The sequence below is a fragment of the Tenebrio molitor genome, chromosome 5 (assembly GCF_963966145.1).
Source record: "Tenebrio molitor chromosome 5, icTenMoli1.1, whole genome shotgun sequence".
Taxonomy (NCBI): Eukaryota; Metazoa; Arthropoda; class Insecta; order Coleoptera; family Tenebrionidae; genus Tenebrio; species Tenebrio molitor.
In genome coordinates, this window is record NC_091050.1 from 540686 (window position 1) to 684864 (window position 144179).

Consider the following 144179-nt stretch of genomic DNA (forward strand, 5'->3'; position numbering starts at 1 on the left):
GTAGGTGAATTCTGATTGATCTAAAATCTAGTCATGACGAAAACAGAATGCAGGACAAAAAATGGCAATGTTGGTAAAATTTCCATTTAAATCTTTACCAGTTTTTGAAAAAAAAAAATTCTCTTAAACTGTACCTACATCTTTATTGGTGGATGTTAATGTTCAAACTAATCATTTTACTGTTTTTCTGTTATGTTCGGCTAATAGATTTATGTGACAAGGGAGGAAAGTATTTCATTTCCTCTCCTCCCTCGGGTGAAGTTTAAAGAATTATCAAAAAGAATGCAGCACTCCATAATTATTCATAAGTACACATGTATATGTTTCTCTATTATCGGCTTTTTAATTTTTAACAAATAGGTCTCAAAATTTAATTAAACTCTCTCAAAATTAGAGCATCAGATTAAGCACATTTGCCATTACCAAGATTGCGTTTTATAGGAGTTTATTGTATCCTAGCTGGTTGTACCTGATTCTGATCCTGATAAAATGGTGATGGTTGAAATTATTCCAAATTGTGTCTGATAAATTTTACAATTTCCATTTTTAAAACAAAAAAGCAGATTTAAGCAAATTTTCAAATGTTATTTGTGAATAGACTTTGTAAAAACAAATAATAATTTTTACAACCTAGAATAATCAGCAATTTTACTTTATTAAGTACACAGGAAATTAATATTTCGTAGAATTATTTTAACTATAAGATGAACTAATTATTAAAATTATTTTCGCTCCCTGAATTAAAAGTAAAACATGAAATTACACTAACAATGCCAAACATTTTACAATTCAATTATCATTTTTAGGTTTAAGTGAGCTGAAGATAAATTGTACAATTATAAATTATTAACTCAACACTTAAGGTGAATGCTGACTGTTAAAACTTACGACTTGAACTGTAGACGTGTGAAGCACACTGAAATACGAGGACAAAATAAAAAATGTACAATTTAGAAAATTTATTATTCTAATGCAAAAAAGTATATTTAGAGTATTACTATATTGCTGTAGAGGATTACTCAAAAGCTTCTTAAGCTGGTTTATTTTATAACAGAAATAATCCGGTTATGTATACCATGGCATTTTACTTATTCTAACTCTTACTATTTATTACAAGAAGTAATTTTTTTTATCTGGATGCTATCGTGCGTTCACTTAAATTTATTCTCAAAGTTGGCATTGAAGAGTCTATTGTGGACGCACCACTCGTGTAAAACCGTAAGGTTTAAACAGCTGATCCGTAATCCGTATAGTGCGTTCACAATCGTCTCTTCAAGGCCAACTTTGAGGATAAATTTAAATGAACGCACGATATAAGAAATGTGTTTTCAGAAATGTAAGATTAATAAAAATAAAAAATTTGGTAAAAAATAAAATAACAATTTGTCAAAAATTTTATTATGTATTGAAATTTTAAAATATGAATTGAATAGATGAAATATCAAGATAAAAAAAATATATAAAAAAACAGCACAAGAGTGTATAGATAATAGGTATATAGTAGTTGAAAAAAATTAAAAGTTTGGTTCTGACAAATGTACATAAAATAAAAGAACTTAATTTGGAGTTGCACATATTTTTTTTATTTCTTAGAATATGTGTAATGGTATCGTCTGCAGCAAGTGTTTAAGACTGGATTCCAACAAAGTTCCCTGAGAACCTTTTGTTTTTCGGTGAAAACGTTTAAGCCTTTTTATTACATTTCACTGACCAAAGCATCTTGATGTTCTCTAAACAAGCGTAAAGAAATAATCTGACGACAATTTTGTCAGCATGCAGTCCTACCAAATTCGTCTTTTTTCCAAACCAGCTTTGGTCGAGCGCGAATCGAAAGTGGTTGAGTTCCATTTATAATTAAGAAGAACTGAAAGGACAACGAAATGTCGTACGTCACCTTCACCTGGTAATTAGGTTCAGAAGTACAAGCTCTTGAAAGAGCATTAAGTTGTATCGATTGTCGAAGCAATGGTGCAGTGTCACCTTGCATAAATTCCCATTAGCCGGCATTTTTACTGGTTTTATCTGTGGCGCTCCAGAACATGAGTGTTCAGTGAACAGTCATGTCGACGACGATTACGGCCGATTTGGCCTCTGCGTGGGCAAAACTGGTCGCTGCACGTTGGGCCACTCATCATGCGGACTTTGGAGATCACAAAATGCACTTTCACTAATCGAAGGGTTCGTGTAGAAGTTGAATGGACGTCGATTTCTAAAGTGTAAAAATTACCAAAAACTCTTCTGCACCAAATGTGTTCATCATTAAATCTTGGAGTGAAGAGCTGTGCAAATGGTATAATTCATATCGCTTAAAAAAGCTAAAGATTTTTGTTCTGATATAATTCTTTGAGTCTACTGGAGTTATTTGTGCAACACGGGTACAAAGCATTACGTTTTTTAAAAGCGAAGTGGGAAATTTATACGCATGAGGGCAGCGAGTGTTGTAATTCCACACGTGCAACAGTAAAAACAAAAAGGTCAGATTGACATTTATTTTTGTCAAAAAATAACAAAAAAACGTTTATTAACTTAATTGTCCAATGCGATTAAAATTGCTTCCAGATGTATTTCGTAATGCCCAGCGTTGTACTTGTTAATTTTTTTGGATAATAAATCGAATTATGGCGCTTTAACTTCTTCGTGGATACGTTATGGAACGATTTTCTCACAATCATTACTGGAATTCATTGTTCTAAAACTCGTCAAAACGTCAAACAGCGAGGGAGAATAAAATAAATTTTAAGAATTTTTGTTTTTGGACATTTTGTTTTGGACCAGTGTAAAGTATGAAAAAGTCTTCCTCTACATCTACAATATCCTCTCTAGGTAGTAACCTTCAAAATAGTTAAATACAATTTCTCACCAACCCAATACTAAAAGTGGTGGTTCTGTGTTTGATGAGATTCTAAGGAATAGTCTACCTTAGATGGTCGGTTCAAAAGAGAAAATGAGTTAGAAGACAGCAGTAAAAAAGAAACGCCTGGAACTAACGGGCTATAAAGATGTGTACTCGTAGGTATATGTTTCTGCAAAGTTTCTGGAGTGTGGTCAGGATGTCCAATGCGACCTAGTAAATTCTATTCATACATTGTAAACCGTGTAGACACTGTATTTACGGTAGTTATTTCAAAATACGTCAACTGATAAGAAATTACAGTGTTTGAAAATGAAACATGATGGGTATATTACAAGAATGTTGTGTTATATTTTTCCATCAAAAGTTTATAGCTTACCATTTCAACAAACAATTTTTCATTAACAGAACTTGATAAAATGTTATTCATTGTATTATTTTTGGCACTATTTTGCAGGGTAATGAAAAGTAATGGTTGAAAGTAGATTTCTGAAAACAGTAAAGTTCTCAACTCTCAAACTACAGTAAAGCTTTACTTTACTGTCCATCTATCCCACGACAAACGTATCAGTCATATCACCACGGATTTTAGAGGAAACACTTGAGACACATGCATTCGGGAGAATCCATGCCTCAAAGACGCGTTTCTCCTTATTCAAGGCACACTGTGTATACCAGGCGAAATTGTTTTTTTTTTCTTGTCTGTCGGCGGGAGTTGCCCGGCGAATTAAAAATTCCCTGAACCAATTTTAATATACAAGGTAGCCTTATAAATTTGTAATTCCCGGATTTATGATGCACGTTGATTGTTATTACGGCATGCACACCTACATTCTCTCTTCGAGCACCTCACGGGGCCCCAGGTGCTACGAGCAAGGTGATACTATCTCGACGACTAGCTCTGCAACCGTTCAAAATATTTTTCAGGCTTGCTCTCACACTAAATGAATTAATCTCGTAATTAAATTGCGCTATTCTCCAGAACAATGATACTGGTTTTTTTTTGCTTCATGGAGATATAATGATCTCTTATTAAAATGCAGTTTTGGGAGTATTAATCAGGTATTCGGTCACGAAAGATCTGAAGATTGTATTTTAAACCGATTGAAAATTGTTGATTTGTTATCGGTGCTATTTATTGGTAAATAAATTGTGCACTCCTGTGGCGTGATAAAATGGATGCTTTTTACTGCGATATCAAAATAATGTGAAAATTGCATTTTGCATTTTACTGTTGAAAATATTATCATAATATGCAATTGCAATAGTTTAAATTTACAAGTTTCACACCAGAGATATCAAAGCTTGAACAGGAAACAACCTGAACTGGTTTGATAATGAAATCTAAAGGCGAACGCATAGAAATCAAATACATCGGATTGAATTGTTTATTTCATACTAAATATTTATTGTTGTTATTGTTATCACTACCATGATTACGCACGACTACTGCATTCAACACGTTGTCCCCTCAAATGTACTTTACATCACGTTGAAGGAATACGAAACGAAATTCTAATTTAAAATCTTGAAATCTCTTGACAGCAGTGGTTTCGCTGTCAGCGAGCTCAACTTTCGATTTTTAAATGAAATCTTGGATACGTTGCGCGTTCCGAAAATCTAGCAAATCACAACAATTATTAACGAACACGGCGAAAACACTATGATTTATGTGTGTCTGGTATTTTTTGCAAAATTATCTCTTGTTTATAATTTTTTTATGTGACAATGATTTGTTTCATGAATCTTGGAGTTCGCTTGACGTCAAACTTTTACTCTTTCATTGACGTCAAACTTGAAACTTGTTCCTTCTTTTATTCAAATATTCGAAGTTTATAATCTCGCGTTTCAGCAATTTTTTGTGATTGTTTCAAAGAAACTTGTTGAACTTTTCAACTCGCAGTTAAATTTTTTAATTGCCACAAATTGAGACGTAGACAATATTTACAAATTTGTTGGAATAAATTTCGACTTTTTGAAATAATTTAAATTTTTTAATTTTTAAAATTTCCATGTCCTTTTCTTTCATTCTGATTCTTTCCTGCTTTATTTAACAAGGATTCGAGCTCGCTTCTTCCGACGTTCCTGCAGCCTCGTTCGGTCCACCTCTCCGCCGTCGAATCTTGGTCGAAGCCGTCGAAGATGCGTTGTGCTCACGCGACAAGGGGCGCTGCCCCGTCCGCTTGTTTATGGCCCCCGTCTCATAAACATAGCGGCCTGTTTGTACTGAATTTGTCGCCACTGTCAAAATCAATGCCGAAGATAAAGTCCGATTTTTACGATCGTCGACGGGGCCGGAGTAATACTCAATTAAAAATATAACGTACGATCGGCCGCCGCCTGCGACAAAAAACAGGCGCTCCTCCGGGTCCCGGAATGCTCCGGGAGCAGACCGCGCCGAGCGCAGCGCTATATAAGGAATTTATTCAGAACAGGTCTCGTCAATTTTATGATATCGAGAACGCGATTTCACGCACCGCTACTAACGTATGACTTGAGAAATGGCTTAACATGTGGACGGGAGCTTCATAACGATAACAAGATGAAATAAACGTCGGCTACCAGTGTTCGAGATGCGAAACAGATCGAATTGTTAATGAAAGCTGCACCGAAATTCATCCGGAGTTCTCCGGAGTTTATATTACTTATATGTATAATTTTTTTATTTTTACAACTGCGGCTAGTGGGGCAAATTTGAAAAACTGTAATAACACTGTGCTTTTATTAAATTTATATTTAATAGCGCTTTGAAATGAAATGCTAATAAATCTGTACAGTGACTTCTGTTGTTGTTTCTGATTTGACTTTGTCAGTAATGTGAGCTTTTACACAATATGGATTATCATAGTCAGAGCTATACAGTGAGCGGCAAAAGTATGGAATAAATTCATTAAAAATTAAACAAATTTTTTTTCAAAAAAATCTTTGGACAGGTCAATTTTAGTTTATAAAAATACATATTTTAATGCAAAATAAAATTCGAAACAGTCATTTGTTTTCGAGTTATGACGTCATCGATAGTTTTTTTAAATGGAATTCCCCTATTCTTTTTCTTGATTCTGATAGCCCTTTTAATTGTCTAAACGCTAGTATAAAAATTTTGTTACCTTACATCAGGAAATTTTTGAGAAAAAAAAAAAAGTTGGAAAAAATAAATTTTATAACGAACAAAAACAAGTCAAAAACTGTGTTAGTAAGTATTTAAAATTATGGAATTAAATGTTCGATTTGCCATCCTCCAGCTTGTTGACAATAAGCAAGTTTATGAAGAAATTCCCCCTGTTTTAGTTTTATCTAGTTTTATCCCCGCACCCAATCAAAATTAAAATTTCTATGCGTTGTGTTTCTGTTAAATGAGTCATTTTCGAAAACGTTTTGTAAAACAAATAACACAACGAATGAAATTGACAATAACATTTGACTGTTTGATTAACCTACTTGATTTTTTGACTTGTTTTTGTTCGTTATAAAATTTATTTTTTCCAACTTCAATATTTTTTTTCTCAAAAATTTTCTTATGTAACATAACAAAATTTTTATACTGTCATTTATACAATTAAAAGGGCTATCAGAATCAAGAAAAAAAATAGAGGATTTCCATTTAAAAAAACTATCGATGACGTGATAACTCGAAAACAAATGACTGCTTGGAATTTTCTTTGATACTAAAACATGTATTTTTATAAACTAAAATTGACCTGTCCAAAGATTTTTTTGAAAAAATTTTTGTTTAATTTTTAATGAATTTATTCCATACTTTTGCCGCTCACTGTATGTTAAATTTTTTTCTGTTTATATGTGCTTACACAGTTTATAAAAGAATGAAAATAGTTAGCAGAAATTATTATCAAATAGAATTACGACAACTTGGATAGAAGAATACTTCCGTCTCATATTTTTCTTCCTTTTCATTTATTTTTAGTATAAACACTAGTCGACCAGAAAGTGTTTAATTAATTTTGTTTTTTTCGTTATATAAAACCTTTAAATTATTCGAATTATTCGGGCAACTTAATTTTAAAATTGGAAATAATTAATTTTTGTGGTGAGTTGTCTATAAATGGTACAGTTATCCGAAGAAGATCAACAATCAGATTTTATATTCGAAGTTTTATTTATAAAACATAGTTTAGGGTTTAGCTGTTATGATGCAATCCAGGCAATACTAGCTTGTAAATTAAGATTTTCTTCATTGAGACTCTTTTCAAAAAAGAAAACTTTATTGCGTTGAAGATGAAAGGAAAATATTGTGTTCAGCTCATGTACCTCCTAATTTATTACCTAAGATTACCATAAAGCATCGCGTTTATAGCTCTACAAAGATGCTTAATTTATTAAGATTAAGTCAACAGAACATTTTCCATAGTTTAAGTAATTTTCCTTCATCATTTAAAATCTACTAATATATGTTTTTCGGTGCGCTCTCAACCAAAAAATTTGGGAACTGCTGAACCAATTTATTTAACTTACTACATACTCGTAATATACCTACATTTTTGTTCCAAAACCACTTAGCTCCCTATTTCGTGATTTTGTATAGAAACAATAATTTTGCGAAAAATATTTACTTAATTGTTCTTACGAAAGTGTTCTGAAGCTATTATATTGTTAGGACTTGCAACCTTTTTGACGCACAATAGCCTTTGTTGCATCGAATCTTGGTGGAATGTCTGGCAGTTGCAAAAACCTAACGAGATAGTGGTGCAATTAAAAAATGAGTAGCTTTTTTCGAAAGCAGTTGCCATAATAAAGCAATAACCATTAACTGGCACCTTGATTAATTTCCACTCCGAACAAGAGGAGATCATTGAAAACTATCGCAATAAATAACACGGCAACTATTCTCAATTCTATTAAACTTCAATTATTGTATAAAGTTATAGTGCTTGACTATAATCATTATCGTAAAAGCGGTAATGATCGTAAGCGTGCTCATTTTAAAGAAGGTTCGTCTCACAATTGCACCTTTTAAAAGCCACTAACGTAAAGAGTGTTTTACGGCCGAACGGGTGTTCCTGAAACGGTCCATACCTGTAAGCGTTATATTTATTCAAATCGGATTCAGTATTAATTGTGGAAAAATTCAAGAACGTGTCGTGGGGGGCCCATGTGGGTACTTGAAATGTAAAATAATTTTTTCCGTCCAATCAACAAATCATGATCTAGTTTGACTTAATTGATTCAATTAATCACGCGTCGACTCAGCTTACCATAATCGCACTCCCATAATGGTATTGTTCGGCGAAGGTTCGTCTCGAAAACGAACCAAAAAATAAATTGCCTATCCTTATCAGATAATTAAAAAAGCGAGAGCGTCCTTGCGCCGTAAATCCTCATCTGGACTGTCATAACCAGAATATAAATAATAACAATCCCATTTTTAATGTATCTACTGGTGTCTCTTAGGTGTAAATAAAGAAGTAATTTCATTGTTAAATACTTGGCACTTGACATTAGCGGCTGACATGATGTGGAACAAGACACCCACAAAGTCCACATCATTGACTCCTTATATTATGTTAGTGTGTATCTATACAATACACAGAGAAAGTAAGCATGCATGTAACATGTCACAAGAATAGACACGACACTTTGGTGGTACAATAAAATGACTTCAGAACAAGTTCTTCTAACAGGTGGAGATGGGTGGCTCATTTTTTTAACAATTAAATTAGGAGTACCTAATGCAGTAACAGAGAAAGGGTGAAAGAGAGACTTTTCTAAACTTGTTGTGAAATATTCTATTACACTCTTATAACTCTCTTCAAGTCGAAGAATTAATGATTGCAAATTATTTTAATTCATATTGCTTATATCCGCCCAAATATTTATCTCAATGTAATTTGTCTCTGTTTACACTGGATATAGTACAGGGCTCAACACTGTTATCTTGAGAAAAATTACACTAAACCGGTTACACCGATGTCTTTACGTTATTGACATCAAAGACACTCACCCTGAATTTAACAATTACCGCAAACGTATGCAATTTCCCTTTCACTGCATCCACTGCCATAAATTAATTCCCGGTCACCTTCTCGTCCAGGGGTAAAAAAATCTCCCGTTATGGGTGTTAAAGCAAATAACTACTTGCATGCACTTTAGCAATAAATAAGCCTTCTCGCAGCCGCTACGCGCATATTTTAATTGACTTCGAAACGATAAATGAGTTATTATTGATAATTATTCAATATCTTGCATAAATCGATTTACAGTAGCCAGAAGAATATTAATAAGGACCCGGCACACACCCACCAGCACCATTATCTGAATCACAAAAGCGGTCATTGTTGATGAGCCGTGCACAAGAGGAGGCTTATTCGCTCCATTATTTATTACGAAGGCGATCAGATTGGCCACCTGTTCGATAATATCAAATTACAGATCGGTACCTGGTCGATTCCGAATTGATATGAAAGATGAGGAGAGGTGAACCGTGATACGAACGGGGTGCACGTCATATTTTCTCATTTGGACGTCGGGGTCGTCGCTGTTCCTCCCCATTGACAGATAACTGTCAATATTGGTCGTCAATCAGGAACGTAACCGCATTACCGTCAACTCGGATATATATTACGATACTCCAAATAAATCCGACGGTATTGAATCGTCTCTCGGGGAGTTGCGGACACTCACACCGAGTGAAGTTATATCTCCCACGAAATCCACCACAGATAATATCACTCGGACAACTATTTTCAAACCACGCAAAATATTCAAAAATTGCAAATTACATCACAGAGAATATCAGTTTTTCTAATGCATCTCCACTTAGAAGAGGTTGCCGCACCTATAGACCTACTCATTCTATATGAATTCGAGTGGACTGATATCGGGATTTTTTAAGGGTAATGCGTGTTCTACTGATCGATTATGTTATATTGATCCCCAAAACAATCTTTTTATTTTGTGATTTTTTTGAAAAGGGGATTTTTGGACGCGGTATACCTGTTTAAACCCCTTTCTCCAAAGTGTCTCTTCATTGTAAAATAATTGTACTATAGTTAAAGTTTAATTTGTGGCGTCGATTTCAACTTGAAAATAGTATACATATATTGTATGACAAGGCGGTAAAATGCATCTTTTTAACTCCAGTGTACGAGGGCAGCGAGGACAATAATTACATGAGGGACGCGTTATACGAAGGTCGTGTAAAATTACTTTTCCATTTTCTTGTCTTGTCTTATTTTAAAATAAAAAAAGGAATTTTTAATCATTGTTAAACTAGTAGAAAAAAAATATTAATAAAAATTCCATAGCAAAAAACATAATAAAAGATAATAATTTACGAGTTAAGTTAATTTTCCTGTAAGATATTAAATTAATAAGTTAATTCCGAAGAGTGACAAATTACAGTTTTGTAGCTGTCTCAGTAGCAACTACACACAATACTGCCATAAAACGTCTATTATTGCACAGTGAATTGCAATAATTTAGAGTATGCAGTGTTTTTAATACGCCCATTACCATAAATTACATATATAAAAAATGGATTAAACTAGAAATTATAATACGGAAACGGCGAATAGAAACAAATCTGGTCGAACTACCGTGTGTAAAATAATCGGTTTTATGTCGTTGCAAATTTTAACGGCCATCAATCTAAAAACTAGTCTATTTTAATACACTCGTGTTATTTGTCGACACACGTGCTCCGCCGGCCACGAATTTCTTAATCTTTTAGGTCAAGTTGAAGATATTAGAATTAATTAAAAAAAATTAACTCGTTAAGAGCGTTGTTTAAAGGAAGCCGACAAGACGGAGCGACAAATCTTGAAAATGATAGATCAAGGTGGGAGGGAAGAAATCGTTCGATTTTCGAAATTCCTTCGAGGTCACGGTTCGTGGCCCGAAGAGAGGTGTAAGGCCGTACCGGGAGGCGTCAATCGGTGCAACCACGAATTCTTGAAAGATGTCGCCGCTAGAATGAAGAGAAGAAGAAAAATAATAAGCGGTGGTCGCAAACCGGACGGCAACATCCCGACCGGCCGGTAGCACCGGACCTGACCAAGTACGGCCATAATAGTCAACTGGAGCGTATAAATCAAATACTGCATTGCAGCTCGTATCTTGCAGTCATCTACGATCTAGATAGCTTTGTTTCAGTCTATTATTAGCGCAGCCACGGCTCCGGTCGCGGTACTCTTGGTACTTTTCGCCAAATATGCCGGAGACTAGAAAGTCGAACAATATGGCCCAAAATGGAGAAAAGAGGTTAGGTAGAGGAAAACCAGATTTCTGGAGAGACATTACAGTCTCGCCGGTTATTGCTGTATTACGTCCAGTACTCATCCCAAGTACCGACATTCGAGTCGGACTCGTCAGGCACTCAGATGCAATTTAATTCAAGTTCCACCAGTTTATTGTGCCAAGCTATCAGTAATACATTTTTTTCTACTACGTACCATGTTTAAAATGCCATTTATCGCATATGTTTCCATGACGCTAGTGATCTTTTAAATACACTTTAAGAAGCTGTGACTTTGTGGGCTTTAGTCACGGGCTAAAGTTAGCTCCAGCTGTTTTAACACTCAAAATCAAGCTAATTGTCACTTGTCAATTGACGTTTATCAGTTTCGAATTTTATGTTTAAATTAACGTTTAATAAAGAACTTACTTGTTTTATTTGTTTTGTTTATTTGGTGGTAGAAAAAGTATAGTATGCAACTCGTTTATAAACTTCTCTAGACACTCATTTATTAAACACTCGCTCCGCTCGTGCCTAATACAACTCGTGACTAAAGTGCCGTTTATAAATCTTGTTGCATAATATTTGCAAATTGTGTTTGGCTAGAATTACAAAACTGGAAACTCCAAAACAGATGTCACATGCGACTTTACACAATCGTAATTATATTTTAGCTCAGTATTAATATTTCTTATCAAAACAATCACTTTGTTAATAAAAAGAGCAAAGTATATCAAAGTACCACGAATCAGGCTGGTTGACAAAATTTGACTTCTTTGATAAAAATTAAGTATATCTGCATTTAAAAATATATTTTTTGTTCGACACTGTCAGAATTTGAGAATTTTCTCCTGTGTGAAGGGATTTTGATAAATCTGACAACTTGTCAAAACGAAACGTCAAGCTAATTTTAAACATTTTCAGCGATTTGGAGCCTTTAAGGGGCTCGTCGAACAAAAAAACGTTGTATTCAACTCGTTCTTGTGTAAATTGGGCTTTTTTGGCACTCGTTTCACTCGAGTTTTAAACTGGCCCACTCATGCCAAAAAAAAGCCCAAATTATACACGAACTCGTTGAATAAACTACTGTTCTAGATACTGTGAGCTATCACAAGTATTCAAAGGTGAGAATCTCAATGAAACAAAATCAAAGAAACATTTCGTCTTGTTTTGTCACGCACGCAAATATCTATTTTCTGCAGCAAACAATTTAAATATGATATCTTTCATTAGACTAATTATAAATTATTATTGTAGCGTGACTCTTGGTAGTATGTCAGAGTAGAAATTATTTACCCTAGTGACGTGATAAGTAGGTACATTCCTATTATGTACAGTTATATGTAAATGTTTTTCTACAAATTTAAATTGAATGAAATTATTTCTAGTTGCTCAGTTTTAAAAAAGAGATAAAATGTTCTCTCTAGAATCTAGATTCTTCTGATAGTGTGAAATAGACGTGAAAATATCTTGCACATTTTGTGTTACGAACCAAGAAATAAATTGTCTTCAAATATGTAAAAAAGACAGGCTTTTCTTGTTGAAAGCATCAAATACACTTACCTATATAATAATTCCATTTTGCACCATCATTGAAGGAGTATTTTAATCAATATTTTACAAGTGGGAATTTTTTAATGCAAAATTAAATAGAACTGCAATTTACAGTTTGGGGAACTTTATTTAATAATTTAGTATCCTTGCAGCAGAACCAAGTTCTGCTTAAGTTTCTACAGAAATAAGAAAACATAAAATGAATTTCCGGTGGATTACATAGCAGTGCTTCATTATCACTTTCACCACCGTATTAATCATTCATTTTATGGAAATAATAGGAAAAGAACCTCAACATGGTGACAGCTTTTGACTTTTAGCTTGTTACCTAAGTTACGTAATGACAGAAGAAAATTAATACCACTTGTATTAAATATTTTTGACATGATAATTTAAATTTAAAGAGACAATGATGTTCCACATTATTATGTATATGCAACTTGGGCTTAAAGCGCTTTCTTTTGGGGAGGTTTTTTACTCGCTGCGGTCGTACATGTAAACTTCTCAGAAGCGGTAGACAGTTGAGCGAGTCTCAACAACTATGCCCTAATATTTTAGATACCATAAACAATTTTTATTTCAAATTAGATTCCATCCATTGTTCGTGATGTGAAAGAAATACATACATATATTAAAAATTATTTTAATTTCTGATGCTATTTAGGAATAAACTAGAAGAACCAAGGACAGTGTTTAAACAACAGATTCATTATTACATCTTATCCAAGTGACAAGCAATTATAACATAAATTAATGAATAGTTAGACGCATACACCAAAGAATTATCTTCTCATGACATTAAAGGACTTAAAGCATCCTTTGAGTTTTTCTAATTTTATTTTCATATGTCATAATGGTGTACTGTCATTGTTCTAATATGGAATAAGAAACAAAATTAAAAAATGGTTTTTTATTTTTTTTAAACGTTCTATTTAGAAGTTATACAAAAGAAAATTTTATTTATGTTGTAAAATAATTAAAGGTGCTCTAATAAATCAAAAGTGAAAAATAGCAAATACAGCTATCGCCAACTTTATCTAAAGTGCCCTTTGTCGCGCTAACTTTAATAAACAATTTATCAAATTCTGCATAAGATATTTTTTGTAGTTTATTTCTTAAAGTTATTTTAATTAATTGGCAATATGTCAAGCATATGATAAGACATTCGATTTTGTTTCCTTCTTCCACATCTAATACAACAATCAACATTTGTTTCACGAAAAATATTTCTCATTTCTATCCACACCTATTGAAATTTGACTAACTGAAATTAATTAAATCGAAATGACCCGAGCCAGACATAGTTAATTAGTCTTTTTCCACAATTTTATGTGCTTCTTGTGTCAGACCTAGAGAACTGGACCTGTTTAAAATTTAATTGCGACTATGGCCTTACAGATTATTATCACAAGATTGATTTTTTAAGAGATTTCAGAACAGAGTGTAATATTATTTCGTGGAGCGTGGTGGTAGTCTTACCTCCACGAATAAATTGCAAGAGCTGAATCGGTGTTAAAGTCGCCGCCGTGCGGTGCACCCTTTTCTGGCGAACCGCCTTCGCCTGGTTCATAAAATCGCACATTAACATATTAATATGACATTATGTCGAGAATAATGGCTGCCAACTACAATACTCTGTGTAAGTATTGTGACGGAAGAATGGGTTTTTGTGCGCTTTTTACCTCGTATATAACACCAGTTATGTACCGGTTGGTACGACTGTTGAAACCGTCTATTGATAATTTTATAGGTAAATAAATAAAAGTTTAATGGCCGTGCACACACAACTCTTTGACGGGGTCCTCTAACCCAGGCCAGGTGAAAGTTGGAATCCAGGACCGGTCGCAGGTGTCAATAGCGAGGTAATTTCGTCTGCTATCAGAAAATGAAAATTTTCAGTTAAACTCGCCGAGTTATAAATCGTACAGTTTATCACAACCAAAGTGGTCTGTTAACAGTGAGGAGGCAACACGGAAAAATCAGCTCTCGATTGCATTTAATGGCGGTTATTAATTTTATCTGGTCCATAATTTTTGTATCAATCACCGGTCGACACGTTGTAGGAATTTGTAATTGCGTATAAAATTATCGTAAAAGTCTTTTTTTCTAATGCAATTAATCCCGAGTACATTTTATTGCATGTCAAACTGTCTCCGCTTAATTATTAATAGAGTTCGAAATAAAATATGGATTGCTACGATTTGAATAAATTACTTCTTTCTGCTACTGCTGCTGTTCTCTGGTTGGGCTAACCGACTCCCATGACATGTTACCTTTCAGGTTCAATAAGAAATGTTTTCTAATAAATCCATTGTGATTGCTTAGAACTATGTTACGAATATTTTGGCGAAATATTTCGCCTTGTTCTGGTCAAAATTTTCTTATCTATGTGTAAAGAAGACAAATTTAAAAATACAGACATGTCAATTAAAGCCCTTCAAGAAAATAATGAGAATAGAGAAAAAAAAATAAGATGTAGCAGCAGCAAGGTACAATTTGGACAAAATTAGCAAAAGAAATTTTCTAGGTATGGAATATAGTTATGGAAAAAATAATAAAAGAAACTAAAACACATACATATAGTTATGGAAGAACTAATGATCAAAATAAACTAAATTTTATTGACATTGCTATATACTGGTATGAGACAAGGAACAGTTGAGATGAAGGAAAGATAAGATAAGATTTAAGAGTATATAAATAAGAAATCAAAACAAAATTAAAATTAAGAAACAGATAACAAATAACGGAAATGAAAAATGAAGATAGTGGTAAAAATAAAACGAACCAATTATGATTTTATTAATGGATTATTTAGTAGTTTTTAATAACATCCAAACATTTATTTTATGACACTGTTACAACAAATAAAATTTGTTGCTAATCTCGTTGCTGCTAGGAACATTTAATTTTGTGTTATTTTAGTGTAAAAATAAATTTACCTTAAAGTGGTAGGAAATTATTGAGACAGGGAAATTTATCATATAAGGAAAAGTGAAATTACATTTTTTTACATTAATTAATTTCACAAAGAAATGAAAAATTATAATTGAAGTGATTTATAAAGTAAGTAATTAATGTGAACAGGCAATTAACTTGAGCTTACAAATGTTGCGGCCAATTAGCTAAAATGTAAATTAAGGATTTTTAAACGGGTAATATTTACGTTGATTGTCAATGATAATTTTTGCGTGCGTTTTTATTGACTTAATTATGGTTGAGTGACAATAATGTTTATTTGATGTAATAATGTAGACATATTATTATTAAACGTGTTTGGTTAAAGATATTATTTGTCGATTTGATTATTTGAAATATGTATACTGTTCTAAAAATAAAATGTACATATTTTTATTTCCCAGAAAACTTCAAAGACAGAATGACATTAAAATTAAAATAATAAACCACTTTACTTGTAAATTAAGTGCAAGTATAACTATTTAAAAAATTAAAGCAACAGATAAATCTAGTACTGTAGATTAAATATTCTTTATCTTTGTCAAAGGTAAATATCAATAAGAATAGAAACACAAAAATAAATAAAACATGTAGGGTGCCATGAGCAGCTTATACAATATTTCCAGAAAGAGGAGAATAAAGAATATTTTTTATTAACTTAGTATAATTGAACAAACTTAAAAAAAGGTATTGGATAAAGAAAGTAAAAAAAATATATTTCTTTTTAATATTATACTATTAGTTATTTGTAATTTATTTAATACCCGAGATGTAGTCGAAGGGAGTAATGGTAACCACCTAAGGGAGGAAAGGACGCTCTAAAGGTATACCTACAAAATATATTTTTTTTATTGTTGTCCGATTAAAATGAGATAATCTTCTTCAAAATTAGATCTCAATACATTGTGTCCCTTATGGCAAATAAAATTAATTTACACTTTTCTCCCCCATTTACGTCTAGCTTCGTATTTAAAAATTGTAAATAATTGAAGAATCGACCTTATGAAATGCATCAATAGACAGATACGAAATGCTGTGACAACACTGCACAGATGCGAAGGGTGGTGCGCAGCTTTTGAACAGAATTTTGAAAGACTCTCTCCTACAAATATAATTTTCCTAGTGAAATTAAAATTTTTACATCGTGAAAATACCTGAAGCAAATCTATGTGCGAGGAAGATAGTTTAAATTAAAGAAAAAATTGTTATTATTAAATCAGTTAGTTAGATCATTAATAATTTGCACCCGATTCTTAGATGGTCTTTTCAAAGATACAAAAACTTTTTTTTCTTCAAAGAACATAGACTTCGCTGTATCGAACCCTTTCTGTAAGTTATTTGTTGAGAGGGCCCGTTCGAATATTATCATAAAGAAATTTGTTTGTCGACGTCTCGTAGTCTTCCGTCCATTTGTTCCCGGAGGTGTGGGCAATCCATGCAAAATTCAGGAATATCTCAAAACGGGCGTAACTGCGTAAGAATCCCCGATAACCGTTCACCCGAGAGTAGTGAAAGCCTCCTCTCCTGAAACGTTTAGTGGACTCTTTCGTCCGCATCCTGATGGCTAAATGACAATGAAGCCGCCTATTCCCCGGTCGTTCGTCCCCGTTTTTCGACCGGATCGCTCCGCCACACTTTTATTATTATTATTTATCCGGAGCTCAAAACAATCTGAACTTGCCGTCCCACGGGGGCTGTTCGCTAAACATCGACGCAAACGCGATCTGCAAATTCCCGTGTCTACACCGTAATCATTCGGAGTTTTGAATTATAACCGGTGTATAACAAGGCAATTGGCAGAGGTACTATAAAGACAGGTTTATACAGCAGCGACATTGATTCCCGCATAATCGAGGCTTATAAGGCCGAAAAGGGGGCCCCGTTTATTCATTCCGAGAGATGTAAATTATAGTAGGAGGTATCGTCGGAGATGCTGCTGGGCGATGGTCGAGGGGAATTGCGCCGTCTTGTTACGAAAACTTATTGATGGGACAAGTAATGGCGGGACCGGAGAAATAAGATGACATAAGATGCCATAAAAGTCCGACAGGTAAAACGAGAGGATTTCGCTATTTGCTCGGATAGGTCCTGTTTTTAATTTACAAACCGGACGGCCGCATGAAAACGATGTATGACAATTTGACACGTGCAACGTGCGTCGTAAATTACGGCGATCCGGCTCACGGGTCGGACAGGAGACATCTGGTTCAAATTTGGCTTGAAGAGGTCGTCTTGATGGGTAATTGCGACATTTCGGAACCAAGAGGTCGCCGATCATTTGGAGGTCTCGTCCGACCAGGCACGAAAAAGGAGTAAATAGGAAAAGAAAAAGAAAAAAAAGGAAGGAGAGTAGGAAGTATTTAAAATGGAATAGTTTTCAAAAAGCACCACGAATTTATTTTGATTAAGAAAGAAGTACTTAGATAAAATGAAACATTTTTATTTATTGCATAACATAAAGATATCATTTTTGCGTTTAACTGTACATCTATGCCCAGATATACAAGCAAGATTCAAATTTAAACAAGATTCCATTATTGATTTTTTTACCAACAAGATTTGTCGAATTAGTGCCATTTATCAAAGTATGTCAGAAAATTAGATATTTTTAGATAATAATCACATCATCTCGATTTGGTAGTCTCAGCAATATGTATGTATTAGATACATCGACATAATGGTCCTGAAAGTAGCACCTGAAGGCAACATTTGATGCAATCCTGCAAGATAAGTTTAATGAGTAATAAATATTTCTTTTTAACGAGATCCACTTATCATTAAACACACTTCATGCCGGTTTATTGTTCTATACATCACAGAGCTTTTACTTCTATGTGCAAAAATTATTTCACCTGAAACCAAAACAAGTGACTTTAAACATTCTTGCGCAATTGTTGCTATTCGTCTTCATTTAGCAACCTCATCTTGCACATCACAAACCCAAACAGTTTTGAAAGTGTTGTTTTCCTTACAACTGTTATTACAAAATGTGCTGTTCGAAATGTTCCCCAATTATAAAAAGTTTGCCTCCCGCAGGCTCTCGGCTGCTTCCAAATTCTTTTCCCGTCCGATTTTATCTGCGAATTAATCAATCCTCCAGTTTTCCCAACCTGAAATCAATCACATTAACTTGGATCGATCTTAATTGGTATTAATAGCCTCGAGTCCATCAATATTATGTTGCATCCGAAGAAGGTCCACGTGGCGACACCGCTGGCATCTTTATCGTCCAAGAAACATATTTAACAACGTACACAAGCCGTCAACGAAAATTTCCTCGACGGTCTCCCATTATTTATCGCCTTATTAATAAGTGTCAGCTTTCTTCATTGTACCAACCTACAAAAAGTCGATTGACACAGATCGCACGGACTCAGGTCCGGCGAGAAATATGGCTCCCTGTCGACCACAATAAATTCCCAACTTCGGGATTAATGAACTTGGACGAGTTGTTCATTGATGCTCCCCTGAATATCTAACTTCTACGTCACAAAATTCATTTGAATAACATTTGAATACATCGATCTGGCGTAACAGCGAACACGAAGAACTTGGCCTAGGTCGGATTGTTCGATATCAACACCACGCTAGAGGTACCCGGATTAACCTGTTAGTTTGGGACGGATAAAAGAAATAAATGATGGAAGGAATAGAAATGGAGCGTGTTTTCGGAGGCGTCGCTGAAAAAAGCGACTTGCGTCAAATGAAATTACTTCCTATCTTTGGAATCTCTTCGACGTTTCTTTCGATACTGCGGAACGGCGGCGGTCGGATTATTGAAACTTTCTGATTTATAAATGAATAAATCACGATCAACTGTTCTCGGTGGATATTAATTATTTACGACGCGGGATAATTATAGTATTATTGGCTTGCAGCCGGTTCGGGTTGTGGTATGCAAGTTTATGCGTTTCGAAAAAACCTTTGACGTTTATGCAGGTATAAAGTCTTGCGGAGTCTGCAGACGAACAAAAACAAATTGATGATGAAGTTAAGGACCATAAAAAAAATACACAAGAAGACGCAGTTACAAATTACAATATAAAGGTATATGTCTTTAAACTGACGATTGTGAAGTATTCTTGTATATGTATTATTATAATTACTGTTTTGCGAGTATACCTTAATGGGAGGATGCAAAAATCTAGGGTCCATTCTTCAAGTAAAAATTGTTGCACCATCTGGAGAGGGTGTGGAAAAATTACAAAGTCATAATTTGCCCTCAGGTGACTTCAATAATAATAATTTTTATGGTATTTTCAACAGCTACAAAATTATTTAAAAATAATTATAAATAATAATATAAGAAAGAAATTATTGTTACTTGAAATATCCCTAACAGTAAATCAATCCGGCCTTGATGCCGTGTGCACATTTTAAGGAACATAGAGGAGAATAATATGAAATTAATGAATTTAACACTATTGTTATTAAGAAAACTAATTAACTAGTACATAATTTCAATGACATTTTAAATATGATAAATTATATCTCTCTCTCTCTCTCTCTCTCTCAACAGGAGAAGTGTTTTTTCATTGTTACCATTATGGTAACATTTTCATCATATTCTCCAAAGTTAAAAAAAAATCGATTCATATTAACTCATTTTCATCTTTTACAAATACATAATTCAAATATTTTTCTCTCTTATTTTTGTAAATTTTTTAAATTAATTTTAATTAATTTGGCTCCATTTTTCTTGTAGTTGAGTGACTTCTAAATATTTCAACCAGACTTATTTTCATTCGCCTCATTGCTAACCCCTTTATCCTCCTTTTAAAGTTATCCCGACTTTTCAATCTTTATCTACTGCGGATTTTATCTAAATCCTCGTATTTTTGCTCTTCGACTATTGCTTCCATCTCTAAACTACCATGCATTTGTTTTAATATTTTGTATCAGCTTGTTTCAGTTTTTTTTTTCAATAATCGTCCAATACCTTATAGAAAAACATTTTTCAGCTTCACTCTATTAGGTACTTTAAAAATAATAGGTATTTCAACATTATTTTCTCCTTGGCAATTTTTTTTTTAAGTTTTTTTTTTATATTTGCCTCACTTTTTTTTGCAACCTTTTTCGAATTTCTTTCATTTACTTTATTTTATTTATTGCCAGACTAAACTAAACATTTCATATTTGTCAGCTGAAAATATTGAAATGGTGTTTCATAGAAGAAAATATAAAATTTTTGAATTGCTTTATTTAATAATGATATTTAATTATCTAGCGGACAAACAGTCCATATCTAGACTGCTAATTTAATCTAATGGTTGGTTTTTTGTTCACATAAAATACCTTGGTGGATTAAAAATAATTACGTAGTAATTTTGTCAAAAGATACCAACATTTATATTTTTATGAACCTCCGATGAAGATTACTTTCAAAAATGAATTATGTCACACATAATATATTTACATGTTAAACACGAAACGTGACCATTTATCTTGCTGATAATCTAAAGTTTTTCAGAAGTGAAAAAAATTGAGAAATATCACAATTTTACATTTTTATAAAACCCAGCTAAGAACAACATGCTAGAGATATTTCATATATCGCAATAAATTTACAAGGTGTCATAAAGAAATGTCTATAAATAATGCGATAAGATGTTGAGAATTTGGTCGATATGAACCCAGAAATTTAAGAAACATTTTTGTATCTGTAGGAAACGTCGAGTGATTGTAAAAATCTTTCCAAAAAGTCACAAATCTCTTGCAGCTTTTATCCGTCGATTTGCGGCGGCGCCATTAAAATGTAAAAATTTCAGGCATTCCTTGTAACATTTCAAATTGTGACAGCAACATCTGCTGTCATCTCGACATACAAATCCGAATTTTTCTTGGTTGTCCGAACGTTTGTTGAGACAAAGGTGACGACCTTTCGTTGTGGATGGCAGGAAAACTCATTAAAAAACCTAGTGAAATTTATCGGCGCCGTTAGAGACTCTTTAAGACTCAATCGTACACGTCCGACACTAGAATTTAAAAATTTCGAGGCATTCATATAATTACGTGACACGTACATACGTTATATATAGCAGATAAATGACAAAATATTTCTCAAGTTATGGCGCAATTATAAAACCCAGCAAGGCAATTCCAGGCCGGCATGTGGCAGTAAAACAAAGATAAATAAGAGCAATTCCTGTTAATATTTTAAGTAGGATACGGCGAAAGAATCGCGCCACAGGAACGGCTCCGGACCGGGTCCGGAGCAGGAATTGACCGGATCCGGTTGATTTCCGTGGACGGTCGCGTCGTGTGTGTCACCTCCGGGCCAACCTTGGCATCTGGCTTAATCGTATTAACCAACATCGTCTAATGATAAATCTCGAAAGCCAACAATAAGCAGAGATACCGATCACGATTTTAATACGGTAAATCCAGCCTTAAATTATATTCTATTATTCCGTCTAGTTAGGCGATCTTATCTGCAGGAAAAGGAAAAGTTTTCAAGGTACGTCCCAGTTGTTGGCGTCCGTCGTGTTATCAGGCGTTTTTGAATGGGACTCGGCCACCGACTGAAATTATATAATGACGGACGTACTGACAACGACTTTACTACTGTTTAATGGGGCGAATCATTAAAGTGATTAATTGGACTCCTTTGAAACTGGCTGAATGGTCAGATAGCAGACGTTCGCAATTGAGAGAGAGAGAGAGGAAAAAAACATGTCAATTAAAAAACTTGTTTAAACCGATAAATACGTTATAATGCTTCGGAATTGAAATAAATTAATCAGGCCTGATGGTAAGTCGCGAGACAGGAATTCGAAATGGTAATGCAAAAAATTCGGAACAAGAAAAATACCACTGCTTCGAGAAATGAGTATGATACAGGTCTTGTAACTGGTTCACTGGTTTGTCGAAAAACACTCGACAGCTTATCCTGAAATTAATTTATCCGAGGATCGAGCAGGATTTTTATTCTGAGGTGATTGCCACAACTTTTTCATTTTTGATAATTCATTATCATTAGCATATTTTGATTCGCGATTCGACGCTGTTTGAAATGATCCGGTTGCAAAGAAAAGCATTCAACTGTTTACAAAATGATGTCAAAGTTTTCTGTTTATGACCTGTCAATTGAAAATTTCTCAGCATTTCTTCTGGAATTTTTTATATCCCTTGCATGTATCTCTTTTACTCTCTTTTTTTATTTTTTTATTTGTGTCACTTGTGACACACACTGACGCAAAAAGAGGCGATAAAATCCTAGTGATTAGAATCAGCTGTTCTTTTTCAATGGTATTGTTTACTTTGCTCTTGTCATTGTTTGTACCAAGGTCTTGTACGGTTTATTGTGTCCGTAAACGTAAACAGCGCCATTCGAAATAACGCACAGATTGTCGTCGTTACGTTTTTATTTTTATTGTGCGTCGTCATTTCTGTGTAAACCCATCCTTAAAAGTCCTTCTTGTGGTTGGAAGTAGTTTTTAATTTGTTTTTGCTCATTTTTAAAGAATTTGAACAATTGTTACTAAACGACGAATCTGTAACTCAAGCGAAGTTGAAGTATTTCACGACGCGCTTTTAACTATCTCTCAAGTCTAAACTAACTATGATAATAATAGCTATATAATGGTGGTACAAGAAAGGTTCCATACCTACCATATTCCCCTTTTGGTTAAACTTAAACCATTGTCCGAATTATTTTCCGAAGATGTACAGGGTGTCTCAAAATTCGCGAATTCCGAATTTAGAGCGTTGTAGGGGATCACTTCAATAATCCAAATATGGAAATTAAAAAAAATCGGGACTCCCCCCACAAAGATACATTGGTCTGAAAGGTGCACTCTTTGAACTGCGTTTTCTTCAAATACAGGGTGAAAAGTTCAGTGTTTATTGTTATTTATGGTGTAGATGATTATGGAAAATAATAACGTAAAACAATTTTTTGAAGAATAGCTTTACTTTGGAGTAAAAAAAAATTCTTAAAAATAAAACGGCAACGTAGCTAGAATAGTATTTTGTCACTGTGGATATGAAGGCTGCTATGCATTGAACAAAATTAAAGTGCTTATATCTTCTTCAGGAAGAGAGCTTTTTTCGAGCTCCACTGGGTCCTTCCCTACCACGCTCTGAATTCGAAATTCGCGAATTTTGTGACACCCTGTATAAGAGGGTCTGATGAACAGATTTCCACCAGTCATACGGTTCTTTTTTGTACTCTAGAAATTGATGCAAATGTCTTAAATTGACGGATTTAATTTTTGTTAGACGCTCCCGCCCGGATTTGGACATTTTTCCGAAAGGGCAGTCGGAGTCGATGTCCCGATCGGCGCCTCCCATCCGTATGTAAATTTAATCAACATAAAGCCATAAATTGCGCCTTATCTGAAAATAAGCGCGCCTATATCCACAGATAAGAGAATGTTTCAAAACAGTAAAAACTTGCCTGATGAAGATCATAATTTGAATAACGTTCCCCGGCACCTGTTTCTCTGTCGGTCCATTAATAAAATCGGTTCCCGAAATTTCGTGATTCACGTCGGCGTTACTATTTGCACGTACCTGAATAAATGTCATTCGTTATGTCCCAAGTATAAACAAATAACACGGAGCGGGAGTCGGTAAATCATCGACAACATTATAATAACACTACAACAATATAAATCAAAATTAAATGTTCCCCAACCATGCAACTATAATGACAGTCTGGCTATTTACGTAACCATTAATGGTAAATAAAAAATAAATTTTGTAATTACTTGAAAAATATAGTGTTTTTTTTAAATGTCACCTCAAAGTTGCCGTTGAAGAGTCGATTGTGAACGCACCACTCGTGTAAAACGTAAGATTTAAATATCTGATCCGTCATCCGTAATCTGTAGTGCGTTCACAATTGACTCTTCAACGCCAATTTTGAGGTGAAATTGTAAAAAACACCCATTACTTACCAATTGTCAGAGACGCACAAATCCCACAAAGCGAATTCAAAAGCTTAAATAGTTCATCGACTCTTACTAGAGGCGTCGAAAAAAATGTTTTTGTATTCGAAAAAGCAGTTTGAAGTGAAATCATCTTTCACTTAAAATTCCATTTGTGCTTTAAATTAAAGAAGAATTAAAATTATTGGCAAAACTGTGTTTTATGTATTTTTGAAGATGTCAAAGATTTTTGAAAATTTAATGTTGTTCGAGTTTATATTCATTGCAGCAGGATTCAGTTGTTGTAAACAAGAGAAACCGCATTAAAAAGAATTTTGGCCTAAAAACAGAGCCGGACTTTTAGATTTATCCAGTGTAACAATTATCACATTACTAATACAATTTCATTGGCAGTGGATATAGTGTTACAGTAGTTGGGAAGAGCTGGAAGTGTCTCTAATCACAACATTTTGACAGCTGCGACCTTCACGCGTTTCTCTTTCGAATCCGGCCCTGCCGAACGCCGCGACTCTCCTTTCTCTCTCTAAAAATGCAAAATCGGATGAGATGATGGATATTCAACGAACGGTAAGTTGCCGGCACTTGATATTCTATGAACTTGACCCAGTAATACCGCCCATAGAGATCGCGTTCCTTACCGAGACGCCCGGTATATTAGCATACGTCAACAAAGAATATATTAATAAATTAAAACTTTAATGCAAACAAATAAAACGCTAATGCCGGAATGAAAGTAAAAGCGAGTGGCGGTAATGCCGCGCGCTTCCCATTCTCATCACCTCATCATCGTCGATCGTTAACATCTGAATAATTATCGACAGACAAATTGTTTTTTTCTACAACGCCATTATCATAATAGAAAGTTATCGAACGGGAGGTGTCGTGTTGTGTACCAGAAGGTTAGGAAAAAAATGTTTGCAGTTCGAGTAAAAATCGAAAGCTTGCGAACGGACAGATCTAGATTGGTCTCTGATGATTTGCATAATCAATGAAAGGGCACTGAGTTTGCAAAGCAGTTTACACGACGGTAACCGCAAATTGACATTTCTTGAGAAAAAATTGCGTTCGATTGTGTTGCAGTTGCTTGTCTGAAATAAGGAATTACATACTGCAAATCGTTAGAAAATTGAAAATGTGGTGACCGTTTTCGACAAACAATCCTATTTTAGTTTGCCCAAAAACACAGGATCCCTACGGGAAATACAGAAAAAAAAAATCAGTCATAAAACTAAATTTAATTTTGGGAAAAAAAATAAAAATCTAAAAGGATGTGAGTGACACCTTTGTGCTTAAGTGCTAGAGATTTTGACACTCCTGATTTAAAAACTCTAAGTCTTCATTTAAATTTCGTTTTTTAAAAATTAATTTCTAAAGGAAAGCACATACTTTGCGATGATCTTCACAATTTCCTTACTTCGGTCCAACGGAAAATGCCTGCAGTACTGCTGTGACTTATACTGGAACTTTTTGAGACATTTTGAAGTGAAACTGTTATATTTTGTTGCTAGGCTTGTTGCTAGGCTGTTGTGTGATAAAAAATTGTTCCAGATGAAGCGATCAGTTTTTTCGCAATAGTAATAAAGATACTACAATCTCTATTAAATAAGAAAAAAGTTTCATTACGTTTGATATTTATTAAACAATAAAACTGAAACGATCATGGCCTTGAATAACTAAAGAACAATAAAAAAGTTGTAATTCTATACATAGAGTGAAAGATAGTGTTAGATTCAGGATACAGTGTGTTGACAGGAGCGTGTAAAAAATTTATGTAATTTTTTTAAATTTTTATCTCTATAACAAATTAATCTGGAGGTAATAATTCTTGCGAAGTGCCAGTAAAATTTATAAAAACAATACAAAGTTTTTATAATAATTTGAACTTTAAAAATATTTTTGCAGAGGTGAATTAATTTGTTTTTCTTCGATTTGTTATTGAATCATCAGTCATCACTTATAATGAAACTAGTTGTCTTTTGACAACATCATGGTTGTAACTTCTTCTTTATTATTTGTTCGGAAATTGCTTGATTTTGAATAAATAAACAAATTAAATAAAAAGCACCTACAGCACCTATGTTTTCATATTTTCAAATTCCAGAATACATTGATTAGCAAGAGAATTAATCTATGGTTAGGATAATTTACGGACATAAGTGACGAATTTTGCAAGAACAATTTTCTGAAAGAAATATGCGTGATAATGGTGATAATGTTTTTACTGTAATAAATAAATTTAGTGTTTGTACACCTCAACGCTAAAGGGGAAAAGTTTCGCGAGAAATGAGCAAGTGGAAAAATAAAGAGGAAATTTAAGAAATGATGATTTATTGCCGGAGTTTTCCAGTAATAAATTTGGGAAAGCAACAGTTTTAAATATTATAATTCATTTAAATTGTCTTGGTGAAAACAGCAGAATTATGAAAATGGTTTCAGATTTGGGGTAAAAATATTAATGAGGATTATTATTAGGATTTGTTAACAAAATATTTTACCTAACAACGAATCGCTAACATTTTTATGCTCGGTCCTTACGTTACTTTCTCTCTCTTTAAAGCTTCTAAAAATTAAATGAATAATTCCTCTATAAAAAACGTGAACAAAATTTCTTATTATTATCTATAATAGTTCTTCAAAAACTTTAGGGATTAAAAAATTGAACATTGACTTGACCTGAGCTGACAAAAAAATAAAATGTATTATTTTCTCCGGTGGGTGAAGCATCAATTACCAAAATGTAAATTAAACTTTTTCAAAATTAATGCATCAGAGTAAGCACAATTGCCGTTGCAAAGTTTGGGTTTCAGAAAAATTTATTTTATCCCCACTAGCTCTGTTTCGTTTTTACCAATTTGTACAAATTGAGGAGTTCACATTCAGTGTAACGTCATTTTTTTTCAAAATTCCAGATTTTTGCAATCAGTGTTTTTTTTTTAATCTGTAAACGTTTGGTTCTCATAGACACAAATCTTAAGATTATTTGTGTTTTTGATTCAAATTTCTAGAAAGCTTTATCTCGGCTGAAATCCAAGGAAGACACTTGATATGATGCTTCTTAGAAGTGACACATTGTGAATATTATTTTAAATTCAGGAGTCGATGGAAAAGAAAATTTTATTCATTTGTTAGATCTGAATTCATACATTTTTTCTTAGATCTGCAAAATCTAAGCAAAATTTTGGCAAGACTTCTTCAATAATTATTATTACATGATTCGTATTTTCCGACAGAACAGAAGAGAAAACAAACATTTCAACAATCTAAACCAAAGCGTAAACGCGTGATGACAAACGACATTTAATTTTTGCGAGTTTTTGATGAAATGAATATTGTTCAAAAATGATTTCAAAATTTAAGTCTTGAAAGGGAATTTTTTGCAGTTCTAGTATAAGTTTGAGTCAAAAAACAAGAAAAACACATTTCAAACAAGCGATCAATTATAGATACCATCAACGCCATCTACCATGTCACTTGTCAATAAAATACGATAATCTTCAGTTGACAAAAAAAAAAGTTAATTTGGGTGGATTAGCAAAATGCAAATCACCAATTCGCTCCTTTGCACGATTCTTGTCTAGAAAAAGCGAAGAGTCTTCTAAATCTTCGATTAATGGTTTTGACGACCCATCATCCGAGCAAGTGTCGAAGGCCAAGCCATCATCTGCCCACTTTCCCGCTTGGCTCGGATGAATCAGTGTGGAACGTCGAAAACGTCGCTCCTGCCATTTCTAAAAGAGGCACTCTAACCGTAGGTATGTAGGTTCACTTCTACATCGTAAAAAATGCTCAGGAATGCTAAAGTGTTGCGTAAGCATTTCCACACATTCAGTGCCCACGTAAACAATGGCATAGAATCGTCGAGGAAAACGGGTTACCAGCACTCCGGCCTGGCCTTATTCCAGTCGACCTCCGATCCGATCGCCGGCCCCCACCGCCCCCCGCGCACCTCCGGCTGACATCACCTTTGGCGACAAATTCTACTTCGAGATTTTTCGATCGACAATCCCATTAAATGTTTAACGGCTCGGTTTGATTAGACGCCGAGAGACAGCGCGCTGGGACATCTGCCGGCCCCGGAAGAAACGAAAAGGGCCCCGGAGGGCTTCGGTACGGCCCTGGCGCGACTGTTGGCACAGGAGGAAAAATGATAAGGTGTCGTCGAAAACCGGGGTCATTTTCGATGTTTGTTCAGACAGTTTTATAATGTTTGCTGGCCACTGTCCGGATCCAAGAATCAATATTTGTCTTGTTCTTCACAGTTACGTCCACAAAACACTGACATCACCTGTCACTCTTTTCACAAACCAACGATTCCTGTGTGAGGTGCTGAATAAACAGCGACGAGGTGGTCGCACCGATCGAACTTAGGCAACCACCGAGGACGAGAGAGCGGATCTCAAAATTTTCGAAAAACAACAAACAGATCGATCAGTTTTCGGGCCACGCCCAGATGGGTTTGACACCTGTCGCCGTTATAAACGAAGGAATTTCTCTGCTTTCACTGTGGAAATAATGGCTTAATTAGTAGAAACGCACCGTCGCGCTGCGTTGCTCGTCTTTGGTAAAACAGATTTGCAGGTTTTAATAAAAGCGAAAAGAGAGGGTAATTGGTTCAAATCTCTCTCTCTTGTACACATAATAAACCCATAAAGGTATCTCTTCATTTTTTAGCTACTACTTACCCAATTATATGTTTAAATAATTTTTTAAATATGATTAATTATACCAGACATATTATCGAATTCAATCTACATACGAGTATGGTAGTACTCAGAAACTCAGAAACGGTGCGTGGAGTTAATACTTGGATGGGTGTCCACCGAGCACCTCGTTTTGTTGTCACTTTACTGTCATTCTCCAGTATGAATCTGTTATACTAAAGTTGGATGAAGAAACTTCTGCCTCTTAGGCGTGTCCCCTGTTTTTTATATAATTTTTTGAACAAACATTGAACATTGATTTGCATTTTAAAATAATAATGCAGGACTCAAGTAATGAAGTAATTGGTTCAATTTTACTGGAAAACTTGAGGGAGAAAATCAAAATAGATTGATCTGGATTTTACTGTAATTGAAACATGATGAATCTTGTTTTTTTCAAGCCTGGCCTTGCGTGCTTGAATTTAAGTCGGTGTAGAATGTTGCCAATGATAATTTAGAATAATATTTATACTTTATTATTTATTTTCAGTTACAGTAGTGATTTTAAATAATGTAATTACACCTCACAGAAAATTGTTAAAATTTTTACTACCTTAACATGCATGTTATAATTACTACTTTATGGTCGGGAGGTGACAATTTTAACAGTGTAGACATTTATAATTAGTTTCATGTACTTGCTATCTATGTGGTACTTGAGAGCTCTCAACAAGTTATGAACCTGCTGCTTGAATCTATTTTAGTTTAAGGAGGTTGAGGTCGTGTAGACAGCGTCAACGGCGCTAGATTCATCAGAAGACATATTAAAATACATAGTTTATTTCATTGCTGTGCACATTATCTGATTATGTATTAAATGTTTTATGGCGAGAGACTAACTTTTTAAAAACATTCTAGTAAATAAATTAAGAAAAATAATTACATCTACATATATACGAGTATGTATGCGTTTTTCAAATAGTCAGAACAGTTGTCAATAGATGCGGAGGAAGGAGGTTATGTTGATAAAAATGAGGAAAAAATATGTATTTGGAAATGAAAACATGTGACAGCGAAAGTTTATCATCAAGGATTAAATCAAGTAGAGCGTGTTTTAAAAAAATCCCAATAGGTGGACACTATTGTTGTGACATTTTCATTTGTGGCAACATTTCTTCCAGAGAAGCCTGATTTGAATTTACATATTTGTTAAAGAATGAATCTAATGAGACTTTACATCTGAAAACAGAACATAATTTTCTTCTTTTCATTTGTTTGTGCTTTGCTTCACCAGTTCCTATTTTGTAAAAGAACTTTTTATTGTTGATTGTTGGACATCCACATCCAAAGTTTTTGAAAGGTTTATAATAGCATCTGGTAGAATAATCATGAATGGGTGCTTGTCTCCCATTACTATTTACAATTTGTAGATTTTTGATAATCCCTTGATACATCAACTTCCAGATCATATTTGGTGGAAAAAGAAAACCATGGTCAACCGTATTTCTATTACTGGAGCATGAAACAGTTGGTGAACTCTTGTCAAAAAAAAACCATCTGGAACTTTTACAATTTCCAGAAATAGCCACTTTAATTTCTCTGTTTCGCAATGGTTATCTCTTTGCTATGTTTACCACCAAAACACATCAATTAAATTTTCCTCTACATTAAGAACATCTTTTTTCATCACACATTGACGATAAATCGGCTAAAACATATTATTTTCAATTAACTTACAGTTTCACTCATTGACAAATTTATTTTTCACAGATTTTATTTCATTGTAGTACATCAGATGGTAAATCAGAATTAATTGTAGCTATGCTTTTCAAAACTAACTTATTAACATCTGTTTGGGACATTTTATCACGATTTTCTTTAACATCGTAAAAATTTATTGCTCACATTTTATCAGTAATTTAAATTTAATTACTGTAATTGATTCAGTCACACCTCACACATAATTGATAAAAATTTAACTACCTTAGCATGTCTGTTATAATTAGCACTTTATCTTGGGAAGGTGATACTTTTAACAGTGTAGATATTAATAATTATGTTAATGTATGTGCTGTTTAGGTAATACTTGAGAGCTCTTAATCGTAGCTATGACCTGCTGTCTGAGTATATTGCCATTTAGTTACCTAGGTAGTGAGGTTTGTGGTTTTTACGTATTAAAGTAAGAATTATCATTGTAACTACTATCAATCTATTTCTGGTTAAATATATCCCAAGAAATAAAAAAAAAAATCTTATAAAGTATTATTAACAATGAAGAGTATTGGTCATTTTGTATTTGGCTTGCACAAAATTGGTATTTTAATTTCCAATTCTTCGTTGGTCATCGATTTTTCAAGTAACATTAATCACATCCGACACCCACGACAACTACATTTGCTGGTCAACTGCTAATTAAAATTTTTAATTGCACTCTGTTAGGTCTTCCCCTCAACTCTTCTGTTCATTTTTGGCAAGACTTACTCAAGCCTCACCCAAATTATCAATCAAAACTGACAGGTTACAGACACAGATTCCAACAGCTGAATTCGTTCGGCAGTCTGTGTCTGTAGGGCCGTATCTGTCGAAAACCACATTAATCATAGGAAAAAATATATGAATCGTGTGGGTTGGGGAAGACATTAAAAGGAGAGAGGAAGTGGAAAAGTCAATACAATTACATAAATCAGGGCTGATATGACAATATCGGGTGTTAGGAGTATAACCAATATGATCCGGAGAAAGGAGGCGATCTGACATTGAGGAATGACATGGATCGGGATCAAGGGGAGACGACGGAAAATCGTGACCGAATTATTTCGAGACGTGCTGAAAAATTCTAATTGCACACGACTTGTATCGGGGATACACCCTCAGATAGTTCTTGGAAGTTGGCGGCGGCGTAGTGACGGCCTTTGCCCCACATAATGATTTTCAAAAAGTTTGCTGTCGAGATAATGACAAAATAATAGCGTCACATTTGACCATGCAGAGTTTTTAATGTCCCTATCAGAAATTTCAAAATGTTCTCTGAGTAATGTCTACTAAAGTAGAAATGTTCACAATTCGGCCAATATAACATCAAAAATTGTAAATTACCAGTAGATACTTATTTAATCTTTTTGGAACAAAGTTACAGAATTGCCTAACTCTAGTTTCCTTTCCTTTGCGCATGGGACAGCGGAACACATTACATTGGATCAAAAAGAATGGCCAAAAAAAGTGACCTAATCCCAAGATAAAAAAAAATATTGTGAATACAAATTCAGCAAACCCTGAAAAAATATTATTGCCTCTACTCCACATTCATCTTGAATTTATAAATAACTGGATAACTGGTAAAAATTAAATGTAACAAAGAATTCGTTGATAGTTTTCTTTGCGAAGAATTTTTATCAGTAAATGGAGAACAAGATCTCATCAGTAGACAGTCCTTCATTTTAAATAAATAAATTATATTTCTTCATCCATCGTTAAATGACAGCTAAAATAACATTGAAGAGAAGATAACACTTTCTTATCTCATGGATCAATGTCAAAATCATATTTTTTGTACTGTTGAGGAAAAAACAATAACCTTATGCAATGAAAGTTATCTACTCTAAACCGTACTGCGCTTGACACAAAGAAATAAGGTTTCTCTTGTAACAAAACAATAAACAATAGTCTTCAGCAGGCAAAAAAAAGTGTACTCAAACACTCAGTGTCCCCCACTTCAGACGCAAAAATCTTCAGAATCAGTGTTGAAGTTGAAGCAAGGAGAGTGATAAAATATTCCATCAAATAATATCAAACAGTGACAAATCGAGGATCACTTTCGTCAATTACGTTGTGCCAGTTTGTTATGTTTTTCGTACAATCTTTTGATGTTGAGAGCATGAAAATGTTATCCAAGAAAATCTAATAACCTTCTATATTCTAGAAGTGATGATTCTACTGTTTCTTCAATTTATATCAAGCAACTGAAGATGATTTTTTGTCGTTGATCAGAAGAAAACTACTGAGAAATCTTAGCTTTGATTTGAAGAATGATTTCTTCCTGTAGTTTCATTCTTCTAAATGTCTTTAAAGAATTGACCTTTCAAATATCCAAGTATTGCAAAATTTACGGGTGTCAGTAGGGCTCGGTGGAAAACAGGATGTAGCATATTACACGACGAAGAATGTTGCACCTGCTCTGTGTGCAGTGAGACAATGTTGTTATTGGTGGTTGTGCTCTAGCCTTTCCAACTTTTCAACAAATTGTCCGTTGAATAACAAGATCATTTCCGTTGTTACTAAATAAAGAGAATGTTTATGTTTAGGTGTAACAAAATGTCCACTTCTTGCTGCAATAACTAATAACTAATATTCTCCACGAGATAGCCTTGAAAAAGTTGCTGACTGACCTAACTCGGAACATCGTAAAATAACACTTTGAAAAGTGATCAACAACGAAAAAAGTAACAAATGGGAGTTATTAAATGTCAAATTTACAAATCCATTAATTGAAAGGCGGCAAATATATTTATTTTTGGATTATCATTCTACATTCTAGAGTCTTCTCTTACAGTGCATACAGAATCGACAGAATTTTGACGTATATTCGAGACTTGATAAATTTTTAATCGTCTTAGACAAGCAAGGCTAATTTTTTTCTAGACTAATTTATGATACCGAGCAGTGTGTGGGCAGCTCCACCTTGGTAACTGTAACTAACCATGTATTAATATTACGACTTACGAGAGATTTTTCTCCTTTGATTTGATTTCACGTTACAATTTCGCTCACGATTTCAACTAAATGTGTAGTACTCGAGAAGACTTTTAAAAAATGTTGATAACGTCAACAGACCCGATAAGCTTCGAATGCCTCCTCCTAAAAATAATGCTGAAGATGAGAAGTGTGAACACGCACACTCTGATTTACGGTCGTGTTTAATATCTATTAAAAAACCTCGAGTTGTTAGATAAGGTGCAAGTTGAAGATGTATGAAGCAGGAAGGTCTTTGAAGCCAAGGTCCTCACGATCCGCCCGGAGGTACGCATCGAGATCTCCGACAATATTACATAGATAACGTTAAAAAATAACCGGCTCGCTACATTTTACTTGTTTTATTTAAACATTAAAATACCACTACAAATTGTTGGATGCAGCTGAAAACAGGGATTAATTTATTACACGGGAGTGAGTTATAAATAAGAGCTGTTATGGCGCTACATACGCTTATTACGTTTTTTTAAACGCATAATTAGAACACTTCGGTTTTGTTTGACTGTTTGTTGCGACAGCCGCCAGCGGCTGCCACCGGACTCTTATTTGCGTCATCTTTCAAACAGCATTTTTCATACCACAAGAAAACGGGATCTTTTGCAACCACTTGTCTTGCGTTACCTAGCGTTGTGTTTGCGTTCTGGTGCCGCACAAGATGCAATTATTTACTCACGCAGACAATTACCCACCAGATTACAAACATGATAAATACTCATCGAAAACAAGATATTTTAGCCTGATTGATTGATTGAAAAATGATCAGTCTCTACAAAAACAATTAATTACAACTTGAGAAAATACTTATGAAAAACATGAAAAAATATGGATGTCATGCCATAAATAAAACTATTACAACAAAAGAAAATTACATCTTAATATGAGCGAATAACTATAAATACATTTTAAGTATCCATTCGAGCAGCTTGCATCATCAATCCAAATTAAAATTTACTCCTTAAATTTTTGTTAACTAGATTCTAAGCTTAAGAAGTAGATTGGTATTTAGCTTCGACCATTGTTGAGAGTAATATTATCGTCTAATCGTATGAAGATTAAGTTGTTCTATCAAAGGATGTTTTGTAGGACGCTTATTAAACATAATTTTTTTTTTAATTCAGAAGATTGAATATTGCATTGAAATAAAATATTTTCTTAAGAGATGTGTCTTTGCAAGGGACACTCATACTGGTTAGAAATATTACATTTTAGTAACGTTGACCCATTTAGATCTGAAAAAACATTGTTCAAAACAGATTAAGTTTGAACCTTGGGGAAGCTTTACTCCCTTCAAAAAATTCAATCCAGTCAAGTTACTGCCAAATTTGAATTGCAGCCAATGAGGAACAATTGTAAAGAATATTCATATTTATTGCTCGTCATTGACTGAAACTCAAATTTGGGAGTGATCTCATTGAACTAAATTTTTTCAGAGATATAAAATTGACTGAAAAATGCTACTTAATTTTTTTCTCGAGAAATAATTTGTCAAAATTCCCTTTGTATTTTTCCACATCAGATTCAGCAATGAAAAAGACAGTTTTTTTTTTGGATAAAACTGATTGTCATTCCTCTGTTGTTTGATTTGCACCATCATTTACCTTATGCACTTGGTTCACCACTACAAACAGATTTTTGAGAAGTGGTCAAATAAGGTAGACATTTCGGTCAGTTTGTTGATAGTTCTGTACGAATTATGAAGAAACTACAAATCTGAAGTAAGCAAAGAATCTTCAAAGGCAATGACTTCAATCGATTTTATTGTTCAATCCCTTGACAACAAGAACATTTATTTTTTACATTCATAATTAAAAAAAAAAGTTCCAAAATTTGACAAAAATGAGTCAATTGAAAGACATATCTGTTAAAGTCAGCCTTGATGATGATAATATTAATAATTATAGTAATTGGAATAATGATACACAATTAATGTTATTAGTTATTTATTCCAGATACGAAAAAAAGTGCTAATTATAATGCAATATCATTAAAATTATTAAGGAACAGAACGGCTTTTAATTAAATACTTTTTGTATTGATGGAATGTTTACAAGGAAGACCTTGAACTTCACTTGGATGTATAACGTGCATACAAATATAAGTTGGATTAATCATTAGTCCAATTTTAATTTTATAAGTCGAGCAAATTTATTAGGTAAGTTTATCTACTTACATACAATCATCATACCAACCTTTTTCTGTTTTACCTATTGTACCTATTTGTACGTAGATAAATTCTACTCAATTAGAAGAGCAAGATGATAATAGTATGTTATACGCCAAGGTAGAGAAGGCATTTTTTTAAAATTGTCTTCTCTAGCGTGGTGTATACAGTATGTCCCCGGATTGAGTTTACAAGAGGAAAAAAATTTTTATTTTTGATTTTACGCAAAAACTTCAGAGGAATAACATTTTTTGCTTCATCTGAAACCCCCATTTCCGTTATTAAAATCTCAGTATTGATACACTGTATTCTTAAATTAACATTTTTTGTTCAAATTTTTATGTTATAAATTTTATTACAATTGGCCTGGTTTTTTGACAAACAACTTATTACGGTTGCAAAATGTTGTCTTTAGAACAAAGAATTTATTTAATCCAATGTTGGACCGGTTTTTGTCACATAATTACAAAATTTAATGAAAAATTTCCCAACAGTTATGTATCAGGCATGGGTGTTCAGAAGCTTAAACTTCGATACAGGGTTGAATGATGTACAGAAAACGGCGCATACTTAATAGAATAGTTTTATATTCAATTATCATTTGATTTTTTCAAAAAAAAAGGAAAATATTTTTTCTGCATTTTCTTTGATTTTAATGTTAAGTCTTCCTCTGTGTTGAAAAAGACTTTTTAATAACAGAAATGGGGGTTTCAGATGAAGCAAAAAATGTTATTCCTCTGAAGTTTTTGCGTAAAATCAAAAATAAAAATGTTTTCCCTCTTGTAAACTCAATCCGGGGACATACTGTATATTATTTTTTCGTTAAAACCCTTTCTAATAATAATTATTAATTAAATTTGTTTGTCCGATGCGACGATCCGAGTTCTCATTTTTCAACGGTTGCTATGAAAATTGAAAATCGTCTGTCTACGTTAACCAATAAAATCAAAGAAAATCTTTCGTTGCTAGGTGACGGCTGTTCATTATTGACCTTGGTTAATAATGAAAATTATTATTAACCTTGGGAGAGAAATTCTACTTCTGGGGTCGGTTCGAGACTCAATAATGACGCCTTCTGAGACTAGTAGTGAAAAAAAGGTTTTTTCTTTGATTTCTAATAATTAGACGATCAGACGCTAGTTCATTTATATCCAAAAATATATTTTTGCCTGCAAAGGATCTTTTTTAACGAATTTACCGACATATACAGATTTCTTTTACTTGTCAGTTTCCTGTGTTCGCAAAAGCTTGTATTATATCATAGATTTGAGTGAGATTAGAGTTAGACAGTGCGAATACCGCAGGGATCAATTTGTGTCCCTCTTTTTTAACTTAATATTTTAATGGTCATCTAAAAGACAAAATTTTAGGTGTGTCTAGTATTAGGGACTTAGAACAGAATCCGTCCAAATTAATTTACCAAAAAGGCTACAAATTAATTTATTTAAAATTACTGCATTTTTGAATTAATTTATTTCTACCATTTGAATGTTTTAAACTATTTTTAATTGGAGTGTTCTACATGACAGTAGGTGTTTCTCTTCTATTTTTTCCTAATTTCATCATAATTATAATCATAATAGATCACAAGAAAAACTTTTTTTGTTTTGTTTTTGGTTGTTCACTGGGACGGTGGCCACCCCCGAAAAACTGATTTTTCCTGTTCCTTGTGCTCTACAAATCGGCGAAATTTGAAATGCTCGTCAACCCTGGCACTTTTTGACAGAGAATTATCCAGAACGGCGGCGGCAGTTTCGACGGATTTTCCGCATGCGATTTAACATGTAGATGCCATTACCGCCGACGTTTCTTTTAATGCAGAGAGACGTGCTCGAACCTGGTCTTTTGTGATTTTTTTCTTGTGTTTATTCCAGGGGCGTAAAAGCTCACGGCCGCCCTCATCTGGCCGCATTATGTATTTCACATTTTGATGAATGAATTGAACGGAAATGCTTATAAATCTCGGTCGGCGCGCTCCTGCTGCAACACCTCTGCTCAATGGGAGGCGATGACGCATAAAAGTTACGCGCCGGTACTCGAATAACTAATCAACGAAATCCGAAGAACACCGGAACCGTTGTTGCTCTTCGAATGGTCGAGGAAGGGATCGTGAGCAGGGTGGGGCACCGGTCCAATCGACATTTTTATGAATTTTTCTACAAGAAATTACTTTTTTATTGCTGGTGGAAGACATGACGTTAAAATTAAATTTGAATATGTTAACAGAATTTTTATGTTCTCGTAGATTGGTTCGTCATTTTTATCATCCTGCAATGACCATTTTACGACATCCGCATTTTGTTACCCGTTCATGATGACTTGTTCAAATTGTCGCGATTGAAACACCTGACAAATTAACTCGTTTTTAAAGACACCAAATTCAGTTATAATTTTTGTAGTACTCGTAAGAAGGACGCAACTATTTTTGATTAATAAAATAAAAATAAACAAGTTCTAAGTTGGAAGTGGAAAACGCAACTCCAGTTTTAAACCGTACAAACTACCCCAAGAAAAGGTAGATCAGCTAACTGTGTGCATTAACGAAAGGCATACTTGCTCTTTTACATTTCGCAATTTTTTGTGGATGCAGGGCGGCCAACAACAAATTTAATCCATCGCGTCCATAAATCAGCGCCAGCGTTCTACAAACACAAAAATAATTAAGCTCCATACTGACAGTGCTAACGATTCGATAAAGAAGTGTTGCCTTGGCGGAAGGGTTAAAATGCCCTCGAGCAGAACTGTTGAAGGGTTGCTGACTTGATGAATGCCGTTGCATCGCTTAATTAGGGAGAAAATGAATGCAGCCGCAACGCCGATTATCGCCACACGAGCCGGATTTGGCTTTTTCTAAACGGACCCAAACTAGAATTCGTATATCGTTAATTCGATTCCAGTTTTAGAACGGCTGGAAAAGTCATTAAAGGCAATTGTATTGGCACTCTCAGTTAGTGTAGGTATTTTTTATTTAGCAGGGAAAGAAGCATCGACACTGAGGGAAGAAAAAATAGCAGGCAATTGGTATGCAGGACACAACAAACGCGCGGAGGGTGGATAGACCGGAACGAGATCAATACTACCAAGATGGAGAAACATACCGGAGAAACAGTCACTTCCTCTGCCGACGATATAACCGCGATTTTTCAACTCTAAACTGAAAAAAATTTGATGAAAGTCGCTCCTTTTAGGGGGTTACGATGGTTTGCATGTCAGTCGAGACTTGACGTCGATAATTTTGTTGGTCATGACTGCAACGAATTATTTTCAGGGGGAGTAATTGATTCTTTAGTTTGGAGGTGCAGCGGGAACAAAACTAGGAAGCTAGAAATGTGGACTGTTAAGGGAATAGTTATTTACGAACCAAGTGCGGGAAGACGATGTTCCCGCATGAGCGCATTTTTTAAAGCACGAGCGACGAAGGAGCGAGTGCCTTTAATTAATGCGCGAATGAACGGAAGATGTCTTCACGCAAGTGGTTCGTACAATATTTTTTGTACAAAAATTAAATTACAATTTTTTGTTTTAATACGTTAAACATAAACGAATATAAAACCAAGTAGGCAGTGATCTTTGGTTATTGGAAACAATTGCTTCACTTGATATTTCAATTTTTGCAATAGTTTGTGAATTTTGTAGGAACAATTTTCAACGATTATAAATCTTTCCGTAATTTTTTAATGGAGGAAAACCCAGGGAAGTTGTATTTTATGAACTAAATTTTATTATTATCAAGACAGATTTTTTTTTGAATGCCTCAAAGGGCCAGTGTTTTTTGCAATTTTTACATTCGAGTTGACCGGGAAGCAGTCGTTTCGGAGCGAGCGTTGGATGTTGGAAGCGTTGCTTTCAAGGCTATGAGTACAAAAATATCTTTTCAAATCTATAATCTGCAAAGGCGTCCCACCGAGAGTTCAGAACCAAGTTTTAAGAAGAATGAAGTTAAAGGGGGAATAAATGAAACAAATCAAGTGGTTGTTTAGGATTTCAAGTCTCCATATTAAATATCTGTCTATTTAAATTTTATGAAGGGAATAAGAGAACCGAAATTTTGAAGTTTATTACAATGCAAATGTAATAAGTTTAAATAAGTTCTCACTTCTTGAATACTGAATCGTGTAAATGAAATATTTTTTCCAAATTTGATTCATTGGGATGTTAACTGACAAGGTTTGTCTAAACAAAACTAAATATTCTTATCAATAACTGAAAACTAACAGTTGTTGACAGCTAGAAATCTTTAGAAAATTTGACATATTGTATCAAATTGATATATTGTAATTTATTCTGATTACTGCCATGGGGAATTCATTTCAGATGACGCAAAAAGCTCAAAATCTTTAGTTCAGAATTCATGTTAAGGGTTTTTGGAAGAAAAAATGGTTAAAAAACATCATATTTGATAAAAGATAGATTTAAGAGAAAGTTTAGTGAAGGATATTAAAGCGCTAGTTTAAAAATTAAAATAGTGCTAATTTGCTTCAGGTGAATTGTTTAAAGTTGTTTAAACTTCAGCAAATACAGTGTGGAATAAAATGATTTACATCTAGTTACCTTTGGAATTTTTGCACATGTAAATTTTAAGGTACTATATCTTTAGAAGGTAGCGCCATTCCGCTCCACAATTTTTCGCCTCGAAATTAAAAGAGATGACATTATCGACAAATCCCGTGAGTGTGACAAAGATAGAAGTACACAATTTCTGTTTTGACACGATACAAAAATCCCGTAAAATTGTGTACTTCTATCTTTGTCACACTCACGGGATTTATCCATAATGTCCTCTCTTTTAATTTCGAGGCGAAAAATTGTGGAGCGGAATGGCGCTACCTTCTAAAGATATAGTACCTTAGTAAATTTTCCTGTACCGCTCTACTTTTTTTTTGAAGTGCCGAACTATTAGTTCTGTCAATAAATGTCATCAATCGAATTGACAATTGTTACAATTTACTAAATTGAATTAACAAACGTTGGTGGCCACTTTCAACACTAGCTGTGACTTGCTTTTGTTAGCTCCTTTTTAATTTCAATCTCTACTTTGCATTCATATCATCCCTTCGCAATAAATCACATTTGGAATTTTGGAATATTTTGAGGTTAGGCTTTCTTTTTTTTTGTAGAGCGGCATTTCGTATTTTTACAAGGGTAATGCAAAGGTAACTAGATGTAAATCATTTTATTCCACACTGTACTTGAACAAGCTGATATTAAAGTACAAAAAAAAATGACAACACCTCTGTTTTCTTTGGTTAACTTAGATCCCTTAATGTCGAAACACAATTAGCAATTTGAAGATTTAGTTGTCGTGTTAGAAGAGAATATTATTAGTCTTCTCTCCTGTAAGGAGTTGTTAGGATACATCATTTGAGGGTAGAGCTACAACAAAATTTTCAGAATTTGACGTAGAGAATGATTCAAGGTTTAATTTTTTAAAGTCAAACAATTTGAAGAAAAAATTTCTGAATACGTACATGTAAACGTTTTCATTTATAAGTTCCTCAGTAATTACTGGGGAAATTATAACTGAAAACGTTTTCTTGTTGTAATAACAATAAATGCAGCACCAAATGCATTTAGTGCCTCTAAAGATCAAATGTCTTGTAGATTTCGAATACACATATTTGATTTTTCCTGCTCTGTACCATATTGTGATTCCAAATAGAAAAACAGAGGTAATGTAAGGCCATTAATTAAAACTATTGTAAGAGAATATAGAAAAACTAAAAAAAATCACAAGCAAAACAACGTAGACGTCGAGCTCACAACTGATGCTAAGAATTAAAAATTTGGCATTTGACCGTTGACATGTGATTTCATCGGCTCGACATAGTTCGACTAGAACCGCACAATTCCACAGGACTCTTGATATACGTTCCTTCCGAAATATGTGGTACTTTGTGCAATTTACGACAGCAAGTAGGGGTACTTATTTATTGATTTTAAGTTTAGCAGATTATCAGAATTTGCTGAAAGGAAGGGTACACAAAGGGGAAACATTTTATAAGAGAAGAATTTTAACATGTTAGAGGTTAATTTCTCTTAACAAATTAAGTGTGAAACGAGCAACCTGATACAAAAACGAAAGAAACGATCAATTTTCCGGTGCGTAACGGTGCTCGCGTGAGATCTCTCCATACGTACGACAAGCAAGTACACATTTCATAAAATAGGACAAAAACCTTATAGAAATAATTTAATGTAATGCGCTCGTTGATTAGCCGCACGCAACAGGAGTCGAAGAATTCGCCTGAATACATCCATAAACGGTAGCCTAAGGAGAACTATATTTAATCTGTAGATCATTCGCATCGATAGTTCCGTTTGATCGAGTCGCACACAAGCGAAAAAAATCTAATCTGGACAGTTATTTTAGTGTTTGCATGTTGGCGGCTGCGAAATAGGACAGGGACACATGACCTGTCGGCCGGAATGCCAACTCGCCGACATAATTGCAATTCCTTCGTCTCTCAAGAACTTTCCCTTCTGAAACATATTGAAAAAAAAAAAGTGTATAAGGGACCGATATCTCGCCGGGGCGGCGTAATTAGTCAAAAAATAAACCCCGTCACGTCCTTTATTAATTTCAATAATAAATTTTCTTCCCAAGAACAAAGGGCGTCTCGCTGAAACTTCTTTATAATTAACGCTGCGTGCAGGTCCTTATGATTTCAGCAAGCCGTTGTGTTGTAAGAACATAATTAAACAGCTTTCGGTCTTTTATCCTCGAGTCAATAGGACACGGTCTTCGTAGCTTTTATTATGGCAGCGCCACCCCTAAATGACAATGCGCATTCCGCTGCTATAGGAAAGGGTTGGTATTATATTAATTAGATGTTGGACTACGACTTTATTAGAAGATCTCTTATAATTGTCGACGCCAATTTCTTAACTCGTCATTCGCGGATCGTCGCCGCTCACCCTTTCGGTTTCTTTCCCCTCGAGGACTCGTTCGTGGAAATCGATCTCATGGCGACATTTCTTCGGCAAATTTTCTAATTGCTGCCTCCTCAAATGTCAAGAACATGCTGCGTCCATAGTTGCTTATTAGAGAAGAAGGCCTTAAGGCACATTGAATATTAAAAGTCGCGGCTCTGCAGAAATGTGAAAAATGTCATAGCCTCTGGTACGCCCATTGGAAATGGAAGCCAATTTACCAGTAAATATATAGTGTGAAGCAATCAAAATTGCATTAGTTACTCTCGTGGTCGATGTGACTAATGCATAATAGAGAAGAGAAGTTGAGCGTTTTTGGAATTAGAAACTACTGTCTTCAGAAAATCAATTTTATTAAAGCACACAAAACTCTGTTTGGGGTACTGTATACAAATAATGCCGTCTTGCAACATAGTGTTTTAAATCAAAAATATGATAATGTATTCTTTGTCATATCTCATCCCTCAATGGCACCCAGGAAATCGTCTCTATCAACAAATATTTTTTCATCTGATTGTATGAGAATAATCATTTAGGAAAGAGTGGAAACATTGTATTTTGTAAGTCAACTACTCATTCCTTGAGTCTTTTCTAAACAGTAGATTTTTAGTTTTTTTTTTAATCGAAAATATTTAAATATAAATTTGTATTATACCCACCTAGGCACCTACCTCTTCCTTTACTTCACGGAGTACCCCAAGGATACATTCTTGAACCAACCTTATGACACGAAATTGCTAACATCACATTACATCCTGAGATTTTTTATGATTTCGTTGAAATTGTTTTTCATTTTATGTATTACTTTCACTATTAATTTTTGCACTTTTTTTTTGTAAATATGTATTTTCTTACTCCAGTTCTGCCCTTTCATGCTGACCAACAAATTTCAAATAAAGTATTACGAGGAGTAGACGTGACTTTTTCCATTTTACTCCGCCATAAATCTACAATCGTGACAAGAAACAAAGTCGACTTCCATTAATCATTATCGTTAATTAACACTAAAAGGAGCGAGTAAATTAATTGGAAATTATTGCACGGTTTTGCTGTGTCTCCTCAGAATTGACCCACTCCCATTTCTTCCGTGGAGGGAAATCCAGCGGTGCTAATCACTCGGATCTCCCAAGATGAAATAAATAAATGATTCCCGCGCCTGAAGTAAGTCAAGAGCCGGAGGCCTCGCCACCCGTCCATCAGCCATAAAGCAGCAATAACATAAACGATGTATAAATAGTAAATAACGGTTATAAAGACGATATGTTCCGGGAGCAATATCTCACGGCGCTCCAAGGTCGGATATATCTTGATTACGTCTGTTGCAGGAGGGAGTCGGCCGGATCCTGCTGGCAGGACGTGACGCGATCCTGCACATATTTCACCGGAGCGGAGATAAATCAATGTAGTGCAGGCCGTCACAGATATCCATCGTTTTATTGCGAAACGTCGAAGACGGAAATTGGGCCGAGGAGGTTTATCATCCTCGGCCAGGACGAATGCGCTCAGGTTTCATTAAAAATTTAATATGGACCGACCCTCGTGCACTCTCTCGACGATCCCTCAAGTCGCATGTCGGGCCAGATGTTACACCGCCGCCGACGTCGTGTTGCGGCTTCGCCTGCCTCCAGGATGCCGCCTCATATTGTGCTTGTTGGCTCAAATGCGACCGCCGGATCCGTCACTTACAAGTGTTGCGGGGCTCAATGTGTTACGCAATAATGCGCCCCAAAGGTAGGCCAAACCGCAAACTGAACTATTTATTTCGCTAATTTTCACTGCACCCAGACTTTTTGACCCTTTCTGCGGTTGTTTTCTTCCCATCGTGCCTCAAAAAATTACCAACAAGCAAAATTACAAAATTACTCTGAAACAAGATCAGTTTAAGTCGCATCTCTTTCACTTAAGTACACGTTTCAGTTTCAACACTTCGAGAAGAGAACTTAACAGCTCCATAATGATCATCCTTGGGTCATTACAACGCATTATTTTCTAGTCTGTGGCTCACGCGTTCCTGCGATTTGCATACAAACCCACCATTTCAAATCACTAATTGTTGGAATAATTATGCATAAAATGCCCACCGAGTCCCGCCTTGTTTCGTCATCGTCCCCCATCGTCTTGCACAATCCCATCGGATCGTCGAAGAATGGGTTCCGATTTCCACCGTTCCGTGGACGCTATCGTTTACATAAATGGTCAGATGGTTACCATCCGAAGAAATAAGCCACCACACAGAACCAACTCATTGTCCAGAATGACTCGACATTAAAACATCGTCAGGTAAATGCGGCACGTGCAACACCATACGACCAATTGTCAGACGCCCTCTAACTATTGTATCTAATTTAATAATGCCCGAGCTGACTAAATACAATCCATTCACGGACTTGTTGTATCATTATGCTTTTGTGTCTATTTGTCATGTGTCATGATTATCCGACCAGTTTTTTCTTCCTGATGAATCAAAACTGTTGTGATTTATGGTCGAAATGAATGGACACAGCCAGTGCTAAATGGAGCGTTTTGTCTTTGGTCAAAGGGGAGTATCTTCAAAGCTGCAACCATAGCGGTGATCTACAGTTTTGTAAAGTAACGGGAAAAATTTGGACAACTGTTTGTCTCAACGGTTCAAAGTGCCAAAAATGCGGTAGAGCTAAATAAAAATATTTCACAAGGATCTTGTTGGGCCCTTTCTATTAAACTAAAACATCCAAAAATCGCTAAGAATTTTGTAACCGATCCCAAAAAGATTTCACTGATTTTGTAATATGTAGTAGAGAGAACCTGGATCGAGACTTTAATCAAGAGAACAAGTTTAAGATCAGTTTGAAGAGTCTACAGTTACCTAGATTCCGAAACGTTTTTAAAAATCTTCACGAGCGTCTATTTGTGGATTAACATGTTTCTCGTTAATTCATTCATTCGTTATGTTCTCTCGTCAAATATAAACTCGTGACATGAATAATAATCGACAATACGACTCGTGAAACCGGAGGCGCACATCCTACCGACTTGTTGAATTTGCAGCTCGGTTTCACTCGTAGATATTATCGATGCCAATCATATCGCCTGTCATTTGACTATATACACAGTGAACATTTAAACATAGACATCAACCGTTGAAGCTAAATTTGATTATGACTGACTTTGGTTATCCTTCGCTTAGCTTGTCCAAACATACTCGAAACAAAATTTATTTACTATTCACTACTTCATATTTATTAACTATTCTTTCAGATTTAGTGCTCTTTCGCGAAGACGTGAATATAACAGTTGTCGATTTCCTACCATTGTTTTATTTTATTGTTTAAAAAGCACTCATTGTCTTCGGCGGAATTTGTTTACTCATCACTCGACAACCTTACGCTTCAATTTTTTTTATTACTATTTTTTATTATTCCACTCGCATCAAAAAATATTACAAACTTTTGGAAAATTTTAAGCTGGTTGGTGTGTCAGCCCCGCACGTGTACGTTATTAATTTTTCGTCCTAATTTATCGGGCAACTTTCCATTGTAATAGCGAAGGAGTTGGGACATAATGGGGTGGCACAGCCCCGATTCCCCGGAACAGACATCACCACACGGCCAGTCGATCAATCAGACCGTGATTTGAATTCACCGCACGTTCATATAATCTCAGTTTTGCATTATTTTATCTGCTACGACACTCTTAACCCGGCGCGTGGTCCACCGGCACGATCACCCCCGAACCCCATAATCGTTATCCTTTTTTTAATTATAACGCTTTCAATAAAAAAAGTATTAGAGTTCCGGGGCGAACGAGCCGGATAATAACGTCGCAGGACATATTCCAGCATCTCCAAGAACAGATCTGGGACAAAGCAGATTATCGTTGGGGTTAAATGAAGAGGAACGAATTAGACGGAGCTCGTCATAATGACGCTACCGAAAATATGTCCAACTCGCTTTGTTGCCGTTTTGAAAAATAGTTTGAAGATGATTCATTTGCACAAAAGTACGATTTTCCGGTCACTTCCTCACCCCCTAACTCGCCAACTTCCCCAACGAGGATGTCACTTCCAGCCCGGCAACCAGCACACCTAAAAATTTCTCCTCCGTTATGGCACATCAATCGTCCCGGTGGAGTGTCTTAATGTAGAACCGCTGTCGCAGCGCTCTCACCCTTGGAGTGAAGACCCTTTTTTTAATTTCTTTCCTGTCGCTGGAGCTTATACTTTTACACACCCTCTTCCATATTCCATTTTTTCTTGTCTCCTCGTCCGACTTAATTGTTTCGATATATTTCCTTCAGAATAAATCGAATCGTTGCGTTTTTCCCCGAACAATGGGGCGCACTGTTGTTGTCAAGTCGTAGACGCTGCCCTGATACATATCTGAAGCGGAGCATAAAACACTTCGTGTGTGTGGCAGTTCTTCTCGGGGTTATCGGCCATCGCTTTGCTCCAAACAGCCCTCCGAAGACTAACCCACACGACCACATAAAGAACAGATAAAGGGCCAAAGGTTGAGGGCTTGGGCGCGCGGTTATCGCTACGGATCCGCAGAGGAGGCTCCAGACGGATGGATGCCGAGCGGAAGTGTCTCGGACCACCCGTCCGACTCTTGTCCGCACCCACCATTGCTTAACTTCTCCGATCGAATATGATAATTAACAAATACTTATCATTATTTCAAAACTGTTCGTCTGTTCGTTTAATTGCAACTAGATAAAACTGAAACTAGTCGACGAGTAAAACTTTGGAGGCATTTCCATAAAGTAGGACGCCTTTTATCTGCATATTTAGTAAACACACTAGTGGAAATAAAAGGCAGTAGATAAAGGTAAATTATCGCGATAATTCCAATTCGTGCGCTCCTCCACCTTTTACTTTACTGTGAACGTTCCCCTATCTCATCCGACTTTTTAGAGGGTACGGTGGAATTTCCTCAACTTTCATTCGGTGAGTCCCCGGAGAGCGGAGGGTGGCTGTTCATACACGACGAAATTTTACATAAGCGAAGCAGTCGTCGCAACCAAAACAGGAAATCAAAATAAGTAAAAAACGATTATCATTATTAGGCGAACGTGACAATGCCACCGCTGACCTTATTTCAAAAGTCAGTTGGTACACAAAACGGTCTTATTGTGAAGTTTTTTAACAATAGACCGTGGATACGTTGTGATCAGGTTGAATGCCAGGATGTGAAACAAGAGGGTACGACTTTGTGCCCCCGAAAGGGCAAGGCTAGTCGTTTGAAATTAGAACAATGAGGACTTGTTGCCACTTTTATTATTGTCTATTCGTAACAATTATTTCGATGGCTGCAGTAATTGCCGTTGTCGGAATGGCGGTCGTTACGGTCCGGATAAGAAGGAGGGTCAGCAAGAGGACACATGTCTTGGGAGAGATTGGAATTCAGCAGGAACAGGGAATATTTTAAAGTCAGTTCCTTCCCCCTAACAATAAGGCTATTAGTGTAATAGACTAGCGCTCTGGACCGTGTCCAGACTGGGTAAAGCGGCATTGGCGACAAATTGGGGTGAAAGATTACCTCTAAGACGTTTACTTTTCTTGCAGAAGTTCTCAAACGTTTCGAAGGGAAAATAAACTACTGCCTTGAGCAATTTTATTGCCATCAGGTCTTAACCAACTTTGAGAAAACAGAAAGAATTAAAAGTCGTCTCTTTCACGTTTAATTCCTTTTGCTGAATACTATGTGGAAAGATTTTTCTAAATCCTTACCATCATTAATTACCGTAAGGTTGCTTCTGAAAATGTAACATTTTTACCATCTGCTATTAAAAGGCGACAGAAAGAATGCATAACTAAAAATATCTAGAATTGGAAAAAAAAAACAAGCTTTAGTAACACAAATAATGTCAAAGAATGCAAAATATAAAAGAATGGGAATAAAAAAAAAACAAAAAACTGCCTGAGGTACGTAAATTTAAGAGACACGGTAAAGAAAATCTCTGATATTTTAGGTTTTATAGAATGTTGCCAGTGGCAATGAATGTTATTTTTTTTTCTGCACAAGGAAAGAAAAGTTTGATTTGAGGTTTTTGACAAATAAATTGATAACAAAGAAACATTTGTGAAATGAAACAAAGAATGAATAAAATAAGAAACAATGTGACTAGAAATAAAATGAAGAGTAAGTGAAGCAAGAAAGAAAATAATTACTAAGAGAAGTAGAAAAATAATGATCCGAATATAAGGATAAAAAAGAAGAGATAATAGAAGAAACAGAAAAATCTAAGATAGTAATTTTGTAAAGTAAAAAATACAGTAATAAGTACATACTAGAATAACAGGAAATTTCCCTAAAATTTTTCTTCGCTCCATTAATTTATTATAACTCCTCCTTCCTCAACGCCTAACCAAATCATTCAAGATTTTACTAAAAAAGTTATTTAACAGCGCCTCACGCTGCTCCCTTATCTTATAACGCCTCCCTAAATTAATTCAAACCTTGCTGATCACTTTCGATCAAGCAAGTGGAAAATGCAAATTCTGAAAAGGTTCTAAAATATTATTGTTAAAAGTGAAATCTACAGACTTTAAAGTAACTTTCTCAATCGCAACAAAAAAATGAAAAAGGCACATTTAGCACATTGAGAAGAAACAGAACTAGTGACAATTTGTTAAAGGAAGAGGTTTGCTTAAACCTAGAGAAGCAGAAAATAAAGTTTTACTGATATTCTGCGACAGAAAATATGCAGAAATTTTTTCGGCGTTACTACTTTTCTTGCTTTACTGAAGATTATTGAAATTCAACTGAAATTCATAGTAGATCACAACGACTTTGAGTGCTCCATTCCGCGTGTCTCACACCCCACAAAACCCATTTGAAGAGTCCAGGTCAGCTGTTTTAGGACCTCTGCTTATCAATAAAGGAAGCGAGATCATTTGGGGATTGACCAAGGGTCATGGGGTAAGAAACCGATGTTCGGAATTCCATTCGGTCGCACCCTTGCTTCTTGAAAGTCATCCTTTTCTTGTGTTTACAATGCTATTGACACTCCTACCCTTGCAGGTCGTGCGGGTCCGCTCTTCCCACCGTTGACTTCGGTAATTCGGCACCCCGATAAAGACGACTTTTTATTAAATAAGTCATGTAGAGGACGCCGGGGCTCGTTCCGCTTCCAACGAAAACAAATTAAAGAAAAGAAATTCCGAGTTAAAACGACGTCCCGGAGGATTTCAGCAAGCAGCAATGCTAGAGCCGGAATTGATACCGCTATATAAGTTAATAGCCGGAGACAAGATTGTCCTGATTAGTCTTTCAGACGCTGTGCGTCCCGACGCCACCGACGACGACGCCCTCGCGACCCTTTCACGCTTCATTTATCATTGTAATTTCGTTTCGTCGTTCCCGGCCTGCTTCATTTTTCAGACTCTAATCATCCACAATCACCTGGTATTAATTTAATAAATCGACCACCGAACATTCACTTCTCAACGAAAATTATCTTCCATCCTGCACAAACAAATATTCAACAAAATCTTTCTTTGCCGGCTCAATTAACATCGCCGAATTACGTCAAGCGACCACTCAATTTGGGGTCCCACCTAATGCCGTCGAGGGTTGATTGAAGCACCGTGCGGATTGTTATTTAAAATAAGGGCTGACGTAGTTCTGATCCGATCAGCATCTCCGGACTCCGGTTAGTGTGAAATAATGCCCCGGGGAACCTCGTCAGCCACGTTGTTGCATGTGGGGCGACGCCAGCCCATAATAAAAGGATTAATCAAAGTAGGCGAAGGATGGGGAAGGACGGATTTGACTAAGTAATTAAAAATTTTTCTTCGCCGTGCCTCACCGAAAGATATAAGTACGTTCTTAACGACCTAATTAATTTGTTAATTAAGTCATCTACAACTTTGCAACGCCGACAAATTCAACGCAAGAATTACTTTAAACGACCACTTTTGAGCCGCCCCAAATTAACTAATTAAACGTAAACTATAACAATTACTTTCCTGCGAGACGCAAACACTACAAAATATTTTCAATATCACTTGCCACGCTTCCACGCGAACTCAACGTGACGCAAATCTGGACGTCTTGCTGGTCACTTTTGAAAGAGTGCTCTCAATAAACTACAACTAAACAGCAATACATGTAACATATATCTGGATCAAATAACTGCTGCTATGTCTTCACGTTGGATGAAGAATTTCTTCACCTCTCAATCTGTCGTTGACATTTTCGACGAAGCCTTCACCGCCACGCTTCTTCTACATGGTCGCAAGATTTTTCCGTCTTGTGCGTGGGCCTCATTGTTTATCTAACGGCATTGTATGTTTCTGCTATCTGGCGCGAAAATCACTGGAACACTTTAGACCCTAACAATAACACAATTTAGTATCTGTCAGGTGGTGCCCCGACGATAATAGTCCAATCAGTCCCGACTGCGTTGCATCTGATCGCACCTTATTGCGATACCATCTCGTAATAGGAAATTCCAGCCGGAATGCATTTACCTCCGTCAGACGGTAGAGCTCACGATATTTCAGAATTGAGCTGTCAAAATTTCGTTATTTTTTCCTTTCTCATAGGAGCGGACAGGTCGGGACGATAATGAAATTACGACAGTGGAAAACCATGGGACGGGTTCAGGCTTGATTGCGTATTGTGGTGGGCCACAGGACCGACTAATACTTTATAATTACACTGCATTCGGGGGAGATTTCCACCACTAATTGACGTCTCACTTCAAATGGGCTTTGATGAGCGGTATTGAAAACCATCCTCGCACAACGTAAACATTTTATTTATTTGCGGAGTTTGCCACATGCTGGAACGGCGGCGCGGAAATGTTCTCAAATTCTTCGTCGAAAACATTCATTTTTATTCGATCACGCAACGTTGAACGTAGATATTATTTGGATGGGTGGCCGGCAAAGAACTGCGATCCGCTAACACTTTATCGCTTCGCCCGCTTTTTCACCACAATAATAATAATATAATTTTGTACCAAGGTACCAATAACAACAAAATTCAGCGCTAGTGTTACCTTGCTCCGGGCGACACTGTTATCTTCATCTCTTTGGTGTTTACCACGGCAACGTGACTTGCAGAATGTGCTGAAAATGAAGATATGCTGATCCGTCATACTTTTGGGTCGGCTCTAAATGCGATGATTATCGGCAAATCGAGCTGAAGTCTTCATACGGTCCATGGGCGTCGGTGATGAAAAATATGACGATTTGTAAAAAGTTGTGTGAAGTGTTATGCGATAAGTTCTCTATCTTGAACAATCTTTAGAAGTTTTTATAATTTATTCCTGTGAAAAGAGTTGTAAAAGTTGGCGAAAGCGATTTACTAATCGTAAAGCGCGAGACTATTGCCGAGGTTTTATACGGCAGTAATTCCTAGGAAAGCTCTAATAAATCTAAATAATTTTAGAGTAATCTCTGCTTGAAATTACGGGGTTTGAAATGTGTGGAAGTGGGTGTTCAAAGCTGAGGGAAGTTCAAACGTGAAGTGCTTTTTAAGACTTTTAACTCTAAAAGTCGGGAATGAGTTGATGTTTTAAAATGTTTCTTATTTTCACTATTTATTTGTTTTGCTTTTTATGTGGTTAATATGGCTCTCGATTTATTCGTTATCAGGAAAAAGAATCTTAATGTGGTGTGCCACCAAGAAACATATTTGGTCCAATACTGCTTCTCCTGACATGCTAACAAGATATTCAAAACAGTAGAAGAAAAGAAGAAGGATGTGAATATGATGTACAATTTTAGTGTAATACTATTTAGTATGTAGTAGACGAAAGGAATTACCAACTTCCAAAGAGTATAGAAGACATTTTTCCGGAGATCATTACTTACACACTCAGAAGCTGAGCAAAGCGTCATGGTCATTGGAGGGCAAACACAGTTGCTGAAAGGTATATTGAGAATTTCTGCAAAAAAAAAAAAAATTGCTTCTAGAATTCATTTTGTCAGAGATGACCTCGTCTAGGAGCAATTTCTTTAAATGCAAAAGTGTGTAACTAATATTTATAAAATGTAATTAATTAATTAATTATTAATATAATTTATATTTTTGTATAGTTTAAATTTCAATGAACATTCATAACATTATTTTTGTCCATTTTTGTGTAATGAATTTATTACCTCACTAGTTTGATAATAAACTTCATTACTTATCCAAATAGTCCTTTTTCGTATCCAAATAGTCCTATTATTATTATCTTATTCTTAATACATATTAACATATTTATAAACAGTAGTGTTATTTCTAATTTTCTTTAATTTGTTTACTAGTTTTCATCAATAATCTAATTTTAATTTGAAAGGTATGAAATTGTTATTATTAGGTATGCACATAGGTAATAATAATATTTCCACATTAATTCGATTTGTTGTGTTGATTTCGTTTCTGAAACGATTAAATTACCAATCAATGTTTCGTTGATTTTAAAATTTCTAAACAGACGGGTCGACATGGACCCATAACCTGCCCAGATTCGTCCCATGGATTTTGCCCCCGCGTGCACCTGAGATATCGTCACCATCCATCCATCCATGCATCCATCCGTCCGTCCATCCGTCCGTCCATCCGTCCATCCATCCGTCCATCCACCCCGTTCTCTCCCGGACTAACCTCCGGAGCGAGCGTGCGACGTCGGGGGCACATGGCATGTATACGTACCCGTGGCGCGTATCTCATTCATACTTTTGCATAGAAAGTAGTCATTTTGTATGTACGAGAGAGTGAAGTGTACACCGGCCACAAACAAGACAAACAGAGACAACGCGATTACGTTAACATGCAAACGCTGTCTCGTGTTCGAGAGAAATTCAGCGGGGCGAGGGAAGCCATTGTAGTTACCATATATCCAGTGTTCTCAAGTCAGCCGTGGAGTCAAGTCGAGCTTCCAACAAAGCTCAAATTAAACAATAACATGGAAAAATCACGGTGGCCGGAGGGGGCGGCGCCCCCCGCGGACTGACAGTGACGTGTGGTGCATCGGACCGCCGCCGCCGATTAACAAACAGTGGAAAAGCTCAAGGCTGAAAGCTGAAAGCTGCAGGATCCCATGCCCGATTTGAGAAACCGATAGAGTGGTGGGGGGACCACGTGTCTAGGTACGAATGAAAAATGCATAGCACACTGTGTTTATTTGGCGACTTGCCGTGTCCATTGCCATAAAAAGGAGTTGCATGAGATTTTTTTATATTTACCACGTTAATGGCGACATGGAAGCTGTCAAAATATTTAGCAAAGCTGAAATATGGCCGTCGCCGTGGCGCGAGATTAATCCCCGAAGATAAGGCGGCGGCGATATTTTTCCACTAATCTAATGTGAAAATAATTATTTACAAGTTTTTAATTACGTGTACAACGCGACCCACCCCCTCATGAATATTCATGGTGTTTTTCTGAAAAATATTGTAGCGGCACATTTTGCAGTGTTTGAATGGCGGTCACGTCGCCGAATTTAAATTACCCGCCGAAATTGGGTCACGCTCGCTGACGTCACGGAGGGTATTTTGAACCCTCGGCACTGACTCAGCTCGACCCACTCTTCGCATGATTTAAGAGTGTCCAATTGGAAAATATATAAAATGCAAAATTGCTTACTGTGTCTTGCAAAAATAGCAATCATTGTGTGACGTCATCATTTGATCTTGCTTCCAATCAGATTAACTTTTCTCACTTTTAAGTAAAGTGTACTAGCAAAAGTGTCATTTACTTTTTGAATAATAATGATTATATATTGTTTGGAAATTTGGAAACAGAAAAAATTAAAACAAATGACAAATATTTCGAAGATGATTAAATTTTGGAAAATGTTAGGATTATATAGTACCAAAATGGAATTTCTTTTTCGTTCACCATGTATTCTGTAATTATGTCAATTAAATAGAATTATTGCTCTTGAAAAAAGAAAGTGAGTAAGTAGGACAATTGTCAATACTCAGATGCAGAGTCAATAATTATTAAGTAGAATACATAATTGCTTTCTTTATTTATTTATTATGGTTTCAAATTAATGATTTTCGGTTATTTATTAACATTTCGATTTGCCTTTTTTTTGTAAATTTTTAGTTTCTCCTTGTTATGGTTAATTATTAAAATTTTTATATTCAAGGAACATCTTCACTGGATTTGTCAAGGATTCTAAAAACTCACTTGCAAAATTTTTTTCCATAAAAATGTTGTAATATCTAATATTTAAATAACAAGTATTAAGGAATAGTACCCCAATCTCTTTTTAAAAATTTAAAAATTTTGGACTTAGAGAACACATTGGTGGTTGAAATTCAAAAAGGTATATTATTATACTCATGTCACATCGTGAGGAAATTCCTTAACATTGACACAGAACATAAAACACAAAAAAGTCAAAATGCGGAGGCGAGACGCCGGTAATTATGTTGATAAGCACTGCACTATTACTTGATAGTATTATCCGTAATAGTGTATGTACTCCGGCAAAATTGCCGTGCCGCCGGGTGGAGGTGGGATAGGATTAACAATTATCTTAGGCCCGAAAAATATATCTTTTTGAATAATAGTAATAATAACAATGATCACTGAAGTTAAGCAATGTTGGTCACAGTCAGTGTTTGGATGGGTGAGGAGGAAAACCGCGTTTCTTTATACCTTCATTACTTTTTACCTTCACTACTTATTTTGTGTTTCATTTTTCCGTGACTTACTAGTTTGAAGTAAATCAAAAGTTGCAACTTTCTCCTTAAAGGTTCTTTCGGAAATTCTTGAAAAAGTGGTAAACTCTTGTGTCTTTCACATCTGATCAAAATGATTCTCTTTGGTCAATTTTCAAATGTTCTTTCGATCTGGCACCAACATCTTCATCAAAAACAATAGAGTAAATTATGGACCCACATCCTATTCCAATATTACTTTTTACCGCAGACTTTCTTTCAGAAATCTGGATAAATGGATTATGCATTTTTGGTTAACATGTCCTCTTGGATTTTGTTATTTTGCGAGGTTGCCGTACGCAGTCCGGCTTAGTTCTTTCGCTGCCGATGGGCCCAAATTAAATTTGTATTTGGATAAAAAGTGAGTCAGCCACCCTTGAAGGAACGGTTTGCGGTGTATAGGATTTATATTGGATGTTTCAGTTGAATATGTGGTGTTAGAGACATCGGCACCGGGTGCCCGCCTTGGAGACCCTTGTCATGGAAATGATGCCTCCGAGCTACGAGCTGACTTAACTAGAGTATTGTCAAACCCCAACCGGTCTAACCCGAATTCGCCGCGATGCACCCCCTCCTTATGCGGAAAATCCGCAACACACACACACATGCAGACTTTCCGGGAAATTCGCCCACATAAAAAAAACGCAATTTTCATAATCGACATCTCGAACAGAAGGAATCCGCCGGTGACGTCGATCCGGTCGAGCCGCCAATAAAAATTTTATCATCCCTTCGACTATGTCTAATTTCGAAAAATTCAACTTCGTTAAGGTTTTTATCGTCGACGTGACAGCTGTCAGCCACAATGTAGTGGTTTGAAGTCAAAAATCCCCTACCAATTTATAATTCCCTATTGTGGGGTGGCTCCGAGCTGCCGCCACGTTTTCACCCCCTTGTCGATGATGAGATCGCGGCCTGATATTAAACCGACTGATTGTCTAATTGCACGTTTCGGCGGAACAATTTAGAAAATACGAGCTCTGGGACGGCGCTTTCCAAAAATATTCCACCAATTCGACTTTTAATAACCGTGTCGGTACAACACCGATTCTTGTTAGCGATTGGACCCGGATTTTAACGGGGTGTAGATGCAAATTTTTTATTCGCGGGATGGTTGTAAAATATTGCGGAACGCAATCAATCTTGGGCTTTCGTAACGACGAAGTCGGCTCGATTGCTTTTAGGGAAAGTGTCTCTGGACCCGGAGCAAGTTCAGCTTCGGAGGAGTTTTAGATAGATGGAGATTAAATTCGTAACAGTCCACTAAACAGCAACGATAATCTGCAGTTCTCGAAGAAATCAAAATCACAAGAATAAGGTACATTCAATTTTGAAAAAGATGTCTTGCGGTTCCGACTTTTTTTAAATTTAATGGAGATTTGTTCGATGAACTATTTCATTTGTTTAATTAATTTAAAAAATGAGCAGCAAAAGACCGCAGTCACTTGGTATTTCTCTTTCTCTAATAATGTGGTTAAAAAGAAAATAATAAAAAAGGGCCGGTAATAGAGCTCTGTGGATTATTCGAATCGTTTTATAAGCGGATGACTTTAATAATCATTCCTTGAAAACAACTAAATATACTAAATTATATAAATCTAGAATAAAAGCCGTTTAAGACCAATTTGTATGATTAACAGTATTAAAAGCTTTCAGAAATCAGTACAATCACAATAAATATTAAAATGATATACCTATATTTGAAAGTAGATACTTATATCTTCGATCAAGATGAAGAGATTTGGTCAGCGTAAATTGTTTAAAGTCAACTGGATTAAAATAAATCTCAAAGTTTTCTGTAAAAGATCAGTATCGTATATTTCGTAGTGTCAAATTTCTAGTTTTTTATTCATACAATTTTTAATTTCTCGGTTTTCTTACTTTTTAAATTTAAACTTTATGAGATTCATTTTAATGTCATAATGACATACTTTACTGTACTAGTGTAGTAAAGTGTCATACAAGATAAAATGTTTGTAGTTTAGTCATGATTTTGCTGGTATAAAAATTACAATAGCGCCATTTTCTGCATATCTGAGAAAATACTTTCTTCGTCTGTAAGGTGTTATATCTGTACATTTTGGAATATTGGCAGAAGCGTGACAAAAGTAAAAAATGTCTTCCGCCTACTACTGTGGTTAATGTAATTTAATGTCTTCTGATTTAATAATTATTTTTTACAATAATAATTCATCTACAGTAAATCGTAGTAAATATTTTTTAGAGCAAAACCAAAAGCAAAAAAACATTCAAAGGGGACGTAATGGGTTAAATAAACTCAAAAAGGATCAAATGAGTTTGAGAATCTTCCTGCATAAATTATTATCTTATTTAGAATTAATCACGTAAAGATCATCTTGAATCATTCCTTAATTATAGTACTTTTTTTGTTCGACACTGTCAGAATTTGAGAATTTTCTCCTATGTGAACGGATTTTGATAAATTTGACAACTTGTCAAAACGAAACGTCAAGCTAATTTTAAAGATTTTTAGCGATTTGGAGCCTTTGGGGGACTCGTCAAACACAAAAACGTTGTATTCAACTCGTTCTTGTGTAATTTGGGCTTTTTTTGGCACTCGTGGACCTTTAAAACTCTCGTTTCACTCGAGTTTTAAACTGGCCCACTCATGCCAAAAAAAAACCCAAATTACACGCGAACTCGTTAAATAAACTACTATTTTTTTAATTACTTGTTTTCATCTTTTTCTATTTTTATGCTAGTTTTCACCTTGTGCAAACTAAATATATTTGTGGATTTTGTTTTCAAAATTAGTTTTGAAATTTAATCAATTTCTAATTTGTTTAAATTGTTTCCTGTTTCCTTCCTTTGTCTCTTTATTATTGCCCAACATTTTCTTCTTTTATTTCACCATCTCCTTCCATTCCTCTTTGCCGGTCTCTCCGATCACTTATAACCATAACCCACACCCCAATGGCAAATTTCGAAAATTCTCTGCCGTAAACCCCTTATCTCGATCAATTTATCCCTTTTTCCTTCGTTACGGGGGCGTTGTTTCGGTGGTGTCGTCGCTATTTACGGTGCCGTTATCCACCGTATTTTTATCAGATTCCGCGTCACATTGCGCCACATTCAGGATCGCAACTGTACAAAAATAGGAGGCACAATGAGCGGAGCTGGGTTGCGGCAATCAATACAAGGTGAAGACGGCCCCTGAATGCTAAACAACTGCCGACGTCGACGTTGCCGACGCCGCCGCCGCCACGAAAATTCACCATCACTGCTGTCCTGGGGGCAGCTCGGCCGGACTGCAGTATTCCCCTTGAAACTGGACGGTGGAACAGTTCGTGCTTGAAATTTACAGAAAATGCACTTAAATGCTTCGAGGGTGAGAGAACGGGAGAATCAGGGGGTGAGTAGGGTGGGTGGCCGTTTCTTCACCTTAAAAGCGAATTTATTGTTAATGACCTCCCTTATAAACTCGCTTTTGTACTTTTTTGTACCTTTTGCAAGACGTGACTTACCTACGACTTTATATTTGTTAAAAGTTTAATCACCTTAAATCGCGTTTTGGCGGTATCGACTCCAACTTTTTATTTTCAAAGAAAACTACCAACTATGTATATGAATATTCATATTAGGAGTATTATACATTTATTATAATATTATTAGTTACATACGACTAATTTCTTTAAGCACCACAGTTCGTTGGCTAATTTAACTTTCTTTCATATTGCCAGTTGACGACTCAATTTTTATTTTTCATGCTCAACTAAGCTTCTACATTCATTTTAGAGGGGTTGAGGGATAAAGTCAGCAACCCAACATACGTCCCTTGGGGTTATTGAGACTGGTGTGTTAAAAAATAATTTTTAAAACATTTTTTTTTCAAAAAGGAAATGACAGAAATAAATATGTATATTTTGAAAGAGAGGAAAATGAAGGTTTTAAATATGAAATGTTTTGAAGGTAGGTAGCACTCTTGAAAAGTTATGTTTATTAAGTAATAAGCGAATTTGTCCGTCTGTTGGTTGTGTTAGTTTAATTTTAGTGTATAATTAACGTAACCAAAATGTTGCAAGTTTTAACAAGACTTTATTTGGGGGCTATTAAATGTAAATGTAATTTGGTGGCAATTAAGGAAGATTAGGCCAGATTTGGCCGTTTTATTTCGCCGGCATGACCGTAAACTATTATGTAAAAGATTTCCGATGACGAATGCAAAACGATTCAAGAATTATTATTCATGTGCACGAGCCCAGCCCTCCACCGGCTAATGTGGCTTTAATGAACGCGGAAATCTTCACCAGATGGCGTAACCTCGCCACCAGCACCTCGCCATTCTTTTCCCCCAATTAGTAGATCGTAGCGCCGAACCGGTCCATTTTCCAGGCGAAACTTGCCGACAATGAGAGATTTAAGTTAGAGAAACAGTAATACGGGGAATCCCAGCTCACGACCGGAAGGGTATAATAATCTTCCCATTGTGGACGCTCAACGTGGCAGATTAGAAGGCAGTTAGCCCTCCTAAGACCCGCCAAGGGTGTGTCCTTTACTATCTGCGAACAACGATGATGGAACATAACCACCGAATAAAGATGGGCGAGATTGTGGCCCAGACGGGGTCATAAAGCTAGGACTTCACCAACGGCTGGCTTGCGACATTTATTGCAAAAGTCGGTCGATGTGTCTGCGTAAATCAAAACCGAGTGATTTGCGGGAGTTAGTCTAGGAAGTCTTCCAGATATGTAGTGTCAACATGTTGGATCCATTTGTGTGCTTTCTTCCTAAAAAGGAACAAAATAATCTCCAAATTTATCTTCATTTTTTTTCGCTTTTGTGGCGTAACTGTGACCCGTAAATCGATAACCTCATTGTTACGAAGTTGTGATATAAAAAATTTCACAAGGCTTTTATGAAATGTATTTCGTTATCAATATGTTAATAACAGATAAAAAAAGATTCACTTGTAATGAAATTCAGAGCAATATGTTTATTATAAATGTAAATGACGTTTTTCAGTTTCGACGAACAGCATTGATGGATCTAAGAGCTGGTTTCCACATGCAATGATTATTGGCGTCACTGGACCGGCGCCAGTTTAGTTGCATACACCAACTCAACTGGCATCACTTATTACGCCTGCAAAGCAAAAAGTAAGTGTAGTTTTTGGCGCCGATTTTTTGTGTTCAGCCAAGCTTGGCCACCTTCAATAAAATGTAACAGAAAAGCAAAGCTAGAATCGCAAAAGTAATTAATAATTAATTCATTTCACGAAGTCGAAAAATAAGATGATGAAATTGTAGTGAAAAATGTATATAAACAGTTTATTAAAATGTAAATAGAAAGTTTCAGTTAAGATTTTCGGAAGGAATAAGGAATTGATCTATGAATCTATAGTTATGAAATCATCTATACTTTCTCTGCATTGTTTAACATTTTCTCGAACTCTAAAGGCAACAATAATACTTGGACGAACCATATCTGCTAATGCTATATTAAATCATGCGAATTGAAAGTAGAAACTGCAGCAATACAAACTGGCTTCACCAATGTTGGCGTTATTGACCTGGCGCCAATAATATTTGCATGTGGAAATTTAGCTTTAGAAGTCAATATATGGGTGAAGTTACTGCCCTGGTCGTAAAGCTTCATTAAAGAATTATTTACGTCAGGTTATTTTGAAAGGTAATAAATGTCTCTGGAGGTGAACCGGCAAACTAATGTTATTGAGGGTATATCGTTTTGTGAAATGTTAAAAAGTTGTAGTATACATAGGTAAAATATAATGACTTTGCTTTTGTGGACAAAATAGGGAATTAATTTTTGTGGTGAACAAATTGTCAATCCAGAAAGAAAATTTTTTACAAACCAAATATATTTAGACATAAGATCTCCCAAAAATATTCTACAAAGAACTTTGGATCCTCTTCCCTCTCTGGCCTCTAGAGGTCACAAATATGTAACTTTTTCTTCTTATTTGTTAAATATAATATGATATAATAAAAAAAAAACAAATGTTACATGCTACTTTATTTCTATTTCAAAAAAAAACACTACAAAAGAGAACAAAATCAGATTGATTAAAAACAACTTAAACTTAAAAAAGAAGAAGAAATACGTAACAGATACTAGGATTTTGATCACCTCTGGTTCTTCTTTTTTTATTTTCTGGTTGTTACTTCCAATTTTGTCTCTGTTTTTCTCAAGAAATAGTAAAAGTGTTTTTTTTTTCGGTGAGTAAGATTTCATGCGATATTTAATAGAAAGAACAATACAAAACGAACAATCAACACAACAATTTATTAGACATTTTAAGAGTGCAAGATAATGCCAAAGCAATGCAATGTTAATTTTTGTACTTGACCATAAAAATTGTATTAGGTACGGAGTTACTATAAAATGTTGTACCATCGTAGTAGGCGTTGCTGGCTTAGTTGAATGTGCCGCAAGCTTGATAACATGAGTGAGACTAGTATCACCGATAGGTGGCGCTCCTGGTGGTAGTGGAAATCTGTCTACTAGTTTGTCTAACGTTGCGAAGCTGGCGGCACATCTAAAATTTGTATGGGTATTCAACGCCAACTACGATGGTACAATATTTTATAATGACCCTGTCCTTTTATTTACTTCTACAACTGGCACAATTGTAAATCTATTCGTACATGATCTAAAATGAAATTCCAAACAAACTTAAGTCTGCAACAATATCTTGCTATTTACCAAAATGAAGACATCCCCGCCCCGTTCGTTAAAGACTAGCTCAAATTTTCAGTTTCGAATCTTCTCAATGTAAAGAATTCAAGGCGAATCGAGTCAAATTATTTTATAACTGTAGTTGACAAAATTTAGAAATATCTTCATTCTGCAACATATTATTCGTATCCTGAATGTACATCCTTGACTTTTACGAGACACTAATATGAATTATTCTAATGAAACATGGAAAGGTGATCACAAACCACTTTTCATCGAACAAGATGCGCTTATATTTAACTTCTTTCTAAACTAAAATTTAAAATTTTTGCATTCAAATGTCAATTTTTTTGATGTACACTAGATAATCTCGCTAAAAGTGATGAAACTCACACGATATTTCCAAAACGTCCAAGCTTGTTGCAAGACTCTAAACATACCAAAGGTGTCATAACTCATAAATATCAGTTCTTCTCCTGGCGCCTGCTACGGAAGAAATTTTCGAGAAAACTCGTACTGAACGTCCACCCCGTTATGACACTTTTGAGCGTTGTTAAATACGAGGTGACTGTGGAAGTGTCATTTGATCGGGAAAGATCCCGGCGCGCCTATCGATTGTGAATTTTTCCGGTTCCAGACCGGAAGTGCACGGTTTGAAGTTCATAAATCCCATAAATAAGCAGGGTGCTCATTTGCAAGGCAGATAGGGCCGATGCACCCAAATAACCAAGGCCAACTGCGCCTGTCCACGTCACCTGATCGCGTCACCTGGAAAGGAAGGAAGGAGCGCGCGCCGAACGCGCCCTATCCTTCCAGGACTCGTCCCGGATCGTTATTCGCGGAGGCCACCCTCGCCGATGCCACCACCCCTTTAATATCCGCTAATGGTGGGTGCAGATCGAGAAACGCACATATCCCCGACGATCCCTTTTTTCCCAAATCTCTAATTGCACCCATCGATCAAACAACAAAGCCGAGTCTGGAGACGCGATGGGTGGCGCCGCCCCCACACCCTTTTGTTTATGTCTTGTGCACATTCACATCCACTCTGCGTACTACTGCGACCTTGAATTGCAGCCCAAAAGCTCCTCGCTACTTAATATGAGGAAAGCAGAAAGGTCAGACTGAGGTAGATCGATATATGAATTATTCAATAGGGGGAAAGTGAATGAACTTTTCCTCAACGTCTAAACATATGGGTTAAATGAAAAGTCCACGGTTCGAATAAAAATTTTTACTACGACCGGCCACGTGGCTCGCCGCCCCCCGCGGGGGCGGCTTCTGCTCGGATTAGGCAAAGTGGAAGTTTTGATTGGGTTCGGTGGTCTTAACCGGTGGATATATAACATGGTGAATCGATAGTATGTCTTGAGTTTGGGTGAGTCCCGGTATCGATTGAGCGGCGCATCTAATTAAAAGTCCGAGCACGTTCCGCTTTCAACTCCGGTGACACTGTTCCCGGATTCACTATAGCAACAGACTCGCCGTGCACTACAAAAACCTTGGACGGAACCTGAAACGGACGGTTTGTCTTTGATATCTGGGAGGTTTTCGCAGAAGAAGGTGGATCGGGGTCGGGATGGGTGTGGTGATGGGAAATCGCACTTTGAAGAGGCGGAAGTGTTATTCCGGGAATTTGGAGGCTTTCAGCGCGGGAGTTGCAACAGACTTCGAAGCTTAGCAGCACAGTCTCGTTCAATACTTTTTTTTTTATTTTTGCAAAATGTTGATGTTCGCCAACTCGACTACATTAACAAAATACAAATCTGAAGAGGATTTGGGCGAGATCAAGCAATTTCTATCTTTCATAGTTTCAACTTGTCAGTCACGGTTGCGATTAGATTTTGTACAAAACGATTTGTTTTATTATTTCATTTTGGTGCGAAACGTGTAGATTTAGAATTTTTGTTCTTTATAAAATTGGTTTAATCGTTCATTATCACTTTTGTACTGAAAGTGGAAAAAAAAATACATACATTTATTCAAATTTGTCACCGAAGATATTTGCAGCTATTAATGTAAGATACATTTTTAAATATACAGGAAGTCTCAAAAATGGCGCCCAATCTCCTAAGGGTCTTAAAGAATAGAGGTCTGGTAAGGTAAATCTCAATACAAAAGTTTAATCGGAACAATAGATTTTGTACAACGTGCTCTTAAATGTGCTGATTTCAAAAAGATGTATCTCCTTTATTAACGAATTTTACAGGTGAATTATAAATTTCTTTACTGTTTTAAATTTTCCAAGACCTCTTTGAGTAGTGGAACAACACGGAAGTCCTTCTTTTTAGAGTAATAACCTACCAAAATACGCTAAAATAACAGCTGCAACACTGACCTCAAAGGAGAATTGGTTTAGTTGATTGTGCATACCAACCGATGTTGCCACATTTGCTTACTTTAAACTCTGTATAACTTGGAAACTAGCCAAAGGGAAAAAAATGGACAACGAAATTTAACTCTACTCTTCAAATATCTTAACCACTTAACAGATTGGGCGCCATTTTTGAGACACCCTGTATAATTCAAAAAGTAGAAAACCATCAAAGTAAAAAGTAAAAAATTGTATCTTACTATAGGTATTCTAACATAAGGTTTAAAATAAATGCTTATTAATGAAAGGATTAATTTTTAAATAATGCTGCTTCACTCATTTCTGTTGCAAATCAAAGAATTATTCTCCTAATTATGTTCTACAGCTTATGGTGTTCCTCAGAGATCTATCTCACTTGGACCACTTATAGTGTCTTATTTGTACTATTTAAACGAAAAACTGATTTAATTTTCAACAAAGTTGTAAATTTTTATCTAATTGTTATTAATTGATCTTGACTAATAGTAATTTTCAATAATTCCAGTTTCATTAATTTATGTTTTGTACGGTCCAAAATGAAGTGTTTTCCTCATTTATCTGAGAAAATATCTAAATATTTTCCACAAAGTAATTTTAAAAAATTTTAGTAATAATTGTTTACATCAGCAAACTCTTACGTGACATTCAAAACAATACTTTCCTATCTAGAGCAACATTTAGCCTGCATTGTATAGCCATCCACTTTACTTTCGTCACTCCTCTTGTCACATCAACTGCATAATCACTCCCCGGAGAATGGCAAATTAATTACCGGCCACTTGTGCATTTTTTATTGTCCTAATTAATTCGCATAATTAATTATTGCATTCTTGTGCCTTCCACCCTGAAACAATTTCTCGACATTCTCATGTCCATCATTAATGTTAGTTGCCATATCAGTTCGTTTCTTTCGAAGACTAATATCATTTTCTTTTGTTGTCATATACAAAAACTAGTTTTGAACGTAGAGATACATTTTTACACCAGACGTACGCACACACTTGCAGGTCATCATGTCTACATGCAGATTGCAACAGATTCCTAATTAGCGCTGCAAATTTTCGTTTCGTAGCGCACTCCCAAAAAAGTTCTATGAGACTGAGATCTGGACAGTAAGAGAGATTGAATTTGAATAAATGGCTGGCAGCGAGATCCAGTTTGAATTCCGCTGTTATATTCGTACGAGTCAATCTACGAGTGTAGTTTTGTTTTTCACGTCGAAATTTTTTTTTGTGGTTTGGTTGGTTTTAATTCGGTGTCATTAAAGTGAGTAGCTTGTAACGTCTTGCGTTGACGGTCCTCATCAACATTGATGGTCTCGTCTCAAGCTACCCAACAGAAAGCCATCCGTCTTGCCCGGCTAAGGAACGAGCTCGGGCAAATGTAAATCCCAATTAAGCTTGTCCGGTCTCCTGGAATCTAGCTCGCGGGGGGCGGCGGACCTCCCGACAACTGATTGATTCAACTAAGCACATGTCCACCGAAGAACCGATCGTAAATTACGACAGACACGGCGAACGTCGTCTCGACCTCATCCTACAGAATCTTAATTAACGGATTGTAGGTGCGGTCATAACTCCAACCCCTTAGGTATGTGATTATTAGTTCTTAAATGGAGGTGGTATCGACTGCGGTCCTTCCGACGTTCTAGATGAGCAGACGGCATGACAAATGGTCCGTATCTACTTCATAATCATTTAATCTGCGTTAACCCTCTCGCGTCATCGCCCTGAGTTATGTGCGGGGAGACTTAATCATCGAGACACGCCGACGTCGACGACGCCACTTCGAGCTGTATCGGATCTATTTGTAATTATCTCGGAGCAGAGGTGGATGATGAACTGTTTCGGAATTTAGATAGATAAGTACCAACCAGATATTACATACCAATTAACCCAAGGCAAAATCGAAAGTGAAGCGAACTGGGGTAATTCCGATCACCTGCATTAAATCCGCCTCTTCGAAGGATTTCTAAGTGCAATGAAGTAAAACAAAACTCGTCTGCACGAGGCAAAAGTGGAAAATTATCATCGTGCCTTAAAGTAACAAAGAGATCTTGTGGAGTTGCTTAATATTGAGTGAAATAGGATGCAGGACCTGAATGGTTTATATCGCGGATCCTTTACATAATACGAGTATGTTTCAAAAAGTTTATGATCAAGAGCCACTGCGAAAAACACAAAAGTTTTGGTTTGATGGCGGTTCCTATGTGAATGAGTCACCCTTAGAAACGTTTGACGAAGGCGTCCTGGAGATAGGTCCAATAGTACCGAACCAAACTCAAAGTTTATGTGAATCCTAGTCTGTTGTATCAGAGTAGATAGAATCAAATAGGCCTAAGATTTCATTGGGAGAGATTTTTTCACAAAATTTTTCTTTTGCATTTATTTTTGCGATTTTATCACTAGAACTGTAACAATTCAATCGAGAATGTATCGCATTTGTATTCCCAATGAATACGAGATAAAAACTGTCATTGTAGCTTGAATGGGAAAATGTGTTATCCTGGGTATCTCGCCAAATTAAATAGATCGGGACGCAGAATGAGAAAATTGTTTTGGTTGACAACTCGGAGAAAAAGTGGAGTTTTTTGGCATCGATTAGTGAGAACGATGCGAATTTGGAGTGTTGTAAAATGGAGCTTTCCATTTTTAGTATTAGTGATGCAAGAGCGAAGCTGTGAGCTTTGGAATCAGAAATCTGTAATCGAGGTGGCATTTAGTCGGTGCGAGGCAGAGGTGGAATCCGGTCGGTTGTGCAGTCCGTCAGGGTTTCACCCTCGAATCCATCATATCGATAGTCCGGGTAGGATTCCGGGGGCTCCAGATGGGGCTGAGTCACCCACACGCGGCCACATGTATCGCCCGATACATATTCATGAGGTTCGCGGACGCTATCCGTTCTGCTTTCCCTTTCCATTCCGAGATTTGATACGTATCAGTGTGACCAACTGTACCGCAGTCCGAATTTCGTCTCCGATGATGAAAAAGTGTCTGGACGCGATCGGACATGAATTAACAATAGTAAAGATGCGTTCCCATGGATTGTATATTCCGGTCATGGTCGGTCCGAGGTCCTGACGTATCGGCCGGACCATTGTCGTTAAGTCGAACGGCTCAAAAAAGCGGTCTCCGATCGGCGTTGGTTGTGGTCCTCATAAAACAGGCCCGGACCACGTACGAAAACCGCTATCTGCATCTCTCATCACTGACGACGGACACAACCGACACAAAAAACTATGAATTACAAAGGACGGCGATGTGCCGTTACCACTGAACCACAAAAACGGGACAAATTATACCAAAGACAATGGTTTACACGTGGGGAGACTCCCAACGAAGGGGCCGTGTCTTACTCGACATGACGAGACGGATCTGCAAACATTTTCACACTTACACTCTTTTTCTTCATTGTTCTTTGTCGCATCTCGCATTTCGCAAGAGTTTCATCTAGATTCTAGGTCTTGAGAAAGAGTGAGATTGTGACGAGACTTACCACCCATTTCTCTGAAAGAGGCTTGAGAATCAACTTTTGGTTTGCCTAGTTTATGGATCCACTCCTGTCAGACAGACTTCCAATAACAGTTTTTCCTACAGCTGCAGACGAGTTGGTGAACTTAAAAAAATTAAGAATGTCAGTGAACGCATTTTGTAACATCGTTAAACGTAACACTGTTGGGATAGAAAAGAGAAAAGGATCAGAGAGCTTCTGAGTAATATCAAAAAGTGGTATTTTGGCAATTTAAAGAAGTCTAAAATCAGTTCAGAGCACCGATTTAAAGAAAAAAGATTTTGAAAATATGTATTTTTAAAATTTTTCTCCAGTATTTTCTAAAGTGAAGTTCTTTCCGCAAATACTTCTTTAACATATTTTATTATGTACTTAATTTAAATAGTTGAATTAGTTTATTAATCATTTATTACTAATTTTAACTGCATTTATTGTTGACCTTCCATAAGATAATTCTTACCTAAGTATCTCTTTTAAATTCTTTTACTTTTCCTTTGTCTGTGAGTTTTTGTGTAATTAATCCATAGCTACTATTAACAAATACCCTGTCTTATAATAGTACATATATTATTCAACGAGTCAGTAATAGCCATTACCCGCGAGTAGAATACTATACTTTTTCTACGCCTACGAAGAAAAATTGATAAATAAGTTTCATTATTTTTACAATTATGTATTATTTTGCATACTTGTTACCACTGCATATGAAAATGAAGTATTTTCGGATAAATAAATTTTGCAATTCAGTTGCCTCGAGTAGAAAAATGAGCCAAACAAGGGTCCGAAGGTCGGTCCAAAGTCGAAATTATAATAACACAGCTAATGAACTGTGATCGGTTAGTTCTAGTGAAACAAGTTAACAAACCCCGTCCGCCCAGAGGACCTCATATATTTTAAGGGTAGCTCTGGAATAAGGGCAGCGAAAGTAACCGAGCACAGTAGGTTCATTAGAGCATCTCCGATGTAAATTAGGCCTTCAATTCGTATTAATTAAGTGTGGTGGGCACCCCCGCATGCGCCCCTTAGACTCCGGTCCCATTCCGGCCCTTGCCAATAAAGCAGTCGAACGGACCGGGTTGTTGAGTAAATAGAGTTAGTCGCATGTCATTCGACAACCCCCGACCCGTCTTCTTCCACCACCGACACAACTCCCGGAGCTTTCAGCTTTCTGCAACTCTCCGTGTTAAAGGGGTGATTCTCACCGGATCTACCGGCTCGATCAACCGATCGACCCGCTCCGGTTTCGAACTCCACTTTCGCTCTTTCCCGTCGACCGGAGCTGATCGAAAAGTCGGTGCTATTGATCCGACCCCGCTCCGGTCGGAAGGGTTGCGCGATCGATTTATCGGGGGCCGTTCCGGGGAGGTTGGGGTTTTATCGGTGCGGTAGGGCTGTCGCGAGCTTACGGAGTCTATCTATCAGGATGTCCTCGCGTCGTTCCCTGGCTTCAGCTCGTTATTTATGTATTTTAACGCCGACGTTCGGCCATTATTGACGCCTTAATGGCCGGATTTGTCCTTGCATGCGCAACGTCACTGTTTGCAAACACTGATAAATAGAGCGAAAGTTTTTTCGGGTGGCTTTATGATGTTTGATCTGGAGAGTTTGATCGGGGCTTTACGGCACCCGAAGGGAGACGACTTTAATTAAAAGTGTATTAAAGCCAATAAAAAAGAGACTAACCGACGACCGTATGCTCAGATTAAATCCGACCGGAATAAATGAAACGCAAGAGGAAAACAAAAAATAATTGCCACTGACTTTGACACAATATTACAAACAGTATCTTCACACTGTTAGTTATTTAACTTCGATAACACAAAATATCATTTCTCATTCAATTATTCTACACAAGATTTTTACATTGTAGAGAGAGCAATCCTTTATTTATTTCTTACATGTTTTAAGGACTAATAAGTTTCTTTATTCGCAGCCAGATTTAGCAGCGATTGGCGTGTTTGCAAAGTGCAAAGATTAGATTAGGAAAGCAGATCATTAAGTGAGATATGAAAGTAAGATTTATTGTTGTTATATATAACTTTTATTCAAGGTAGTAAAATTAACTGCAATTTTCTATGTAAGAAATCTGATGAGACAACTGATTTAAGAAATGTGTACCTACATTGTATCGGCCAAAAGGGAATGTTTTCAATTAACAATAAAGTAAGTTGTAGAGCACAAAGTGCACCACAATATAACTTGGACAAATACAAAACAATTTTTCAAAAGGGAATACTTTTTTAAATTTGTTGAATTTTTTGACGTTTGCGATTTCAAATTTGGTTATAGCAGCTCTCGTACTGTTATACTTATAAAATCAATAACAGTGCTGTCATTTTATTGTGTCCAAACGAATGACCATGGTAGCGCAAAAAAGTATCTAGAACTACCATTTGTTATCCCTGAACCAGGAAACAAGCACGAAAAAAATCGGAACAAATTTATTTCTCATCACTACCCTAAATCACTAATAGATTTGACAGATTTGAAAGAAACTTTTTGTTTAAAAATGTTCTTTTAATTTTACAAATGAAGAGTAATCATGCGAAAGAGAGTTACATCAATATCTTCGATAGCAACAGAGCCAAATAAAAATGCTTTCAAAAGAATTATCATTAGGTACTTGATAGAAATACCCGTAATGATAAATAAACCAGTGTCCCTTTTTTCTTATCTCTAATTATTAATTGGTCAAGTAGCACTTAAAAAGGATTGATTAATTAAAATTTAGTTAAATAACAAAACAATATCACCACAATGCAGTAAACGTCAATCATACTAGAGATATACAGAAAATGACAATGATTACATCAATCACATCACTGTTACGACTAGGTACTTATAATAATGAATATGTATATTTACGAGCAAATTAATAGTTTCACTGACAATACAAATGTACGTGTGTATATAATATTGTTTTGAAAATACATCAGTTTCACCATAAATTATCGTGTTTGGACATACATGAAATTAATGAAACAATATTTCTGAACAGTATTGTTAGAATGAAAACCATGGAAAGTTTGCATGTGTAAAATGTGCAGAGCTATAATGAAAAGCGTTATAATTCATGTTAATTTGGACTGTTGTTCTTTCATTATTAGTTGGAACTTTTACAAATTAAGAGTTCTTAATAATGAATCTAATACAATCTAATCCCTCGAAGTAGAAAAAATTCAAGATGTCGCTGCACCAAATGATTCTTAAACCTTCACGTATTTCATATTCTTTTACTATCCCACCTCCACCCGGCGGCACGGCAATTTTGCCGGAGTACATACACTATTACGGATATTACTATCAAGTAATAGTGCAGTGCTTATCAACATAATTACCGGCGTCTTGCCTCCGCATTTTGACTTTGTTGTGTATAAAAATGTTGTTACACAGTCTAGGACTGGTTTACAAATCTATGAGGGGCGTGATGACCAACTCAATAGACCGGGACCAATGGCTTAACGTGACTTCCGAATCACGAGATAGAATATAGCCTTTTTTTTCCGCCCTGGGTCGGAATCGAACCCGCGACCCTCATATATTTTTTTAATGAATCCAACTTTCTATATTTAACTGGTGTTGAATATATTTATTTTTGGAATTGAACTATACGAGTGCATACATGCGTAAAACTATATAAAAAATTGTTACTTATGCTACATGTGTACTACTTTTTCTGTAGAAGTGGGAAGTTTACACGCACGAGTGCAGGGAACGTTGTGATCCCACGCGTTACAAGAGCTTTACACATCACATGCAAGTTGCCTACATAATTGTTTGCTATATTATTGTCCCTGTAAAATAAAACTATAACAATAGAACATCAGGTTATGAATAGGTTGCATTGTTTTCTATCGTCATTGCAGAGCTTAGATAACCAACTAAAAATCAAAAGTGTTTACAATTATTTGAAAATGAGTAAATACGGAAGAGAAAGTGATACTGAATGAATTTTATCTAAAGTTGATTTTGTACTTTGTTTTATTTCTGTAGCAAATTAAACACAATTACCATTTTAATACCAAGCTGCAAAAATATTCTAGATTAAAAACTACATATATTACTTTCGATCGTTTCAATCACAGTAAGAATAGTAATCACAAGAACAATAGAGGATGGTAAGGAAAGTTTAATTTTTTATTTAGAGTTAATAAAAATGTGTTAACGTTTCAAAACACTGGAAATATAATTTGTGTGAGATAAAAATGTGATGTGAAAACCGAGCTCGAGGGACGATTTTTGTCGAAATTAAAAGGCAAAGTTGTATTCGCCGCCCTCGTCCGGTCTTAGTTTTCCTCTTATGATTCGTTAATCTTTTCCGCGCGTCAATTTACATGCAAACTAACCAAAGTTAATCCCATCAGGAGTGTGAGTGTGTGCGTATTCAAAGAGTAATTCATCTAAACAGGCCACCGCCGGTGTCACACCGCACTATCCCACTGCTCTATCTAAATATGTTATAACTTAAACATCACAAACTAAGTGGGCCTCGGATCGGGGGCGGTCGTCCCCGTGGGGGCCTCGGAGGTGATCCCTGTGGGTCTGCGAGGTGAAGCTCCGTCAAAAGGCTTCTCATTCCGGTCCGACGCCTTGTGCCCCTCCCGTCCTTTGAAGTGCTCGGCCCCCAGGCACGGTTTGAATTTCTCGGTGTTGCTTCAAAGCGTTATGTTGACTGAAAGATGACACCTCTTTAATTCCCAATGAAAATTACTTTTAAATTTTGATAGATGACGAGATAACGAGAGATTTCTGACGGAAGGGAGAGGGAGATGCGGGGACGCCAATGAGTGGCGAATATTAAACGACATAATTATTAAGGGACAACTACGGAGGATTTTTGACAAGCCATCACTTCACTCACGATGTAATTAAGAAGGTGACCGAATTGCCGACACCGTCAAAAAATTAATTAGAAGCGATGCTGGAACACATTTTTTTTCCGGCAATTATCTTTTGAGCCGATCGAAACATAAAAAAAAAACATTAACAAGTCGGAAATCATCGTTCAGTTCATTATGTCATCTTCTATTCAACAGACTTCAAACTTTTCTTCTTCCAATAGAAGCTTGTAAATTTTATCAAAATCGCCAAAAATTTTACAATTATGAAAAATGATTCTTTAATATATTCTCTTTAAGAATTTTTATTTCAAACTCTTCCTCCCGAAAGATATGAAATGTACTTTTCCTTGAAAATTGAATTTCCAATTCTCCTCTGTTTTTAGACGTATTGGTGGGTCATTTAACACTTTGTACATCTCAAATTAAACCACTGTGATTCGCATGTTATCTGTCATTAACCGATATAAAAACGAGCTGGTTTGAAATGCGCTGATTACTTTACAAGCGTCCAATCTTCAGAAAGAAGTCTACCACGTTCATCATCTACGTCTTAGAAAAAATATCTGCATCTAGATAGTTAAGTCAGTTCAGGTCAAGCTAGATCTATCTCTTCTACAGTCAGAAAACTAGAAATCTTATGGGTAGAGATCTAGATAGTTGGATCAGGTCATCTGTCTTTTCTCTAATCACAGAACCACATATCTTTAGATAGTTAAATTAGGTCTCGTCAGACTAGAGCTGCTTTTTCTACAAATAGAGAACCAGATATCTTATGGATAGAGATCTTCATATTCAAATCAGGCCAGATCAAGCCACATCTGTCTTTTCTACAATCGTAGAATCAAAGATCTTATGGTTAGATATCTAGATAGTTAGGTCAGGTCAGGCTATATCTATTGACTGTATACTGACAATTTCACTAGTGTTCAAGCTTCATAAAGAACTCTATATATCAGCTACGTCCCAGAAAAGCTAACTATATCTACATAATTAGATCAGCTCAAGACAGGCTAGGTCTGTACTTTTCTACAATCTAAAGCCTGTTTGACACGATGCTAAATTTATGAGAAAATTTACTACAGGACCAATGAACGATCAGGATCTGACAAAGACAGACTATGATCCTGATCGTTCATTGGTCCTGTCGAGGGTCTCTCTCATTTTCTAACAAATTTACTACGAAATTTAGCATCGTGTCAAACAAGCTTTAGGGCTAAAAATCTAATCATTAATTTATTATTTTTGATACTTAACAATTCCTGCCCTGAAAAAACTATTGCAACGAAGAAACATATAGAAAGGCCATTATGTCCTTTAGAACTCATTAATCAAAACCTATTCCACGTAAATCGATCCAAATTCAATTCGTTTCTGAAAGGTTTCGTATCCGATGTGGTAGACTGAAGTTACTTTTTTCTCACTTCTAAAAATTTTTCCTCATGAAATTTAAGTCCCCAAAAGTCTAATTATGAAGGATTTAGTTTCTTGAAGCTGCATCCCTGAACAACAATATTTGAAAAAATGACAACCACAAAAATGTTACAGATAATTTTCTTTTGCAATTTCTTCTTCTCGTTTTGATGAAGCATCATGGAAAACAAACCTTGTTGCATTTCCAGTAACTGTAGATTCAGTAACCTTTTCCTTCCGAATTTTCCGTTTTTGGTATCTTATAGTAGGTAACAGTCTTGTTAATTGTTTTAACTGAAAATTAACTTTTACTGTATCGAAGCCTAAAATCAGAATGATGTTGTTATGGGTGTTAGGGTTGGAAACAGGGTCGTTTAAAATGATGCTCCCTTCACGTATGACATTTTATTTCACACACATCCAACTCCTTCTTCGTCCTTTAATTCCTGCGCGAATTATCCCTCCGCAATCCGCAACAATCCATTCTTGTTTTAAAAATCAGCGGAACACATCTCTTGCGTTATTATTCAAAGTCGACATCCGGAAAAACGAAAAATGTCCATTAAGAGAAATTCCGTGTAAAATGTGTCGGGAAAGTTTTATGATTGTGTATTGTGGTGTACCTCTTCGTGCGTAGGTAGGCCACATTAGGCCCTTCATAAACCACTCACTACTAGACATCCTGCCAACCTGCGGCCCCACCGCTCCATTCCGCCGTTGGGCCTTTGTGATGCAGGCCGCGTAGTAACCCGTCGCGTCGCCGCCGCCGCCGCCATGCTGATTTGCATGCGACGCCATGCCAGGCGCGGGGGTGGCGGCTGCTCCACTCAGGGAAAGTAATCGATATGTTATAGTCCGTGGACCTCCGCGCCACGGACACACAACACAACGGAAAAATTCCCTCTACCTACGACCGACCCTTCTGGATTCGAGCCAATTTAATCGTGGAGTTTGCCGAAAACACCGATTCCAAAATATAAATTGCTTGCACTTTCGACGGAACCTGCCGTTCTACAGATTCACAAACTATGTAGATTCCCCAGTCCCCACCCACAACTTACTGTAGTACTACGGCGAATCTTTTAACGGTGAACTCTGACATTTAAAAATGTCACCATCTGTTCAGCTAAAAATAATAATTTCACTCTTGAAATATTCATAGAAATTCCGACCTGAATGGTGCAGTTTTCCGATAATAAGACAAATCGCAACCCACAGATGCTTAAAATGGCAATCTATTAATAAATGTATGTACTTGCAGTTCAAGTAAAATCGTGCTTACAACACTATCCTTACGAATTATTAAGTGCCAATGCTATAAATAACACTTCAAGGCTTCGTACTTGTTACTATATAAATTATAATATAATGATAATAATAATAATTACCCGAAAACACTGATTTATTATTAACATTCAGTCAGAGACGTTGATTTAATTTAAATAGTATTTTCAAAGGAACTTTCTTTATTCCTAGAAATATCCGTAATGGTCGCCAAGTCCGACCTCGATGGTTCACTTCCCCTCATAATAATAATAATAATAAGAATAATAATGTGTTTATTTAATTTTTATTTGCTATCATGTTAAAGTATCATCCTAGAACAAATTTCGATCCGGGATTTCATTTTCAAATGAGAACAATCAAGGATTCAAAACTGTGCCTTGCGGTACCCTACTAGTTTTAATTTGTTACTGCATGATCAGATATGTGATTTGCATCTACAGATGTACTATTGCGGGCAAAAAAAGTGGGACATCAAATTTCTGTCAGTTTTGAAAAATTCGATGTAGTTCAAGCTTTATTGTCATTTTTTTTGACACTATTCCAGCTGACAGTTTAAAAATATATTTTATCCTCCTATTTTCCTTTTCCAAATGCCCTCTTCTTTTTATAAAGGTAGATTTTGATTGGAACTTTGCATTAAATAAATATTCACTACGTGCTTACTTACAATCGCTCCCTACAACGTACAATACATAATCACAACGTCAATCGATTCAAAGTAGGGTTAGAATCAGGTAAGGGTTATTTCACATTAAAAGTCAAGACAATGACGTTGATGTCCCACTTTTTTTGCCCGCAATAGTACATACATATGTTAATGACTAAGTTGGTATCTGGGATGGAATGAGGTTCACCAATGGGGCACTACCATTGGTGGTGACCTCAGGGAATTTGTTTCTTATTCCAGAAAAATTTAGTGTGGATATGTATATTGTCCAAATTTTTTATCTTGGGCGTTATGGGGGATAATTAAATAAAAATAAAAATGAAGTGCAATATTTTAGCTTCTATGGTCTTTGTGTTATTTTTCCAGCGGGAGCCGCCCTCGACGCCGTTCCAATCCATTTTAGAAACAATAATCGAGCCCATCTTATTTGGGCGAATTAATGGAGTTTCGTGATAGCTGCGCTCTCCCTGGAGGATTCATTAGAGTTGGAATGTGTCTTTAGAGATAACAACCCTCAGTTCCGGTATATTCCGCAAACACAACAACAATCAACAAACTTGTGCATAGACTGGCTCTGGCCCGGAATTTTTGCCGGCACGTCGGCGATGATTTGTGGACATCTAAACAACTCGCTTTTCTATTTCGCGATTCTTTATTTCCCTTACTGGTCCATTCCAGGTCGTCTTGCCGAACTCCGGTCATAAATCAGAGCGAGACGGCATACGGTACGGGCTCGTTCGTCATTCGCAGGACCGCATAAAAATGTCTCTCTATCCGGGAGGATCGAGAATTTCAATTATACGCCTGTGCGGTATTTACGTGCGGCGGCATTCAGGCAGCGCCCGGAATCTTGCAACTTCTAAGTCGGGCGAGGTGTTTAAATCTGCGCGTGTTAGTTTTCCGGTAATTTCGGAGAGCAGAATTGATGGCAGAAGTGATTGGCAGAGTAATGATAGATACTGAACAAAGCTTGTCTGCAGACAACAGGGTAGGTTGCGTTGAAACAATTGATTAACTGTTTCCGGGGCAGAGAAGCATTCATCACGGACGTCGCTGGCTGGATCCGCTTCGACACACCAAAGAATAATTATTAACATATCCATCGACATCCGATGCAGAATATGGGTGGTCCCAGCGCTCGGCTCGGACGCACGCCAAATAAAAGAAATGCGTGTAACGGGAAATTGAAACATTTTCAAGAATTGGGCAAGTTGGTTCAACTGAGCTTCAAAGAGAATTATTAGTATTATTACGTAAGAGCACTTTTACTCAGTTTTAAATTAATGATGATAATAAAAATAATAATGTCGTTTTGAATGATAGAAAACAACAACAAAATTTGCTGAAACTTAATCTATGAAACGCATGTTAAAATTATTAAGTAATTCAGCTAAGATCAACTATAAAAACCTTGAGAATTTATTTATACATTTACTCTTTGCGAACCTCCTGAATTAATATTAGATACCTATTACAAAATTATTTCAGTGATTTTCATTTGAAATATCACTTTTCAAAGATAACATTTTCTCCCAAGTGCAATAATCTATTTAGGTGAAGACAACATCTTTTTTCCAAGATCCTTTTTAGACTCAATTGATGAGAGGTTAGACTCTTATCAACATCAGAAATTTTCTTAGAGTTCAGTACATTTACGTTTGCTACTTCTGCCATGGTAATTAAAGCAAATACATAATGTTTTGTCTTCGTGAGTAAATAATAACGGTGTAGTTGTGAAAAATTTTTCTAGTCCACATTCTTTGTATTAATTTGGGACAAAGCCATCCCGCAACGGTCTTCATGGGGGTAATTGATTTTTCACACATGAACCCACCACTATGACCAGCATGTAAGTGCTTACTTATCCAACATCCATTGTAACTCCCTCTCGATACATAAAGACCCAGTTACGCACAACAGGTATCGCATAGCCCGAGGCAACACTAAAAGCCCTCACTGCCATTTAACACACTCCATTATGTAACTGAATATTTATTAGATTTAAAGAGTACTCCTGAAGGCACGCCGCCAATCATGTACATATCCAGAGTCGAAAAAGGCAACGGGTTTGGAGATTTTCGGGGCGAACCGTGCGAACGTATCTCATTACGGGGCCCGAATTGGGGCCTCCCCATAAACAGCAGAAATACGGAAACTCGATAATGACGGCCGTAACGTTATTACTTGCGAAAAAATATATATATGGCAGGCGATTGTGTCGCCCTTACGCACTTAGCTCGTCGGGGGATTGAAATGTAACAATAAAACAGTTAATAGACGAGGTGTCATGTGCCCTGGAGCTGTCAGCGGGGTTCTGGGGTAGTGCAGCGGTCTCCCCGAACGATACGGCTAATTTGAACCGCGGGTAGCCAGCAATAAGCATTGTCCGACCCTTTGTTGCGACGCTTTTTCCAACGACACTCCGGTTATTGGATTTGAATATCGCGGACAGACAGATGGTCTGGGGTCCCGGGTTTTTTAAGTGCCCCTAAAGCTCGCATCATTTCCTTTTTCCCACAAAACACCAAAAACGATAATTACCGAATTAAAGAAACAAGTTAAGCAATGCCTTGTGCAGTCGAGACTTGGAAGGGTGGCCACCGGAACCAAATCCGTCGACACCTCCTCACCGTTGCTTTATTGCTCGATTTCAGGAATAAATAACATCCGACTTGGATGTCGTGCGAAAAGGAAGAAATATTTGTACCTAAAAAATTTCGAAAGGAACGGATTTGGTCGCTCTTGAAAGTTAGAGTTTAATGAGTGGGGTCGATAAAATTAAATTTGTCGGTCCTTGTTTGTGGAATGTAAAAAATCGCGTTTCATGCACGCTTAGGTGAGCAGATGTCCTCATGAGGAGACAAGCTGATTGGATCAGATAAGGCGTATTGATATAAAACCGCGCGATGCTCTGGCACAAAAGACTGGACCTAAGCGGATTATAGGGGGTGCGACCGGTTTTTAGTTTCTGGCATATGGGACACTATCGGGTTTTTTATCAAATTTTTCCTACACTTTTTATCAAATTGGATTGCCGTTCTTTCTGACTTCTACGACTTATCCATTCCGCTGGCGTGCAAGTATTTCGTCGTTCTACACAATTTAAGACAGATTACAAGATTGTCAAAGTAATAAAAACAGCAATAAGATTCATTTTATTTACTAAACAAACCTTTTTTATATTTACATAAACAATAATTTTATAATTTAAGACTTCATACTACAATTAATCTTCATAAACCTTAATTTTACTTTCAGAAATATTGTTAAACATTTAGTCATTATTCTTCAGTAGGTCAGTAAGTACACAGGATTTAGGTTTTTTTTTATTAGTTCACGCTTCCATTGTTACGTGTTACAATCATAAATATAACATACGACGCAATTTGAATGGGTCAATGTTAATTTTTTTTATTGCTATGTAATCTATGCACATGAATAATTGTATAAAATGTATGTATCTACTTTGAAAGAAATCTGGAAAACCGGCTGGAAATCTGGACAATAAAGTAAGTTTCAAAATAGCCGGTTTATTGCACGCTTGAGTAAGGAGTAAATGCACTCTATTATAAAATCTATTTGCATAGTAATCCAGAAAGATTGCATTCATGATTTAAGTTGAAAACAAAATATAAGTTTCATATTTGCTGTTGTGAAGTCACAAATATTGGTATTGTTTAACTTCAGAGAAATAATAAATACCGATGCTAATTAAATTAATTTTCAAATGAAGAGATAGCTTTTCTTGAAAGATATTATGGATCCTAAAGAAAGATATTTTGACAGTTTTCTGACTTCTTAATTATTGATACATTTTTAATAGGTATGATTACAAATTATGATCAGGATAATATGATAAAACAAACACTTTTCTTTGTGATTGACAAATGATTTATTCAACTAAACCAAAAGTATTTCTGACAGAAAGGTATTTTCGCAACGGGCGCATGATCAACGGCTAGTGGTTTGTCACTTGGCTAAATGTAGCATTTTATACTGGACATGCGTCCCCAATATTTTTCAAAGCACTCTTGACCAGATTTGCATTTAAGTATTTTGTAAAATATTTATTTGTCAGCGATACCGAGTCGCTACTGTAACTAACTAGGTGAGCAGTTGAAAGTATCGCAACTGTCAACCCAGTTATGCAAATGGCATCCGCCACTAATCGAGCCCATATTTTCCACTATCTGGAATTCCTGTGATAAGTCAAGGCCAGGCAACATTTAAGGAAACCCAGCTTCTGATGCAATTGTCCGTGTGCAATTCCCGCGACACATGCAGCAAAATGTGCATGACATGTCATAAAATCCAAACGATGTTCAGGCTTTCACCGGTTTATAATGCTCCTGGACATGCTCCAATATTGCCATTTACGGCCCTATTTACTTTTACTGCTGACCGATTTATGACCATCGTCGCTAAACGTCATGTCGCATGTAGATGCCAACCGCGCGATCGTTTTTGCGGTGGCGGCGGCGCCGGGGGCCGTGTTGTTACAGAGGGGATCTCCAGGTGAACGGGCCCTTGGGTCCCGGGGCGCAGGCCGCGTTTCCCACACAGTTCCTTCGCCCGTCACTATTTTGACAAGATAGATAAACAACGCGGCCAAACAACAAAACACACAGTATGTTTGATTGCGTCGGTGGCCGCAATCCTGGCCGATGATGATGATGATGATGATGATCATAGCTAACATTCGTCGTGGTGAGAGAGCTCAATGTTTACAAACAGAAGGCAGTCAGCTGTGAGTGCTGCGCTCTGAATTAATGCTGCATACATTTAAATATATTTACTCTGGGGCCGCGATACAGAGCACTCGGCGGTGCAGCCGCCCCCGAAATGTGGGCCAGGGATGGACTGGTCGGATGGACCACTGCCACACAAAAATCCGACGCGGGGCCATCTTCAAGAGATGATACTTCTTCAGATTATCGATTGGTGCACTCGAGTGGATCATCTGAATCAATCTCCGACTCTTATTTCGTGCTTCGTGGCGATCCGGACCCCTTTTTGAATGCATTTTTGCCGAATGGATCAGTTTCCGCGTCATCCGCGTCCAAATTGAGTGTTGAGATGAAAGGTATAGGTCCATTAGAGGCAGATTAGAGCTGAGCGGGACCACGTACACAACTTTAATTATAAAGTAAGAGCGGGTCTGTGTGTAGTGAGTGGTTCGCGTACGCATCAAAGGCTCCACATAACGCGTCAAATGACATTATCGCACATTACCGCCGCCGCCCTCGCAACCGCCCCCAGAAACCCCCCGGGTCCGCCCGCCGCCACGCACCAGACTTCGCTGCCGGAAAGCTTATATTCCGTGCATCAACCGGGATGCTAACAGGATTATGTGCCGATACAGGATGTGTGATAGGACGATGACGTACGGATAACAACCAAATGACTTTTGTGTCAGCTTAGAGTGCGATGGCGTAACTGATATCCTCTCTTATTCCCGTTCACGCCACCGGGAAAATGTGGGACTCTGATGACGCAATTGACAATCAATTATCGTTTATTCAGCCACTAATTACAAATCACTTCTATTAAATAATTTATTGTTGCTCATGTCGCGTGAGCGGTAGCTGAATCTTGTAGTCTTTGAACGGTAATAGTTTCGTTAAAGCAGATTAAGGCAACAATTCGCTTTCGGAACATCGCAGGCCAAACACCAATTTTAATTGGATGCTATGACACCTCAATAGCATTGTGAGGATTATGTGCTGACCAAGGTCTATCATTTTAAGAGTTAACGAAAGGTGAAACCAAGCCTCATCAGTAAAAAGTAAAAACGTAATTAAGTAAGTTGTTGTTTTTTCGTTTGGTTTGTTAGTAGATTGGGTTGCAAGAGATGTAGACTCGTCAATTTACATTAGGAGGCTGCTTATTTGTCGTCTGATGAGACTTTTCAGTCGTAGTGCGGGTTCAGCGCCCTGGCAAAGTCCATAATTCGAGCAATCCTTTTGGAGCAAAATTGAATCTTGCGCGATCCGAATTTGTGTAAGAAGTCGTCGTGTTTTTCTTCATAACAAAGCAGCGTGGATTATGAGCGAGGAAGAAGTCCGATGCACCGCCGCATCGCTCCGCATGTCTGCCCTAATGTAATTGACCACTTGTTCATTGCATCCCAGTCGCAGTCAGACCCTTCCGTCTTTATGCAAATTTATTACCCCAAATTGAATTATAAATTTGAATAACAATAACGTATGACGCAATGCTGGATTCGGGGTTTTACGGCTTACTTAACGTTAAGTGTCGGCGCACAGAAGACGTTGGCAAAAAGGAGGTTCGATCGGGGGTCATCGCCAGACACCGGGGGCGTAAATCAGAGAGACGCCCCGAAATCAAAACTAACAACCCAGTAAGAATACGAACAAGACACGAAATTAATGAAACGTCACATGATTTCAATATCAAAGAGATTTTAATAGAGATAAAGCTCGAGCATGCGTGAAAATTATTATAAGAAAGAAAATACACAGGGGGAAGAAGTGAAGAACTGAAAAATGACAGAATCTGATTTAGATCCTGTCACGTTCAAGTCGACGCAATAGCTCGGACGTCCTCTCAATGGAACCAATTTATCAGAGGCGTCCTTAAAAATGATAACAAACGCAACGGTAATTCGTTCACTTCACGCCTCGAGGTTTGCTGTTTATAATGTTCCCAACAAGTCACCAAACTGTGAATTGTTTTCTCGCGTTACCTGAGGCTAATACAAACCACTGATCCAAATAAAAATTGTACGAGTTTGGAGAGAAGTCTTAAAAGTAGTAGAGCGGGGTAATTCCGATCACCGAAGAATTTCTTTGTATTCGACACATCTATCGACTCAAATTTTTTTGTACAACGCTTTCAAATTCAGAACAAATTTAAATGACTGTAACTTCTCGTACAGACCAGAATTTCTCACTAATAGTAACAATCTCCTACAGTTGTGGTTAGTGTCATTCTAGTTCCACACACCCCACATAATTTTTTCATCTACTTGTTGTGAGGTTTGGAGCACACATTCTTCTGCTGCAACATTTACAAAAAAAAATGTCCAGCCCACGAGCTCCACAAAATCACAAAATCTTCCTCCTCCTCCTCCACCCCATCCGCTTAATGGCAATAATAACACAAGGGGTAATGCGGTTGTCTGATTCAATGCAACTCGGTCTCGGCTACCACTGTTTGTTTAGATATAATTCACATGCAGAACTCGTGCCTCGTTGCCATCTTATGCATTTTACATGAGCAGCACTGGACCTAACCTAACCTAACCTGGCCTTAGAGCCCTCGCCCGACTTATTCACTTTCCGTTTGAGTATTCGCAAAGCTGCCCTTTCACATGCTCGAATCGAATCATGCACGAAAAAATTATGCCGCTTTGTGGACCAGACGGGCATGATTCGCGACACTGCGTAATGCACCTACTTACCGAGCTTATCCGGTGGCGTGCCACTGGAAAACGCGCCATGCAAATGGATAGATCAGTGTGACGTGGATGTGCATGTTTGCAAATCGACCGAACGGGGGTGGATTGGGGAATGTGGAGGCGGCGGGTTTATTGCAGATTTCTGTCTGTTACGACGGATCATAAATACATATGTATAAGTTGCGAAAAAACTGCCACATGATATCAAGCTGTGTCAGTTCGGGATAATTTGGGGTTAATTGGTGGTCAATTAGAGCTGTCATAGACTCTCTGAAATTAATTCGCACCCATTTAATTTATTGAGATTTTACTTTTAAATGTAAAAAAGATATTTTTCCACACATCTTGTGCCCAAATCATTGAATGATCTAATAAACTAAACACATTGTTAAGGTTTTGGAACTTAGGAAAGGACGAACAAGGATTGATCTTTTATTATCTGCGAACAAGGATATCAAGATAACCAGTGAATGAAGACAGTCGATATTGGGGGCCGGAAGAGTTCTTGAAGCCAAACTTACACTCACAAGTATGACTTGCTACATGAAGTTGCATCTCTTTTAAGCTCAACTAAATAGGTATATTCTGTCAAGTTTTAAATTGTACTTAATTAATTAAGATCATTGATTGAAGTTAAAGAAAACTATACATATAACCTGTGTAGTTTTTCAACAATGATTACGAATATATTTTACACCCAATAATTTTTAATTATAAAAAGATTTAAATAATGAGTTATACTATCATTTACGTTAGTTTTGTTATACTTAAATATTTAAAACAATAACACAAGCCTGCACTGATTTCGATGTTTGCATAAAATTGACAGTTTTTGAACAATTTCGACCCCCTGATTACGAAAATGATTTTGGTTTTGCGCGATCACGTCTAGTTTTTTCACAAATCGTTTGTAGCAGGTCAAAGTGCCACTATTCGTTTTGGCCGGGGTAGGAGGCCAAGAGGTCCTACTTATGCTCGCGGGACAATAAGATCGCTGTTCGAAGATCAGGAACAAGCAACACAACGCAAGGCATATGACGTCGCGACGCGCCCACCCTGCCGTAACCTTTTTCGGGACGCCTTATCGCCCAACGGAATAAGGTCCAGATCTTTCGGGTTGATCTCCTAGAGCCGGGGGTAGCCAAAAAAAAAAAACCGATCGCGAGCGGAAATTAAAGAGGACTCGGTCGGCGACCGCCGAGCGGGCGGCAGGTGCCGCAAGTCGCGAGCTGCGAATCACGTGCGTGGCGTTCGGGATCCGCAATCATCCCTGTGGGTGGATTGCCGAACGCCATGGCGCTTATCGTCCGGCGCTGCCAGCCTTCGGGGCCGTCGAGGAGCCCGAAGATTTACCGTTTTACCGTTTACCGTTTTGCCGTGGTCGAGAAACCCCTCGTCATCTAGCGAGATAGAGGTAATTATCCTTCATTAGCGAATTCACTTCACTAATTTTCGTCCGTTAGGGGTAGTTCGAGCCAGATTACCGTTACCGTACCGCGAAGGAGAACCGGAAAGTCCTCCTTCGAATTATCGAGAAGCAACCCCTTTCAGCGGAAAGGTAATTACCGAATCGATTGAGTTTCGCAACACTAACGACAATTCGTTAGGGGTTGTTCTTTAGGGTCAGCCGGACCAGGAACGTTGTTCTTTAGGGTCAGCCGGACCAGGAACGTTGTTCTTTAGGGTCAGCCGGACCAGTCATCGTTATTTGGGGCGATAGTTCGGACCAGGAACGTTGTTCTTTAGGGTCATTCGTCGCCGCGTCGCTTTTAGGGTGATTGTTCACCAGGACTATCGTTATATGGGGTGATCGTCGCCACATCGTTCGTCAGAGTGGTCGTCGCCAGACCGCAAACCGTCCATTAAGGTCATCGGACCACGTACCGTTTCACCAAGGACTAAAGAAAATCGTCAAGGTCACACCACGTTACCGGCGTAAGATAAGTCGCACAATTTAATTGCGGATTTGCGAAAAATCAAAGAACGCCTCAAATATCCCGCTTCTCAATATTTAGAACCGTTTCAATTTGTAAAAATCTCGCATTTCAATAATTTCAAATTTTTAGAAAGACTTCACAAAGCTCAAGTTTTCAAATTTCACATTTCAATTATTAGTAGCAGTTCTTCTACTTCCAGTAAATTTGCAATTTTTTCAATTATAGAATCGATGTTAAATTAACGTTGTAAATTTATGAAAGCAGAAGACTGCGCTTCATTCTTGTTTCACGCATGCAACAGATTTTCCTTTCGTTTTTTTTTTTTCATCGGAGTTGTATTAATTTTAAGTTTATTCACAAATAAGTTACAAGGTCACCTGTAAAGGAAAGCTTTCTTGATAAGACCAGAATAAGGTATTGAATAAGATCATTAATGTGAACTGGTTCGAAATTTCAATTAACAAAATTACGTAGAGTAACGTTGCCAATTCCACGGACCAGTGCACACTTAAGTAAGCATTTCGAATTTCCTGGACTGTTGGGCAAAAATTGAATAAACCAATTATTTAATTCGCAAGGAATTAAGTTCTTTCGTATTGACTCCGAAGCATCCGAGAAACTGAGCACTTGTCCCGGCAGCTGGACAAGCTTAACAACCAGCTCAAGACAATAGCTGCCTGGCGCCCATTTTTTTATAATCCGAACCCACGCCCTATGCCCCGAAAACCCCCTGAGAGCCCGGAGCTGTCACTGGCCAACTTTTGGTCACACAAATTTTGACGCCCACAACGTGGGGCCCGATTTCCCGACTTTTTGGAGCAACCACAAATTTTCGTTTATCGCTCATCTTCATTTTCGCGAAATTTGTAAACCAATTTGGGCCTCGAGGGCTCGCTTGCATTTGACAGCCACAAATTTTGACGCTTGGATTTTCGAGGGCCTGTCAAGTCAATCGAGCCGCCACAAATTTTGACGCGATTTGTTAGGGGTGTGATTTGTCAACTTTGTAGCAGTCACAAATTTTGACGATTTTGCTTCCTCGTTTGAATTCCGCAAATTTGGTCAGTTTGGCTCATTCAGCTTTGTTTATCGTGTTTGTGACTCAACTACAGATTTGGCAAGATCACAGATTTTTCATTGTTCAACAATCGGAGCTTTGGGTTTGGGTTTCAGAGAAATTTCAGTTTTCAATTTTTTTTACCGTGTAAGAGAAGCAGGAATTTTGCAGAGAAAATTAGCGGATTGTATTCAGTCTTATCTCGTGTCTTCACAGATAAGAAATTTTTTGAGAACGTTATCGCGCCGCGAAACACTTTTTCGGGTGACATGTTTGTTTGAGTTCCATCCTTGTCGCACAATCGGAGAAACGGTGGACATTTCGCCAATGTCAAGGTCAGACACTCGAAGACCTCCAAGTGTCTCTATGAGCGATTTTTTTGCGGATGACGTTCCGTGGAATCGTGGAAAACGCTTCGTCGCATTTTCACTTTCCGTTTTCGAGCGCTGCAGCGAAAATTGCGTTGCATTTTTTTTCGTCGAATTTTTTGAAATGATCGAGACCAAAAATTTTACCGTGGAGTTTGTTCAGGAAAAGTTTATTTGAAAAACCCCATTTATGACATATCCCGAATTCGACTTACATCATACCGCAGTACTCAAGTACTAATTGACATTGAGATCCAGTTTTCAATCGTTTGATACGCGCAGATATCAACTAGCCATTTTGTGGCGGAATCAAAACTTTTCCATTGAACAAATTTTGACGTTTTTGAGAAGACTTCATCTTCGTTTTGTGTAAAAAGAAAAAGGCAACCGCGTTACCTTTTCTTTTTTCTTTTTGAGGAGGGGGGTAGTGTAGCAGGTCAAAGTGCCACTATTCGTTTTGGCCGGGGTAGGAGGCCAAGAGGTCCTACTTATGCTCGCGGGACAATAAGATCGCTGTTCGAAGATCAGGAACAAGCAACACAACGCAAGGCATATGACGTCGCGACGCGCCCACCCTGCCGTAACCTTTTTCGGGACGCCTTATCGCCCAACGGAATAAGGTCCAGATCTTTCGGGTTGATCTCCTAGAGCCGGGGGTAGCCAAAAAAAAAAAAACCGATCGCGAGCGGAAATTAAAGAGGACTCGGTCGGCGACCGCCGAGCGGGCGGCAGGTGCCGCAAGTCGCGAGCTGCGAATCACGTGCGTGGCGTTCGGGATCCGCAATCATCCCTGTGGGTGGATTGCCGAACGCCATGGCGCTTATCGTCCGGCGCTGCCAGCCTTCGGGGCCGTCGAGGAGCCCGAAGATTTACCGTTTTACCGTTTACCGTTTTGCCGTGGTCGAGAAACCCCTCGTCATCTAGCGAGATAGAGGTAATTATCCTTCATTAGCGAATTCACTTCACTAATTTTCGTCCGTTAGGGGTAGTTCGAGCCAGATTACCGTTACCGTACCGCGAAGGAGAACCGGAAAGTCCTCCTTCGAATTATCGAGAAGCAACCCCTTTCAGCGGAAAGGTAATTACCGAATCGATTGAGTTTCGCAACACTAACGACAATTCGTTAGGGGTTGTTCTTTAGGGTCAGCCGGACCAGGAACGTTGTTCTTTAGGGTCAGCCGGACCAGGAACGTTGTTCTTTAGGGTCAGCCGGACCAGTCATCGTTATTTGGGGCGATAGTTCGGACCAGGAACGTTGTTCTTTAGGGTCATTCGTCGCCGCGTCGCTTTTAGGGTGATTGTTCACCAGGACTATCGTTATATGGGGTGATCGTCGCCACATCGTTCGTCAGAGTGGTCGTCGCCAGACCGCAAACCGTCCATTAAGGTCATCGGACCACGTACCGTTTCACCAAGGACTAAAGAAAATCGTCAAGGTCACACCACGTTACCGGCGTAAGATAAGTCGCACAATTTAATTGCGGATTTGCGAAAAATCAAAGAACGCCTCAAATATCCCGCTTCTCAATATTTAGAACCGTTTCAATTTGTAAAAATCTCGCATTTCAATAATTTCAAATTTTTAGAAAGACTTCACAAAGCTCAAGTTTTCAAATTTCACATTTCAATTATTAGTAGCAGTTCTTCTACTTCCAGTAAATTTGCAATTTTTTCAATTATAGAATCGATGTTAAATTAACGTTGTAAATTTATGAAAGCAGAAGACTGCGCTTCATTCTTGTTTCACGCATGCAACAGATTTTCCTTTCGTTTTTTTTTTTTCATCGGAGTTGTATTAATTTTAAGTTTATTCACAAATAAGTTACAAGGTCACCTGTAAAGGAAAGCTTTCTTGATAAGACCAGAATAAGGTATTGAATAAGATCATTAATGTGAACTGGTTCGAAATTTCAATTAACAAAATTACGTAGAGTAACGTTGCCAATTCCACGGACCAGTGCACACTTAAGTAAGCATTTCGAATTTCCTGGACTGTTGGGCAAAAATTGAATAAACCAATTATTTAATTCGCAAGGAATTAAGTTCTTTCGTATTGACTCCGAAGCATCCGAGAAACTGAGCACTTGTCCCGGCAGCTGGACAAGCTTAACAACCAGCTCAAGACAATAGCTGCCTGGCGCCCATTTTTTTATAATCCGAACCCACGCCCTATGCCCCGAAAACCCCCTGAGAGCCCGGAGCTGTCACTGGCCAACTTTTGGTCACACGTTTTTCCTTAAAATTGAAATGTTCACCTAGAATGAATGAATTATTTCAAAATTTCGATATTGTAATATCGGACAACAATATGGATATTCGAAATTTCCTTGTTTTATTTGCGAGTGGGACTGCCGGGCACGAGACAAGCATTGGACTCAAAAGAAGTGGCCTTTAAGAACTAGACTTGTACCGGGAAGCAATAATAAAAAATAATTTAGTTGTATCCTAAAAAAGTAGTATTAGGTACCACCAATGCATATCAAACTTTGTTTGATAAAAATGGACAATGTTTCAAGTATTAATGTACAAAGTTACCAGATCTCTCCAATGCCAAATGAAAAGAGGTTAGGACCTCAAATAAGATCTTTGTACAAAGGTAATGATTTTCAAAATTCCATGAATGTTGTTGAAAGGAATGCCTGGACGGCATTTAAGAACGTCATAGAAAAATTAATTGGAAATCACAAAGATGAAGACTACGAAAATATTGTAAGAATCATGTTTAAAAATTTTCACATCTTGGGATGTAAAATGAGTTTGAAAGTGAATTTCCTCTTTTCACACTTAAATCTTTTTCCTAAAAATCTTGGTGCTGTCAGCGAGGAACAAGAGGAACGCCTTGACCAAGATATAAAACAAATGGAGAGGTGATATCAAGGAAGATGGAGCGTATCAATGATGGTAGACTTTTGCTGGATGTTACAGCGCGATGTACCCAAAAAAAAAATACAGCAGGCAATCAATTAAAAGAAGTTTCCTCACAAAGTGTTAAAGATGCCATTCTCATAAGGAATAAAAAATTTAGTTAGATTATTAACCAAGAATTATTATAAACATCTTATTTTCCTAAATAAATTGCTTAATTTTTTTTTGTTAATTGTGAAAAAACCTGACGTGATACAAAAAAATGAATTGTATTTTTGTAATCAGGGCTCCAATGTTATACAAAATCAGTTGTCAAAATCAAAACATCGATTAAAAAGTTTTGTTTTGCAGGCCTGTTTAATTTATCAACCTGTCAATCTGGTTCTTACAACAATTTTATACAAAGAAATGTATTTTACATTGCTGAGATATTTTTTTCTTCCGGAAGTGGTGTACCTCAAGTAACAGTTTTAGATCCGTTCTCGTTTATCTATTTTTTTTTCTGAGCTAACTAAAACTAACTGGAAATAGCTGCTGACGTGAAGTGCAACCAACGTAAAAACTAAGAGCCTACTTTAACACAAATGAAAATGCATGAAATTGTATTTTTAACGAGTGTAACACTTTGTTTTTTAATAAGGAATGACATTGAAAACTATATTGCAATTGCAAATAAGGTGCATATCAAGTGCAGAATATGTAACCAAAGAAGATAAGTTTTAAAATTAAAATGTAGGTTATCTGGAAGTACCTATTCCCATAAGGTTTTACTAGGTTTTATTGTATTTGTAGTTAGTCAGGCCGAGAGAGTTATTAAAAAAATTAATAAAACCGAGTGGAATACAGGATAAGGTAGACCGGTTTAGATTGGATAATGATACAGGGTGTTTCTGAAATAGGTGCATTAATCATAACTGGTAATAGAACTCGTCAAAAGGAACAACTTTTCTATTTACCATTTTGTCGAAAAACGATGTTTAATTCCAAAAAAAAAAATTGGAGAGATTTTTCACTAAAATAGCTCTACGCCACTAAATACTGCAATGGCTAATTGAGATAAGCGCTAATATGAAAAAAAACGTCAATTTTCATCCAGAAAACGTGTTTTAATGCCGAAATCGAAATTCAAACAAATCTACCCGTATAGCAAAAAATCCACTTCATAAGAATCTGGTTGTTTCACGTTTTTAGGTAGCTTAGTTTTGGAGATATGTACGGTTTTAGGAAAATCTTTCCTACTTTTTTAAGCCATTACGCAACGTTTTTCGCCAAAATGGCAAAGAGAAAAGTTATTCCTTTTGATGAGTTCTATTACCAGTTAAAATTAATGCACTTATTTCAGAAACACCCTGTATATTTAACAAAGATTAAATCAACTATTCATTTATTATTTATATATTTTAGAGTCAGCGACTAGGATAATTCATTATTTTGTTGAAAAATGGAATAAATCGTAACAAATTCATATTAAAATTGTAAATTTAATAGCAGTCTTTGTACATTATAAACATTTGCAAATAGCAACACACAGTCAACATGAAATTTCACTAGTGGAGCTGCAGGACCTCAAAGCTCTAGTGTCGATCCTCTTTTTTCTCTATGTATGCAGAAAATTCAGTAAATAATTTCGTTCGTTGAGTGAAAACGACTGTGCCTAGTCATAATCTTACTTTGGTACAAATTTAAATTATTTCAGTTTATTTTTCTTTAACAACTTTTTGAGCTAGACTAAATTACTGCAGCTACGTTAAATATTTTTCATTCAATCGTCTACAGAACATCTGTCTGCACGTCAGAAAATGTGCAGTGATCTCGCCCTGGCAAAGTTGTGAAAGTAATAAATCACACTTTGATGACATACGCTGCAGTAACTTGGGAACGTTCCGCACCAAACAAGAAAATTTTTATACTTGTTGGGAAATCATTCGAGAAGGGTAAAGTCCATTGTAACAATAATTTTAAATCACACAGATTGTTTGAAATAAAATTTGGTCAAAGAAAAATGTAGAAACGGGACAATCGGAAAATTATTTTTGTTCGTTTCTGAGAGAAAAAACTTTAACGCAGATTAAAAAACGTCTAATTTTAAATGTAACAGGTTTATTTCCTAGTTTCTAGACGTTGATTTGCTACTGCAATTTTGTTATTGGTCACAACTAATGGAATAATGGGTCATTACTCACGACCGTGGATAATGAATATCATTACTTAACAGTTAGGGCAAATATACCTATTGAATGTACGTAGGTATTATTTAAAAAGAGTAGGAAAAATAATTCATTAATCATTTTTTTATCTAGAATTTTCTTTATTACTTATCTATTTTTCAAAATACGTAATATAAAAAAAACAGTCCAAGTAGATATTAATTCATGACTAATCAACTCACGTCAAAATCTCAAATAAAAATGTACCTACGATTTGTCATTTCTGGACCAATCAGAATGAAATTTCCTAATTATTGATCACTAGTGAGAATTATCGGTTATTTTCACTAGTGATGATTATCAGGAAAATTGATTATACATTTTGTTTGCTAAATAGTCCCTCGAATACCACTCTTCCTCAAAGTTAAATAGACCATTTTTGTGGTGTTCTCACTCATGTCTCCCATGTTTGAGAATACTGCTCGGGCTGCACACTCGTGGTATTCACATTCAAGCGTGGATGACATTCGTTTCAGCAGCCGAAACTGCAGTCACTTCAGGTGAAGGAGTTTTAATCCTCCGCAAGACTCATGGATCTGCTGCCTCACCCGATTACCTGAACGAATGAGAAAGTGTGTGGAATATTGAGCAGAATCGTTAGTTGATGGAGGTGTTTTCTAAATTAAAGAGGTTATTCTGAGCCTGTGATGGACTAAAATCGAATTATGAAAATTACAAAATGGCAAAGAATGAATCTGAAGCTTAAAGCTTCGGTTAACGCCTGTTCAAAATCCAGTTCTTTCAGTAGAAAAAATGGCGAGAACTCAAAGAATTCGTCGTAAAAAGTGAACAACGCGCCGCACATCTCCACCCCCACGCTCGCATATTTCCCAAGTTTTGCAAGCGTCATCTCTCGCCAAACAAAAACTCGCCCCATCATTACGGCGTCGTTAAATCAATTTACCCCCAACGAAAAAAGCTCGGTCGGTTTTTCCTTTCGGTAATGCAGTTCGTCAAGTCGGACGTACGATCAGCCATATCGACGCTCCCGACGGAGGTGTCGTTGCTATAGTGACTGGATCGGCGCTTGCGTCGACGTCGTCACGTGCGCTCCTCGTTAGCGTCGATTTTTGATATACGCCATCTTATATGAAAGCCTTCCGTGCCGAGACTAAAAGGGAACGACCCGATAATGTCGACGGAACGACGTTTCGCCGCAAATAAACGAAATAAACATTGACTGCCGTTAGACGGCGAGATTTCGCCTAATAACCGACAAGAATCGATGCGGTGGGCTGGAGGTTTTCAGATGGAGCCGAAAATTAGAAATTTCAGGAGACGGCGGCGACGGAAATTTCTCCTTGCTGGATAAAATTGATTGACGCCCGATGTCTGACCCGGAACGAAGGTTCTGCCGACGAAGGAACAATGAGTCCTAACGGGAAATGGAAAATTGTAAAAAATAGTAGAACAATTCGGAATTTATAAATTTATATCATCCTCGGTAGTATCACCGTTTGGAATTAAAGAAGGTGCGAAGAATCCAAGGAGATATAAATTAAAATGCACAGTTCTTTATTAATTATCCACATCGCTACTTAATTTAAGGATGTTTCCCAGATCTTGCTATCGTTACAGATTTACTGTGAAGGCCACAGATTAGTTTGGTCAAAATTGTTGCTTGGTGAAATATATTTTTCACTTGTACAAAAATAAGTCAATCCAGAACTAAGCCACAACGCTCAGGGTTAATTATCTACTCATATCACAACTTAACTCATCTTTCCTAGTTCTTATTACTGTTATATAAGTACTCGTATATATATATATACAGGGTGTTTGAAAATTGCTAGTACAAAAAAAAAACTGTGGCATCTAGAAGCCCTAAGAAATCCAAAAAAACAATTTTTAATTTTTTTAAACAAAAGGGATAAAGTAACCCTATCCCAGCATATTTTACGCCTCAGGCGGGGCAGTATTTTTTAAACCTTGGTAACCAAGCGTGATAATGAAGGACTATACAACAATATGAAAAATAAATATTTTTTTGCAAGATTTTGGCAACTAACAATGGTACTAACAATTTTAACCCAATTTTTAGTAATTTTTATCTCGAAAACTAGGGGACTTTTATTAAAAATTTTTTTTGCCAATGACTTTAACTCACCATCACCAATTACCAGTATTTTTTTGTACTAGCAATTTTCAAACACCCTGTATACTTTTTTTTATTAATTAACATCTCAATATCTACTTGTTCTAATTTTTTAAATTGTGAAATACGCCTTTAAAAACTAAACTGTCATTTTTTTAATCAGAAGAAATCAATTCAGAACGCTGCACGAATAATTTTCTCGTTTCTCAAATCAAAAAAATTATTTTATTTTAGTTTACAATTTCGATTTCAATCAGTGCAAAAATGTTTATGTCTTCCCATTCATTTGTATATCTTGAACCCTTTTATCAGCAATTCTTTATCCATTATGTATAAACATTTATGATCTGCAGAAAATAAATGAAATAATGAATCGCTAAAATATTGAATTTGCAACGAAACGCGATTCCTCCGGCAGAAACCCATCTAAATACTGGCTACACCTGACATTGCTTAACTTCACCGATCGAATGATGATAGTACCTACTGGAGCCGCCATATTATTATTACTATTATTAGGTACTCAAAACTAGACAAATTTTTGATTGTGATTATTTATTTTCCCAAAACGAAAGAGAATTTGTTAATTCGGGATAGTCGAGAACAACCTTGAGCAGCGCATTGAAGAATTTAAAAGTGAGCATTTCGTTTGGAACGTTTTGGTCTCAATTTTCCGGTCGTGTTGAATTCGACGCCTACACCGATCCGGCTGTCAAAAAGTGTGGAAAATCCGGTGCGATTGACGTCCGATGACGACACCTGAAAGCTCCGGTGCGCCACACCTATAAAATTCCCTAACTGGTGTACGCTTTTGTGTATACACGGCGAACGAGAAACAAAAGCCATTCCAGCATCGATTGTTCCCTCAGCTGAGCTATGCAAATCAGCTCGTGCCGTGCTCCGGATTTTATGCAGCGCCTGCTATATTCCCGGCAGCTTTACATGTCGAAACACACGAACGTCGGCAACATGCCCGCGACTTTTTCGTCGCCGTTCCGACGCCGCCTCTAATTACCATCGCGTACCTCGGACCCGTCGGGAGCGTTTGTTGCCGCCGCCGGAGCCGAACTAATAGATTTCCAGGCAATCTATCATCTTTTCAGCGCTGGGAAAAAGGGAGCGGCGGAGGGTTTTTCGAGCAGTCATAAAAGTTTATTTACGTTTCAATTTTCGTAAAAATATCATGGTCCATTACTCTCCTGCTTCACAACAAGAATATCTGTGCGCAGACATAAAACTCTCGTAAAAAGATTCGCGGGACGCCGTCGAAGATGAAATATACGACGTCGCGGCCATCCATGATTCTCGCATCGCCAAATGGACCGGAATAGTTTTGTGAGCTCCGGCAAAAAATCCGGGAAAGATGCCAGCGCGCACACGAATTATTCAATCAACTAGGCGCAACATCTAATCCTGCAACTCTTCCACCTCAACTTCTTATCCCAAAACGCACCTCACCTCGTCCGAGTCCGACGCTTTCCGCACCATTTTTGCATTTCAGCTCAGAAATCTTCAAGGGTGCACCGGTCCTGACTTAAATAGCCGGCGATTAGCGATTCGAGCGCGATTCTTAGCACGACGCGCCCTCTGTGGCCGCGACGCACAACCACGGTCAACCATTTTGTTTGCGGCTGTGGTAAAAAGCCGCTAGGTGCTCTGTTTGCGGCGCATGCCTATTGGTCCGGGCGCGTTATCAACGCCCCTTTTTTTTCTTTCTTATTCTGTTCGACTCCCACTACTTTCGCGTGCCACGACTTCTGGCCCCACGCCGCGTGATTCTCCTCCGACTGATCGGAGTGGGGCGGCGGCGGTGGCGGGAGGTAATAAACACATCGTTATGGTAAAGCCCTGTTGAAGTTGTTTTATTCCACATAAAATTGTTAACTGTATATTATAGTATCTGAGATATTGATTTATGGGTGTATTTGTAATTTTAAATGGGATATTATACAAGGTCGGGCGGAACGTATGGATGGGTTTTTATGGGAGGATGGATGATGCCGTTTTATGGAGGCGAAACGATTTGTTTACAGCCGTACGTCCAGCAATTACATTTTTTGTTTGTTTGTTTGTTTGCTTGTTTGATTGTCACAGCGAATGGCTCATTTTTATGAACTCAATCTAGAGGCTATTAGATATGTTTTATTGACTTTCATTTTTATGGATTACAAAACCCCTTAAATACTTATCTGAAACTCTCTAACTAACTCGAAAACCATATTTTATAAATACGATATTTAAATATACATTTACTAAGGATAATGAATGAAGACTTTTTTTCTCACTTCGACGAAATAATGTAATGTCTAGATGTCTACATGCTTTGGAACAAAACATAAAAAATAGCAAAAATAAATCTCCAAAATAATATTTAGCTGAAGATATGGTATAATAATAAATTAAACAATACTAAATAAAAAGCTGATCTAGAATGCTTTCAAAAATTTTACATATTTACTCGTAATATGTTACATTTGTCTAAGCGACAAGTAACGGGTGACTATTAAAATTTTCACTTAGGGTTGGCTATGGATCATTCTTTGTTTTCCGTTGCACCTTAGACACTGACAAGTTTGACATTTCAATAAATGATTTTTCTCTTAATTTGGTTATGTTTCAATTGTACTGACTGACATTTGTCGTTCGTTCTTGCGTGTGGCTAAAGTATCTAACAGAAAAAATAAAAACTCGTTTTTATTTTTTCTGTTAGATACTTTAGTTTTGAAAAAAAAACAACCAATTAATAAATATGACGGTGAAACAGATAGGTACTAAATCGAAAATCGAGTTAACGATAGAATCAGTTGCGAATTAATTTTATTTGCCTTTTTATTTTGGTGTTTAAGAGAATAACAGTTTTCTTCTACGTATTAAATACCTACAGCTATGATTTCTTTTCTATGGGTATTTATGCTTTAATTTACCTAACTAATTCAATTTACAGTTGATTTCTTCATTTAGGTTAATAAATTATTTTTCTTATTATTTGTCAATGTTTTGGTTAATTCAATTGATAATAATTTGTTAACAATAGTTTAATTTATTTAGTAAGTATTGTATTAATGTTTAAGAATTGTTGGATACCTACTTTAACTGATTTATAAAGGTTCTCTTTAAGAAAAAAATTTGAATGCAAAATGGTTCAAATTAATCTAAATTAAATAACCATGTCATGTTACAAAAGTGCATTTTTTTTCGAATTATGTAACACTAATTAACATGTGTTACACTCAATTTTTAAATATTTATAAGTCTAATGTAAATTCCATTTACTTATAATTAAAATATACAAATGGGTGTGCGTTATACAAAATGTGACATTGTGAATCATAAACATTGTTTTTGTTACGTAAATGACAGATTTTTTTTTTATTCATCGAGTAATAGTTTTATTGAGAAAAATCTTTGTTTAGACACCCACAATTGACATACATATACCGCATGTATCAGAAATAGGTGTTTCAATTTTTTCCTGAGGTGGAACAAGGCAAATATGTATATCTTATTTTTGTAGTTTTTGAAATAGATTTGCAACATAAATACCTACACATTTATGTTATCGTGTACTCGCCTATGATTTTAGTTATTTTTTTTTTATCTTGTAGAAAAGAAAACTTAAAATTTAAATAACGAGTAAATTTCATTCAACTTAGAAAATCATTGTGAGCACAATTGCCGCTATCAAACTAATTTTTGAAAACGTTTGATTCTGTGTAAATTGTTTCCCGAGATAACCTCGAAGAGGCTAAGCAATGTATGTACATAATTGGATGTACTCCAAAAAGGATCTAGAGGGAGGCATGAAATGGAATATTAGAAAAATGGATGACGGAAGAAATGCCAAAAAAAAAACAAGAAGATACTTCGGCTTATTTTTCATCTAGAATCTAGAATAGAATCTGATTTTTAATCATCTTGTATTTTTGATATTAATAAATAAATTGTGATTCTTCGAAAGCTCCGAAGAATCTTACTGCAAATTACTCAGAATATCGTTTTTGCTGTAGGTATTTTTTACTCCCCAGGGAAAAAATAGCATACTTTCGATCCAAAAACGAGAGACAAATTGTCTACTTTTTAATAGGGCAATAGATAAAAAATCAAAGAAAAGAAAACAACTTATTGAAAAATTTTCTTGTTTTGCCCTAGCCATCATGTACAAGTAGGTAAAATTTTCTTTTATTTTTCTATTCCTAGTAGGTAGTGCAACGTGTGACTTACAGTCATGGCGTTGTTACTAATTGACATAAATAGCATAAATAGTAGGTATTTTATGCTATTTCTGAAATTTTCTATTAACCGAGAAACGCGATTTTCTTTATTGTCTGTAGACACATTTTTCCACAATGGAGTATTGTTTCTTATTTTACTATCTATTTGGTACTTATTACAGATCTTACTTAACAACAAAAAAGTTTTAGGTATTTAAACAGTGCTGATTGATATTTTATTCATTGGTGGCGCTAGATTTTCGAGATGTCTCATGTTGTATTTGTACCGATATATATTTTTACTAGATACGTTTAATAATTTTCCAAATTTAAGATGTCACGATTCTTGGACGTACTAAACATGTTTGAACTCAACAGTTTTGCCACCCCCATACGACTCGATAAAATTTTCCAAGCGAATGTTTATTGTACATTTTACTGAACTTCTTCTCGGCCGCGTGCAGAGAAACCTCGTTGTATGATTTCCCAGGCTTCAACTTTGATCGCTGATCCGTTTTTATCACGACTCGCCGGCTTTGTTTGAATCAACATAGAACGCAAAATCCACTTAGTCGCAGAACAGAAAAAACTCCAGCTACCACGCGTGCAGTAAGCACCAACGACGAACACAAGAAGTGTTTTTTCTCACCGGCAGACTGTTCACAGTCCGAGACATCGGCTGTGTCCGTTATAAAATTACACAACCTGCGAATAAATTCCCCGACACAGTCGATGGGACCTCGCCGATAATATGTAAATCTCGCATTTATAAATATTCATTTGTACGACAGATGCCGCGGCGGTCCTCGCTGAACCGGAATCGCAGTTCCGGTAGGACATGTCTTTGTTTCCCGCCCGCGTCCGGGAGGGCGCCATACGGCGGCTGTCAATTGAACCACCGACAACTACGAACGAACCGAAATTATGTATGTATCTGTCAGGGAGATCGACCCATAAATAAACTTTATCGCCTAATATCTATGCGCAACCGATGACTCCGGAGGTCTATTTGTTTCTAATTACCGGCTTTTTTGTCAATGGCGGCGTTATTTTATTGTTGCTCCGGTTATAACTCATTTTAAAAGCAATACACTTTAACACTTTAAGTATATGGTGTGAGAATTGCTCTTCTGGTAATTGTCTTCGTTAGATACGCTGCCTTCGACGACACTCCAGATGTCTCAATCTGACTCCTCCTGAATAGAACGTAACTTCCACTGAATCCTTCACGACTACAACAGAAAATATTATTTATTATTAAATTTAGACGAGATTTCTTTCTGATTATCTGAAGGAAAATAATAATGTTAATGTGATTCTCTGTTTATTTCCTTTGATTTAGAAGAGGATAATTCGCAAATAGAAAACTGTTTATCAATTTTGGTTGGTGTTTCCTTCTGCCTTGAAAAACTAGCTGGTTAATGCTTCATTAAAATGGAGTCCATATTTTTTTTAATTTTATTTAGTAGTATGTAGTAGTAAATATAAAAAGAGTGCAGCAGGATGTACATACCTAAAAATGTTTACTTTGGTAACTTATTTAATGAAATTTATTGATTATCAAATAATTAGAATGAACATCGAATCTATCTCATTAGAATCGCTTGAGACGCTTTTTTTACTGATCTCCATTTTATTCTATTCTTGCTTTCTGTTTTAGTATCTATTTTATTCTTCTTTGTTTCACCGCAATAATAAATAATTAATATTTTCATATCTACTTTCTGTAATTATCTTGAATCAATATCCGATATTTCTGTACTTTTTTAGAAAAAAAAAATTGAAAAGCTTAATTTCTAAAAAATGTAGAATTTTTTTCAAATTTGAAATTTATGTATGTACCTACCTATCAATGTTTTGGTACACTTTTATGAATACATACATATATTTAAAATTGTTAACTATAATATATTTGTTTTTTTAATAAGTAGGAAATAAAAGGTAGTTTTAATAAAAATGTATATGTTGTAATGGAGCATAAATGATAAAATAGAGGAAGGAAAATAGTGATTCACTAATAATAAATAACCTTTGATATCTTAATTCTCTGTTGGCGAAAGAATCGTTTCCCGATTCTTTATAAGGAAATGTAGAAATAACGGAAACAACACGTCGAAAAACTTTATTTAACTTAATTAAAAAATATTACATAAACAAACGCGTTTAAAAATATAATAATTGGAATAATTACAAACAAAATTCCAAGTGTAGAGTTTTCCGCCACCTACGCTCGCCCATCTCATTAGTGAACAATCGAAATTAGCATTTTAATTTTTTATCAAAGGTTAGTTAAAGCTTTTATTAGTTTGTTTTTTCCTAGTACCTGTCTAACAAAAATGTTGTTTACTCATGTAATACCCGAGCTCTGCGATATAAACACCGCATTAACAATGCAAATTACCTATTTATCTATTATCTATGGTGACCCACAAAAATGTAAAATTTTGTGTAGGTTTTTATGACTTTCATTCACGTTATGACGTCTGCTTTTCACTATCTTCCCTCATTAAGTCCAGGAGTCGCACTAAAACAACAAAAATTTCCAACCGCACCATTTAACACGTTTTCTTTTTGTTCCAGAAGCGGCCTCGCCTCCAGGATCGCCATGAATTGCAAATTAATAAAAATCTGTAAACAAACCCGTTTCTCTATATTTAAGCCCACATCCCTCATCTCCCGAAACTAGTCGAGCATCCTGCAGGAGTTTAGCATAATTCCGGGGCGCATTTTTCTTGCCGAGGCGAACAATGTGTCCGACGAATGAACCAGCGGCATAAAACAGAGGGGAAAATGTGCACCAAAACAAGACTCTCTCGAGATTTCTTTAGGCAAATTTATGACAAGCGAGACCATCAATCTTCTTTGTTGCGAGTTTTTCGTCGGCGATGCCCCCGGAAAATGATAGCGCGTCACTTACCACTCGCCTATTATCATGCGAAGCCGTTCACTCCTAATTTCGTACAATTCGCGAAGAAGTCTTGTGCATCGAAACGACGACGAAACGAGAAACGACCAACCAGCCGGCCGGGATGGACTTTCCGTTAATTACAGAACTGGATATGGTTAAAAAGTACAGAAATAACCAACCAGCGGAGGCACAGACCGTGTACAAATGCCACTGTAATTATAGAACACTCTGGAGGTTCCTCACAGTGTATTATTTAATTGCCGTGACAGAATGTGTCTTGTTCTACTTTATAGATCGTCCAGATAACACCGAAACACATTACTCACCTCACATCGGACTAGATAACTCGCTTGGTCTTCCTTTGATGACAACAGTTTCGAAAAACTATTGTGTCAGTTTGCGAAAAACTAGCCCCGAACTGCATACACTAGAAGCATCAATTAAAAAAAAAAATTTAGACTTCAAGCTGAGGAACTACATTGCAATAAATTTGACTCAAACTCCATCTCTGATCTGATTCTAATAACAAAATAATATAATTGAAAAGAGTGACTAAGAAGTGCTTTTTGCTAAATGCGACTCAAAAATAGATGTTAAATTTTTCATCGATCTTTGAACATTTTCGTAACAAATTTGTAAAATCTCTCCGGTATCTAGAGTCCCATGTGTTTTCTTATGGATATTCCTTTGGCAATTGAAGTTAGTTCGGTGATTACACAAATTCGGTAAGTTAAAAGTGTCAATGCAAATTCTTTTTTCAATACCTAATTAAATGAGCACTAAACAAATTGGTACAATGCCAAAAAAACTAGTTTTGAAAATTCTTTCTCCTTCTTCTTTCTGCACTTTTATTGTACTTGCATTACAAGAATTTTTTTTTCAAAAGTTTAAAAGTGACCTAAATTAACTATCTAGATATAAGGAACGCTTAAAAATATGGTCAAGTGGTTTTTTATCTCCGTTAGCTGATAATAACAGCGAGATGTTTTAGAATTACACCTTTTAAGCTGTTATTTATACTAAAATTTATTTTGAACTGTTGTTGACTCTTTCCAAAAACATCGGTAGTTTGAGCAAATTTTTTAAAGCTCTTTACACATTTACAAAAAGATTACTTTTTGAAGAAGTAAAGCGACTAAAAGCGAATATTCAAATAATGACCTCCATTTGAAATTTGTTGCTTTAAAAATGGAAATAATCTTGGCATTTTTTTAAAATTGAGTTCGACCGAGATATGACATTTCATTGTCACTAACCTAAAAAATATCCCCTGTAGCGCTAATCTATTACCATGCAAACACTCCCATCAAGGTCCTGTTTATATAAGGGATATGGAATAAAAATAATACGAGTATAAGGCAGTTCGTAGCTAGTATTTATTAAATTATTTAAATAGCTTCAGAGTTATTTATCACAGTATTTACCTATGCATGCATTATAATTGGTTATTTAAATGACGGAAAAAATTATTCAACACCAAGCAGAGACTAATTATTGTAATTATTATAAATTATTGCTACCGTACGACAGATTGATCTAGGTGTTAAGAAAATCTCCAGGAGCGCTAAACGGTTTTGCTTTCGGGCGTGTAAAGAGAACGGACAGTTTTTGCATTGCATAAAATAAAGGAAAAAATCTGTCACTGTCTCAAAAGGTAAGTGCAGAGAGTTTTATAACAACTGTTGCAGTTTTACATAAATAAATGATGTTTATTTTGTGCTAATGTTTGTTTAGTTTATGCAAATGACTAACGCCTCCGTGGTTTTTGCTGCAGGTATCTACTCTAGAAATCTTAATCAATGCTTAATAGAATCCTTAAAGAAAGTTTGCGCTTGTTCATATGGTTCTATTTAATGCACCAATATCTAAAGTAATTTAAAATAATTGTTTACTTATTACTTAATGTAGCTTCAAGATGTGAGAGTAAGATTTGAGCATTTATAACAAATATTTTTGAAAGTTTACAACTACATATTATAAATACTCTTCCCAATTTCTATTCAGATTTGAACATTTATAAATCAATTTAGATCAATTAATCTCACCAAAAATTTAAAATGTTTACTTCCTTTTTTATTGCATTGGTATTTTTATCGTTTCCCTTTCTTCACTTTATCAACATTTACCCATTTCATTTATTACTCTTTATTTATGGCCTCTAATAACAATCTCTTCAACCCTCATTTCTCAAATAATTAATTTTTCTTATATTTACATCTTATTGTATTCTCTTCCAGTAATGTTCCTCCACTTTCTTTAACTTACTTATATTTCCCATTTGTAACTGTTTCTTCCATCCCTGAAATTGTAAATAGAGCTTTGGAAAAAATACCGAGAAAGCACCGACAAAAGTCGGTATTGAAAGTGAAGGATTGGCAGGAAATTAACCTCTTTAATATTATCCCTCATATCGCCACAATTCCACCCCCACACACACAAGTTATGTGTGCGCTTCTTCCACCTCCGACACCTCATATCCGCATGTCCGTCATCTCGATTTTTTTTAATAAAAAAACCTGAAAAAGACAAACACTCTAACAGTAAACACCCGCTAATGGCATATTCAGACGGGGAGCACCGCCTTGTATCGTGCACTCAAGGCAATAAGTTTACTCCAAATATTTGCGAGGGGTGGAATTTGGATGGGGCTGCTTCGCCAGCCGATCGCAAGGGTTGCTTTATTTATCGGAATGCCAACGGCTCGCTGACCGTTTTTAACTTATGCTAAATTATTATAATGAAATGTATCCGAGATGAATCTCCGACTAGTTTTTACTCGTGTTTCCTTCCGGTCTGTAATTACAACCGCGTTAAATTATCTTATTATCTGTCGGTAATAACGAGCGTTATATTGCTAACACACATGATACACTTTTCGGCTGTGTTCCATCGATAAATAATTCAAGGAGGATCCGTGTTGCGGAATGATTTATTGGCGATTTTGACAGAGCGGTTATTTAATGTATTCGGAGGCTAAACTCAGGAGGTGCTTCCTGTTGCCGCTGCATCGCGCCGACCTCCAAAATTAATCATTTATACGGTGTGTTTGCCTGAATTTGACGTGCCGTCTTAATAACATGCAAGGTCTGGAGGGAAGTTGAACGGGAACAAAAACGAACTATTGTTGGCGTTTTTCTCAAAAGATACCGAGTCCAACAGGAAGTCAGATATTAGAAGCACTTTTAAGATTCAAGTAAATATAAACGAAAACATGCCAGCTCGGCTGTGCAAGAAACAAAAAGAATTCAATATGATTCACAACAAAATAGAAGTGTTAGTAACTTCATTACAGCTGAGTTATACCAAGTGATTGAAAAAGACGTTTTGTTTTAAGTTGACAATGCAAACGTTGGTCATTCTGAAGACAATTTCGTGTTTGACAGAGGGCATAGGCACACGCTATGAAGGGGGGCATGAAAAACATGAATTTATCGAATTTATTGAGAAAAGAAAACACTGTATGTTTTAACAAACCTGTAAAAGTGAGTGTTCGAAATGATGCAAGCAACACTGAACTCTTCTGTTTAAATTGTTATAAGCATTGATTAGCATTAGAGGTTCCACATTTGCTGTGGCATCTTCTCTGGCTAGTTGAAACTCTTGTAAATTGTTAATTGGATTTCGAAACAGTATGTTTTTTAAATAGGTGAACAAATAGAAATCAATGGGAGTAGAGTCAGGTGTTTAATTTGGCCATAGTCAATCGGCCTGGGAAGAACTTCTTTAAATAGCGGTAGCTAAAGCTTTTTGGAAATACATAGTCGTTTGTTAGTACAACATCATTCAGATGATTTACTAATGGTACAAGAAGGAATCTTTGGTCGGCTTTGAGACATTGCAACCCAAACACCAATTTAGGGATTATATGCTGACCAAGTTCTATAATTCTGAGAGATAACAGAATCAGAATGGTGCAACCAAGTCTCATCACAAAAAAAGAAATGTCTTGAGTGTCATTATTAAGTAGCTGTTATACCAATAATAGCACAATTGGATTCGTGGAACTAAAATTAGGCGGTAGGTACATTTTAATTTTTTTCTTTCGAATTTTTCTTAAAGATTCATAGCATGTCCTAAAATGAAGGAACATAATTTTAGAAAGGGAAGAAAGAAGGTTGATTTTTAATTCAGATCTATCTAGTTGTTTACGATTTGGTTAACATTTATCACAACACCTGGTATAACTACTACAGACAATACACTTGCCTATTATCAGTCACAATGCTGTGACAAGACACGATATTTCACTTCTTCTGAATACAAAAAGAGAAATTGATGTACTTACCGAATGTCGTAAATATTTCAATTTTCATTAATAAAACCGCATTTTTAGAAATATTTATTGTTTTAGAAAATTAATTAAAAACAAATCTTCAAATGATCTGTGTGCACGCCAGTTATTATCAATAATATGTAATACCTTTATACTCACCTCTCACCTGGTAGTAAATTACAGTGAAAAGTTATTTGTACCTAGTCTAATTGTTATTATATTGTTACTACAACAAATTTAATTTGTAAAATGAATAAATTTTACGTTTAAGTATTTTTAAATTAAAATTATCATGTTACTCAAATCAATCGATTCTAAAATATAACAAACAGAATTTTTAAAGACTTCAAATAGTATCTCAACACTCTGAAGACGTTAGATAAAAAAATAAATACAAAGCAGTGATAATAGCTATTTATGTAACAAGGCAGTAAAGTGACACTTTATCGAACGAGTTTGCAGATTGTGAGACGAGGCGAAGCCGAGTCGAGCAAGCAAACAAGTTCGATAAAGACACTTTACTGCCGTGTTGCATACAAGATTTTATCGACTACCACCTCACTGCTACTTACGGAAGTCAATCTATTTGCTTACTTCAACTGTAGATTTATATTTTAGAAAGTAAATAACTATTTCATTATTAGAACATTATTATTTATTATATATATTAAATGTGAATGTACAACCAGATGGATTATTAAAATTGATACCAGACGTTGAAGGAGCAGCTATTGAAAAAGGTTTGGAAGTGTTTGCTACTATGTTGTTAATATGACTACTTTTTTTTTCCACATCTTCGCCAATTAAACAAGTATTTTGATTTTTCTCCATTTCAGATTTTTGTAAAATTTCTATATCGGCGAAAGTTTCGGACTGTGCTGGTTGTTGGTGAATACCGCCAAGAATTGTTTTTGCAATTTTTGTTTTATTCAAAACCGACTCTTCCACTTACGATTAATTATTTATTATGTACGCTTCAAAATATTTGTAAGTAGGCCTAGTCAGAGTCAGGTAAAGTACTTTACCTGCCTAGACAGACAAAGTGACACTTTCTCTCCTTGAATCAGTACGCCAAAATTGTATTTTCGCTATGGTAGTCGATAAAAATGATTATTGTCATTCTTTCATAAATTAATTTACGACAATTAGTACTTAGCTGCTTTTAGAGATTTTACAATAATCAAATCTAATGTTAGTTGTTCGTTTCTTTCAAGGAAATACTTCCGGCTTTTCAATTTTTATGTTTGCCAATGTTAAGAATATCAATTCACATAGATAGGATGTACTCGTATAAGTCTGTCGTAAAATTTTAAATATCTTTGTTGTAATGATTGGTTTGATTGGATGGAAATCAATTTATTTCTGAGGTTTATATTTCTTTTTCCCCTTTTCGTAAAGAAGTAGATACCTCATTCATAATATTCTCCGCATATAAATAAAAATGGTTTACGGTTTTAAAACTCATGTTATGACGATTTCAACAAATTTTTATTTTGAGGTAAAGAAAACGTACTTGTTTGTTCTATTTCTTTCTCTCGAACATTCCTGTAAAAATGTAGGATATTTTACGAAATAAAAATGAATTTGTAGACACCTGATTAAGAAACAGTGAGTTTAGGTCTTGGAGTTTGAAGCCATGAAGAAAACTAAAAAAAGACAACAAAAAAATTCCAACAGCAAAAAATTCTCATTTTTTTCACACCCCCTAATAATGTAGATATAAATTAATTTAATGGAAAATTAAAGGAAAATATCGATTTTAGAGTTCTGTCTAAATTTTCAGAGGGTCATTTCATCTTTTAAGTATAATATGTAGTTGATTTTCACTTCTCAACCTACATTCTATGTATTTATTCACATTGTCTTATACAATTTAACATTTTATTTATTTCTGAAAATATGGGTGAATTTAAGATGTCTAATTTCTGTAATCGAAAGAATATTTTCAAATAACAGACACGCAACAGATGATTCTAGATCAAAATCAAGGCATTCTTATGATGATAAATTTTAACATTACTGTGGAATAAGGTACATAAACCAGTTTTTCCAAGATATTATCAACGTTATTACAACCCAAAATCACACAAACTATGAAAATAATTATTTTGTCTCAATTTTTTTATCTCATGGAAATTAAAACGTGTAGCTCGTACATCCAACAGTTATTTCTAGTTTATTAAAATATCTAAGAGTTTGCTAACAGTTTTACTACATATAAAATATGAGCAGGAGTGAGAAATTTAAATATGTAATTTATTTTTTGCCGTACACACTTATTTTGGCAAGCTGGTGTTTATAAAATAGAAAACAAGTTTGTGCAATCTTTTGGCAAGTCAGCGCTTTGTGCAAGTTTGTAAGTGGCAATGATTTCGAAGTGGAAGTCTCCTTAGAATTGTAAATAGGGAGATCTGGAAGTTAGCGAAAAGGAACATTAAGAAAAATGAAATAAAATATAGATATGACAAAGTAAAAGTCCGGTTGCCGGAGCTTACCTCGGAACTACATCAATTCAATTTAACACGACAAAGCTACACATTTATAGTCCCATATATCACAGGAAAATATTTCAATTACTCCGTCCGAAATCCGGCTACGAAGGGAATCTATATATCTGTGAGGCGGCGGCGGCGGCGGTGGTGGTGGTGTTTTCATCTCTCTGACCGTTCATTTTTGTCGGAGCTATAAAAAGATATATAATATGAAATATTTCTGTTGCAAGTTCTGGCATCTGAGCTCGGTGTTCACTCAATATATCCTTATTTCTGGCGATTTTATGTGTTTATTATACCGCAGCAAGGTTCATAACGGTCCCTCGGATTTGCCAGACTGTAAATTCTACAAAAGTTCCTTTATGTGATACAATGCGTCCGGACGGGATCCTACTTTTATTAAATAATTTCGCTTCTTTTATTAAAATTCAACGACGGCCAAATCGGCGACGATCTAGAACACGTTCCGGCACGGGGTCACGATAAACTTGACTCGCGTTCAACTCGATTGCTTCATTCATGTGTATCGAAACAGTGTCAAAAGAATAATTTACAAATGATTAATAAAACATGGAAATTAACAATGCCTATCTAGACACGATCGCTGCACTGTATCGCGCACAGGAGCGGTTGTTGTGAAATTTAAATTTAACTCCAAGGTGAAAACTGATTTGTTTTGTTTATCAAAGGGTTTAAAAATAATTTCTGCGCCGACGAATATACTGCCTACACAAAGCAACGACCACGATCGTAGCAATCTTTTTTTTTCTTTCATTACAATCGAGATAAGGAGGATAAGGATAAGCAATTAAAAAATAAATTTGTGAATTTGAAAATATTTATTATAAATGCTATCTGAAATAAATAGACCAATTAAATAAAACAATAATACATATTTTTGTTTTACAATATAAAAATTTCCGATAATAATGCAGAATCTGGAAAAGTGCCCCGAATGCTTGTAGCGTTTCCAGGTTGAATGGGAAGGGAAATCCTCTCGAAAAGGAATTTTTTGATTTTGAATCGCCTGATTCCACAATTTCAATTTTGAGACACATGAATATAGAAAAGAATGGCTTCTAAAATTCTGTGAGAAAAATAAAGCATGGAAGTACTACTTACTACTTTACTTTATTTTACCCTACGGGCTTTAAAGGATTCCTATACTTTACACAGTTCTAAATAAACTTACAATTCCAAAATCATTCTTTTTTCTTTTTTTTAAATTAACCTACATTTTCTTTTATTCCCCACCCCTCTCCTTTTCTATCCTTTCCCTCCTCTTCCATACCTCTTTCATCCATCCTATCTCTCTTCCGTCTTCGTTCAGTATTTCTCCCCGTTCCTTTTCCTCCCTTTCTCTCATTTCACCGCATCCTCTCCACATGTGCTCGATCGTCTCTCTCTCCTCACGGCACATTCTGCACATTCTTTCCTCCTCCTCCATCCAGTACTTGTTTTCTCTCTCTTCGTTCCCACATCTAAATCTCGCCATCATTTTCCTTTCTTTCGTGCTCTCTCTCCCCAGATACACCGGAACATCCTCTGTCACGCACCTTTCATACTCCCTGTTGTACCTCGCTTCTCTGATTCTCTCCCTTCTCTCTTGCTTGTCCGTATCTCTGTCCCTCTCGCTCAGCTCCGCACACATCCATCTTCCTTCCGCTCTCATTCTTTCCACTTCCTCTCTGGCATACCCGTTCCTCCTACAGTACTTCTCTCTCTCCTTCTCATCCGCGTTCTTTTTCTTTTCTCTATAGCACTCAGTCAGTATCCTGCATTCTTCCCTTCCGCCCATTCTGTCCTCGAACTTTGCCGCTCTCTTTCCCGCTTTTACTCTCAGCTTGCTCCTCTTGCACTCTTCCCTCACTATGTACCCTGGTGTTTCTCTGTCCACTCCTAGCACCCATCTCAAATATTTCTCTTGCACCCTCTCCACCTCCTCCCGTTCCTTCCATCCCCATATCTATGCTCCGTACATCAGCACGCTCTCCACCATGCTCTCGAACATCATCATTCTCCTCCCGAACTCGCCTCCCCACATTCTCTCTCCTATTCCCCACACACATCCAACTACCTTGTTCGCCTTCCTCACTACCTCTCTCACTTGCGCCCTGACTGTGGCTCTCTCGTTGAAGGTGTAGCCCAGGTACTTAAACTCGCTCACTCTTTCTATCTTGCTTTCTTCCCACTTCCACTCGCTCTCCTCATTCTTCCTCTTTCTCTTGCTGAACACCATCATTTTCGTCTTCTCTACATTCACTTCCAGCTTTTTCTTTCTCACATACTTTTCCAGGTTCCTCATCATTTCTTTCATCTCTCTCTCACTCTTTGCCACAATCACCATGTCGTCCGCAAACGCCAGGCTCCATACTTTCTCCCTACCCACTACAACCCCCCCCCGCCTGCGCTTTCTTCAACATTTCGTCCACATCCGCTACGTATATCGTGAACAGCAGGGGACTGAGCGGGCAGCCCTGTCTCACTCCCTTTGTTGTCTCAAACCATTCACCCTCTTTCTCTCCCACCTTCACCTTGTTCCTCGTTCTCGCATATATCTCCTCGACCTTCCGCACAAAGCATGGAAGTAATATCTATTCATTTTGATTGTGACCAGTCCCTAGTAACTTTTCAGTTGCTAGGTTATTGATAGGGAATTTTAGATAACACTAAATCCAGTCGCAGTTGGCAACTCTCGGAGGCGCCATTTTGGCACAAACGTCACGCTCACAGAAGACAGAACGGAGAACGACTTGCGCGCAAACGTTTTTCGACGTAGACTTTGTGCGCGTATCTAATAAAATTGAGTGTTGGTACGAAATTTCAGAATTCAAAAAGGAAATGCCATGTCGTCTTCTCAAAGTTAAGAACAAACGGTTAATATTGACTTGTTTCGAGACATTTTATTGAAGCCAACGGAAAACAACTCACAAAGACGAATATCACCAATAAAGTTAACTCTATTTGTGCTTTTTGTTGTACATTTTGGCTAGTAAGTACTGTAGTTTGATGCCTTCTGCCTTTTCATCTCCTATAAAACACTTTTCTAAACTTCATGTTTCTTTCTGTCTGATTAATTTTTATCTGACAGACGGTTTTAGTTTCTCCTACTTCAAATATTGATTTCCGTTATTAATTTTGATAAATACATTGAAATCATTGCTTTACTACCATTGTCAAGGTTTGGCAATTCTGACATTTTCACATCATGTTCACACCACACAAATATTTAGTGTAAAACGTATGCAGCACACAGCTAAACAGCGCCTACTATTTTTTTCGTTGCGGTCACAATCAAAGTGAATAGATAATAGGTATGTATTATTAACAATCAATAGTTGGAAATCGTTCGTAATAATTTTTCACAGGTGACTTCGTCTGGCATTAATTTGTCTAAATGCCCAAAAAGTATGGATAATAAATTTTTTGGAAATTCTTTGGACTAAAACTTGTATTTTTTGTGCAATTTAATTTCAATACATTTTGATATCATTATTTTTTTCCACTATTTGTGCAAATATAACTAGTTTCGTAACAAATTCATTACCGCACTAGTGTGACGATTAACTTCAGCAGTCGTAGATAAATATTTAAATATATCTAGCTATAGTATGTGTAAATAATGTGAAATTATGTAATTTTATTTTGTAAATAATACTGGGTACCTAATTAAATAAAAAATAATAAGTTTCCGCGTGACGACACCTAGCCCATATTATTTATCAAATCCATCACTTCTCGCCTCCCTGTTCCTCCTCGAAAATAACCTTATATCTGAAAGGCACTCCAAATGTAAAGCATTAAAAGAAAAGTTATCTGAAATCTGCATAATCCTAAGCTCGCCTCCGCCTTAAGCGGACATATACGGATATTTACAAGTGAAATTAGGCTACTTAGCGGACTTTTCAACTTTACATTTTCGCATCCTCTTCAGAATATTAAGATTAAAACGTCGAGGACGAAACACGTCGCGAATCCGGTAAATAAATTAAAGTAGCTTTTTTCCCGAGAAAAATCGGACGATTTCACATTGTCGCCGCCGAATCAAAAACTTCCAACGACGAAATAAATGCGAAAATTATCGCCGAGTCATTCACTGCAGGCGAGACGTCAGCAGGAAGTAACGATCATTTCATACCGTTGACATATAAAAAGATTACTTCCGGTGGTGTTGCATAACCCCGGTAATGGCCCGTTCAGACCGTACTTAGATTTATCTTGAATTACGCCAACGATATAAAATCGCGCAGCGAAAAGGCCACCGGGCCCTATAAATTGGACCAGATATGGAAATTGTGTTAGCAGAAGGGGTGTGGGTCGACATCTGTGTCATATTTATAGATGCATGCAGTGATCGGATCGACTCCGGAGAAATTCGCTTGCACAGAATGTCCAAGTTAAATTTTCTAAAATTGTGATCAAGTGGAAAATCGCGCGAGTCCGTCTCTGTCGAAAAAACAATCGACTCCGTCCCTGCGCTGCACTAAGAATTCGATCGCAACATCAAAGCCTATCGCTTCCCAATTTATTTTAACAAGGGCTATCGGTAGTCGGTTCCGTCTAACAAGGTGCTGGTGGTATCAAAGTAGGCGAGATGGTGGGGCTCGTCCTCATTGTCGAAGTCATCAGTATCCATAAGTGATGAGGTTTCAGCGTTTCGCTCTCGAAAAGAAACCAAACAAGAGTGGCCAATTCAGAAAGGACGAGTGGTCCGCCAGCCGGAGCTTTTTATTATCCTTTACGTACACCTAGTGACGTTAAATTAATGCCGAGGAGTAGTATTTTATTCTTGGCCCGGGTGTCGCTGACAATTCACCGTTTTATTGAAACATAAAGTCGGATCTCTATAAAAATACACATCTAATCGTCGCCGATAAGATCTTCACAGTGTAGTATTTTTTCGGCGGGTAATTTTGTTTGCCCACCGTGTTTATACAGAGATCTATCTCTTTTATGCGGTTGTTGATTTTACGATTCCCCTGTTGCTGACGCACGATTCGATCAGACGTAAAGACGTTGTGGTGGTGTGCAGTCGAAAAGGTAGTAGAAGACGCTGTAAAAATATAGAAAAGCCGCTGAAAAGCTAACCCTGGATAAGCTACACATTCACATGTATGAATTCAGCACATCAGGCCAAAGCACGCCGTATAAAATATGTACTTATCATAAGTTGAGGATGCTGCTGCTGTTGCGACCCTCGCATCACGGGTGGCCGAGGATGCCGCCACCGACGTCTCCGCCTCCCGGCCTGACGGTTCCCAACCGACGTCACACTCGACGATTAATTTTATTGGGAGAAGTATGGACGAGACGTTTTGGGACGCGGCCAGTTTCTCCATTTCGACTAATTTCAGAAGTACGCAAAAAATTAATCAACTCACAAAATTATGTAGATACAATAAATTTGTTTCAGTTTTTTCTAAAAATATTTTTCTCTCTATTCAAAAAAACAACGCAATGAAGCGCTAGAAAGTAAATCTAAAACATTTATTCAAAACAGTGAGTGAATAAAATCTACTTTTTTTTTAATTGATGGAAAAAATAGATTTTATTTTGTTAAAAACAAAGATTCAGTTTTTGTTAGATTACCTGTGAATTATGTGAAAAAATTTAATAATTTTCGCAAGAAACAAATTAAAATTAACCATGACTGATTCAGAGGGGATACTATCCCTTAAGACATCTAAGAAGCAGCAACAAATGTTGCTGCCATCACTTTTGTCACAAAGATCGAGGGTAAAACACGAAATGATGAATAGTCCGAAGAAAAGAAAGTTAAGAATGTCGCGAATGAAAGAGTTTGATTAACTTATTTCAAGCAATTATCGAAATTATATTTACAATAATCTTCTAATGTCGCAGGTGAAGAAAAAACTCTATATTAACAAAAATACAGTCATTTGCTAGCTTTATTGAATAGGAAAAAGGAAGGGTATGTACAACAGATCTAAGAAATACAGGGTGACTTTGAAAGTTGTGAAGATATTTTAACCAGTGACAGAACTCCACAATAGGTAACGATTGAGCTAATAATGCCTTATACTAATATTGATACTTGTCGAGAAATAGGGCTAAAAGTTTTTCAAAAAAAGTTTGGGAATCACTAAATTTTATAGAAAATTGGGTCAAAAAAAATCATAGTAGCCTTTTTGTTGCCATTTCATTCGTCATTTTGACAAGAACCTCAATTTGAATCACAAATGACTTTCACCAACCTGGAGAAAACCGATACGGTTTTGATCTACGAGTATTGCGAAGCTGGTGGACAAAGCTAGCACGGTAAATCTGCGGGGAAAGGTTTCCTCAAAGGTCCCAACGCACGAACCTTTGTAAACGTTGTGCAGTATCTTCGCAATTTCAGGCGTTTCGGAGTGAATACGCATGATTTTGGCCGCCAACGAGAAGATCGCATTTTAGTTGCAGAAAAAGAAATTCCTCACGAAATCCAAGAGCGTCACTTCCAGCAGTCATTTTCTATTAACGTGTTTCGTTTCAATGGAGACAGTTATCTTGAATTTTTAAAGGAAGTTTTGCCCGATTTACTCGAGGAAATTCCTCTAGCAATCCGATGAGAAATGTGGTACCTTCACCGTCGCATTACGTTCAAAACGCCATTCGAAATTCATGAAATTCTGAATGGAGTCCGCTTTTCTTGAACACGTCGTGCTGAAGCTTGCATTGTAAATTATGGCAGACATTTTGGGCAACTTCTTTGATGTTTAGATTTATAATCTCTATATTTATCGGAATATGTATATTAAACTAGGCAAAAATGAATAGGGAATTTTTCCTTTTTTGAATTTTTTATAAATATCGTTTAAAATTCGTAATGAAATGTGTTACAAATATATTAATCTACACATTAAATTTAATGTTTCAAGTACTTGTAACATTTTAAATTTATCTCGTGTTTAAGAATACGTGGGAGGATTGGGGCCATTATTTTGCTTTCCAAGAAAAAATGTGGAATTCCCTATTCATTTTTGCCTAGTTTATTTTTGGTCTTATGGTTAGATATTTTCTGGACCGAAATACAGGAAAGAAATAAAACTTAAGTCTGCTAACTTTATAATCCTTTTATTGAGCACCAAATTTCAATCAAAATCTAAAATGTATATTTTTCTTCTGAGGCGGTTGCACAAAATTTTTGAGACAATAGGGAATCATTCAGTCTACTCCAAAGTTTGGCCCTTTAACAATAAATAAAATATTTCATTCACAGTAACAAAGATTTTAAGAAATCTCTCCAGATCCTGTTTAATGATGTCTAGTCGATCTTCCTATCTCAGAAGCCAATCATTTCAAGTCAAACATGCTGTAATATTTTTTTTTTGAATGACGTTAAAATCCTACAAATTTTAACTAATTCACTGCTAGATGTTTCAATTTTGGATTTACCGTATTTCACTACTAAACGTAAACATTAATATATCCTTAGGTCAGCAGAAGTTACCGTGAGCTACGACGAGGAGCAGAATAATTTTTGAAAAATACATCCATTCATGTGTTGATTAATAGAGATTTTATCTGCAGATTTGGAAACTCCAGCTCTTTGCAAAATTTATGAACATCGTAATTTTGTGGAAACGTCCTTGCTTTTTCCCCGAAATAAAAACTTACCGCAACTTTAGTAGTTTTTTATACTCACACGACGCCAGATTTTTTCCTCCTTAATAAAATACCTCCACAATTGCCACATTTACTTTTCCGACCTAAAACTTTATACGCCCCAAAATAAAATATTAATATATGCTGTTGAAGAGCGAAAAGCAATATTTTTTTGCGAATCTTCCGTCAGGATATAAAAAGAGAATTTCGTCTGTTATCCTGGCTTTCTGGGGACTTACCCAGTCATATCCTTGCGGCGGGGGTCCACATATGCGAGTCTACTCCGCAATCGTCCAAGATATATGATCGATGAAGCCCCAAGATCCAAGATGGCCTCTTGATTAATGTGTGTGGAATTTTTCTAATCCTGGCGATTAATTCCGGATGAAAAAAGTTCGGTGTCGGCTTTTAAAACGTCGTCAGAGGCGGCGTAATGAGGATGTAAATTTAAAAAGTTGGGGTGTGCACACCACCACCTGCGTTCGTCCTTGAGAGGGTTAAGTAATTTCTTTCGCGTGCCTCCCAAAAGACGTATTTCTTCATTAGAGGTTTAATTTTTCCTCTACTGCATACATAATCAATAAGCCTCTTTTTCTTGCCATAATTTTAATATTTAATTTATTTCTAATTTCCATGTTGAATTATGCATTCTTCCAGGGTGTTCCCGGGGCCTTGCATATTCAGGGGCGTACTCTCCTCCGCCGGCTGGCCGCCCCGCGGGGGCGTATGCGTGTCCTCCATATGGGAGGTGTGAGCGTTGAAGTCTCCGGCGGCGGTCATCGGGGGCGCCGTCTTGGGCCGGGGGTGGTCGTTAGGCCCCGGAAATCTTTCAGGCGTCGCCGTCTGAATATAACGGGTACTTTAAATTGTATGAAACATACATGAGTTCTGCCCTCCCTCTGAATATATACCGGCCTTAGTTTACAAATGAATACAGCTATTGAACTTACTTATAATATCAATGTGGAGGCCGTCCTCCTCGGACCCGAGGGGCGAAGGTAGCGCCGTCTCGCTCTCGGGGAGCCAAATTGAAACCTCTTTCCAGCGGCCATACAGAATGGCCATATTAACTTGATAATTAGGTGTGTTATCCGACTTGCAGATGAGCGACTGAGTCTGCTGGATGGAATAAAAAGTGTTTTGCCCCCTCTTTGTGCCAACACCGCGCTATAAAATTGGGAAGGGTGTCAGTGATGGCACATTCTGGCGTCGGTCGCGTCGCGTCCACGTACGCCCTGGAGGACGACGCCTCCGCCGAGGAGCACCAGGTCTCCCCCAGGTGGTCCGACGCGTTCGTACGTCGCTTTCCGGTGTCTTGACGCGCCACCTCCATCACCCCTGCAGGGGTCCAGCTCGTGTGCATCCGGACGATGTGAGCGTGCCAAAGTGAGGTTATGTGTGTTACACATGGATGTGGCGGAGGCCATCTTGGAATGCGGCCGTCGCGCACTTGATCTATTCTTCATATAACAATAATTATTATCATAAAGTTAAAGTGATTTGTGTATCTCTGTGGAGATGATTTAATTAAATATAGTGAAACTACTTTGAGGTTGTTTAAATCGCCGGTTTGAGGTGGATTTGTTCGAATATGACGCTTTCAAATTGATGCGTTATTGAAGTTTATGTAGTGACAGGAGAGAGGTGGGGACTATTAAAAGCTGGGTTACCATATGAAGCCAATTAGAGCGATGGAGCTTTCCTCCGCGTCGCTCACTGCTCATGTCATTGCTCGACGGTCCCCGATCAGTTGAAACTGTCTTCATGAAATTACAAAAGTTATACAACATTTTACTATACTTTTTCTTTATTACAATAACATACCTTAGAAATTTAAATTCATTTTTTTAATACAATATTTTATTTAAATTTAATTTTAATAAAATTTAAAACTAAACAGAAATGAAATTAAATTGTTTCGTCCTTCTTTGTTGGTTTAGTACGATACTTTCAGCCGCCGTCGCTGTCTTCCCGCGTTTGAAATATTCCTTTACTACCTTTACTTTTATAACCACATATAAGAACAATTTCGGTTGATACTATTGTTATAAACAAACATATTTTATTTATAAAATAAAGGTAAACTTGAAATTTCTCAACTTGGATGTACCTAATAAAAATAAATTGTGAATATTTTCTAAAGTGAAAAATTAAAGTGAATCTTTTCTGAACTGGTCTTTTACCTAAGAAAATTATTCTTCTATTAAACTTTTACATTTTCAACTCAGTGGCAAGATGCGATAAAATTAGACATCATCAACATTTTGTGGTGCTTGTAATACTTACTCTCCAGCTTGTTTCTAATCTTTTAAATAAAAATTAATTAAATTATAGGAAAATACCAAAGAAACACTATGGGTTCTAGTGGTATTAAGTGTTTCAAGTTTTGAAACCCACCATTAATCTCCCTTCAAAATGTATCGAAAAATATTTTTTAATAAAAGATCTAATGAAGAATATTTTCCCAACTTCACGATTATTTTTTTACATTCGTTTATTATTGAAATCATACTAGTTCATCCAATCAATGTAACAATTTCACTGTTTAATCAAAAAGTATATTTTTCTGGGATATAGACTGATAATAAAGTTTTTTTACATATTTTATCATTTCTTTTATTTAAATGTTTTCTCTTCTTTCTGTGTCCATAAAAAAAAACTCTTAATTTAAAAGATTTTATTCGGCTAATGTACCATTACCTCTTTAATTTTTTTAAAACCAGTTTAAAACATTTAAATGGTTAAAATCACTCTAGTCTAGACAATGTATTGGATATCTTTATGATTTAGACAAAGAAAAAAGAGATGCTTACGACACAAAGTAAATTATTTTCCCATAAAAAATGAAAATATAATTTCTCTTTTACAACTGATGATTTCAACACATTCTTCGATAATAATAATAATTTTGCTGATAGTCTTGTTAATTCCTTGTCTAAAGCCTATATTTGAAACTTTGATTAACATATTACACAATCTTGTAATAATTCACTTAAATGAATGATAATAATAATAATAATCTGAAAACATGAACGAGTTCTGATGCTTACAGCCCAAACACAAACATTTAAAATAAAGCTTGCTTACGATAATAATTTATCTTCAAACAAAAAATTTTTTAACCACTGTATCTTAGATAGTTGACATCTTCTAGATTTAATATTATCTAAAATATTTCTGTTTAAAAAGGGAAAGGACTAGGGGCTTATTTCGATCAGTATTTGCGAAAGCTTTTATTATGAAAAATCAATTTGTTGAGTTCATTTCAATTGAGACACAGTAAATCAGATATTAATTCTATAATTTTTACAAATTAGTCATTAGTATAAAAAGGATAATATTTTAAAAGATCACAGTTTTTGCGATTTATCAAAAATTCTAATTAAATATGTATTTCACGATATTTTAATAAACAGATTTAAAATGTATGAAAGTTTCTTCAAATCTGTCACTCTATAATTGAATACAAATTGTTCCAGCAACTTGGTGCCGCTTCTCTATTCTTTCCGTCGCAGAGTATTGCAAGGATCCTCTTTAGGACACAACTAATTCCTACTAAGGAGTATTCAAAAACTGTGGAAGTTGGATATTGTTTGGAACATACTTGTTGTTATTTGACTTACATAACCTTGGGAATATGATCAAAACGTCAACTGAGACATGGGTTCAAAAATTCATAGGCTATTCTAAATGGATTAGTTTCTGAACAACCGTTATACATCAATTGTTTCTATTATTTTTTATTTTCGTTATTCTTTAAGAAATAAATAACACTGATTCAATACACTTTCTGGAAATTTATGTACACAGAGGATTTGAGCCATAAGTGGATCATATCAAAACTACTTCGAAATAAAAAAATATTTCCATAATTTTCTAAATGTATGATGAAATAGAAAAAACACTAAAACAAAAGGAAGAAATAATTTTTAAACATTATTATGTACAAATAAACCCTTCAGATCGTATTGGTACAATTACAAAAATTAATATTTTCTCGAATTAATTAAATTATTTACTTCTGTATATTTGGTAAGGATTGAAGTAGGTTCTAAAGATCTCTAATATGGTTAAGATCTCTCAAGTGGTGAATTTTGTCAAATTTTGCAAATTCTTGTACTACATAGTAGGTATCTACTAATTGTATTTTTTTAAACAAAATTCTAATTTAAAAAACAAATTTGATCAATAATTTATTGAATTAGTTTTTGACCTGAGTCAAGAAATATTTCCGAAAACTTTTTCTAAGACTCTACGAGTATGTAGCCAGTAACAGTGAATATGTGTTAAGGCAAGTGACAGACAGTGACAAAATTACTTATCCTAAAAAGAAAAAAAAATTCAATTTTATTTCAATTTTTATTCCAGAAATGATTCACCGCACTACCATATCAAAAACAAACTTAGAAAAAAATTTAAATTGGAATTGGAATTGAAATTTTTGGAGCACCTAAAGTACCTACTTTTATGGCAGAATGCAGTTTCCGGTAAACAAAATTTGTTCAAGACTCCAGTTTGGTCAAAGTTAGCAAACTCATTTCTGTCTCAATCAAAGCACATCCGTCCCATTACACGCTTGCTTTCGTCTCCGCGTTGTTATAAATGCAGGACATTACCGAGGAGTGTCCTTGAAGCACGTATAATGTGCGTGGCCGAAGGACCTGCCTCGAATATCATACAAATCTGGTACCGTCTGCACTTTTAACTATTACCGACCGTCGCTCGCCCATTCACAATAAACCACAAAGTTCAAATACGTGAATCCTCATTTTTAATAAGGAACGCATCCGTGATAGACCTCGACACTCGTTCCACCACAAACCCTCGACAGTGGAATCAAAACGAAGCTCTCCGACGTAGGTTACGTAAAAGAGAGCGGCGGCGTGAGAGGAACGAGAGAAGTCGTGGATGGCTCGCTCGACTACGTTTTTATCCTTGCAATAATTATTACGATAAATTATTATGCCAAGTGCATAATGGAACTGAAGACTTGGCCAGACACATACGTACCATAAATCTGTATCGAGGTACGTGAGCGGCACAAGGTCGGGCGCACCTTGGAGATGGCGCCCACAACACGATTGTCCTGCAGAAGTGGCTTCTTCGAACGGTGTGAAAGGATCATGGTAGATTTTACTTTTGACAAGCTCCGTTGCTGAAAATCTACATCTCTGATTTACATTTATAAATATTGCACTGCATAATAAACACTCATAACAACAAATTACTAATTATCTAGCTGTCAATGAAAAAGGATCTACTTTAAGTAAAAACTTCTCAGTGCTTGGGTATTGTCGCTTTTTTCACCTAAATAAAACTAGATAATGTTGCTGCTCTTTGTCAAGTCTGATTTAAGAAAAATCCCGTTTTATTTTTATTTTTTGGGTAAATTTAGAATTTTGCTTTGGCCGTTGACGATCATTAGTAACATAAGTATTGTTTAAATATTAATTTTATGAAATGTTAATTTTGTTTTAAAGTTATTTCACCTAATCTTGTTCACTGAAATTGTCATGTACGAATGTACTTAGTTGTTAACACATGTAAAGAAAATGTAAATATAAATTTTAACATAAGAAATATTATAACATTCTGCAGCGTTAACTAATTTCCGCTTGTTTAATATCAAGTTTATTAATTTATGTGCTGCCCTCATTATTATTTGTTTATTTTTTATTACTTGCTTTACTCATAGGTATCTATTATGAGAACACTTTTTGTTATTATGAAAGTAAATGGTCAGAGAAATCATAGAAGCTGATGTTAATACAAAATCTTAATTGAAAAACAAATGCCGATAAAACCTGGTCATAACTTAACACAATAGTCTATATAATAACCCACTGCTGTCATAAAAATTTTACTGCGAAAAATTTACACCTCATGAAACTACCAACAAATGACATCTTATTTTTTTATTGTTTAACATTTGTAATTCTAAAATAATTTCAGTTTTTTTAATTTGTATTGATAGTTAATACATTTGTATTGTGGTAGACGTCATTAAAATGGACAGAGATGAAATAAGAACTGAAATTGAGATCCGTGTAGTAGAGAAAAGTGATATAGAAAAATAAAAAAAAAAAATTTTTCTATATCACTTTTTTCTACTTAATTGAAATATTCATTAAGATGGACAGATTAATATTTTTTCTTGCCTAAACAAAGTACAAATCGTGTCTTCTCTATTAATAGGTACAATCCCGCAAATAAAACACTCGCTCCTTCGTCGCTCGTGCCTCAAATAATACGCCCATCCGCGAAAAATCTCTTGTCGCATTTGGTTCGTAAATAACTAAAAATTGACTAGTTGTTTTATCTAAATGTCAAAATTGGAGTTCATTAACTTTCTGTTAGTATCTCAGTAGCGAATCTTTGGATTTTTTATTTTTTCCTGTCTCGTCTTTTTGTTAATCTTTATCGTCTAAAAGCGTAAATTTCCACCCCGACTTCTTATCACGAGTCGCGTGAGCCATTCTGTGCAATTCTTCAAAACGACTCCGAATCGGTTGTTTTTGCCATTGATAGTCTAATCTACTCAGTCTACTAAAGTCTGTCTACAAAGTGTTTGAATGTATATTTTAATTGTTATGGTAGATGGAACAGTGCGATACTTTAATGACGAGTGTATAATAACCATGAACAAAGAATCATTCCTTATGCAAATGCTGTTCATTTTACGGCATGATTAAGTCGAAATGTGCGTGTCGCTAACACTTATTAATCAAAACAGTGTTACATTTCTCGTAGAGTAAGGTTTTCGCGTATCCTGCCATACTGTCCTTAGTCCTCGTTATTAATATACCTTTGACACACTCGGTGTGTTTAAGGGGAGATTGAAACTGAGATTATCCCTTTATTACACTGTTTTGCATTTTTATATCGCCTTTTTCTTTATGCCTCTATTTTGTATTTTTCACGGTTTTAAATGAAATAATAACAGGCACGACTCGATACAAAGTGGCAGAAGAAAACGAAGGGAGGAAGAGGAATGGGTGTCCGGAATTGATGTGTCTCGTGTTTGGTGAGGATGATGGCAAATTACAGACATTACATATGTATATGCGGTGGACGAGGTGGCTGTTTACGATTTCGAATTAAAATACAATGGTTTTAAAGATCTCGCCAGTGGTCTACCAATTATTGCAAAGTGTTTGTGTATGGATTCGATATCTGTGCGGTTGTGCCCACGCTTTTGCAAACAATAAGAGCGAGGTGTAGAAATATGCGCTATGAATATGGTAATTAAATGCCGTCGAGAATACATACATTGTAATTCCATACCTGCCTAAAAATTTACGTAACAGCTGACTACTCTCGTGCATAGCCGAGAAAAGACATTATTTTTCACCTGTTGATTAGGTACCATTAATTAAAAATGATGAAATATTTTAATCAAGAAAATTACAAAAAAAAATAGACAACTCCTTATTTTTCTTGAGATACGAGTATCAGGGTAAATATTTTTTTCTGAAGTAGTACCTTCTAGGTGTACTAAATGTATAGTGCACTAAATGTAGCTTGACAGGCTAATGCCAACTTTCAAAGGTAACTGCGGTTTTTTTTTTAATCAAGCTTGTTTTTTTTAAGTTTTAATGGAAAATAAGAAATGCATGATGTGCTACATCACTGATTTTAAAAGAAAACACTCATTTTCAAAATGTAAAATTTTATTGATAATGGTACTTAAACAGAGCCAAGTTATTTTATATCTCAAAAACAAATGACGATACAAATTTCAAAAAATTACAAATAAGAGAACTGCCCCTATTTAACTGTTTTCTTACTTTCTAGCTACCCTGTACAACAATTAATTAATTCAGTAATGTTGTTTTTTTACGTCATCTTATCACAAAAATCTTTTACGGTTTAAATTAAAAAGAAAAACGTGTTCTAAAAACTCTTGCGAAAGAAGTTTAATTTCCTGGCCTCATTAAAATATGTCAAATGAATATTATTTTGGCGGTCATAAAATTTTACTGTAAGAAATGAAAAAAATATCAATGTCAGTTAGAGGCAGATAATTAAATAATAGTTGTTTTTTTCGACACTGTCAGAATTTGAGAATTTTCTCCTGTGTAAACGGATTTTGATAAATGTCACCACTTGTCAAAACGAAATGTCAAGCTAATTTTAAAGATTTTATGAGATTTGGAGCCTTTAAGGGGCTTGTCGAAAAAAAAAACGTTGATTCAACTCGTTCTTGTGTAAATTGGGCTTTTTTTGACGTGAGTGGGCCAGTTTAAAACGCGAGTGAAACGATACCCTGTAGGTATGTATTTTTTTAAATTTTTATTTCTTTTTCACTGTTATGTTATGCTCCAATACACTTTTTACAAAGTTATATTAAAGGAAAAAGCTAAATATTTTTCTAGTCTCTTAGAAAATTCTGTAATTTTTCATTTTCCATCCGTCATTCTTGTATTAGATAAAAACTCCGCCTCTGAATCTTAAATTACTTTTTTCCTAAAGATTGTTATCTGATTTTATTAACCTCCAGTAAGGAACACCCCTTCCGTGACAAATTGTTACACCTCTGTGAGGGGCAGAAAAAAGGAATGAAATATAAACGAATGGAAGACTGAGATTAAATATGTCGCTAACAATGTGCAGATGCACTCCACTCACGTTCCTTTCAGATGTAATATTGGAAGTAGGAATCTCAACTTCTTGTCGATCCTGGACGGAAGCCGCTGCTATTAAGGCCTCTAATTGATCGCATTCACCTTCTCAGCTCGTGCCTATGATAATTTAACGAAGATACGGCTTCTTTATGTCGTTAATTGAAGGATGCTTGAATTGCAAATACACGTCAACACTCCTAAACTCTTCATTCGGATTTTTTTCCGTTCTCACGACACCGAAACCAGATACGGATCGGAATTGGCAAAGAACAAACGATTCGTTTTTTAACAAAAATGCTCCCGTCTTAAAGAGAAGAAAATTTGAATGTAGACGATTATGTGTAACGCAATTTCTTATTCATAAAGGGGCCCTCTTAAGACTTGATAATTACTTGGAACGGAATAATTATTGTTGTTGTATCGAGTCGGCGGCGGCGAAAGGGTGGCGGAGGACTCGGTGTTGGATGACGTCGGACGTTCGGGTTTCTCACGGTTTGCCATCAGCATTCAAGACGTCGCCCTCAATAAATCTGGTATATACAAATGTTGATGGTCTTGCTGCACCGGACAAAACTGGAATATTTGCATCGAGTTAAAGTGGGTGTTATGTAAACCAGTAAAAGTGTAAATCTGGAACCGTGTAAAGAGTAATTGATAATAAATTTTGCGATTTGAATTTAGTTGTTTTATTTCAATCTTCTGGAAGCGAAAACCATGATGAATGATTAAAAAAACATGACACTTTTGTGGTATGTACTGAAACAATGAATTAGTTATTCAGTTTTTCATTGATGGATTTAAATGAATAAAATTCGTAACATGAACAAAAAGGGATAACATTAAAAATGAAAAATTAATTACGACACATCAAATTAGATAATCTTCATTTGTTTAATTTTATCAACTTAAAGGATGGAACTTCAATGCAAATTCAATTATCATGACCTCTGGGCAGTTTGCTGGAAACCAAATAATATTTACTTGAAACCGGACACAGTTTTAATCAAGCAGAATTAAACATAGCATTGTTTGTATATTACTTTACTCTAAGAAATATTAAAAATTATTAAGTCTTCGATGTACTTCTCAAATTTTTTTCTTTCATCATCTGAGTATTCAACATATTATTCTCTAGTCTAAAAAAAATAGGCATCCCCAAATTTTTGTTATCTGGTGTTTCGCATGTCACGCCACTGATGCGGAATCTCTTCCACAAGCAAGGTCACGCAAGGACTGTGGACTGCAAACTGCAATGCTTAAGTGAACGGATTATAGAACTATACTATAAATGAAAAAAGATTGTTCTTGACTAGTAAAAAAATATAAGCATGCTTTTCTAAGCTTTCCATTTGAAGATATGTATTGAAAAATAAAACTGTAAACATGATAGAAAGGTCTACTTTCTTTCAAGAATGAGAGATATTAATAGTAGATACTATTTTGTTTTTGTACTTGTATAAAATTCAATTTTATTAGTTTAATACTCTAAAAGAATATTTATTTAAGTATCTACATTTAAAAAAATATATACAGGGTGTTTCTGAAATACGTGTGTTAATTTTAAGCAGTGGAAGGACGCGCCAAATCATGGAACTTTTCTCTATAACATTTTTACGAAAAAGCAATACAAATTGATTTAAAATTTGGAATAAATTAACCATCAAAGTGCATACCCGCCTATGGGTAAGGGCGAAAATTTTCTATTGTGATAGAAACAGAGCTTTAAGTTAAAAAGTTCCATTGTTATAAAAAAAAAAAAAATCAAAATTTAGATTCTCATGGTTACAAAAAATAGAAACTAGTTAATCACACAAAACGACTCGTTTGGTAAAAATTGTGGGGCAAAAAATCTTGGAATACTTTTACGAATTTTACAAAATGTTGTAGAGGAAAGTTTCATAAATTGGCGAGTCCTTTCACTGGTTAAAATTAACACCCGTATTTCAGAAACATCCTGTATATGTATCAAATGAAGTTTGAGAGAAAACTTTATTTTATCTTGTCCATAATTTGAAAATATTTGCTGTTACCTTTCTGTTTCATTAGAAGAAATGGCTATATTTTTAAAGAACAGTAAATACCTACTTTTTTGCTTTTCTTTCTTTCTAGATAAAGCTAATTTTTTAAACCAATTTATTTCATTTTTTTGTCGATGAAACGTCCCCTAAGGCTTAAGAATGAGGCTTAAAGCTTCTCTTTTATATTCAGTAGTTCACCCTTACATTGTACTATGCCCTTTTACAGGATAAGTTTTCAGAATTGCTATTTTTACATGTTTTTACATGACAAACACCTAAACGATGGCATCGTACTAAAAATGTGTAAATATCAATAAAAGCATGGAAACTGAAGTATGTTTTTTCTTTCAAACCCGAAGTACCTGGTACTAGTTATGATCGGCTGCTAAAATCAATTTTTAAGTCTCATCTGCCTCAGCAACCCGAACCACCAATTGCAACCTTGCGACGTTGCGCAACTTAGAAAACTCTCTACCGGAGTGAGTCGAGGCCCGTCTTATCTTGTTTAGCCGAGCTAAAGACAATAATTAAGTTAGTCAGCGTGTGTGAATTTCTCCATGGTAATTGTTGGCTTGTTTCGGTTGGTTACACTGCTACTGTCGACCAATACCGTCCTGGGGCTTGCAGTTCCCGACCCTAATTGCCGCATCCACCGCAACACGAACCGTCTGGTCTGCTGCAAGAGTATGGCGCAATTTGGCCGAGGATAATACCAGATTTCGATCGTCTTCCTTCGAACGGATAATCACGGAAGATGTACCATTTTCACGAACACCGACACCCAGTCTAGACGCAGTTGCATAATGCACGTTGCACTACGCAAGAGTTTTTGTCGGATGGGAATTTGTGTAAAGCGGAGGAATTATGCGTTTCCCCTCTATTAAACGGACCCTCTGTGACCCAGGATCGGGACCTAGTCACCCCTGTAGTGTCACTATCCATCATGCGTGTGCACCACACCCCCACAACTGCCGCAAAATCTGTCCAAATGTACGCTAACGCTTCCTAGTGCTAATGGGCCACCATATGACAACTTCGCGCCGACTAATAACACTTAATGTGAGTTATTAGAGTTAATTTGATTTAAAAGCGACGACAATGACGTACAATTTGCTCAGTCTTGATGACGCAATTAATTTAGGAAAGTCACATTGTGGACGCGATGGTGACACAGATTTTACAGGCGCGTTCGTTTTGAAACACTCTCTATAGGAGTGTTAAATTGAAGATGGATTTGAGTTCTTGTCCTAAACACAATCATAATCAAACTAAAGGAAACATTCACAGTAAAAAAAGTTTCGTTTAGGGTAGCATCATGATTATGCACCGCGTTTAAAAACCATTCGCAAAACTAAAACGTTTGTGCCGGATCACCAGCTAACAGTTCAGGAACAGAGGTCATGGGGTAAGGACATACGCGTAAAGGTGAATCCTTTTTTTAAATTGTGCGGCACAGAAAGGATCACTTGTTGAGATAATTTGACGGAGGAAAGTTCTTGTTTCATCCTCCATAACTTCCTCAACTGCATGAACAACTTCTAAAATACGTTTTGTTGGTCTTCAGTTACCTTTTTTCTTATTATGGGTCCAATCTATCGAAACAATTTCACACTATAGAAATTATGAATAATATAATCAACGACAACTTGTGCCAATTAAAGCTAAAAATCTTGCAGACAACGTTGCATTGAATAGAATCAAATAACTGTTGCGGAAATATAACTTTCGATCATAAACGCTTTTTGCTCAGTTGCGTAAACCATTTTAGTTTCGGAAAAACAATACTTTATGATGGCGCTGGCGCTGACGCAAACACACAAAGTTTAAGGTTAAAGTGAACGCCTGCACTTTGTAAGTTACGACATACGTTACCAAAACAATACATGAAAATAATTCAATTAATTTTGAAATGTTAAAAAACCTAGTTTTAGAGGTTTCCATTTACTTTTATTTTAACCCAAATGATAATTTATTATTTTTCAATTCACACTCTTCTTCGTACATGTTTAGTCCCCTCTGAACGGGCCTTTATTTTGCTTTCGTGCGACAACGCCACCTTAACGCAAATGCGATAATATCACAGATCAGTCATGCGGAAAATGACGGTGTCAGACGGGGAGAACCCGGACAATAACCCACCCCATATAGCCACAATACGCCACTGTGGACCATTCATACGCAAATGTCAAGATTACAGGCTGCTCTCCACAAACCCATCATGATGATACACCCACGTACGACCAGGACCTGTCATCCTGTCGAAGACGAAGCGAACCAACGACAACTCCAACAGAAAATTATTCTAGCTAACTGTAAAAATATGCACACTCTCAATGAAGAATTTCACTAATTTGTAAATGAAAAGTTAAAGACGCTAATTACAGGTTTCCATGAAAACGAGTCGCAGTGGTATCACAACAACGATCTTCATTCTACTTGGAACAACCAGATTTGGCTGGTGATACATATTTGTTGGAGCAACAAGTAAAAATAAGATCTCGTGGTATTCTAAAGCGAGTAATACCGTGTTTTGTAATAATAAAAAATCCAGCAAGCTAGTATTAAGATTGTCTTAATGTGGGAAATTTTAGAAAAAAAAAGAGTAAGGAAAGAGAAGTGAAAAGGTAAGGAATAATGAAAGTAAGTAGCGACTTTAGAAATGTTTGAAATTTCATGCCTTACGTCGCTTCGATTAGATCCGTTGCGCTATAATTCTGATCGCGTTGCGTTGCGTCTACGTTGGCGTGAGTCGTCGTGCGCGGGGCCTCAGCCTCAGTTGAAGTTGAAACTGTTGGTAAAAAATGCACATGTCGCAAAACGCCTTCGTCCAAAGTGGGAGTGTTCCCGTGTGGCGTTTCCTCCAATAGCGACCGCAATGTCATCAAAAGCAATAAAACAAATATTCGAGATCGCTACCGGAGCGCCTTCACCATTGGCCCTTCTGGCTCTGCTGGTAATTTAGCGTCCGTGACTTACCGGTCCAGATAGCACGCATTTTATACAACTGTTCCACTGTACTGTGTACTGTGTTAATTACCGGACGGTAAATCAACTTGTTGACATATTCGCATGTGGCTGATGCACACGGACTCCACGCTGCATGACCGCCTCTTCGTGCGGTTCTCCTGGTGAAGAACGACGATCGGCCACGACATGGAAGGATGGCGATTAGCGTTGCGCCGATTGTTGTCGTTACGGATGCTGGGCCGTAACGGTAGAGGAGTTGTCTGTGGGGAAATGCCAGGGAAAGTAAATCAAATGAGAAATGTAATTGATATGCTTGCGTAAAGAGTGTGAGAGTTTGGTGTCTCTTACAATACGCACATCAAAAAGTATCTACTTCACATCTAGTGAATATTGTTGCAATTTCTATAATCATTTATTGATTTATTCCAGTTAGTTTCGTCCAATAGACCTCCTATCTACATATGTTTTTTTTTTTAATATTCCTGATTTACTCTCGATGATACAACGTATGTATACTTGTCCGCTTATAATTATTTAAAGAATTAGGTATTGTACAAATTTTGCGGTGGTTTTCACTACTCAGTACTTCCGTTATAAAGATACATTTTGGTTTCGTTACATTATACAATTTTTATACAGCCTTTACGTAGGTTAATAAACTAACAACTACTTAGTTCTAACAATCTTGCAAATAATCCAAAAATTGTAGAATTTGGTAATTACAATTATTAAATGTAAATAAATAAACACATGGAGTAAATAATGATCAGATTATCAACTTACGAAAAGTGTTGCTAAAATTACAAAAATCAAATTAAAATCACTGTAGTAATTTGTAGCAACATAAAATTGTATTTTTCTCCTAGACCTGAAACTTTCTGTTTTAAATTCTCGAATTGAATTCGGATTATGTCTTTTTTACTAATACCATCTCAGCTTCATGATGAGTTGTTTTGTGGTAATGTAGAAATAATTACTGATGTAAACCTGTGTTGTCTCCCCCATCTCTCGTCTCAGCCATGCCTTGAATCGTCAATAGATGATATTGATAATAATACAATACAATATATGGCAAAATTTTAAAATAAAAAACAATGAAATGTATAAATAATGTATAACTTTTTTGCATTGCCTTTAAGAATTGTTTTTTAATCAATATTATGCGTCTAAAGTGGTTTTTATAAAATAAAATTTATTTCATAGATAGTTCGGGAAACGGAACTTTATTTTATTTCATACTGTCCGGTAGATGCTCGATTGCATCATCAATTTGAGTCCGGTAGATGAGTTATAACAGTATCAGAGCCGAAAAGTGTCACTTAGCAACACCTACCGGACTGTTTTCCTTTTATACATCAAATCTAACATGGAAAAATGAAAAAGTCAAAAAATATTCGATCTAAAAAAACAATAGCAACGGCCGTTGCCACAGGAAAAAAGGTGATGCTATTTTCACAATATAATGTGATTTTTTAATTTTTGAAATAAAATAATGATGCACAAGAGACTTCCAGTATGAAATAAAATACATTACGATATATGTACATCCAGTAGTACTTGTAACAGGTAACCTACCGGACTTATAACGTAAATTACTATTTACACGTTACTACACTTGCACGTAGTAAAAGTTGTGCTTAATTTGCTACAAAATAAAGAAAATATAAAATGAATTCCGCTTGGAATGGTTAGCAGTGTTTCATTATCACTTTCACGACCGTATTTACCCATTTTAATTTAACGCTACTTGGTTTATTATTTTGAAATGTTAGTACATACATATTAGTTGATTATTTTTTTGTATTTAATACTTTTACTTTACCAAAACAATGATTTTGCAAAAAATTATGTATTCAATTTGTGTGCACTTAGTTGCGTAAATGTTTCACTTGTAAACAAGTAGTGCTATACACAACAATTACGATAATTGAAACATTATTATATTTATTAAAAAACACGTCAAATTGACGCTGTACCTACCTACAAAATAATAAATTATAATAATTTTAATTTTTTTTGCAAGGAGTAATTCATAGAATGCCTGAGTGATAATAATTATTTCTTGTTTAAAACCATTTAATTTAATTAGCTTCTATTAGGTTAAAACAAAGATTAATTTAGACCTTAGGTATAGGCAACATCTTATACTCACAATGAAAACGAGCAGTATCTCTTGATAAAACCATAAATAAACAAATTTATAACATTTAAACATCGTATTAGTTTTATCATTATGCTGTGAAAGAAATTTATTTTAGATTGTTATTATTTTTTGAAATAAATATGTCTGCTTCAAAAAATAATGCAAATTAGATGTCCGTTTCGTGTCACAATATGGCGATACCCACGAAACAGTGTTGCTATGACACGTCCCTTTGGACAGCAAAACCTGTCATTAATTTTATAAGAAAAATATTACAATAATCAATAATGGATAATTTAGACGAATTTGGGCGACAAAGAGCAGCAAATAGAGAACTACAAAGACGTAAGAGAAGAGATGTCAGATTTTGATTATTATTATCACTTAAATTACGAATTAGTCAGTAATTTCCTCAGCAATGCCTTTGTCCTTTAAAAATAGATAAAGGGAGTAACTATATTAATATGCAAATGAATAAAATACTATTCACCCCAAAATTAACAGCAAAGAATTCTAGATTTTTTTGGAGTTATCTTTGAAAAAATATTGCCACCAATGAATAAGGATGTAAAAATCTGGTACTTCATGGTTACCACAAATAATAATAGCTAACATTAACCAGAATTCGGATAGTTTCTTTACAAAATTGTTGCAATGCATGAAACTAAAGCTTTATCACGTGCTCAAAAATTTTATCATCACTAGGAAAAGTGATGATAACAGTTTGGTTTTTAATTCTGATGGGCTACTTTTGATTGATTAGAAAGATTTCGTGGTTGCTGCCAATAATACAAATTTTTAAATATTAGCAACCCATTTACTTGGTAGATCTAGCACCCAGTGATAGTGTTATCGCTCATATTATATGAATACCCTTGTGGTACACAAAACAAGACATGTTTGTTCTAACGGCAAAGTACCTACTTTAGCATCGTTTCACCAAAGATATCGCAGTAGTACCCAAGTTAAATTGTGCGTCATTGTGAATGAAAATGTACAGACCTTGTGTTTTACGGTTCAAACTTATTTTAATTTGTAATTTATAAGGAGAATTTTCGGAAACAATTATAAATAAAGACAACAGAAAGAGTGGAGTAATACGAGTAGTTTATGATCCATATAATAAACGATGAATCGTTCCTATACAAATATTCAGAGATTAGATATTTTTCATTTTCTCTTCCTTCTTGTCGCACTGTTGCCAAATGGTCACCTCCGTGATTGTCACATCTGCAACGGTACGTATCGTTTCGAAATGAATTGACAAAAATATTCGCTGGCTTTCCGACTAACAGAACTCGGACGCTTAAAAGTTCATCGTGTGGACAGTTAATGGAAAAAAGTTGAAACCTTACTAAATCGATTGGTCATGTATAGGTGAACCTCCAAAAAAAAAGTTTAAAAATTGTCGTGTGTGCAAAAGGGCGTTATTCAAAATTTTCGAGTTACGTAGCGTGTCAGATAGCCGATGTTCAAGTATTTTTTTTGGTGGAAACTTTGTAATATTTTCTGTAGCCGTTTGGTTGTAAAAAAATAAATAATTTTCAAAGAAGCATTGCGTTTTATGGGAAGTGCAAAATTGAAATGGCTGTATCTTTGTTCGACGCTCGCCAAAAATTCGTTAATTTTGCCGTATTTTTACGTTCCTCACTCCATTGCTCGAGAACTAAGCCTCAAATCGAAAAAATGTATTCTTTAAGAACTAAAGACCGATATTCTCTGATTACGATGGTGTTTGTTATTATAATTTTGACCGAATATTAGTCAAGTTATGATTAAAAAACTAACGTAGCAACAAAATCTATAAGCGATTAGAAATGCAAACGTTGATCACCCTCGCAAACCCCCCAACTCCCGCGGTTCATCAATGTCATCTGACGTAACAGCCAAAACAAACTATCATCAGTTCATCGCGATAATAATAATCAATAAATAATTTCCACCGCTTGTAATTGCATAAATAATATTATAATTGCACAGAGTTCTGAAAAGAATAGCTTTTTGAAAGACAAAATGTAAACGGAGAAATGAATTCGCAGAAAAACCAAGTTGGCTAAGTTGCCAACATAAGTTTTCAAATATTGGTATACTCCGTACTCTGATAGATTGCACGTTTTTTGACAGAAGACAGACACAGAAACTGGTTTGGCGGGAATTAATCTGCAGGGATACAACGGTTTTCTACATAACGTGGAACAATTGAGAGAGAGTTTAGTATTTCTCACTGCTTTATGTTTTGGAACTAGAATTTAAAAACGTGCAATCTATCACCGTACGGAGTATAGCACCATGCACTGCTGTTAAAAAATAAATGACTCTCTAGTATTTAGGGATATTCGTTACTAGGTTGCCATAAATTTGGTTAGGTTGGAGGCTATGTGGTTCCTGGTGACAAACACAAGGTATCGTAACATGTGCCCCAACCAAAATGTTTCTGATTTCAAGTAATACACTCACCGGCACAAAATTCGATCCATGTGCATAATTTTATGCTGGTGAATGTACAGGGTTATTATAAATGTTTGTAGTCCAAGTAGGCCATGAATTGGTGCCGCCTTGTTTCGATTCTGCACTGTATCTAGTGGAATATTGGTATGAGTGAGCTCCTGACCAACTGAAACGGTAAAAGATCCGTGGGTAAAAGTCGCTGTTAATGTCAAATCACTTGATTACCGCATTTTTTCCTTCGAATCAAAATAAGTCTTTAGTAAAAGTTAAGAGTAAGAGTGTTAAGACCACAGACGACGACGATGAGTATACAACAGTGATCAAGGTTAGGTTAGTAAAATTCTGTAAGTTTCAAGTAAATTTATTTTCAGGTTAACTGTTCTCTTCCAAATTCTCTCTTCTAATTATCAGTTTCTCCTAAACACATTTTTTAGGATAAAAAGGATTTTTAGGATTGCAATGGGGTACACCGTGGAACAGACTACTTTCATTATTATTTCATTTTATTAAAATGGTGTACAAGATGAAAACAGAATGCAATCATGTAAGGATCAATATCTCGCAAAGTTTCCTAATTTAGAGATAGAGGAACAATCTTTAATGACCCACATTCGATGGATTGTGAATAGACAAAACTAGAGATGCTTCAAAGGAAAAGTCATCGAGAAGGCTTCAAGTTGGTGAAGTTTTGAGAGAGAGAATGGAACAAAATCCCAGAATATCATTGCTGTCAGCACAGTCAGGTGTAGCACAGAGCACATGTCAGAAAATTGTGAAGAAAAGATTAAATTTGCACCCTTATAAAATGTCATTGTTTCAAGAACTGAAACCAGCAGATTATCCACGTCGTGTTGCATATTGCAGCTGGTTTTTAAACAACCTAAATGATAACAGAACTTTGGATTTGTCATTCTTTTCCAACAAGGCATGGTCCTGCAAGGGCGTAGCAATGATTTTTTGCTGGGGTGGGCCAGACTTTAAACTAGACAGATGATAGATAGATATTGCAGATGTATCTTGTTTTTAATGTGTTTTACTTTTATTCTGAAGTAGGTCAGAAGGATTCTGGGGTGGGCCGGGCCCACCTGGCCTCCCCCTTTACTACGCCCTTGTGGTCCTGCTGTAAGTTCATAACCTGATTGTACTCAAGGAGACGTTAGAAGTAATAAGTATACCTCCTCTTCCATATTTGTTGCTGATTTCATTAACAACTATTCCAGATTGGATCAACACATGCACCTGTCTGACGTCGCCCATCTTGTGTATCCTGCTCCTCCACATTATAACATTGGAAATCATTTAATGCACATTAACAACAATAAAACCTTGCTGGACAGTTAAATAGCTTTAATTTGTTGCCATATAACACATAAATAAAATGTCTATTTACAATGATTTCATTCTCTCATTTTCCATCAACAGTTTTGGAATCTTGTGGTACTTAACATTGTTTCCTTGAAACTTTTAAAACAAAAATGATTCAGTACCCATTGAATTCAGTTCTACACACCTGTGGTTAAACACCAGTGGATAAGTTTACAAAACTGAAATAGAGAAAATTAAATTTTATTGTCCGTATGAGATGGATTGAACCATATGAACTTTAAAGTTCACTTTGATAACAAATCCCGTCTTGATGGATTTAAGTCACTGTTACTCACGGTATTAAAACGTTGGAACAATCTCTTTAAACGAATCTTCACTGTTGTGGTTTATAATTCAAAGAATTTTTTGAAGGTAAACATAACCTCCAAATGTCAAGAATAATAATCTACTTCGTATCATTTTCGTATTGAACTATGGAACGGCAAATGAAAAAATTTCATTTGTTTTCATGGGCTCGTTGACTACAAACATTTATAATAACCCTGTATAATATAAAAACATACATTTGAAAAAAAATCATCAAAATCAAAGCTGTTCTTACGGATTAAGAAGTTTTAGCGATTTCTGGGCTTCATTAAACATAAATTAATTGTTTCGGTAGGTCTTTGGCAATGGCGGGGGCGCGAAAACAAACGGTGCGGGGGGGTGATCGAGGCTTGCATTTCTAATCGCTTCGAGATTTTGTTACTGCGTTAGTTTTTTAATCATAACTGGATTAATATTCAGTTAAAATTATAATAACAAACGCCATCGTAATCAGAGAATATCGGTCTTCAGTTCTTAAAGAATACATTTTTTCGATTTGAGGCTTAGTTCACGAGCAATGGAGTGAGGAACGTAAAAATACGGTTAAATTAACGAATTTTTGGCGAGCGTCGAACAGAGATACAGCCATTTGAATTTTGCTGTTTCCATAAAACGCAATGCTTCTTTGAAAATTGTTTATTTTTTTACAACCAAACGGCTACAGAAAATATTACAAAGTTTCCACCAAAAAAAATACTTGAACATCGGCTATCTGACACGCTACGTATATCGAAAATTTTGAATAACGCCCTTTTGCACACGACAATTTTTGAACTTTTTTTTTGGAAGTTCACCTATACATAATAAATCGATTTAGCAAGGTGTCAGCTCCTTGTCATTAACTGGCCATCCGACGAACTTTTCAGCCTCCGAGTTCTGTTAGTCGGAAAGCCAGCGAATATTTTTGGGAAACGAGAATTTTATGATACGTACCGTTGCAGATGTGGGGCGCACTCGAATTCCCGTCTGACTTATTACTTGTCATAAAGTAATGCAAGAATTCCCGTCAGGTAATTATCAACTGATATAATCCATAACTCGAGTTCCCGTCAATCCCTTACTTACCTACCCCTCTAGCCGTTGCCCGGTACCATTGTTGTTTACTATTAGGTGGACCAAAAAAATGTTTAAAATTTTAAAAAGTTACAAATACCCTGTGATCAACAATTATATACTTAGATAAGGGGCGGCTGTGACTTTGATAGTGTCAGATTTTTCGTATCTTTGCTAAGTCAGTTAATAAATGTCAAACAACTGTCACTATTAACCAAATATTTTAACGCAAAAATGGTTTTTACTTCAGAACATAGAAGATTCATCATTGAATCTTACTTTCGTAACAGTGCTTTCAATAATCAAGATTTTTTTCTGACGGGAATTCGAGTCTAGAATTTGGGGTGCATTTTTGCCTTGACGGGAATTCGTGGACAGGATTAAAGGGCCTATGTCCAAGCCCAGGTGTAAAATATTATGCTGACGGGAACTCGTGTGCACCGGCAGATGTGGCAATCACGGAGGTGACCATTTGACAACAGTGCGTTATAACGTCCCGCGACAAGAAGCGAGAAAATTAAAAATACCTAGGCCCGTATTCACCAACGCCAGTTAAAGTTAACTGTAGGTTAAAATGTTTCGTTACCTTAGTTACCTATTGTTACAACAATATTTTCGTATATTTTAACCTACAGTTAACTTTAACTGGCGTTGGTGAATATGGGCCCTAATCTCTGAATATGTACATATTTGAATAGGAAAATTATTGTTTAAACAATACAAATATTTACGTGCTCCCATCAAAATATTTCTGATTTCAAATACTATATGAAAACAAATATTTAAAAAAAATCATCAAAATCGGACCTGTTCTTGAGAATTAAGAAGTAAAAACCTTCATTGACTCAACTGAGATGCGAAATTAAGTTAATCGTAATCAAATGAACACGTTATCAGAGTGAACCAATCGAAGTTTCGGATTCATGTGTTAATCGCGCATTAAAATTTAATTAGAATTAAATATTTAATTGCCTCTATAAACTCCCCATCGATCTATTTATTTTCACTCTACTATTGTTCTACTGTAATGTTTCATCAAATAACCCACTAATAGCCTTTTCCCCAAACTCCCAACGCGCAATCCACACCAAAACACACCTCCAAAACTCGCAAAGTCACAAGTAAACGTCAAATTATCTCCACCCATATGTCACCTTGTCACCCTTTGAAACAATCATTTCCACATTAATTCTAATTATCGGTCTGCCACAATTCTCCGTCTCTTCCTCCGCCACACATGCGAACGGATGTATTGCCAGGACATAAACTCCCGAACCCTGCTGTTAGAGTTAGACCATATGGCCGTTACAGTTTAATTTCAGCGATTGAACCTGACTTAGTGTGCTCGATTTGTCACACTCACTTTGCCAATCTGTCGCTGTGTCTCACATAATGTGGGGTTAAATTGGAACAGCACCCACGAGTACACATAAACAGAATCGCTCTAATTCATTAAGAGTAATGCTGCGGCCACTGGGAATTTATCTTGGCCCCGACAGCAATCTTATTATGTGGTGAGTGCCTTCGAGTAAATCCAGGGAACAACAATCGAACCGGATGGAGATTGATAATTCTTTCCTTCTTATTTATACCTCGTAGAATTTGGAGATTTACATTTTCTTAAAACGAAACTTCGACCCCACTTCAAAAATACTTTTTTCAAAAGAAGTCGCAGCAACTTGGTTTCACTGAGAAATAAAAGTTGAAGCTAAGACCGTTGGTAGATAATAATAGTAATATTGATAATAGCGAAACATTTTTGGAAACCTGGAGTGTTTAAATCAGAAGTAAATTGTATTTATTCGACAATGTGTTAATTTGTGGTGGTTTAATTGAAAGGGATCGTGGATCGTCCAAGATTGTTTTCTTCATCGAGATACCCCTTTCATTACGGCACGATATAAAAAGCACTGAATATTCTTAGGGTGAGACTTTGTGAATCTAATATCAATGTTTTACGAGGTGTCGGCTTTAATGAAACCCATTCAGTTGGAGGCTTAAGAATAACGAGGGCAGAGCCGTAGACCAGCGCAATTAAAAACATCTCCGACTTAATTAAGATGCTATTATTAAAATCCGTCGGTGCTCCTGGATCCCGATGCAATATGACGGAAAAACCGAAACCGGGAGCGGAACGAAGAGAGGTGGATTACGACAAGGGACAAAGAAAAATACAGGAGTATCTGGAATCTGGACGGATATTACGTTTTATAATGAATACACCAGATGCCGGCGGTTCTGCTCGCTGGATGAGATACTGCCGGAGGATGGGGTGGTAAAGAGACACTGGAAGAGAATCACAGCTCCGCAAATTGACATACGGAAGAGTGCATCAGATACCTAGCTTCTTATCGACTTACGAATAAAGTAAAAAAATAATACTCGCTGCGCTCGTGCTTGCAAGCTTCCTACTTGTCAAAGGACAATAATTATAAAATAAAACTCGACATCAGTTGGAAATATTGTAATTTTTTGATGGGAGTTTGTCCCTGTGAGAAGCGTATTTTGTCAAATACAACAAACATTGTCACGTGTCAAACCGAAAACATCCATCCGCTCGAACAATTAAAGTCGGTTTAGTGGAGGGCCACCCTTCGTTTGTGTGCCCTTTAAAAAAAGAAGTATTAGCTCAATGCTGTGGGGTGGCTATTGTGTCCTTTTCAATGCCCCGCGTCTAATAGAGGAGACACGGTAAAGCTTTGACCGTCGCTTTGCTTTTGAACCCCTAGGTTAGAGCATTGTTTATCAGCCCTTTTACGCTGATAAATAGACAGGGCCAATCAAAGGGCGAAAAAATACCGGATTTGGACACCTCCAGCCCCGACTCTGTGTCCCAGACGTCCATTCGAAATGTTTCGAAACAATTCCCAACATAAATTTTTGATCGCTTCTTCTGACTCTCTCCACCAGAGGAAGATCGCGCGCCGCCGCAAACCCGGAGTTTGTTTCATGTTACCGCTCCTGATTATTCATAATAACAAAAAGGCCCTGACTGAATTACCATTCCGGCGATATTTTCCATTTGCTCTCGTAATTTCCAGAAACGGTCCAGGAGAAAGTTTCGTCAAATATTAAAATGAGTCAATCAGAGTTGCGGCGGATTGCAGCGACGCCAACCAAAAAGGGAAACCGCAGCGTTAATTCCGAGAATCCCCAAAGAGCGGTAATTTTAACACTGTAAAAACCAAAGGGTTCCGCGTACGGAAAGCCTCGCTCAAAGACATGCAGATTCGCCGCCGCCGCCGCCGCAAACAGAAATATTTCGCGTTTGCCAGTTTCGCTCCAATTTGGAAAGTTTTTAATTTTATTCGGAGAGGTTTTTTTTCGTTCGACGTGGTGGAAACAGTTACCGGCATGTCAAAGAGTCGGTTTATTGCGTGTGCTGGAAGTAACTCCCAGAGAGAGTTGTTGGCGCAAGATAGAGTTTACTAACACACCTCTTGGCTTTGATCTGCTTCTTGATTGCACGCGTCGTCATAAACATGCTCTCTATGAACACGCTTCTATTGAAGTCTTTATTGGATCTGTCTGGGACCTCCGACACTTTTACTTCTTGTTGCTGTGGTGGCGCAGAAGTGGATCTAATGACACTTTGTCGCCACAATTGCCACACAAGCCGGATTACACACACCTCTGATGAACTTACACTAACAAAAAGGTGTATTTAAGAACTTTCAAAACAAACATTTGACAACACTTACAACTGTGATGAGAGAACAAATGTGAATAAAAGTGCAAAGTAACCAGAAGAGTAACAAGGATCTTATTCCAACCAGAAGAGTAAAGAGTAAAATTGTGCCGACAAAGATTTGGGGAAACATACGTTTCGTTGGAATTATCAAAAAATAAAAAATTCTTAATTTAGCGAATCTGTTCGGACCATTACAGTATGCTTAACGTGTACGTTCTCACATTAGCTACCATAAAGGATAACTCGTCGACCATTAGCTAGACAGAAAAGTGCACGTCTCACTCCTGGTGGATGCTCCGGTGCAACCTCCACCGGAAATAGTCTCGTTAGCGGTTTAGCGGTATCTCTCAGAATCCCGTTAATTAACAATACACACATCCCGCTAGTGATTATTAGTCGTGGTCCCCTATAAACACCGCACAATCGAGTTTTATTCCTGTGACAGGAACTTGTCCGCATTTACATTTTAATAACTCCCATGTCGGTCCTCGTCCCACTCCCGCCGGATTACCATCTGGTCTCTCTTTTTGTCTCGTTGCGTAGACGACACACAGGGTGATTATCAATTTTCTACCAATTTGGTTTCGATTGTGTTGTGTTTTCATACAACGAACTAATGCGGATAACTCGCGGCGGCTTTCTGCATACTCGACTCGGTAAATGGCGGACTCGCGGGGATGCAAATACGATTAATCAATGTCCGGGACGATCGCCAATAACAACAGGATATTGTTATCGACAGGGTTATACACGGTGTCACAGACACGCACACGGGTTGCGATGCTTTTTACTGTTTTTTTCTTTTAAATGGTCAGAGATCGAACCGAACACTGATGAAGAGCTGGAATTAAAACGGGGGTGGCTTCCCACTGAACAAAAATAATGTTCGACGTAACGTTTGTTGGATGAGTTTGATTGTTTACTGATTGCAAAGGTTTTCGGAAATAAGACATAAACATAATAATTGTACCTAATATTTCTTGCAAAAATCACCACATCGCAACTTAACTAAATAAAATATAAAGTATGCTAAATTTGATAAACTCTCAGATATAACATAACAAGATTATCATAGATACGAAAGAAACCGAGCAGCAAATTCGGCGAGTTCGGAGGACGAGATAAATGTGCTGCTCCGGTTTCACGAGTCATATCATCGACTACGACTTGATATTTGACGAGACGCTACTTGCCTTGCTTTTTGATAACTGTATCGTTGGAAAAGGATCATGTGACATATCAATTATATTCTCAAATATATCATTTATCAAAAGTATGACAAAAAACTAAAGGGATTGACAATTAAAATAAGAAAGGGGCAAATATAAAATAAAAAATATCCTGGGGAATTTGATATATTTAAAGAAACGAGTTCCTAAAATAATAAAGAAATGACACACCAACGAACTAAAGCGTCTGTTAATGTGATTAGATCTATAACCAACAGTGTTTTTTATTAATAATTTGTTTGTGTTTATTGCATCACAGTTACTGCCGGTATGCTAATCATTTGCACCTAATCAAACTTGCTCAACTATCGGTTTATTGGTTTTGTGTGTGTACATAAAGCGTTGTGCGTAAATTACAGATTACTGCAGTGACAGATTTTTCAAAAGCTTTCGATATGGTCAAAAAGAGTCTGATAGCTATGTGATTTTAAAGAGAGATAAATGCTCTAGTAATATAAGAAATAGATCTGTTAACAGTTTTTTGATGATTTAATACATCTTCTACTTTTTCTGTTTTTGCCGCACAAGGTACAAAATTAAAAATGGGGAACAAATAAAAAGGGGGTGAATATTAATGACAAAACTGATAAAAAAAAATAAAAATATTGTCATAATTGAGGAGAAACAAATTAAATTTTGTGAGAGAAATGATGAAAAGAGAGTGACAGAAAAAATAGAGAAAGTACAAATGTCTTATGTTTCAAAAATTTCCTTGTTCTACTTTTTCTCTTATCACTGTATCTGTTGAATTTTAATGACTGTTGATTACTTGTATTTTAGTATCAAAGTTAATCCAAAAAAGGTGTCTTTTTGAAAACACAAGGGGCACGGCATCCAGGCCAGATTTACAAAGCACCAAATTTGCGCTGATATTTATCTATTGTTATTATTATTGTATTGTTATTTTATGTTCTTTGAAAACACATATGTATTTTCTTTTTCGCTTGTTCGACCAACCTGTCAAGTAGGACACAGTAGTTTAGAACATATCATTAATTTAATCAGTAATGTTATTAAGAGTAAATAGCACCCTTCAAAGTCAGGGTTTCCTCGAACCAAATGCCACCAAGTCCGCACATCTCACCCACCTCTGCCCTAATTACGGACCTGATTGATCGTGAAATCGGACAAAGCCGCCTCAAACAAAGAAATAAAGGCGCATTTATCGGCGCCATTGTTGACACGCAGCTGATTGCCTTTTGAGTATGACGAATGACCGCTCTCTTATTATTTATCTCGACCTAACGCAACCCTTGCAAATGCAGATCGACTAACCGGGAGCCCATACATCATCTTCGCACTTTATATCGTATTTAACGATTGTATAAAATTCAGTGGGATCCGTCGCGACGGGGCAAGATTGATGGTGGTGTACGGTCCTGGGCATATGTGTGGGTGCGGGGATGAGCCGACGAGTACGTTTTGGGGGTAATGTTGTAATTATGGGTGTTAGACAAGCGATCGCGACGCGTTTGTGGAGGCCTTATCAGGTGTTAAGCTCGGAGAAAGCTCCGTGTGAACGATGCAAGAAGCTCTGCTCGGGGCTTATTTGCATGCTATCAACTACACTCTCTACCCTCGCGTTTACTACTTGCCGAACATGTAAGCCATTCTTTGAACTGGGGACCTCATATTTAATTCAGATATTACGGGACGACGACGACGACAAATTCGGCCCTCCTGTTCAGAAATCACTGCTCTTTCACCGCTAACACCCACATGGCAATCAGTTATATTCCAAAAATAAATATAAAAATAATTTGATACAAAAGCGTGAAGATTAAAAACTGTTCATGAGTGTTGAAGGTTTCCAGTCAATAGAAAAGAAGAAACAAGAACAAATGGACGTTTCATACAACCTATCCGGTTGGCAGCTCTGTATGTCAAAAAGTTCTACATTTGTTATTTCATAAAAATCTACCAAAGTGCAAAATAAAACATTTGGTCAGCCGAAAAGTCTAATATACAAATGTCGTACCGTAGATATTTTACAGCGCTCCAACCAATCATACACTCGGCTTCGCCTGGTGCCTGAAACTTAGTTTTTGCTCTGTAAAATGCCCCTACCGTACTCTAATGAAAATAATTATTACTGCCTTGGATATTTGCCATTGAAAAAAGAAAACCCAAAAATTTTAAATTGTAACTTTTTTAGAAACAACCTTTGAGAACTCTTTCTTTATAACCACATATTTTAATAACCTCTACAAAATATGTAAAATTTAAAAAAATCTGTGATATGACCTAAGATCTACTTCTTTGCCACATGAGCGAGTTCAGTGAAATTTTGAAAAATAGTACCTAATTTTTTTTGTATCCATATTAAATACAAGAGACAATTTGACACTTTCCTGCGGACAGTAGTAGCACCCTTGGTAGCACCAGTTTAGTCCATAAATCACAATTATTTGTATCGTATACTAGTTTCTATTAAATTGCAAATTAATTGTTAACGTGTTTGATTTATTTAATTTTCTAGTCTTGGAGTATTTTGCCTTAAAAGAAAATATTTTTTTTATCAGTCAAACCATCTTCTTACAAAAGCAGCAAATCACCACGTCCCCGCCTCCGATTTTT

At 36.3% G+C, this 144179-nt stretch overlaps 1 protein-coding gene and 5 long non-coding RNA genes across 7 annotated transcripts; 3 read left to right on the forward strand and 3 right to left on the reverse strand.

The window, feature by feature from the left end:
* The first annotated feature begins 53722 nt into the window (after window positions 1–53722).
* Window positions 53723–101095, forward strand: LOC138131504 (uncharacterized). 2 transcript variants are annotated; one of them, XR_011159832.1, is made up of 3 exons: window positions 53723–53987; window positions 60555–60688; window positions 76663–77655. It is a non-coding gene; the product is annotated as an uncharacterized lncRNA (long non-coding RNA). The 2 variants fall into 2 exon arrangements; XR_011159831.1 differs by lacking the exons at window positions 60555–60688; window positions 76663–77655 and adding an exon at window positions 101037–101095.
* Window positions 84628–89116, forward strand: LOC138130445 (uncharacterized). Its single transcript, XR_011159591.1, has 2 exons — window positions 84628–88012; window positions 88062–89116. It is a non-coding gene; the product is annotated as an uncharacterized lncRNA (long non-coding RNA).
* LOC138131505 (uncharacterized) lies at window positions 100566–105986 on the reverse strand. The gene is made up of 2 exons (XR_011159833.1): window positions 103753–105986; window positions 100566–103663 (listed from the first exon to the last, which is right to left on the reverse strand). It is a non-coding gene; the product is annotated as an uncharacterized lncRNA (long non-coding RNA).
* A 3265-nt stretch (window positions 105987–109251) lies between these two features.
* Window positions 109252–110711, reverse strand: LOC138131532 (uncharacterized). The gene is made up of 2 exons (XM_069048597.1): window positions 110366–110711; window positions 109252–110007 (listed from the first exon to the last, which is right to left on the reverse strand). Exon 2 carries the CDS (start codon window positions 109925–109927, stop codon window positions 109373–109375), a length of 555 nt encoding a protein of 184 aa, XP_068904698.1. The 5' UTR covers window positions 109928–110007; window positions 110366–110711; the 3' UTR covers window positions 109252–109372.
* Window positions 110712–133991: 23280 nt separating this feature from the next.
* LOC138131629 (uncharacterized) lies at window positions 133992–135332 on the forward strand. The gene is made up of 2 exons (XR_011159865.1): window positions 133992–134281; window positions 134372–135332. It is a non-coding gene; the product is annotated as an uncharacterized lncRNA (long non-coding RNA).
* Window positions 135270–135806, reverse strand: LOC138131630 (uncharacterized). The gene is made up of 2 exons (XR_011159866.1): window positions 135599–135806; window positions 135270–135481 (listed from the first exon to the last, which is right to left on the reverse strand). It is a non-coding gene; the product is annotated as an uncharacterized lncRNA (long non-coding RNA).
* Between the last annotated feature and the right edge of the window lie 8373 nt (window positions 135807–144179).

Bases quoted from the DNA above. Each gene is read 5' to 3' on its own strand.
- LOC138131532 (XM_069048597.1), bottom strand. From the start codon at position 109,927: ATGGGCGGAAGGGAAGAATGCAGGATACTGACTGAGTGCTATAGAGAA.